At 46.6% G+C, this 124,441-nt stretch overlaps 5 protein-coding genes and 1 long non-coding RNA gene across 10 annotated transcripts; 4 read left to right on the forward strand and 2 right to left on the reverse strand.

Annotated features, from left to right (window-relative positions):
• Positions 1-32,172: 32,172 nt before the first annotated feature.
• On the forward strand, positions 32,173-41,476 carry PRELID3B (PRELI domain containing 3B). Its single transcript, XM_006745969.3, has 6 exons — positions 32,173-32,331; positions 36,093-36,261; positions 37,462-37,551; positions 37,943-38,013; positions 38,133-38,235; positions 39,639-41,476. Exons 1-6 carry the CDS (start codon positions 32,300-32,302, stop codon positions 39,756-39,758), a joined length of 585 nt encoding a protein of 194 aa, XP_006746032.1. The 5' UTR covers positions 32,173-32,299; the 3' UTR covers positions 39,759-41,476.
• Positions 41,477-42,099: 623 nt separating this feature from the next.
• On the forward strand, positions 42,100-45,603 carry ATP5F1E (ATP synthase F1 subunit epsilon). Its single transcript, XM_006742794.3, has 3 exons — positions 42,100-42,258; positions 43,852-43,978; positions 45,452-45,603. Exons 1-2 carry the CDS (start codon positions 42,227-42,229, stop codon positions 43,973-43,975), a joined length of 156 nt encoding a protein of 51 aa, XP_006742857.1. The 5' UTR covers positions 42,100-42,226; the 3' UTR covers positions 43,976-43,978; positions 45,452-45,603.
• Positions 45,604-47,565: 1,962 nt separating this feature from the next.
• On the reverse strand, positions 47,566-55,210 carry TUBB1 (tubulin beta 1 class VI). The gene is made up of 4 exons (XM_006742797.3): positions 54,985-55,210; positions 51,567-51,675; positions 50,758-50,868; positions 47,566-50,634 (listed from the first exon to the last, which is right to left on the reverse strand). Exons 1-4 carry the CDS (start codon positions 55,039-55,041, stop codon positions 49,538-49,540), a joined length of 1,374 nt encoding a protein of 457 aa, XP_006742860.1. The 5' UTR covers positions 55,042-55,210; the 3' UTR covers positions 47,566-49,537.
• Positions 55,211-66,973: 11,763 nt separating this feature from the next.
• On the forward strand, positions 66,974-76,482 carry CTSZ (cathepsin Z). Its single transcript, XM_006742796.3, has 6 exons — positions 66,974-67,137; positions 67,444-67,607; positions 72,103-72,282; positions 74,211-74,361; positions 74,643-74,805; positions 75,864-76,482. The coding sequence occupies exons 1-6, from the start codon at positions 66,995-66,997 to the stop codon at positions 75,972-75,974; spliced, it is 912 nt and encodes a 303-aa protein (XP_006742859.2). The 5' UTR covers positions 66,974-66,994; the 3' UTR covers positions 75,975-76,482.
• Positions 67,618-72,021, forward strand: LOC145723770 (uncharacterized). The gene is made up of 3 exons (XR_014149026.1): positions 67,618-71,773; positions 71,879-71,958; positions 71,994-72,021. It is a non-coding gene; the product is annotated as an uncharacterized LOC145723770 (long non-coding RNA).
• A 52-nt stretch (positions 76,483-76,534) lies between the features above and the next one.
• NELFCD (negative elongation factor complex member C/D) lies at positions 76,535-88,787 on the reverse strand. 5 transcript variants are annotated; one of them, XR_014149025.1, is made up of 15 exons: positions 88,651-88,787; positions 84,803-84,918; positions 84,479-84,588; positions 83,532-83,641; positions 82,423-82,530; positions 81,515-81,667; positions 81,163-81,293; positions 80,110-80,275; positions 79,674-79,808; positions 79,108-79,247; positions 78,232-78,346; positions 77,764-77,859; positions 77,631-77,682; positions 77,063-77,192; positions 76,535-76,965 (listed from the first exon to the last, which is right to left on the reverse strand). XR_014149025.1 is itself a non-coding variant. In XM_081832512.1 (15 exons), exons 1-15 carry the CDS (start codon positions 88,768-88,770, stop codon positions 76,931-76,933), a joined length of 1,806 nt encoding a protein of 601 aa, XP_081688638.1. In that variant the 5' UTR covers positions 88,771-88,787; the 3' UTR covers positions 76,535-76,930. The 5 variants fall into 5 exon arrangements, 4 of the variants coding, with proteins under 4 accessions (XP_081688638.1, XP_081688639.1, XP_081688640.1 ...); XM_081832512.1 differs by having other exon boundaries at positions 77,542-77,682; XM_081832513.1 differs by having other exon boundaries at positions 77,542-77,682; positions 84,803-84,915; positions 88,651-88,769.
• Positions 88,788-124,441: the final 35,654 nt, after the last annotated feature.

Consider the following 124,441-nt stretch of genomic DNA (forward strand, 5'->3'; position numbering starts at 1 on the left):
TTATTTATTTATTTATTTATTTATTTATTTATTTATTTGAGAGAGAGAGAGCACAAGCAAGGGGAGCAGCAGAGGGAGAGGGAGAAGCAGGCTCCCCGCTGAGCAGGGAGCCCACAACCCCTGGATCACAACCTGAGCCGAAGGCAGATGCTCAACCAATTGAGCCACCCAGGCGCCCATATTGAATTGTTACTTAAGCTGTTTCTACTCACACAAACCATTTAGATTTTTTTTAGATAAATGTATTCAGAAAAAGCTCATATGTTTTTGAAGAGTTGGCTCAACTTGTTTTTAAAAAGCATGATTGAAGAAATCAAAATTTCCTCCCTAACCTAGTGGACATTTCTGTCTCCTCCTCCCCCTTCTCCTCTTCCTTCTTCTCCTCCTTCTTCCTCCTTTTTCCCCTTCTTTTCTTCCCTTCTTCTTCTCCTCCCCTTCCTCCTCTTCTTCCTCCTCCTTTTCCTCCTGCTGCTTTTCCTCTCCTTCCTCCTTCCTCCCTCTCTCCCTCCCTCCATTTCTCCACTCTGATAGTACCCTTCTTATCTTGGTGAAATTCTCTGTCATGAGGTCCCTGCCTCCCAGAAGGGAACTGAGGCAAGGATGTAGATGAGCCCCTCCCAGCAGCCGGGATATGGGTGCACGCCCAGTCCCAACCGACTGCTCGTTCCTGTCCATGGTTTTAAATTTCTAGCGAATGACCCGAAGTAACAAGTTATTGGGCGTGACGGCAGCAGAATTAGGAGCCGAAGGGTGGCCATGGCAGGTGCGCAGACAGACGGGTCAGTGGGGGAGGCCCGGCCAGACATGCCTTGTAGTGTTAAGTGTTACGTTAATCAGAACCATTTCTGTAGTTGGTAATCAGAACTCTTGATTGATACAATGTACATTTCCACTTAAACTTGAGATACAAATCTTGGGCTTATCACTGATTGAATCTATTCATAGAGAATACATTTGAAATTCAAATTCAATAAATATTTGTTGAGGAACTGTTTTGTTTAAGGCATTATTCTGAGGAACGAAGAAGCCGCTAAAGATATTGTCAATGTTTTTCTTTGAACCCCAAATCTAGTGAAGACATATATACATCTGTTCACACTACAGGGCAGACCACACAGTCCTACAGGTGAGGCGGAAACCAAAACCTCTGGGCCTGTAGGAAAGAGAACGTCGTTCACACTTGGCTTACCCAAACTCTGTGCAGGAGATGAAGCCTGAGTTGGACCACACCTCTGTAGGCATCAGAAACTACCACCACGTTTTCTTGTCTAGGATGGTGATGCGCTAAGAGCTCATGGGGCATGTGAAAAAGAAATACTTCCTTGAAATGATAGCATAGTAAATCAGAAAACTCTTGAGCTGACACCCAGTCTCACGTGGAAGTCACTAGAAAGAGGCTAATACCTGCCTCGGGGTAGACACCATGGTCCTGCACTTCCCAGATGTGCCCTGGGCTCCCTGTTTTTGCCCCCCCCCCCCCCGCCCGCCCCGAGCTAAGACCGGAGGTGCTGAGACCAGCTGCCCAGTGTCATTGTATGAAGAGTAAAACCTTCTTTTCACTGAAAATAGGTTCTAGGGCTAAAGGTTGAGTGGACCACTCTTGTACCATTAACTCTTTCTTCCCAGTAGCATTGACATTATTTTGAAAGTTCTCAGAATCTCCCAAAATCCAGGTACTCTTTGCCATGCTTTACCAGCTCCAAAAAATAAAATAAAATAAAACAAAGACATAATTGAAAGAATCAGAAAAAGACAACATGAGAAGTTTGAGTTTAGTTATGACCATCCTGTACCCTTGGGCCATATACATCTCCTTCCAGCTGACCATATTGTATTTCAGCAATGTAAAAATGAAGCCATTTCTTTACTTAATGTCCTATAGCAAAGGATAGAAATATTCTGGAATAGGGGCGCCTGGGTGGCTCAGTTGGTTAAGCGACTGCCTTCGGCTCAGGTCATGATCCTGGAGTCCCGGGATCGAGTCCCACATAGGGCTCCCTGCTCAGCGGGGAGTCTGCTTCTCCCTCTGATGCTCCCCCCCTCATGCTCTCTCTCTCTCTCTCATTCTCTCTCTCAAATAAATAAATAAAATCTTTAAAAAAAAATAAAAAATAAATAAATAAAATAAAATAAAATGTGTAAACAATTAAAAAAAAAAGAAATATTCTGGAATAATTTGCAAATCGTTACCATATGTTACACAGACAAAGAGGAGATACTTGATATTCTCTATTCAAAATTTTGATATTCTGTATTTTAAAAGTACTTGCTTGGAAAAACAGATTTCCTTTGTATGAATAAAAACGTCAAATTTAAATGTTTGTTTTAAAGAAGTGCCCCCCACCCCAAACAGCATGGGCATGCAAATCCAGACACAGGGTAGAATGATAGAGATAGAGAGCCGGCACCTGGGAGTCACAAAGACCTGGGTTCTAACCCAGGTGTCACCACTTACTAGCCATGCGAACTCCCCACTTTACAGATGGCAAAGCTGAGGCTCCGAAGGTTAGGGGACCTACGAGCTGGCAGATGGAGAGGCCCAGCAGAAACCACCACGGTCTGACCCCAGATCCTATAGTCTCCACCCTGGTGACAGTCACAACAGTGCTGGAGCTTGCTTCAATCTTGTGTCCCCTTATTGGGTTTTAAAAGATAAAGGGACCAATTGAGACTGCCCATTGCCCCTGAGACATTTTACACAGTGTAACTGGAAAAAAAAAAAATAGCCACATAATGGTTGGGAGGGGGTACTCTTCCTCTTCTCTTCAACTTTGCCCCCAGTTCTCCCAGCTCAGTAATGGCACTTCCAGCAGCACAAGTCAGAACCTGCACCAGCCCAGGGCAGCTGTGCACAGGTGTTCAAGCTGTGCACTGTACCACATCTAAAGGGGTGCCATTCACATTGTGGACTAACAAGAAGGTGGCACAGAGATGCTGGGTCTCCCGGATGAGCTGTGGTACAGCAGAGGAGAGTCCGCTCCTGAGAAAGCACACACCCGCACACACTAAGGGGCGTATGTATGCACGTGCTCTCATTCCTACAGCACTCGGCACCCCACACCCTCGCCTGACTTGAGCCTGACTTGGCGTCCTCCTGAGGAGCAGGGGGAGAAGGGGGAATGAGAGGGAGAATAAGACAAAACACTGTTCCTGTTTCCTCTGACCCCCTACGTCCTCATCCCAGCCCAGCCCCTTCAGACCTCAGGGCATCCAGCCTCCACTCCCTCTCCTGAACATGCTTCCTCCTGCTGGCAGGGGGCCAAATCTGCTCCATCCTTCAGACCTCAGGTTAAGTGGCACCTCCTTAGGTACGCAAGCCGATCCATCTCAGGGAGCATCCATGTCGCCCTCGGCCCCCTGCTTCCCTCCCATGACCTATCACGCTCTGTGATTAATGTAGTGCTTGCTTGTTCTGAAACTCCTTCTCCTCCTAGAGGGTCAACTCTGTAAACTCTGTCAGGTGCCATTTTGTTTTTGCTCTAGTATTTAGTTGGCACATAGTAGGTTCTAGATAATTACTGGCCAAATGCACAGATGATTATATTAGAACACTAGAAAACAAGAAGAATCAGCTCTTAGGAGATGCTTACTACTCCTCAGAACTTTGCAATTCCTCCCTAGAAGTTTCCTTAGGGGAAAAAATTAATGCGTGCTCTCTTCACACGGCCAAGGTGTTTATAATGACAGTGAAGCTGAATGATATGAATACAGGACTTGAATAAAAGCTAACCTGCTAACCTTCCTCACATAAATCCATGAGTCTCTCTCCTCTTTTAGAAATGAAGACAGAATGCAAAGAGTACTCGGTCTGTTTCTGAAGTTCTCCCCTTTGAAGTCCTGCTACTAAAGTAACATCTCCATATTCCATATTGGAAGAGGAAGCTGAAATGGAGGGGCTCTGACTTTTCATAAAGGTGTTATAAATTAGTAAGTAGAACATGGTTGCGAGCTGGTAAGTGTGAATCAGTCTCAATTATTTAGGGCTCTATTTTTCTGTTCTGAGACCCTCTCCTTGAAGACACCAAAGTGAAAAATCCATTGTACGATCTCCTCGGGCTCTGTGGGAGCAGGAAGACATGAAACAAATAATATCGACATTTCTCACACCTTGTTTTTAAGAAATACAGTATTCTTCAATTATCCAAAATGTCTTGAATGTACTTGGAGAATAAATGAGGCCATTTTCAAAATTATAGGCGAATAAGGAGCACTCCTTTTTCATCAGAGCTTGACAATAGAGCCTGCATTTTTAAAAGATTTTTGAATGTATCCCATAGCGTTCTGTTCGAGTTATGAAAGTCGTTCCTGTGGAGCTTCTAGATGGGGCTAGGTCATTGAGTGCATTATCTTGGGACAGTATGGCTTGCTCAGATGATTGATAGCTTGATCATTACTGATCTGTTATGGTCAAGATAACTCTCTGCAATGCATAGGTTGGGTCAATTTTTGTTATTATGGAAACTCTATTTGAAACTCTAGTGTCAGCGTTATTATGAGTCAGCCAGGTTGGATACTTTGTTTCAACAAGTGCTATGAGTCATTTGAAATTATGTATCATTCATAAGCAGAAAACTTTTTAAATTCTGTTGTATCCCACCTACCTGTGACATTTTGATTCTCTATAGAGTGGGAAAAAACAGTATACATTGTAATTTGGTGTCTATTTTTCAGGTAATTGACTTAATAAGTTGAAATGAAATCGTGCGCCTCCCAGTTTACATAAGAGATGTAGAACTAAGCACTAACTTTCTGAGAGTAGCATCAAAGTTCAGTGTGGTAATTCTGAAAGTTGTTTCCCCCCCACCACCCCGGTGTGTAAAAGCTGGGAAGAGATCTGGTAAGTTTTCCTATCTCAGAAGCGCTACAGAGTTGATCAGAATCGAGTACATTTTATAAATGTACACTGCATTTTAAGCATAAAAGTATGTATGTGGAGGACTCACATTTGATAAGATGCATGCTGTGTGGAGTGCTCCTGCATGTGGACCAAGGTACCAGGCATTTTCTGTGGCCCTTCACTTTAATGCATTTCAAGCTTCCCAACACGGGGCACTGACATACTGCTTCACCGAAACCGGCTTGATTTGTATTCTTATTCTTTAAGAATTCATGGGATCAAATCACGATGCCTTCCAGGCATAAGACGAAGTCCACGTTTTCCGTAGAGAATTTCTCAGCTGACATGAGTTGTCCTTTGCTTGTTTCTAGGAGGTAGAAAGATGCATACATCACCTTCATGTAATCGACATTACCAAGTTTGTATTTAGTGTCTGTAGATTTCATCATTGTTATTACGAACTTGTGAGAGCCTTCCCATGCCTCTTGCTCTTCATAACATAGAGCTTCATTCCTGGACCCTCGTCTTTGCTCTTTGCCAACCTGTGCTTGCTCCCTGCCCAGAGAATTGTATTTTCTAAGCTCATCTTTTCCTGCCCTTTCCTCTTCCACCCACCTCCTCTAGAAAGAGATTTATGAACTCCTAATAGCAATTCCACGTACACAACAGATTGCTATGAAATTCCATTTATGCCTTGTTTTTCTTAAAGATAGCAATATCAAGCAATGTAGAAGATCAGGCCCTCTGTGACCAAGTAATAAGAAATTCCTCTGAGCCTGAAATCACCCTGTTTGGAAGAAGCTACTAAGTGAAATCAAAGACAAAAGACATTACTCTACCAGTCTGGGTAACCAGGGGCAAGAAGGCTTGAAGGAGAAACAACAGGATTTATTACCTGGCTAAAAACCTAGGGCAGAGTAAAGGGTAACTTTGAAGTTACACATCTCATCAATTAATGCTCCCCCTGTGCCCCCCCAAACCACGCCCCCCACCACAATCACCAGATCCCTATCCAGAGGTGCTGTGATCTGTGCCACAGACTGTTAACTGCCTTCCAGTTTATTCTGAGCTCCCCCCCAACCAAGTCATTCTTGGTCGTTGGCACCCTTGGCTGCCAGTCCACGAGAGTGGATCTTTTTCTTACACAATAGAAAGGGGGTTGTCTGGAAACTCTGCAGGAGACTTTGCAGAGGCCCCGGAACCAACATTTAAGCAGCAGACAAAGGGAGCAAAAATTGTGAAGAGGCAGAGAAGCCAGCGAGTGCTTCTTGAGTCTGGGTCTCGGGAGTTAAGCCCGAAAGAAGGGTCGGGGGCATGGGGACTGTTCATTTCCTAGGGCTGCGAGTCACAGAATACAGCAAAGGGGGTGGCTGAAAACCACAGAAATGTATTGATGGATTCATGATCTCACAGTTCTGGGGACCTCCACAGCTCTTGGCCTGCCTTGGCTTCGAGATGCATCCCTCCAATGTCTGCCTCCATCCTCACTCGGCCTTCTTCTCCCCACACATCTCCTTCACGTGGAGTCTTCCTCTTCACCTGAATGACCTCAACCATGACTCGATGGCATCTGAAAAAACCCTATTTCCAAAAAGGGTCCCATTCCTAAGTATCGGGGGACTAGACTTCAATATAACTTTGGGGAAGACACAATTCAACCCATAACAAGTACTTTGGGGGAAAAGTGTGGAATGTAGGGTCTGGACACGTGAGAGGTGAGAGTAACCTCCCAGGTGGAGCCAGGACTGGAACCAGGTTGAAGCGAGCCAGGCATTCACCTGAGCACAACAAGAGGCTCCAAAACCACAGTAAACAGAGTAAAGAATAGTTTAAGGCAATGTATTTCAAAATAAAAAATGATGCAAAAAAAAAAAATCCAGGATGAACAAAACACCACGCTTTGAAAAGACAGGATGGGTGTTACCGGTTTTTCTTGGAGCACAGGTCGTGTGGCTCTGCACTGTTACCGACCAGCTGAGGCCCCCGAGCTGGTAGGATGAAGGCCCGGCATTGCCAGGGGCCATTTTTGCCACCACAGGGAGAACACAGATTGAGGAGACTGACAGAGATAAGGGAGAGGCCACAGGTGAGGAGAAACAATGTTGGGTTCCTGAATCCAGCCCTGCCTCCTTCTACTGCCTCCTTTGTAATGATAGATACAGAGCCTCCTTTTACAGGACAAGAGTCAGGAAACTGTGTGGAGGGGGTATTGCAGGAAGGCGACCCCCGTTTATCTTATTTCCTGTAAGAAATTTAAAACCCTTAAAAATCACCTTTGGGGATTTAGCCCATTTCCACTTGGGGGATTTCTCCTACCTTCCAACCACGTCATTTATCTTTCCTTTGTCAGGCTTCTTACTATGGTAAGAATCCTTTCTCCACCGTCTTTGGGGCTACTGCCCCTTCGAGGGGCGGCCGGGTTAACATCCACCACCGCCCCCCGCGTGCTGTCGTAACAGCGGCAAGGACTTGGTGTTTGCTCAGAGCATCGGCTGCACAGATAAATCTCCCCATCCGTTTAGCCCTTAACTGCATAATTTTCTAATCTTTGCAAGTAGACTAAAAATGAATTCCATTAATTCACTGAGGTCAAAGTTTATGTCCCAGTATATTTTTTTCCCCATAGCACCAGAATGAGAACTGGACGTCTACAGGCTTCTCAATAAATCTTCTGTTTGATTAGGAACTGGAGCTTTGATTTTTTTTTTTTTTTTTTGCAAGCTATGTGCTCTAAAACAACATACAACCAAATGTTCATAATCATTTATACAAGAATCCCAAAGCCCTGTTGTGAAAGTGAATAATCAGCCCTTACCTTCTCTTTTATGCACATCTCAGTGTTCACGCTGTGTCGCGTCAGCAGCTTACACTTGTATTGCAGTGACGGCCACAAATGACCGAGACATTTTTAAAACTGTGAATAACTAATCGTAGAACACAGGTCAAGAGAATTTATTGTTTATTCTCCATGGTAGTTTGCCTTCATTAAACATTTTAACTGAAAGCTTTTTTGAAAGCAGGCTGGGTTTCCTAAAATGTTTTTAAAAGGAGCCCAAAACATTGGCTTCCTCGTTTTCTTATCTGGGGCATTAAAATGAAAAGCTGAAAGTTTTCAGGAGTCTGCTGGACACTTCCACTGGTGAATGCTCTTGAAAATATCGGTAGGAAAAAAAAATAAAATCACATGCAACCCTTCTTGTTTTATCTTTTAGAAGAAAGCCTCTTTGGGAAAATTATAATTTTTGAATAGGAGGCTATGAGAAGTTGGTTCAGGTGGGAGTTTGACAGTTTCTGATTCATTTGTTATTTGGGAAAAATAAGCTGTGTGTCACATGTGGGAGCTAGAGAGTGCACAGAGGATAGAAAGCCGTCACTGAGGGGGCCCATTTCCAAGAGAGAGCCCGGGACACTGACACCGCCCTTTTCACAGGCGCCCTGAAGGGAAAGGGCATTTGCTGAAATCAGACGCTCTTAAGAACCCAAGGGTCTGAAAAGACCATGAGCACCTTTCAGAGAATAGTGTTTATGTTATTGCACTTCAGATGGAGAGGGGTGTTTCCATCGCCTAGGACTGCCATCAGAAGGCACACACACTCAGCGAAAATCAAACAACAACAAAAAATGTATCGTCCCACCAACCCAGAGGCTGGAAAGCCACAATGGAGATGTCGGCAGGGCCACCCTCCCTCTGAAGGCCCTAGGGAGGGATCCGTTCCAGGCCTCTCCTCCACCCTCCCGAGGCTTGCTGGCCCTCTTTGGCACTCCTTGTCTTGTAGAGGTATCACCCCTCCTCTGCCTTCATCCTCACACGGCCGCCTCCCTCTGTGTGAGCCTGGGTCTAGATCCAAATTTCCCCCTTGTGGAAAGACAGGTTGGTTTAGGGCTTACCCTAATGACCTCATCTCAACTTGACCATCTACAAAAAAAATCCCATTTCTTTTTTTAAGATTTTATTTATTTATTTGACAGAGAGAGAGAGAGACAGAGAGAGAGGGAACACAACCAGGGGGAGCGGGAGAGGGAGAAGCAGGCTCCCCGCCGAGCAGGGAGCCCGATGTGGGGCTCGATCCCAGGACCCGGGATCATGACCTGAGCCGAAGGCAGACGCCTAACGACTGAGCCACCCAGGCGCCCCATAAACCCCATTTCAAAATCAGGTCACTTGCACGCTGCGGGTTGGGGCGGGGGAGGCATAATTTAATCCATACCAGTGGGCAAACTTTTTTCTGTAAAGGGCCAAATAGTAAATATGTGAGGTGTTGGCGGCCCTAGGGTCTCTGCTACAAGTAGCCCAGCCTGCAGTTACAGAAGGAAAATGGCTATGCACCATAGGCAAGCAAAGGGGAGGAGCTCCGTGCCAGTAATGTTTTATTTATGGACGATGAGATTTGCATTTCATATAATTTTCACATGTCACAAAGTATCGTTCCTCTGCTAATGCTTCCCAACCATTGAAAAATATAGCCACCCTCCTTAGCCCACAGGGCGCACCGAAAGGCAGCTAGCTGGAGTTGGCCCTGGGACCATCGTTTGTCCATCGGTGCTTCGGAGCATCCACATTCCTTCTTCCCACAGGATTTGTTACACGGAGGTGTATTGATGCCAAAATATGCCTGTGGCAAATCAGGAAGCAAGACTCTAATCCCTGTCTGTTGTGTGCCAGCTAAACAATTCTCAGAGACTGTCCTGGGCTGGCAACAGCCTTGACAACCTTTGAAGAAGGGAGAAATCAGTAGAAGCCTCTGAATGCTCAGAAAATTGAAACGCCGGAGACAGCATTGAAAACCAAGGAAATAAACACCCCACTCAGGTTAAAAGAATGGTTCATCATGTTTCCCGTCAGGTAGCTGAAAATGTTTGGGGGAAGACGCATGATATCTTCCATTGAAATGCCGTTCCCAGACAGCAGTGTCTGGAATGAACAGGAAATCGAAACAAGTCATTAAATGGCCATCAGAAATCTTTTATGTGAAAAGAATTTTTGCAAGTTTGATATCCGGTGTTTGAGCCTCTAACGAGAGCAATAAATAAGGAGCTTCGTTGCTTTTTGGGTTCTAGGGGTGAGAGATGAAGACGCCCCCCTGTCTGGGTTTGAAGGCTTTTTTTTTTTTTTTTTTTTTTTTGTCTCCTCTGGGTTCCAGTCTGGGCTGAGAGAGCGTGGAGACTGAGTCAGACTGTCACCGCCTGACACTCCCCCCGGTCCCCCCCTTCCTCACTGCCGCCCCCGGCCGGCCCCTGCCCTCATTTCTATTCACCAAGATTACTAAACTGCTTGCTGACGTATGTAACAGCCCGGACATGCAGGAGAGATTTTAACAAGTCTGTGTTCCTTGATCCACCTGGATAGCTCACTGAATACTTGACTTTTATCATTGTTGGCGTCATGGTGAGACCAGAAATCAACTGCCAAATTTTGAAATGATAACATTTCAATAAAAATATCTTGATCAGAATAATTTTCCGTCAGTCTTGAGGTTTCCAAGCAATTATTTCCCCTTTTATTTACAGCCGATGTCAGTAACCATTTAGGGAGACCATCGGGATCCTAAAGCTTGCCAGTTCTCCGTAACTGTAAAGAGATTAGACTGAGCATTTTCTAGTGTTTTGAGGAAAAGATAAAGGTTAGACTCTTTTGAAACTGTTTAAGACCCAAATAAAAATATCTTCCAAGATAGCTAGCTTTTTTATTGAGATGTAACTTACAGAATGTACAGTGCCCAGACCTTAAGGGTTGGCTACAAAAACCCTTTAGCTCACTCCCATCATTGCTCAGGCAAGGGGCAAGATTGGATAACCACTCGGACCCCTGCTAGTCAACACTATTGGGACCGTAGCCAGTCCTATCAGCTTTTTGTACTTTCTAATTCATTTTTAAATACCTCATCTTCTCATCCATTTACTCCACATTTGGCTCTTTTCTTTAGCATATTAAGCATAGTTATTTTGAAGTACTTTTTGCTCACTCTGATGCCTGGGTCCCTTCTGTCTGCTTGTGTTGTTTCTTTGATCTTCTTGCTTATCATAGGTTACGGTTCCTGTTCTGTCTATCATCGGGTTATTTTTTAGTATATGCCAAATACCATGGGTAAGCCATTGCAGAATCTCTGGATTATGTTATTTTCTTCTAAAACATGGCTCTCAAGGTAATTCTAATTAATATTTTATACTCATGAAAGTAAAAGCATTACTCTGTCATATAGGTAGAATATCTGACTTGTTATCTATTCTGAGCTGGTATCTTTGTTGTTTATCCTTTAGTGATATTAAAGGTTGAAATTTTTCATCTAATAGATGGAATCAATTATTCAAAATAGCTTGGAAAGGATGTAAGCCTGTTTTTTTTTTTTTAATACTTCCTTTTTAATCATTCTAACTCATTGCAGACTCCAACTTGTTTCAATATAATAGCTGTCTATTTATCATAAATCTGTTTTATGCTTCTGAATCCCTTTGAAAGAAAAGGGCGAAGACTCTCCTCTACCATGGGACACAGAATGTGGCTTCCCTCTGAGAAGTCATGAGGCTTCATGTGAAGAAACAATTATCTTTTTCGTCCCCCTAGACCGTTATAAATCAGGTTGGTGGTAATTAGAGAATTAGAGTCACAATGTCCAGTCATATAGTCAGATTCTTTACCTTCCTTGATATCCAGATAATTGTCTTTTAAAAATGTAATGCAACCTAAAGCTTTTTTATGCTTCATACTCATCATTTTGTAATCCCAGCCGAGGTTTGCGATGTATTTATTTGTACCTCCACACAGATGGAGCTGGATTTTCCCTGCAACCATTTGTTAGCAGCCTTTATTGTTATAAATTATTCCAAGCGTACTCAACAGCATAAATTAATACTGGTAGCTGTCCCTCATTTGCAACTCACTGATAGTACTAAGTGCAGTGGGAGAAAAGAAAAGGTAAAATAAAACGTTCTTATTTTCTGTATCCCTTTGCTGGTATATTACTTAATTCTACATTGATGTTTTGTCATATGGATAAAATGTACCTGAAATGAACCCAGAATGGGCCTCATTAAAACCACGTATCTACCTCCATCTTATAATTTATGGCAACATCTTGATAATATGTAAAGACTAACAACAGAAACTGAAATTAACTTGTTTGTTTTTGTTATCAAGTTGCTTCAGGTTTGTTTGGTTTTTTTTTAAATAGGCCCTCTAGTCTTTCCTGTACTATTTGGCATTTTAAAAATTAGAGCTAGCTAATTTTATCAAGAGACTAAAATTTAAAACTATGCTTTAAAGCAATACAGTGTTTAATTATTGGCCTTGCTTGGTTTTTATAAATAGAACATTTTTTATTCAGTAGGTAAATCCTATTTTTGCATTTATTACCACAAGCTTGTGAATCACTAAAAGAAAGCAAAAAACCTAATTCCCACAGGTGATTTTTATTATTCATGTTACAGAATTGATTTTTGAATTTAGAGCTACTGATGTGGTCTGACTAGTTATTTAGGATTTATTAAATGCCAGCAGCGTGTCCAGCTTTGGTACTGTTTAAAGATTATTTTTGTGATTATATGCTTCTATAGGAGCATCCACTCAACTTAGCCACCTCATCATGTAGAATTCACAAAGGCTTTCCTTGGGTGGGAGTGGGGTTATTTGGAATATTAGTTAACTAATGCATTTCTATTTTCCATCAAAAGAAGAAAACCAATTAAATTAATTAAAGCTGGTACTGCTCAAGGCAGGTTGAATATCTGCCATGCAAGCCCTATATGAATAAACCACCTGGGCGTTCAAGTCTGGGCACGTTATGTAATCACAAAACATACTTGGATCCTTTTTTCTTTGGGGTTAACTTGGACAGCTTGAGCAATGAAGGCTCTGTCGTCTATACGCACTGATATACCCTGACCGCACATGATTTCTGAGTAAGGATCCACCAGACCTATGTTTTCTGTCCTAAAGCAGGAACCGGTCATCCCGCCTGCTCAGGTTCCTGAGATGGGGAAGGGGGCCAGGCGTCCTCGCTATTCCCCACCCTCTCAAGACCTCCTTGGGTTGTTATTAAGTTCACTCTGACTGCTTCTGATGAGTTTCTGGATACCTAAGGCACTTGGGTCTATTTCGATCTGTAACTTCTGCCTGGCTTGAGGTCGAGGATAAATTACTTGTAGGAAGCAATATGACCTTCCATCGCCCGCTTGTTTTCTCCCCATCGGATCATTTTGATTCACAGAGCATTTCACTATTTTTAAAGACTGGCTCCGGGCCTGACGTCAGGGTCCCTGACCCGCGCCCCTCCCGCGGCGGTGACTCAGCCGCAGCGCCCGCCCCCGCCTGCTGAGGGGGGTCTGCGGAAGCGCCCGCAGAGGCCAGAAAGACTCGAGGCCCCCGGCCCCCGGCCCCCGCTAATCACCCACCGGAAGGCGGGGGGGCGCCGCAGTGCTTATGGCTGGCAGTTGCGGGGAGCGGCGGGGGGGGGGGGTTGCTGCGGGGCCTCCGAGCCTGGGGGAAACCGAGGCAAGGACGGGCAGAGCCCCCTTGCACCCTTCCCCCGCCGCTTCCCTGCCATTCCCATCTTTTCTCACCCAAACTGGGGGGGGGGTGCGGGGAGGAGATGGGGGGAGCATTCCAGAGTCCTATTTCCAGTCGAATTTTTCTGTGTTGCTTTGTTTATCTTGCTGCACGGAAAAGGGAGGTTATGCCTATTACCTTGGTGGTGTCAGATTTGCAGTTATGCATATTATATGTAATCATTCTAAAGTGATTTTTCTTCCATTTGGGCCTTTTAGTGTAAAAGGGGGGGGGGATTCTGCTCACATTGTTTGCCTTGGGAAATCTGTCAACTTCCCAACTCCATCTAAAAATGGGAGCTAGAGTCTCTGCAGATTTTACACATTGTAACATTGTATCTTCCCCATTCGTAATACAGTGATAGCTTTCTGCAAAATAATACTGTCTGTTAGTTTTCCCTCCACCAATCACAGTAAACACCAAAACTCTTTTTCCTGTTTAAAATTACCCAGTTTTAATATTCTATCAGTTGATCTGGGTAGAGGTTAAGCGATGTATAGGTGTGTAAAGATTCATTGAGAGTACACTCAAGTGCACTTTACTCTTTGTAAGTTATACTTTGGCAAAAAAAAAAAAATTGAATAAAATTACCTATTTTTTTCTCTCTGTACAACCATTTTCTTTCTCATTGTTATTTTCTTGCATACCTAATATTTCAAATCATTAAAGGAATTTTTTAAATTCACCCAGAACCCCTCTACTGTAATAAAAATGTTTGTTTTCAATATCTGCTTTCACTTTGGACATGTAGTTGTAATTGGGAAGCATATGCTGTTTTGTATTCTGCTTTTGTTCCCCATGTAATATTATATCAAATATTTTTCCGTGTTTCGTGATCCTCATAATTTTCCATTTTAATGGCTGCAGACTCTTGCGTTGAGTGATTACAACACTGTTTGCTCAGCCACTTCTCTTGTATTGGGCATTTAGGGGACTTCAGATCATTCATTAAAACAATTGCCCTCCTCCTGTAAACATTTATGCATGCATTTGTCCATCCATCCAATGGTGGAATATTAATTTGAGCCCCTGTTCTACTCAGAGGGCACAGAAAGGGAATGCAAATGTGAAATCTCCTTGGAGGAGAATGGAGAGCAGTCTGCACCACCATCAGAACTGCTAATTTTGGCGTGTTTGTGTTTGTTGAGACCTGCCGCATGATCACCACAGGACAAGCTCGTCCGTGGACACAGGTCCAGTTGGACATGGAATGACTAACTGGGCTTGCCTTTTTCACCCTCTGACTACTCGACTGGACCCTGGTGGTTCAGTGAAAAAATACATGCGTTATCTGGTTTCATTATCCCAAGGAACTTGTGAGATAGGTATTATTGTTTCCATGTTACAGATAAGGAAACTGAGGCTCATGCACAAAGGTACAAAGTGCCATGGAAATGCAGGACTTTTCAGTTTGCATGCACCCCATTGCTTTTTTTTTTTTTTTTTAAGATTTATTTATTTATTTGAGAGAGTGAGAATGAGAGAGAGAGAGTACATGAGAGGGGGGAGGGTTAGAGGGAGAAGCAGGCTCCTCGCCGAGCAGGGAGCCCGATGCGGGACTCGATCCAGGGACTCCAGGATCATGACCTGAGCCGAAGGCAGTCGCTTAACCAACTGAGCCACCCAGGCGCCCGCACCCCATTGCTTTTAACCCTCACTGCAACCCTGTGAGGTAGATATGATAATCTCATCTTTGCAAATGAGGAAACTGGGGGACAGAAAGTAAACAACATTCCCCGGATCACTCAGCTTGAAAATATTAGAATCCAGATTCAGACCTAGAATTTCTGACTTAACATTCCATATCCTCTTCATGAATTGTGGTTTTCCTCAGATGTAAGATTATAAAGAGGCAGACACATTTTTATTACTCTATTTTTCATATTGCCGATATATTCCTTTTATTTCTGTTTGAAAGAATATTATTACATGTAGCATACACAGTTACCAGTGTAACTACAGCTGTACCAACAATAGGCATTATCTTTTTTAAAGATTTTATTTTATTTTTATTTTTTAAGGTTTTATTTTTTAAAGTAATCTCTACACCCAACCTGGGGCTCAAACTCACAACACTGGGATCAAGAGTAGCAGGCTCTACCTACCGACCCAGCCAGGCGCCCCAAAGATTTTATTTTTAAGTAATCTCTACACCCAACCTGGGGCTGGAACTCACGACTTGAAGATCAAGAGTCGCACACTCTACCGACTGAGCCAGCCAGGCACCCCAATCTTCTTAAACATTTTTGCTCATGTGAACTGTTTTAACAGCACCTAAAGCTATCTTACTTAGCATTTCTTTAATTTATATGGAAGCCCAACACTTTTTCCTGTGTTTGTTTACTCTCCACATTTTTGTATATGGTCCACTTATAAACTTTGTCTCTTTGTTTATTGGACTCTTCATTTTACTGGCATATTGAAGTGGCTTCTTTAAATATTAACCCTTTGTCATATTTGACTCCCACATTTTTCCTGAGATAATTGTTTCCTTTTGGATTCTGTTGATTTCCATTTTATGAAAGTGGTATACAGTCTCATAGTCAAATGTTCTGTTTCCTATATTGCTTCAGCCCTTAGAAAGTTGTGTCCCTCTTCTAAATATCTTCTAAATATCTAGAACCAAATACCTTTTGTGTAATGTGCTAATCCATCCGGAGTTCAATATAGTACAGAATATGGATCTAGGGGCACCTGGGTGGCTCAGTCATTTAAGCATCTGCCTTCAGCTCAGGTCTTGATCGCAGGGTCCTGGGATCGAGCCCTGCATCGGGCTCCCTGCTCAGCGGGGAGTCTGCTTGTCCCTCTCTCTCTCTCTGTCCCTCCCCCCTGCTTGTGCTCTCTCTCTCAAATAAATAAATAAAATTTAAAAAAAAATAGAGTATGGATCTAAAGTGTATTTCCCAATTTCCTAATTTAATTAAGCCAGAGCTAGATTAAGTTCACACCTACCTATACAGTGGTACCTGGTGGGAATGGCCAGCAACTGTTCTCATGCCCATATCACACTGTTGCTAACATTTTGGACCTCACCTAGAATGTTACCCAAAGCCATATATTAAATTATTCATTCATTCATCATATTTTTGTGACACTTTCTCATATAGCTAAAATTTACATATCAGTGGGTTTATTTCTAGCTCCCCCCCATTCTATTGATTTGTTTTTCTATACCACTCGGATCATTTTTTTAATTATTGTAGATTTATAACATAATTTTATATCTGGCATGGTAGAACAAAATATTGTAACATCTTATACAATTTAGGGAGCTTATACAATTTGGGGGACAGAAAAATATAGGGGGAATATATTTACTTTTGTAAAATTTACAAAAACTATGAGAACTTAACATTCATTAGCTTCGTGATAAATCCACCTCTGCCATCTGAGCTAGTTTCCATTTATTTAAATCATTTATATTTTTATGATCTTTTTTATCCTAATGAATTTTATAATTATTTTCTTTGATTGTTTTCATTTGTTTGTTCTATTTAACATTACCTAGGGATTTTAATTCAGCTTGTGAAGAACTATCATCCTTGGAAATTTATTCTCTTCTAGAACACAGCATTGCTCTGCATTCCATTGTCTTCTTTTGTGCTTCCCAGTAAATTTTTCATTACTTTTCATAGTTATTTCTTGTTAATTTTATTCCCGAGTGACAAATGTATAATTAATTTTCTTATTGTAATTTCTTTTTCTATAATTAATGAAATGCTAATGCTGGTACATTAGAATGCTATTGATTATAAGACATTTCTTATATCTGACAACATTTTGCAGGTTTATTTACACTTTTTGTCACTTGAAATTGGGTATTTTGTCTCTATGGGCCCAACATGCATTCTTTTTATGCCTTAATTTTGGTTCTTAATTTATTGAACAGACATTCCAAAATAACATTAAATTAAGGCATCATCTAATTTTATTCTGCTTTTAAAGAATTGTCTCTAGAGTTGTCCATTGACTAAAACATTGTCTCTTGATTTAAAAAAAAAATTTCATAATATTTTAAGAAAATACACTTTTAATCCTTTCTTTAAAAAATGTGTACTTGGAATGTGTGCCGATTTTTTTTAACTACTTTTTAGCATTATGGGAATGACTATATGTATGGATTTTTGTTTAATTCACTGAATCTTATAACACTTTGTAATTGAACCATCCTTGCATTTCAAGGATACATTTAACTTTATAATGCAATGCCTATTTGATAAGATTTTATTTAAGATTTTCCCATCTATATTCATGACATTTACTGCTTGTATGGAATGCTTATCCTTATCAGAAGTGTAGTAGGTGTTTCTCTGTCAGGAATACTCTTTATAACATAGTATTATCTATTTCTTAAATTATTTTTAAAAATTCACTGAGATTCAGAGACTTGTCTTGACATTGTAATAGTTTTTTATGACTTTCTGATTTTCCCCTACTGTTATCAATCTATAAAGATTTTCTTTGTCTTGCATCAACTTTAGGAATTTTTATTTTGAATGAAATTACCCATTTCTTTGAGAATTACAAGTACAGTAACATACTTATAGTTCTTTCTTATAGTTATTTCAATACATTTCTATTTCTGTTCTAATTTCTATTTTTTATTTTTTTTTAGTGTTTCTCTATTAGACTTAGCAGAATTTGTCTATATTAATAAAGTTTAAAGAATCAACTCTTGCTTTTGTTGACTTTATTTTTTACTTTCCAATTTATGACTTTATATTTTTATTTCTTTGTGTTTTTTATTCTCTGCAATAAGTTGAATTATTTATTGACTTTCTCTTTTTAATTTTAACAATAAAACATTTAAAGTTTTATTAACATTTCTCTAACCATTGATTTTGATATGTAGTATATTATTATTATTTTCTAAATTGTCTGTTATTTAGTTCTTGATTTTCCCATTGTCCCAGTTGCTCTTTAGGAGATTATTTCAAAATATCAGAATAATATTTTTTTTGATGGTTCTTAGGACCTTTATTTTCAATTTTTACTTGTATTTTGGTTACAATAGCCTACAAAACCTCTGGTGCAGTTTATTCATTCAATTTTATGTAAACTAGGAAGTGATAAGCTTGGTAAGTGTTCTTCAAGTAATTCTAAAGACATTATACCTCATGTATAAACTACAGAACTTTGTTTACTTTACTTGTCATGGTTTTGATTATGAGGAACGTAATGCTCCCCTATAACTGAATTTTTGCTAGTTTCTACAGGAAGTTCTTACATTCTTTGCTTTGTGTGTTTTGTTGCTATGTTATTAGGTGCATATAAATTGACAGTTATTATATCTTAAGTAGGTACAGTGTTTATCTCTGTATAACCACCCATTTATTTCACTTCCTATGTTTTATCTTGAATTACTTGATATCGTTATTGCAGCCTTTGCTTTCCTATTTTTATTATCATTGCCATATCTTTATGGAAACTTTTAGTTTTAGGTTGTCTGTGTGACTTTTTTTTTTTTTTTTTAAAGATTTTATTTATTTGACAGAGAGAGATACAGCGAGAGAGGGAACACAAGCAGCGGGAGCGGGAGAGGGAGAAGCAGGCTTCCCGCGGAGCAGGGAGCCCGATGCAGGGCTCGATCCCAGGACCCTGGGATCACGACCTGAGCCGAAGGCAGATGCCTAACGACTGAGCCACCCAGGCGCCCCGTCTGTGTGACTTTTTATAAGTATGTTATTCATGAGCAGCACCATGTTGAAATATCTTTTAGAATCCCTTTTGAGCATCTTCGCCTTTTAGAGGAATTTCCACATGGTATTTTTCTTCTTGTTTTAGTTTCATTCTTTTTCCTTCTATAAAAGTTTTTAAACTTTTGGTTGAATTTGATTCACCTGAGTGATCGTTTTCATAGCTGATATTTCTTTTAAGACACTTTAAAAGCATTTTAAAAGAATTAAAGGGGAGAAGATCCCTGGTCCTCCCTATATCATCATTCCAAAAGAGCACAGCATTTTCTAATGATATTTAAGCACTTCAAGTTTCCAAACTCCCCCGCCATCACCACCACAATTAGCTCCCTTTTTCTATTTGGGTTGTGTTTTCTTGAGTTCTATAGCTGTTCATTTGTCTTCCACCAGATGATGATTCCTATTTCTTATGTTTTGGTCTCAAGACTTATTATTCTGGTACAATATTTTTAGCTATAATCATCATATTTTAAATTTACCATTCAAGTTCTTTTTTGTCCCCCAAAAAAGCCATATATAAAATCATCTTACTTTCCCCTCAATTCTTCTACACAACTACATAGTTTTCTGTCTTTTTTTTGAAGTTTCAATAAACCATAGCATTTTATTAATTCTGTTTCATTAAGAACTTTGAGAAAAAAATGTTCCCAAAGCCAAATCCTTCTTGTTAATGAATGCTTTATAAAATATCCTTTCTCTAAAGGTCACTATTTTTCTTGCTCCAATTATAGTATTAGTGTTCACATAAATCATCGAATTATTACCTCCATTTTTTTCTAGTACTTTCTCACCTATTCTGATGGAAAGTTTGTCCTGAGTAAATGATAAGCATAATTTAAACCTTTCTCCATTTAACACCAATTTCTTAAAAATGTCACACTTACTTTTAACAACTATAATAAATAGCAATATTAGATTAACTCTCTTTTTATTTTTTATTTTTTTTTTAAAGATTTTATTTATTTATTTGAGAGAGAGAATGAGATAGAGAGCATGAGAGGGGGGAGGGTCAGAGAGAGAGGCAGACTCCCTGCTGGGCAGGGAGCCCGATGCGGGACTAACTCTCTTTTTAAAACAAGTTTTGTAACTGGTAGTTTTGAGGCATTACTTATCCACTAGTAGTGTGTGTAGTAGTGAGAAATAAAAAAATTGTGGGAAATGGATAGCAAGGAGTGGGGCACAGAGGAGAAATAGTAACCAGGATAGTAACCTGTAAATAGTAACCAGTAAACTGTAAGATTAATAAACAAGCATTATTCTTTATTAATACTGGAATTTCCAGCATCGGTGCACCCCCTACTGACTGAAGTCCAAATGAGTCTGTTTTAAAATATCATTTGATGCATGTCATAAATCAATCAAGTTACTCAGGAAGTTTTTATTTTTTTCCTAAGAAACTTTGCTGGATCTTCATTGGCTATAGAGTAACACCACAACTCAATAACGTAACTCAAAGCTACTCAACACCTGAAAGAAATCAGTTTATTTATTAACTAACAGACATTTATTAAGCACCTAATAGAAACTCTGGCAGAGAGGTGCCTGGGTGGCTCAGTCGGCGAAGCGCCTACCTTCGGCTCAGGTCATGATCTCAGGGTCCTGGGATCCAGCCCTGCCTCACACTCCCTCACTCCCTGCTCAGTGGGGGGGTCTGCTCCTCCCTCTCCCTCTACTCCTCCCTCTCGCTCTGCTCCTCCTCCCCTCTCATGCTCTCTCTCTCTCTCTCAAATAAATAAATAAAATCGTCAAAAATAAAAAGAAACTTGGGAAGATATATAAATGACCAACACAGAATCCCACATCTTAAATTCTCACCGGGGAGATAGACAACTATATAGGAGCTTCTGAGCCTCACCTTCTCCTACTCCCCCTACATGCCCCGCATCAGCCGTGACAAAGCACACTGCAGTCTCCAAACTGGCCATGCAGTGAACTTTCACACACCCCTAATAACACCCACAATCTTCTTTCTCCCTAGAATTTCCTCCTACCTCTTCCCTCCCCTTGAAAGACTACTTTTTTCCCTTCATGATCCAACCAATAAATCATTCTTTGAACATTTGAGTTTTTCCAATTTTACATTATTACAAATAATTTTGAGATCTAGGTCTTTGTCCAAATTCCTGGATATTTTGTTGCAGTAGATTCCTTCATTGGGAATCACAAGGACAAAGAAGAATGTTTAAGGTTCTGAATAATATTGCTAAATTGCTCTCCAGAAAGATTGTACCAATTTATACTTTCAACAGAAGTGTATGAGTGCCTATTTCACTTCACACTCACCAACTCTGAATAAGAGCTATATTTTAATTGTTGTTAATTTAATAGGTCAAACATGGTATACTGTTTTAATTTACGTTTGTTGGATCACCAGCACAGTTGAGCATTTTTCACATCTATTAACTATTTGCACTTTTTCTACCAATTGTCTGTTCATGATATTTTTATTTTCCAAAGGGTTTTTAGTGACTTTTTAGTAGTTTGTATGAGTTTTTCAATATATTAAGAAAACTAACTCTTCATCATATTTGTGGTAAATATTTTCCTACACTTTCCTTTTAATTTTATTTCTGATGTTTCCATGTTTGTGAATCAGTCTTATTTATTCAGTTGAATCTGTATGAATAATTAGATTTTTAATATTTATCTCTTTAGTCAGTCTCGAATTGGTTTAGGTATATACCCTGAGATAATACAACTTTCTGGGTCTCTTTTCCAAGTATTTAAAGGACTGTCCCAATGCTATTTATTTGCTAATCTATCCTTTCCCCTTGGATGTGAAATGCCAATTTAAATCAAATGATAAAGTATCATATATCCTAAGATTAACTTTAAAACTATCCATTTCTTTCTACCCATTTTTGTCCAGTACCTATTTTTTTAAACATCTTATTTTATTTTTTTATATTCTATTTGCCCAGTACACTATTTTAGCTACTGTAACTGGATAATATGTTGTAATATTTGGTAGATCAAATTTTCCTCTTTGTCTTTTTTTTTTTTTTTCAGTAGGCTCCACACCCAGTGTGGAGCCCAATGTGGCGCCTGATCCCACGACCCTGAGATCATGACCTGAGCCAAAATCAAGAGTCGGATGCTGAACTGACTGAGGCACCCAGGCACCCCCCTCTTTGCTTTTTCAAAACTTTCTTGGCTATTCTCACTCATTTATTTTTCCAAATGAACATTGGAATCACTCCATCAGGTGTGATTGTGACAAAAAAGCATCCTATTGGGATTTTGATTGGAATTTCATTAAACTAATTTGGGGGAAATGGACAACATCAAAACATTCAATCTTCCTGCCAGGAGCATGGTCTTCCTTTATTCAAGTTTCCTATTACATTTCTCTGAAATTTTTATGATTCTCCTCCTATAGTTCCTATATATCTCTTGTTAAGATTTCTTCTAGGTATCTCATATTTTAGGTTATTTTGAATGAAAATTTTCCATCATTGCTTATAAATTATCTTTGCTGATATGAAAGAAAGCTATTAACTTCTGTATTTTTCAATTAATTTTAAATAAAACTTTAAAAGATCTATATCAGCTTTTCAAATAAATCACAATCACCCAAAGTAAAATTTTAGTAGATATACAACCAATGCTATGTGCTGATAAATCCTGTTAAAAATGTAAATATCTGAATGTATCCATGCTGAGACACCAGTTGGCCGATGTAAATAACTGAAATTATTTGAGGATTTCATCTTATTCAGAGTTATAGTCAATGCCATTTGAAGAAATGAGAAACCTCTGAAATTACTTCTTACAGAAGGCATTTTCAACACTATTACTCTTAGTGACGAGACAACTCAGAAAAGCAGAAAGCCTGGATATGCAGATACAGTTTTACTTCACTGCATTCCACAAATTGTCAACACATGGGTTCTGGTACCTCTGTTTCCCCATCTGCTAGGTGTCTGAAGTGTTTGGAAGAAAGGCTTATGTGATTGTAAGATTTCATTATGATATATCAACCTGCAAGTACTCATAAACATTTTCATTGTTGTTCAAAGTAACATACAGACCATAAAAGGGGATGTTTTCTGTTGGAGCTAATGCTTCACTTTGCAGTCTTAGCCTCCAAGAAAATGTCTTACTTTCCTCTCTTCCACAATGGTTAGAGTACATGCATTTGTCGACTATTTCTCTGATGAAACATGGGAGTGGCAGGAGCAGGGTGGATGGCGGTACATCTCGGCATTAAACAAACTTGCAGTACATGGGTAGAGCGGTATGCAGGGCTGCCTGGTTATTTTCCCATCAATCACTCAGGCACGTCTTCTAATAGGGCCGTGCACGGATTTACTAAGGACATATGGCTCAGCATTTTCTTCCCGGCCTTAGGCCCAGGCAAACAGCTGTTCTTTCAAATGAAGGCAGTTTGGGCTGTGGGCACATCCCTCCCTCCAGGCCTGCTCTGAGCCACCAGCTGGGCTCCTGCCCCTGCTTCTCTTTGCTCTGGCCTCGAAGACCAGCCTCTGAGACTGACCCATAGAGCTGCTGGGGGGGCGGGGGGCGAAGACGCGGGCACTTGCCGCTTCTCCCCCAGGACCCTTGTGCTCTTTCCAGCTTAAGGACCTTCACGGTGTGCCTTGCAAGTTCCCAGTTCTGGGAATCGTCCAGTTTCATAAGCCTGTCGACACTCTTGTTGACCCCCTTGATAAATAAGACATGGCATCACCTGCTGCTGGGGTTTGACTTTCTATCATTCCTTTACTCACTCAACAATTGCGCTACTTGATGTCTGGCCCTGTGCTTGGTCATGGCTAAGCAATTGACATATAGCTGGGAAGGAGACAGACCTTCTCTCCAGACTGTTCCCTCTGTCCAGTGCTCTCCCCAGAACGAAGATCAAACCCCTTCTTGCAGGCCTCTGTACCCTTCCAAACCTAAATGCTGGGGTTTTGTTTGCTTTGTAGTCTAGAATGGTATGCATTCAGTTTATACTTCATGCAAAACTCACTTGGCAAATTTCCAACATGATGTTGGATATGAACAGAACTTCTGTTCTCTCGGTCGGTCAAGAAGCACCCATAAAGATAGAAAGGTCACACTCTTTTGTTTTGTTTGGGAGGAGGTAGGAGAACAACATATGCTGCGAATGGGAGTGGGTATCTCTATAGCATCTCTTCCTAAAGATTTCCCAACATGAGGCTCAGGTGCATCAAGGCCGCGCTTCCACCGTGTTCTGGTTCCCATCTTGGTGCCAATAAGCCAGTCTAGTCTTCCTTTCATTAAGTGCCTGAATCAACCAGTCTGGGTATATCATGGCAACACAAAAGGCAAGACTCCCAGCTGAGTAGAGGAGAGCTACTTGCTGGCCCCCAGGCACTTGCTGTTTGGTGTTGCTGACCCCCAGGGCTTTGGAAAAATACCATCCGAATATTCCTGTTGGACCCATATTCAAGAACCTTCTAATCACATGCTCATAAGCTCCTCAGTGTACCCCACACCGTGATGCTGTCTTTCTGTACTGGGAACTGAGTCTTGACAATGAACGAATGTATTTTTTTTGAAAGGGCCAGATCAGCTCTTACAAGATGGTTCATGGCAAACAACTGACTTTTCTTCCACCTTTCCATCCTTTTGTGCTCAATTTTAATACAATTCTTACAATATACACAGAACATCACACTTGTGCACAATGGACCTCTTAAGAAGACGGTAATAAAGGAAAAGTTGACTCTACCTCAATTCTCTGAATAGAATCCAGCAGGCATTCATCGCACTTCCGGTCAGGTGGAGAACATTCTGGCGCTCCCCCTTCCCCCCTTCTCACAGAGGGAATCAGGGTAGCCTGGCAGGTCAGACTCTGGGCCTGCAAACCTTTGTGCGCTCCCGCGGCTGGCCTGGCCACCTACCACCCGGCACCCAGGAAGTGCATCACGCAAGCAATCTAGTGACCAGAGAGTCGGGCTGAGGAGCGGAAGCACCTGTGGCAGGATAGACGCTGCTGTGTCTCCACCTTCATTTACTAGCGGGAGTAAATGCCCCGACCTCCTTCCTGAGCAGGACGTCACACTGGCCAACGAGCGGATACGTGTGATGTGCTCCAGGCTGCCTTGGAGAAAGACCAGATATTTATTAATCTCACAGTACTGCCCGGCACTCATTATTGACTGGGATGGACCCCGGGGGTTTGATCTTTTGAAACCGTGGACAGCTGAACAGCTTTCAGGAAGTGGATTGTGGCCGTAATTGTTCTCTCCCTCGGTGTTCACGCTGTTGGCCACTGAAATGTTGTATCTGAAAGGTCATCAAGATAAAGTCAAGCAAGAACCGGCCACACAAAAGGGAGCTGTCTGAATCCAACCCAGGCCAATATGCAGCTGCATTTGTAATTCTCTGTTTCCAAGGTCCCCTGTGGATGGGGGTACTTGGGAGGGGAGCCCCCTACAAGGCCTCATCTGTTTCTGAATTGGTCCATTTGCCTCCAGCAAAGATAGAGGACTAATTTGCCTCCAGCAAAATGCAGGAGATTGCCAAGCTCCACAGACAAAGAGCCAGCCTCTGTCTCCTTTCACAAACCTAATTACGCCTCCCAGAAAGGGGGTGAATGTCCGCGTAGATTGTACCCCCTCTCGCTTTTTGAGACAAGAGGCAAGGAGTTAATTTGCTATTTTGGCCCTGGTCACCAAACAACAGGCCGCCGTCTGGGTGACTTCAAATAAGAAATGTACTTTACAAGGGTTTAAAAAAAAGGAAAAAGGAGAAAGCTCCTAAGTGTGTCCACGCAAATGTGGCTCTGAGGCTTCTTTGGTCCTCGGACGCCGGGCGGGCATGAGGCCAGCACACCTTCTCCACCTTCCCATCTCCTGATGGGGTAACAGGGACCAAACTGTGTGCACGAGGCGAACGTGAACGGACTGCAGAAGCTGCTCATCGCAGGGCACATGTGCCAAAGTGACATTTCTATTCTCCTGGGCGGGACCTCTGGCCAGGCTTACGATCTGCGTGCAGAGAGTCCGTGCAAGGCAGTCTCTCCACGGCAGAAGTGCCTGGCAGGGGGCAGTGCCCATTTCAAGACAGACTGCCTGGTTATGGGGCGACCACTAACAAGACAAATCGATCCAACTTGAAGAAATGACCTTTAATTTCTCAGGGTGAGGAGTTACTGGAATAGTCAAAGTCCTCCCAGGAGAAGAGATTCATTTCTTATGATAGGAATTTAGGCATAACTTGGTTAGATACTTAGGTAAACAAGAGGCGGGGGGAAATCATATGGATAGGAAGTTCTGCGCAATTACCCGAAATCTTCAGTCGCTAATGGGAACAAAATCGAATTTGCCTCGAGACACTTGCCTAATTAGGAGTAACGTGAGATCCCTGAATTGGGGGGGTGGGTGCGGGCCTGGGGTCCTGGAGGCCATGGGCTCCTCCTGCTTTCTCCCCTCTCCCCTTCCAGAGCAAGTGGGAACCCCCCGCCCCCCCCCCCGCATGGGAGAGAAGCCACAAGACATGGGAGTCTCAGGCTTGAGGTTCGTAGGCCAGTCCTCTCTGACTCATTCTGTGGCCGAGCAGACTCTGGCTCTCCATTTGGTGAGGGACGCTCAGGTCACCAAGTGGAGAACTGGAAGTGTGTGCAGACCTCTGTCAGCAGGCCGTCCCGAAATGCCTCACATGCCCCTCCCCTCCCTCCACCTCTACCCTTTCTGCTTCTCACTCCGAGGTCTTCCTGCATCTTCCTCCTAACTGTGTCTCCACGTCAGTGCCAGCCCCGAAGAGTTCAGAAAGCCCCCATTTTTAGTGTATAATTGGTGCCCAATAAGCCCACTGAATCCACCTAAAACCAACACCGAAATTTCATAGTAAATAATGAAAAACAAAAAGTGTGGCTGAGGCTTCATCCTGAAAAATGAAATATAAAATGACAAGTAAGTTTTTACACACACCCATGCACATATATACATATATGTAGTGATGCAGACACATATGATTATGTATTTATGTATATGATGAGATACACACACAACTTAGGCTAGGATTGTTAACTCTATGCAAATTCCTATTACACAGAATGAATCAAGGGCTAGTTTTTGTTTTGTTTTGTTTTTTGGTTTTTTTAAATTATGTTCAGTTAGCCACCATACAGTACATCATTAGTTTTTGATGTAGTGTTCAACGATTCATTAGTTGCGTATAACACCCAGTGTTCATCACCACACGTACCTTCCTTAATGCCCATCACCCGGCTACCCCATTCCCCTGGGCTAGTTTTTACCACAATCTTCCCCACCAGCCCGGGAACAGCACCACACAATCCATTTGGACTTCATGGCTCAATCCAGGAATGGAGACCCTTGCAGAAATATTCAATGAGTTGATTTGTTTTCCCATGTGAGTCCCTCAGTCCCTAGCTATTCAAATGACTGCCTTAGGATGTGCTTTGTCTTTGAGATCTATCCCTTGTCCGTTTTCTCTTCTCAGTTGTTAACTGCCTTAATTCACACGAAGTCATCCCCTGACGGTTTCACGTGTGACGGAGCTCTTGTGCATCACCCTCCGCAACCTGAGGAAATCGTGCATCTTCTCCAAGAGTTTCTATTTCACTCTTGTGGTGCATTTTCAGCCATGGACAACCAGTGAGAGACTAACCAGCAAACACAGGGGCCCAACAGGTGAGGGTCTAGGCTAGTGTTTTCAGATGACATCAAGTTTGTAACTGGGTTTGGTCATGAACATTTTCATATTTCGATGATTCCTGCTTCCCTGTACAGCCACATTACAGCAAGGACTCAAAAAATGAGAAGTTAGACAAGAGGCTCCTAGTCCCTCTAACACAGAAGCTGCTATAGTTTGAATGACTGTATCTGCCCGCCCCTCAAATTGATAGGAGGAGGGCCTTGGGAAGGTGCTTAGGTCACTAAAGTGGAGTCCTCGAGAATGGGATTAGTGTTCTTATAAGATAGCCACAGTGGCCCCCTCGGCCCTTCCACCTCAGGAGGACTCAGCGAGAAGTCAGCGACCTGAACATGCTGACGTCCTGGGCCTGGGCCTCCAGCCTCTGGCCTCTGGCCTCTGGCCTCCAGAACTCTGAGAATAAGGAGCCACCCAGCCTGTGGTATTTTGTTACAGCAGCCTGAACAGACAAGTTGTAGACACACACACACACACACACACACACACACACACACACACACCAATGTAAGGTGCATATTGAACGCCAACCGGAGCACCGAGGCAGAAACCAAGCACTGTGCTGGGCTCTGGAAGAGGCATATCAGCGAGGCACTCACGGGACTGGAGTATTTGCACAGTCTCAAGATGTGAGTAAGACTCTTCAGGGCAAGCAAGGGGAAAGTGCATGCTGGCCAGAGAACACCATGTACGAAGTTCAAGGGTGTGGAAATGGGTGGCTAGAGGACAGCAAGTAACTGATGCAGCCAAAGGGTTCAGTTGAGTTGGGGGATGGAAGGACAAAAGACTGAGTCCAGACAGACAGACTGGGCCCAGATTCTAGGAGCCTGGTAGCTATGGCCCAGGGTTTCCACACTGCCACACTATGGACATTTGGGGCCAGCTACTTCTTTGTTGCAAGGGACTGTCTCTGTCCTGGGCCCTGGGGGGTGTTAGCAGCATCCCTGGCCTCTATCTGCTAGATGCCAGGAGCAGCCCCTCCCTATATATGACCACCAAAAAGGTCTCCAGACATCGTCACACGTCTCCCGGGGGAAATCGCCCCCGTTGAGAACCACTGGTGTAGTATAAGCTCTATGTGGATAGGGCTGGCTTCGAACAGGTGATCTGGGGCTATTTGTTGAATGAATAAGGGAGCAAAGGCAAGAAGATTAGAGAGAGAAAGAATACATTTTCTGAGTGCAGAAGAAATACGGAGGATTAATGAGGATACAAAACATTTTAAAGAGAAGTGGAGGCAAGTGGAGTAAGTTCACAGTGAATGCAGAGATCAAGGTCTTTGCCGAGAGGCTCAGAGGATTTGCAATTTGCAGAGGACAGATAAGAGTCAAAAAAGTATAGAGAGGGGTGCCTGGGTGGCTCAGTCGGTTAAGTATCTGCCTTCGGCTCAGATCATGATCCTGGGGTGCTGAGATCGAGCCCCGCATCAGGCTCCCTGCCCAGCAGCAAGCCTGCTTCTCCTTCTCCCACTTCCCCTGCTTGTGTTCCCGCTCTAGCTGTCTCTCTCTCTCTGTCAAATAAATAAATAAAATCTTTAAAAAAAAAATACCAATTTTCTGTTGACAGTAGCTCTATAAGTGTCTTTGCAAAGAAGCCAGTAGAAAAAAATAAGTAATAATGGGACAGGTCAGACTGGGTGAATTGTGAAGATGGCATGTGAATGACTCAATTTTGGAAGGACATGAAAAGAGCTGGGACCCAGTTGAAGTTGAGGTACATGACCTCATCCACCTGTTCTGCCGGGCCTGTCTCTGGGCGCCACCACCAGCAGTTCCCCGTAGCTTCATGCTCTGCCTGCCATCTTCTGCGAAGCCTGCCCCAGGGGCTGCAGTTCCCAGCCGTGGTCTCTTTGCTCCAAACACCCAAACTTCACTTTAAATATCTTCTAGCTGTTTCTTGACTTGTGTTTGGCATCCTCAGCCGGAAGTGCCTTGATGGTTGGAATCACACCTACATTCTTCCCTCCCTCACCCCATCGTCCACTCCTAGGCACAGGGAAGGGTGTGGAGACCCAGGGATTGGGTGTCATCCCTGCGGTGAGCCCTACCAGAGGAATCACCTACTTAATATCAAGTCAAAATAATGACCTGCTAATAACTTCCCTGTTTTTGTGACAGGCACAGTCAATGATACAATTTCTAGGTATTTAAAACCCAATCATTTGTTTCCTCTGCATGTTTCTAAGTGATTATCAGGGAGATAATCTACGTCAGGGTCTTGCTCTCCAAATCCAAGTACAAGGTGGTTTTATTTCGACCTTTGGGAAACACATAGAAAAGATACTTGGGTCCTCAATCTCCATCCTTCCATGCCCCTGTCCCCATCACTCACTCCAGATGCAGCAAGCAAAATCAATAGACAGATACAGTATGAGTGGAAGACAGGTGTCATTTCATTTTCATGGCTTTGAAAAACAGAAATCTTGAACTAGAGGGAAGAATAGCATTCTCTAAAATAAACAGAATAGGAATCCTGGATGGTGAACAGCTTCTCGGAGCTCCAGGAATAGCAGGGACAAGCTGTACTGTGCTGTCGGGTCCTGAACCAGTGTTTTAAACACCCGGCAACATTAACTTCGAGTCTTAATCAAGGCTGAGCCACTCTCAGCTGCCTTTAAAGCATTACCTCCCCAAGAATTCACTCCCAGTACCACAGGGCTTTTTTTAAGTCCTAGGTACCACAAATTGCACTTAGCAGCTACCCAACCATATTATTTCCTCCTGCCTAATGTAATTTTCCTGTTTTTTATATAAAGGACTTCAGCTATTTAAAAAAAAAAAATTATCCTCTCTCCTAAATTAACCTGGCTTTTGTTTTTAGCAATCAAACGAGCTAGGAACAAGAATGAGGCAGTGCCTTGAACTGGCTTCTAAGTAACCAGATGTAAAGATTTTGCTCCACAGCCAATATTTAAAATGGCAAATTGTTCTGTTAGGGACAGGGGCAGGAGGGACAAGAGGGGAGGGAGGGCTTAACCTGAAAGCTAGACTCTGCACTTTGTCCGCTGGACAAGGCTCACCTGCATATGATGTCACATTCCATTCCTGCCTGCCCCTCACTTCTTAGTCATTTGCTCACTTATGCAACCAATAATTATTATGTAGGTATGGGGGAATCATTGAACAAGTCTGGCAAGAGCCTCACCCTTGAGAGCTTGCAGTCTAGTGGAATTTAAACAGATGAACTAGATGATTTCAGTAATTCATTCATTCCACAAATAATTATTATTTTTTCAATAAATAGTCATTGAGCCTTTACTATATACCAGGTACTGAAAATAATTTTTTTTTTTTTTAAATTTTATTTATTTATTTGAGAGAGAGAATGAGATAGAGAGAGCATGAGAGGGGGAGGGTCAGAGGGAGAAGCAGACTCCCTGCTGAGCAGGGAGCCCGATGCGGGACTCGATCCCGGGACTCCAGGATCATGACCTGAGCCGAAGGCAGTCGCCCAACCAACTGAGCCACCCAGGCGCCCTGAAAATAATTTTTTGAGCAAAATGGGTAAGATCCTTGCCTTCAAGCACTTATATTCAAGTGGAAGTTAAACAAATAAACAAGATAACCTCAGAGAGTGATGCATGCTAAGAAAAATGCAATGGAATGTTGTGATGGAAGAACTAGGGTTTGGAGGATCTCTAAGGAAAGGTGATGAGGGGAGCTCTCTCTCTCGGGTGACATCTGAGGTAAGACCCATTTACGAACTCAGGGCCATGTTTTCCCATCTGTTTCAGCTAGCACCCATGCTTCCTAAAACACCCTTCATTTGGGCATCGATTTCAGTGTCTCGTGTTAGTTTCTCTGTGTCTACGTCTTCTACCCACCCAGGGTCATAATTGCTGGGAGGGCAAGAGGAATGAACACAGAGCTGATCAGCTGGTTGGTTGGATGACTCTGGGGCCCCCACAGTCCAGGTAGAGACAGGCGGTGGCTGGTTGGTTGGATGACTTTGGGATGCCCACAATCTCAATAGAGACAGGAGGTGGCCGGTTGGTTGGGTAACTTTGGGGACCCACAGTCCATGTTAAGACAAGAGTTGGTAGGAATGTTCTAATGAGGTGCCACGAACATTTGCTCAACTACACAGCACAGTACTGTCCGCGTCGGAGGGCTTACTGGACCCGTCCACTGAACCCGTCTACAAGCCTGGCAACGCAACGGAACCAGCACGCGAGGAAGGCATGGCCAGTGCGCCCAGGAACCCTCTGGGCCTGGCCCAACTCTGTGCAGAGGTCAGCGCTGCCGGCGCCGCCCGCGAGGGGGCGGGCAGCCGGCCGCGTACCGCGCCTGCGCAGCACAGCGCCTACGCCGGCGGCCCCGGGCGCTGCCCCGGAACTGCGCCGGCGCATTGCGCCCGGCGCTAAGGGGCGGGGTTTCGTTGCGCCGCGCGCTAGGCTGGGGCAAAACCCGGGCCGGGATAGGGCGTGGGGCAGCGCGTCGGGACGTCCCTCGCGTCGGGCCCGACGGCGCGTGCGCGCTGCGCGGCCGGCGGGGTGTCTGGGGGGCGGGGCGGGGGCAAGTGTGGCTTTTTTGCCTCATTGTCCCCTAGCGCCTGCCGGACAGCGCGCAGGCTGCCGGCGTCATGAAGATCTGGACTTCAGAGCACGTCTTTGAGTAAGTTTGGGGCGTGGGACAGGTCGGCGGGGCGTATGGGGCAAGTGCAGAGTGGGCGGGCAGTTCGGGCCCCGAGTCGTGGTGAGGCCGGGGCGCCCCTCAGGAAGCTTCCAGGCGTCGGGCCTAGTGACGGGGGGAGCGAGGCCGCAGTACCACGGGGTCCGGGGGAGGGGAGGGGCGGGGACTCGAGGTCTGCGGCCCCGGCGGTGGAGAGAGCCCGGGACTTGAGGCCTCGCCGCCGCCCCGGCTGGCAGGGGGTCCAGAGACGGGCACTGGCAGCCTGGCCCCCGGGGAGGTCCCGCGGGCTGGTGGGGGCCTCGCCTGGCACGAGGTCCTCGACTGCACTCGGGGTGGGAGAGGCCCCTGCGTGCCACTTCCGGCTGTGCCAAACCGGGTGGGACGGGACCCGCGGATGCCAACAGGAAGCGTGGGCGTTGTCGGGAGTCTGGTCGCCCCGCCACCTTTGGGTGGAGTGTCTTCCCGGGTGAGCTCAGGCGACCAGGAGGAGAAACTTTCCTGGCAGCGCATGACCTGAGGAACGGAGCCTCGTTACAGTTGGAGTCCAAGGTCCCGCTCTGGTTCCAGCATGCTGTGTGACCTTGGGCTGCCCATGTTTATGGGAGACACGGAGGACGGTGGTGCCGTCCGGGCCTGCCACCGGAGCATGACTTTGAGGCCACGCTCAGTGACATCTCTTGGTTAGAAGAATTTCTTAGTAACACGGAAGGCCTTAAACCAATTAATTGGATGTTGGGAATTGAATCTCCTTCTGGGCCCATGATTCCATATACAAACGAACCACGCGTATAAGCAGCCATATCATTTTTTTTTGCGTAAAGAAACAGTTAATCCTAATAGTTAATCGAGGGAAGCACTCTTCATTGACCAGTGCGCCCTCCTGTCACTGATTTGAAATGTCACCTTCGGCCTAAACTCTGTTGTGATCGACACTTGAATCCATTTCTGAGCCCTCTGCTCTGTTCTGCTGATCTTGCTGTTGTTGCCACACTGTTTTAATTTTTATAGCTCTGCAGTATGTTTTAGCTTAACCATTTGATTTTTTTAAACCATGTTCCCGAGGGCAGTTTTAAAAGAAGTAAACTCTGTATACTCAGTGAATCAGACACATCCAAGAGTCCATGGGGTCCTGGGAAGTACAGAACATTAAAATCAGAGGGAAGATTCCTTTCTCCATAATGCTTGCAGTCTTTCTGTAAATTTGTGATCCTTCTGATATTCTCTACCTGGTAACAGTCTTTACTACTCTGTTTCAACCCTTGGGATCATAGGTGGCTTCTTGCTGGCAATCCTCTTCCGGATTTCAGTGCTCCATTTCTTTGAACTTTGATCTCCTTAGAACGTTCTTCTGTCTTCCCTAACACTCTTCTCCCTGCTACCCCTCCATTTCTGCTCTTCTCTTCAGTGTTTCCCTGTCTTCCCCTTCAGTGTGAATGTTCAAGGAGATTCTGTTAGTGGCCTTCTTGTCTTGGATTTCATCAATGATTCTTAATCTTTTTGCCACAGACGTCTCTGAGATTTGATGAAAGCTCTGGGATCCTCCTCCCAGAAGATAGACATATTCAAACAAATGCTGGACGTGTCCTGGAAGAAGCAGCCGTGATCCTGATTCTCCCCAAATAATCTGGGCTTTTCAGTCAGGGTCCCAGCTGATACATACGTACTTAGGACACCCAAACCTGTACCTTGGGCTCCAGCCTCTCTCAAACTTCAAATCCTTATTTTCAGCTCACATGTCCTGTGGACTCCCCATACTCAGTCCTGAAATGGAAGTTACCATCTCCCCTCACAAATCCTACCATTGCCAAGTGTTTCATGTCTTAAGGACGCTACTGTCTACAACATCAAAGTCATCATTCTGTCTTACCCATATATGTTCAGCACTTCCTTCTGAGGCTTCACATATAGTTGGCATCCAGGTGAAGCCATTCATTGATTCCTTCAACAAATAGGAATGCCCACTATGTGCCAGCACTCTTTGAATTGGTTACGTATCAGTAGATTAATCAAGACGTTGCTGCCTGGCTGGAGTTAAGTATACCTAAATGTCCACCCACCTCATTTTCTAGGTGAAGATATCGGGCAGGTGGGTGAGGTTCTGCCTGCCCTTTGGTGCCATTCTGAGTGTCTTCCAGTGTGAGGTCTTTTCACATGATTACATTATTAGGGTTCAGGTTAATTGCTGGAAGACTTAACATTGCATTGTTTGTAATGTTTGAGTTAATTATGTTTCGTAAAGCAGTCTTAGTTCAAGTTAAGTCAACACCAATGTTTTCGAGTTGGCTCAGAGTAAAGAAGGACTATATTACAAATAATACATAACCACCCCGAAGCTGTGTGCAATTATTAATTTTTTAGAGGGGATGAGGGGAAGAGATAAGTGCAAGGAAGCCAGATAACCGTGGTATATGACTAGATGGAGACAGGGACAGGGTTCATCTGATTTTCATTTTAGATAGTTGCCTTGGTAACAGTCTGAGTGTTCGGCCTGTATCACTTCTATTTGTAGGGACTGTTTAGATTTATGAAGTAGCTCCCCTTATGTACCTGCATTGATTGCTGAATAAGGCTTGAGATTAAAAACAGAATGAGGTTCATTTATATAATAGCAAAAATGATGAAAACATTAAAAATGTCACTGGTTGTCCAGGGTACTGGGAAATGAATGGTGTTGAGATTTTCCTTCTATTGGCAAGAAGTAGTTGTCAGGGTTAGTTCTCTGAAAAGTTGAACTGGATTAATGGCCTACCTACTTTGCTTTTGGAAAAATAAAACGTAATGCTGTGTGGTTTATCAGTAAGTATGGTTTGAAACATTATCTCCAGATCTCTTTTTTCCTTTCAACGAAGACAAGAGCGCAGATAGGGTAGCATCAGACTGCAGGTGGGCTCAATCACCTCTAATCCTCGTTGTCGTTAATAAGGGGCTCTTTTGAAAAGTATGGCTTTTGTACCAGCATCTTATTCACACAGGTTGAGAAGTGAACAAATGTACATCACATTTTGAATCATCCAAGCACACGGGCTTTTTCAAGAAGATAATATTAAGAGAGAACATTAGAAAAGAGTATATTAGAAGCGCCTTAAAAACACTTGATGGTATTGAGTGACTTTTCAAAACAAATCAGAATCACTCCTTTGGGGAAAGCAATGGATAAAGATTGACTGGAGGGGCCACTGTTACTTATTACCTTAATATAGAGAAAAATATATTTTTAATTTATAGTATTTAAATCAATAATACTTTGGATCTTTTTGTAATCCCTAAAAGAATTTTACTTTTGTTACTTTTGTTACATCTTTATAGCTTTATGGAACTGGGGCCAGATAAAAGAACAAACAGTATAGTAATAACAATTCTTCCTGCTTGTTTTCATAGAACATATTTTTTAAAATACATTTTTGTGAATCAGTGATTCTTAGAAACAAAATTTACATGTGAAAGTGAACATGGGTAAATAGAAAAGATTGTTTAAGAAACAGTTCTCTAATGTGTTATAGGCTATTTATATCTTTATAGACCTCAGTTGTACCATATAGCCTGTGTGCTGGGAAAATACTGAATTCTATACATATTCAAAATGTAGATTGAGCTCCCCAAGTCATCTTTTAGTCAGTGTTTCAGGAAATAATTTTCCCTAGTTAAATTAATTAAATTTCAACTGTAAAGAGTGATTTGATGGGTTATAAAAACAATTTATATGCATATTTTTCAAATGTTTGGTTTTTGGTTCATGTCGGCAGCCACCCATGGGAAACTGTTACGACAGCTGCAATGCAGAAATACCCAAACCCTATGAACCCAAGCGTGGTTGGAGTTGATGTGTTGGACAGACATATAGATCCCTCTGGAAAGTTGCACAGCCATAGACTTCTCAGCACAGAGTGGGGACTGCCTTCCATTGTGAAATCTGTAAGTGTGTCTTTATTCCTGTGGAAATGTGACTGCTGTAGAGAAGTTTTCTAAACCACATTATAATTTCAAATAGGTTGTGGGAGCCGATTCTGAATGTCATTTTTGCATCAGTTCAAATTGTATTATAATAAACTTGAGTTATGAGTGTATAATGAATTGGAAATATTATTACAGTCTTCATGAAGGCGCCTGATAAAACCTTCTGAAGGAAGCCAGCTAATGCTCTGTAATCTAAAAGGAGTTCTGTTCTGCTTTTCCTGCTTTGCCAGCCACTTCAGACCAGTAGTAAGATCTAGAAGCCATGGGCTGGTGGCAATGGTTAGCTGACAGTGGTGGGCTGACAATGGTCAGTGGTGGGTCATGACACTAGTTGAGGAGCGTGTTCTCAGGCTCTGCTGTGCCACAGTTGTTCCGAGGTTTGAGACTCCTCCCCATGCATTGAAAAACAGAATTCTGTTCAGTTACATGTGATCAGGCTTTAATGAGCCAATTTAACCAGCAAGAAACTGGAGTGCCAGATGATTACAATGTGAGAGAACTGGTATAATAAGCACTCAGTTGGGGAAGGTAGGTCCACTCAGAAAACTAAAGGACACATTTTTCAGCAGGAATGTCCTGATTGCTTCCTTTGCACAAACCACTGCGTTAGATAGTGGGGACACAGAAATGAGCAAGGTCAGGGGGTTGGCTTGGGTTCGTGCACGGGAGTGATGCTGGATAGGATGTATTATCCTCCATCATGCGATGGCCGTTTTTCTGTCTGGAGAACGAGGCCGCAGCACCCTCTCCCTCAGACTGCTCTAAGAAAATACTGACAGATATTCTCGAGCTCTCCTTTCTCCAGATGCCATATTTACCCAAATATTCTGATTTCCATATTTCAGGCTCAGTGCTCCGTTGTCACACCTTGGCAGTTTCCGTGTCTGCTTTATACTGCAGGCGTTCTCCCTGGGCTGGTCGCTAATTGCCTCTGGGAAGGGTTTTTGTATCTGGCAGTCTCATCTCATTCATGGTGTGTGAATTCCCGTTACCCTCCAACGGGCCTCCTTTCTGACCCTTGTCTGATTCCTCCTGTTTTTTACGAAACAGATTTTTTGGTTCAAGATATTAACACATTTTTACCTTCAAATAAAATATTGATACACTTGTTAAGAAATCCCTCTTCCTCTGATTACTAATTGTAAATGTTTTATTTAGCTTATTGGTGCTGCAAGAACTAAAACATACGTGCAGGAACATTCTGTAGTTGATCCTGTAGAGAAGACAATGGAACTTAAATCTACTAATGTAAGTGTGGGCTCCCTTTTGTTTTGATTTTAAACTAATAATTTTTGTCTCTTCTATAGTTGATGTACAGGTGATTATATGCTGTATTGTCCTTTCCTGCTCCTCACTAGAGCAGTAAGGCTACTTCTTGTTTCCAGGGGACAGCACCCAATAGCATGAATTTGGGATCATGTGCATATTACTACTGTAATGCTTTTGTTGTATTTATTATTTTTATAATAAAAAGGAAGCCGTGAATAGTGAAATTTAAGTTCTGTTTTTGCAGTAATACCGAAGTGCTTTATTTGTTATTTGTATATTTACCTAGCAAGATTTTGGTTTGTGAATTAATTTTGCAAATGTTTTTCATCTTTGTTTCCAAAATGATTTGATTTTTTTTTTCATTCTGTAGATTTCATTTACAAATATGGTTTCAGTAGATGAGAGACTTATATACAAACCACATCCTCAGGACCCAGAAAAGTGAGTAAAAAATGTTTTGACAAACTTCTTGTACCGAGTGTTTTAATTTTTTTTTATCAGATATTTCTTTTAAAAAATGAAAGGTCATTCTGCAGCTGTGTGAATGTGTTCTGTTCCAGAACTGTTCTGACTCAAGAAGCCATAATCACTGTGAAAGGAGTCAGTCTCAGCAGTTACCTTGAAGGACTAATGGCCAGTACGATATCTTCAAATGCTAATAAAGTAAGTCAGGCTGCTTCCTAATCATTATTCCTGGGTTTCCGGTCTTGAAAGAGCTTAGTACTGAACGTGTGTTTGTCCTGGCAAACTGACTCTCAACTGCAGTGCAGTGAGAATCCATATAGGCAGTTTCTTGCACAGGCTCTGGGGTCTAGCACCCCGGGATTTAAGTGCAAGCCATGACTCTTACCAGCCTTTCAACCTTGGACAATTAAGTTAACCTTTCTGTGCCTCAGTTTCCCATCTGTGAAGTAGAGATCAGTTAGCCATCTTACCGGTTGGGCATGAAGAGTAAATGAGATAATATATGGAAAGCGTGTGCCCAGGGCCCAGCATGTGGGAAGTGCTTGGTGATAATGTCACTGTGTGCCATTGTTTAAAACACCAATTCTCAACCTTTTTCATTATCCTCTCTGCCCTGTAACCCCCAGGTTTGTTTTAGACATCTTTTTTCTCTAACAGCCACCACCACATGAAAGTATTTAACACCATGGATAGATGGATGAAAGGATAAATGTGCTATATACATAAAAAGAGTGAGATATTTCCACCTCTCCCCACCCCCAACTAATTTTTGCCCCTTGGAGAATGCATGATTTAAAACAATTTAAGTTTAGAGAAAGAGATACTTAATGCACTTTATTATAACACATTTAATATAATCATTCAGCAGTCCAAAGATCTTATAGATGACTTCTCTGTACCAGAGGAAGTGCTAGGCTAGACTAGGAATACAGTAGGGAACAAAACAAGCGTGGTCCCTGCCCTCGTGGAAGTAAGAGAAAGGCAACATTAATCACGTCATTGGGAAAGGAAAAGCACACAGAGATAAAAGTATTTCATGAGTGTTCTGTTGCGTGCTGAATGAGGGGCGCGTTGGTTGTTAGGGGTATGCCAGGAAGCCTCTCCAGCAGAGGGGCTGTATGTGCAAAGGCCCTGAGAGAGGAAGCAGGAAATGCTTCTCATTTCCTCAAGGATCTGCATTAGGCACCAGGAGAGAACGGTTGAAGAGGAAGTTGGGGACCAGATCTTCCAGGGCCTCATACAGGATTTTGGTTTAAAATAACGGACCAAAAAAAAAAAAAAAACTGGGTTTGACCTTTTGATCCCCCAAGAAAGGACCACTCTAATCAGAAATAAGGAAATGATCACGATCACTGAATTGGGATTTTTTGATAACATCATTTGGATGCAAAATAAAAATGAGTTTATAGATCAATTTCCAGTTGGCCAAGGCATTTGATATTTGGTAAGTAGTATTAAAGAAAAATAAGGACAAAAACAATCCATTCTGGTGAGGTTTAGTTATACTTGTAGAAGCCCCTTGTTACTTCCTGATGTGCCATTTATTTGATACGTGCCTTTGCTCTCACTTGGTAACAATAGATGTGTTGGATTTTTTTAAGGGCCGAGAAGCAGTGGAATGGGTAATACATAAATTAAATGCTGAGATTGAAGAATTGGCGGCTTCAGCAAGAGGGAGCATAAGGACACCGATGGCGGCGGCCGCATTTGTAGAGAAATGAGGATGAAAGTCAGTACCCAACATCCACCCCCCCAGGTCTCTGCAAACTGGCAATATATTTATTTGTTATTTAAAAAAATAAAACTATATTTTAGGTAGAGTTTTTTTTTTTTTTTAATAAGCTGAAGAAAAGCTATAGGACTTATGATCAAAACAGAGGGTGCAGGGTTTCTAAATAAAAGGGATCATCTGAGAGTAGTATTGTTTGAAATGACCATCTGATTTTGAGGATTCCAGTATTTATGTGAAAATTTAACAATTTTTGAAAAGTACTTGGAAAATCATATTGGCATATTAAAATCTCCTTTAAGGTAGAATTGTAAAGCTTTTCATGCATTGGAACTCTACCTGGCTTTGGACCAACCCCAGAACAAAGCAGAGCCACCTAAATACATAGAATTACCCTGCTATGGTAAACTGCAAGAACTTGCACGAGGGAATGCTCTTTAAAAGGAGAAATTATAGTTTGAAAAGACATTAATTTGTATAAAATAACTTGTTCTGCTATAAACCACTGTTAAAAACCAGTGTTTTGTTTTGGTACTTAAATGACATTTTTGGAATGAAAATTATCACTAAAATAATAACTCCAACAAACAAAAAAAGGATTTTAACGTATTAAAGAGTACTGTATTAATTTGCCAAAGTTTTGTAACTTAGGAAAGGTATTACCTTCCTTGGATTTGTACTTTATGACTTAGTATGCTATACCGTGGGCTGGTGATGTTCACTGAAAAAATAAAGTCATTACTGGAATTTTGCAGCACTCTAAACTTAAACAGAAGAACAGCTGTTCACATCTTTTAGCATTTCACATTTGCCTAACTTATAAATTGCCATGTGTCAAAATCATGGCTCTGTAATTGCTAAAGCATGATATGTCAGGTTATTTGAATATAATTACTTTTTGAAGTAATTGTGACCACAAAACATCTTTTTTACATGAAGAGCTGTACGTCATTTGAAATTACTCAAACGATGTCTTTCTGAAGCACAAATCCCAGGTACTTAGTGTTTTTAATAATACGGTGCAACTGCGGGGGGTGGGGGCGGTGGGGAAGAAAAAAAAGAATAATAATGAGAAAAGAAGCATTGACCTAAACCAACCACTATGTGAATTGCTTTGCAGCTTTTATTTGTGGGAAATCAATTATTTTGGATGCTAAGGGGCAGCTGCAATCTGAAAAACAATCCAGTAAATGTATTTCATATTTTGTAGCAGGCAGTTAATGACCAGTAAATAATCATCTTTGATACTTGGAGTTGTTGCATACAGAGTATTTTTGTTAAAAGGTGATTAGCTCTTGCCTTTATCTTAACAGTGCTAATGTAATAGACTCATCAGGTTTCCTGTAAAAGAAACCAGTTAGTATATGTACATAAACCACAGAAATAGTATAGCAGACTATTTAAAAATTAGTGTTTTTCTACTTAAAATGTTGTTTAGCTTAAGACTTCTTAGGACATTTGTAAAAGCAACTTAAATCCAGTAAGGTTTTTGACTATTTTTTTGTAACCGGAGATGGTTCTTACAAATGAAATAACATTTCAGTTAAAACGTAGGAAATACTGATCTTTGATAAAAAGTTGCCTTGTATAATTTCTGTAAATTATACCTGTTCTGAAAAAGGTGTAATGCTCTAATGATAAAAAGATTTCTAAACAAATTTTTATCCTTTTTTTTTTTATTCTAACCTAATAAAATTCTAGAAATTTTCATTTTCCAGTGTAGTGAAGTAGCTGGTAGTTTGTGGCTTTTACCTATTGAAATCTCCGTAGACGGCAAGTAGATGTATTTGGGGGGACTGAACTGGGACAGTGTTCACAGGTTCCCCTCGGACTGGGGGGCGGCTTACCCCATCTAGCATTAAAGATGGAAGTTAGGTTTCTAGTTTCTGAAAACTTCTTGTAACGACGTGTTTGCTGCTCTCAGTTTCTGTTCAGTCACTGCTCCGTGTGCGCACACGCTCCTGCGCCCCGGGCCCGCGCCCCCCGCCCCTGCCCGCGCGCTGTCTGGGCCGGGTTCGCTTTTGCCCACTGCCCCCCGGGGGAGGGGGCGAAGTGCTCCACGCCGACGCCGCGGCACCGCTGTGCCCCCGGGCCGCGGGTGGGCTCCCGCCCCGCGCGACCCCCAGCTGCCCTCTCGCCCCCGCCGCCCCGCCGGGGTACTACGGAAGCCCGCGGGGCACACGCTCGGGGCGCCCGAGGAGCCAATCGGTGGGCGCGGCCAGCCGGCCCGCCCGGGGATTGGCACCCGAGGCCCCAGCCGCCCGCCCCCATTGGCTCCCGGCGTCGGGGCAGCAGGGGCTGCTTGGGAGGGTGGGCGGGGCAAGAGGCGGCGAGATTGGCAGGTCCGGAGTCCCGCCTCTTCCGGTTCCCAGGCCTGACCTTCCTGCCGCTGGGCCGTGCGCCGAGCCGACATTGAGGCGTCCTCGCGATTCGATTCGACGCATCCGCTCTCGCGACATCATGGTGGCATATTGGCGACAGGCTGGACTCAGGTAGACCCGCGCCTCGGGGGTGCGGGGAGCCAGCGGCGCGGCGGGGGTCGGGGCTGGGGGAGCGCGGCCCCAAGATGGCGGCGCACGCCCGGGGGGCGGGGGCGCCTCGAGAGCGCGCCGCGTGGGCGGCGGGCCCGGCACCTGCGGCGGGCCCCCCCTGCGGAGTGTGGTCGGGCCCCCGCCGCGCGGTGTGCAAGGTCTTCGTCCCCCTCCCTCCCCAGCGGGGCGCCGGAGGCCCGGGACTGGGCCCTGGATGTGTGACCCCGGCCCGCACCCCGAGCCTTCGTGTCCAGCACATACGTGTTTTCATTGCACACCGACTCCCGTCGCTGTCGGGCTGCCTTCCCGGTAGAAGGGGAGGAGGCCCTCGGTTCACGGCACAGAGGGCGGGTGGGGGGCGGCTCGGGAAGCTCACGAGTGGAACCCGTCTGAAGACACGACCGCCAGTGACGGGGGAGCCGGGGGCGCCGCCCCCCCACCCCTCACACCTGGCGGCTTCGCGCGGGGGGCGTCCCTGTGACTTGACTAGTCTCGCTCCTCCTTGGGCGGGGGGTGGTGCACCTGCCTGGGACAGCTGAGCAGCCCGAGAGTTCCTGCCTTGTGAGGTCAAGCAGTTTTGTCCAGTTGGGAGGTCGACGGTCCCAGTACCAGGAACCATTTCATGAGCACCTGTTCTGTGATAGGTGTGGTGGCCTCTGCTTTGCCACTCCTCCCCACCATCAGTGGGGCAGGCATCGTTATCCTCCTATTTTACTCTCTTGTCTCTACAGGTGGATAAAGTAGCGGAAAAGCTTGAGCAGCCTTGAAGGTCAACCCAATTAGTCAGCACCCGAGGAGGCATTGGAACGCCTGCCTCTGGCCCAAAAAAACAAATCTGAAACATGAGAAAATAGACAGCAGCACTCCCCCCCCCCTTCCTGTTTTCAAAAAGTGTAAAAAGTGAGCTGACATTTTTTGGAAAATAAGATGTTGATGGGAGTCCATCTACCAAACCGGAAGCAGGCTGTTAGATATTTTGTTAGAATTAAGGATGTTCTGTAAGGACTTTTTGGTTTCATTTAGAAACCTTGATTGGGAAGCATCTTCAGTGGCAGACTTGGGAAACAAAATCCAATATTCTCAAGGAAACCTTTAAATAATCAGGAAGAATTGTTGAATTCAAAATAGTTTTTTCTCTTTTAATTGTATATATTTTACCTTGTAAGAATAGTATAAGAAAAAATTTTAAGTAGAGAAATGGGAAACATCACTTACAGCCTCTCATAACATTTCGGTCTATTTCTTGTGCTGTGGGATTTTTAAAAATCACTGAATCTTTTATTTTAAATTAGCATGTATTAAAGAGAGAAGATGGTATAAAGAAGAAAAACCAAAGATTGCCCATCCTAATACCAGTTAAGACTTTGGTATATTTCCTTCTGGTCTTTTTCTCTGTGTAGATTGCTTCTGTCACTAGTCATTTTTAAATCCCGTTCCACTATAATGTACAAATCAAACCAAAATTTAAAATATGGGAAGGGGAAAAAAAAAACAACGACCAGTCTGGCTGGATCATTGATAATTAACTTTATATCATCTTTCATTTCCTCCCAGCTATATCCGATACTCCCAGATCTGTGCAAAAGCAGTGAGAGATGCACTGAAGGCAGAGTTCAAAGCAAATGCTGAGAAGACTTCCGGCAGCACCGTAAAAATTGTGAAAGTGAAAAAGGAGTAATCTGTAAGTTACTGATTTGTTAGAAGGCTTGCATCTGAAGTTCTTAGAACACTTTCAAAACAAAGTAATTTTAGTTTTGAATTCTGTCCATTTTTTTGGTCAGTCAGTACATTCAGATGTTAGTGGGTAATAATTGAAAGCATACAGGTGATAGGAGTCCTGTGGCAGCGTAAAAGAATCTCGTTTCGGGCCCTGACAAGCAGAAGTAATTGGCCCATTGATTTTCAGCTCATTTAGCAGAGCTTAGGTAGAGAGCCATCTTATTTTAATTAAACCTGTTTCATTTGTCTGCACAACATGAAATAATTTGGAGGATAAACTCCCCACTTTTTGTAATTGCTGTCGGAGTTACATAACAGTGCAGGGGCATGACAAATTGCAGTTCTTTGCGTCTTCATTTCCCCCACATCTGCTAATGTTCTCACAAACGACTGCTTCCTGACCATGAGGGCTACCAGCACAGGCAAGGGTCCTGCGATTTTATCAAGCAGGAACATCTGCGAGGACCCTGCAGTGACAACTGTTCCTTTGCTAAATTTATGATTCTTTCGGAGGGCTTGGTTCATTTTACTTCTCCGGAGATGTGAGCCATGTAGAGTTACATCCTGTGCAATAAAAGACAGTTTTGTACAGTTGATAAGTTCTGACTCTTCGCTCCCAACTACTGAAGTGATTTGATCTCTAAGCCTCTTTCTTGACATTGTTATTTCAAAGATAAGCAAGGCAAATACCAGAGAGACGTTTTTCAGATTTAATTTTCTTGTTTTGCTTTAAAAAAAGGCGTCAGACCTGCAGTGGCAAGGAAATGTGATCAATATGAATCCTTTGGCAGCTTGTGGTTATGAGCAGTTTTACTTATTGGAGCTCTCTCCCCTAAGCACTTTTCATTTCCATTTTGAATTAGTAAATATCTTACTGAGTCTGGAGATGCAGTGCTTTGAATGTGGCCCTTTTTCTAGGGGCTCTCCGTCTCATCTCCTAATTCTAAGTAACGAGACCTGCTTTTGTGTTGGGTGGTTTTAACAATGAGCTTGCTGAGAAAATCACTGAGCCTCTGCAGCAGAGCCAAGCCAAACTCCACATCGAACTCCCTTGACCTTGTGATGTCCTTGGGGTCAGGAAGTAGTGCCCAGCTCCGGTAAACAAAACAGACCTGCTCTCTGTATGTCCTGCAGGGGATGCTCCCAGCCCTTGAGCACAGGGGGCTTTTAGTGTCTTTTTAAAGGCAGAGTAGTTTCTTTATAGCCCAGAGAGTACGTGGTTCTACTTAGGAGGGAAGTTCCTGTTCGGCTAAGGCCATGCACGTGAACCAGCAGTTTTTACAGCCAAGAGCCAAGGGTCAGCATCAGCACTGTGAAGTGACACCAAAGTTACCTTACACAGTTCGTGACAAGGAAGTCATTGCCCATGTTCATGTTGGATTTTTAAGAAAACACAGAGGACTAGCAACTGTTGCATTTTCTTCTTTCCTCCTAGACCCTGACTAAAGCTTGAAATGCTACATTTTCCGAGGTGAAGATGTGTGGGTACATGTTATGGCAGATTGAAAACGATCTCCCTGCATGGAAAAAAATCCCTGTCTTGTTCTAGATTGACAGTGCCAATAAATTGAAGTATGGTTCACTCTTGCTGTTGGTTCTTGTTTTCCTTTGGACTTTTTCTTCATAGGAGCTATCCCCACCTGCAGGATTAGGACCTTAGGAACTGCAGTTTCTTAAGGTAAGGGAAAACAGGTTTAATATCTAGTGAGCAGAGGGAAACAGAAAAGAGGTTTTAAATGTCTCAGGATAGAAAGTTCTCTTTTTCATATCAATTGACAAAATTAGCCTCTTGTTGAGGCTCTCACTGTCCCTTATCTTTGAATTGCAGAAGTCACGGCCAAGTGGCGGATGGCTTATTACCCGCTGGCCTGGTTCTCCGGCATAGCCGGGTTTTTGCCTAAATGACAAAAATTACTAAAAGCATAGATAAGAAGAAAAAAAAATACTAGATTGCGGTCTTCATTTTTTATTGTACACTTAAAACCTGTGGAGAAGAGCTAATTTCGGGATTTCAGCAAGAAATGTGCTTGACATTGTTTTGTAAATGAATCTCTGTCCTGGGAGCACTCCCCATGGGAGATGGGTCCAAGCCGTTCAGTACCTTGCTCATGGAGTTGATGGCTGAGCTGCAGCCCAGTCTTTAAAAAGACCTCTTGCCTTCAGGTCTGGGCTGGGGGCGGGGTGTGTGGGCGTGAGGTTGGCAACTGCTCCGCGGTGTTTGCATGGTGTCTCGCTTCTTCATTAAATGCTCAGGCGTGAAGACTTGTTGCAAGTGTTTTGTTTTTATCTTCCTTTCAAACTTAGAAGCACTCGGCTGAGTAAAACACCCACTGCAAAGTTAACTGCTTGATTTGAACTGTTTTGGAGAACGGAGAAATAAATTTGAACAGGAAATTTTGAAACACAGTTCAGTTTCTATGCCAGGACCAGTTCTCCCCATGGTACTTAAGCTAACAATAAGTTCTGGGAGCCACCGAGCAGTGCTGAGGAGGCGCCCAAGAGAATGCCTTTGTTCTGGGCCTTGTGCAGGCGATTTCCTGCCCCCGGGCACTTGACCTGTAGGTTTTATTTAATTCTTGGCCCAGGACAGGCAAGGAGGAGCTCCTGGATGGAGTGAGAGCCTGGCCACTGGGCAGTAACCACTTGAGGGCCCCGGGAGCTCTTTGCCTGGGCCGGTCTGCTGTTCTAAAGTCAGGGCACCTCAGCTGTCAGCACCTCAGTCCCCAAGGTCAAGGTACTGGGAAGCATCTTTCATTACAGGGATAGGAATCAATGAATCTCGAGGCTGTCAGGCCTTTTTCACAGACGAACAAAGCTGATGGGCAAAGGGCTGAATTCTTTGCAGCCGGGTAACTAGAGAGAAGTCATCAGCGTGGGAGATAGGTTAATTAAGGTGAGACTTCGGGGGGCGCCTGGGTGGCTCAGTCGTTAAGCGTCTGCCTTTGGCTCAGGTCACGATCCCAGGGTCCTGGGATCGAGCCCCGCATCGGGCTCCCTGCTCCACAGGAAGCCTGCCTCTCCCTCTCCCACTCCCCCTGCTGTGTTCCCTCTCTCGTTGTGTCCCTCTCTGTCAGATAAATAAATAAAATCTTAAAAAGAAAAAAAAAAAAAAGTGAGACTTCGGGCCAGGGCTGGTGATAGGGAAAAGGGTAAAGCAACTGAATAAAAGACAAGTTTACTGTCCAGCAAAGATTCTTTGAGACTCTTTCTCTGTGATTAAAAATCCTGAACGGATACTGGGATAAGTAAACTTCCAGTACCAGGCCTGCTGGGCCCCTGGCAGGACTACTGTGTCTGGATGACTAGAGGACCCTGATCAGACCTGGCTGTGGGCATTTCACTAACTAGTTGAGTGGTTTTTGAGGGAGTCGTTAATCTCTGCTCCTGCGGGCTTCTTGTGTGAAGGGAAGGAACGGACAAGCTCTGAGATTCTGATCCCATGTCTCTATCTCTCAGACCAGTGTTGCCATGGCAACCATACCGCTAAAGGAATAGGCTCAAAATCTGAGGGGATTTCTTTTGGTTTCTAGTGGGTTTTTTGTTTGTGTGTGTGTGTGCGTGTGTGTGTTTGTGTTTATTTCTACCATACAAAAGAGTAGGATGGTGAGATACATTTTGAAATATTTTTAACTACTCAAATTAATCAGTCTGGGCGGGTAGGCTCCAAGAAAAGGAATTTATTTAGTCTGAAATAAAGCAATTTAGCCATTTAAAATTGAATTTCCTTGTACTTTAATGATTACTATTGAGCAAACAAAAATCTTGACAGTAATATAAATCAGCAGGTTTTTTTTTTTAATTTAGAACTGTAGCCTTCCTTGTATCTATTGGATTGCCTTTTTAGATTTGAGATGGAAAGTGCTAGAAGAAGCGCGTATAAATTCTTATAACATCAAAGGTCATAAGTCTTTTTAGCTTCTGAGAAGTTACGAACTTCAAATGAGAGTATATAGGTACATTTTCTTAATAAATCTGCTTTTGTTTTTAATGGCTTGAGCCACAAGTAGGAAGTGTTTAAAACTTTTCTTAAGTGTTGTAAATAGAAGGCTTGTCACGATGCCGACAGCAGGACCTCGTTTTCTCTGCGCACGTATTTTCGTTACTTCTCACGACGTGCACGTGAAGGAGTGACGTTTCCCAGAATGAGCAGGCAGTGTCGTCCATCCACCTGCTACCTTACTGCAGATGACAAACGCAGATCTGAGAACCTAGTTGCCTGCAAATAAATATTTCCTGCAGGGAGGGTCGGAGCCTCTTCCCATTGCCGGCTACCCATGGATCAAATAGAAGAGCTCAGTGGTAATTCTAGAAGGCCATTAAGACCCTTACGGCCCTGGAAGGGATGGCCGTGCAGTGTGTCAGAAATAGGTAAACTGTAATTAAAAAGTTATGGATGATTTGATTACACTCCTGTGTATTTGGTCCTCTTGTAATGTAAGCAGATTAAACTCAGGTAATGGTCAAAGCTGTGTCATCATGCAAACATTTATGGCAACTTCTGCAAATTAATTTGAACTGTAAAAGTTCCCTAATGAGACGACGTCCTCCGCGAGGAAGAAGGACACTGCGGTGGTGCCGCTGCCGAATTCCTGCATTTGAATGGTTGCCCAGCGCCCCTGCGCACCGGGTGCCCTTTCTGAAAGAGCAGAGGCTACCGAGTGCTTTCAGAAGGTGTTTACTGAATGAAAGTGAAAAGGGCATTTTGAAATAGCCTTTACCAGGAAAACCGAAGATCGTGATTAATGAATTCCCAGAACCAACACCCCTAAGAAACTTAAAGTATCTAAACATCTATGTTAGAAGGTAGCTATTCAGAAATAAGGATCAGAGAATTGGGGTTGGTGACTTTTGCCTGTCGTTTGAGGGGTTTTTTTGGCCAGGTATTTTGGTGAAAAGCACTGCCACTTTGTTTTTTGTCCTCCCTTTTTTCCCTTTCCAGTTAGTACGCGGACGTGCACACAAGGTCTACGCGATTCACTAGTGGCTGCTGACTCACACTTGCCTCGGCTGCAAGCTCCCCACATACCAGTTAGTCACCTGGCTTTTCGGGAGGCCAGCGAGCACCAGGAGGTAGGATGCTGGGCAGCGCACATGACAGAAGCTGGGGTATGACTCTTAGCAAGGGTGCCAAGCAAGGGTTCCAGCGTGCTCATCGGTGCCACGAAAGGGTGGAGAGTGGACGCGCCGCGGTAGCCATGCACGCGGGTGGTCTCGAGGGTAGTCTGGATGCCTGGCACAGCGCTGGGCCTGCAGCAACTGCCCGATCGACATTTCTCAACAAAGGCGGTGGGCTTCACGATAAATTCACTTTGCCATTGAAGACCGGGTAATAGAGTGCGCAGTGAATAGCAAAGTCTTGAAAGCTAGTGAATGCCCTCGGAAGGCCCCAGCGCCCCCACTCCCGCCCGGGCCCCCGTCCCCGCGGCTGTGCGTGCGTGCGGACACCGGGCGGCTGCGGCGCGTCCCGTGGGCAGCCGGCGGGTGGGACGGCAGGGCGGCGGGAGGGGGGCTGCGGCCGACCTCACGCGGCCCCGCGAGGTTCGTGCGGCCCATCTTCCGGTTCCACTTCTGCCTCGCCCACGACCTCTCCGTCCTCCTCCCGAACCGCTTTGGCGTCTTGCAGTTGCTGGTACTCGGCCACCAGATCGTGGATGCTGCTCTCGGCCTCGGCAAACTCGCCGACGTCCATGCCTTCGTTGGTGTACCAATGCACGAACGCCCTCCTCCGGAACATGGCCGAGAAGTGCTCCGCCACGCGGCCGAACAGCCCCTGCACGGCCGTGCTGTTGCCGATGAAGGTGGCGGCCATGCTCAGCCCCGGGGGCGGGATGTCGCAGACGGCCACCTTCACGTTGTTGGGGATCCACTCCACGAAGCAGCTGCTGTGCCGCGTCTGCACGCCGAGCATCTGCTCGTCCACCTCCTTGGTGGACATGCGGCCCCGGAAGATGCAGGCCACGGTCAGGTAGCGGCCGCGGCGCGGGTCGCAGGCGGCCATGGCGTTGCGCGCGTCGAACACCTGCTGCGTGAGCTCGGCCACGGTGAGCGCGCGGTACTGCCGGCCGTCGCGGCTGGTGAGCGGCGCGAAGCCGGGCGTGAAGAAGTGCAGGCGCGGGAAGGGCACCATGTTCACGGCCAGCTTGCGCAGGTCGGCGTTCAGCTGGCCCGGGAAGCGCAGGGACGTGGTGACGCCGCTCACGGTCAGGGACACTAGGTGGTTGAGGTCGCCGTAGCTGGGCGCGGCCAGCTTGAGCGTGCGCAGGCAGATGTCGTAGAGCGCCTCGTTGTCGATGCAGAAGCAGGCGTCGGCGTGCTGCGCCAGCTGCTGCAGGGACAGCACGGCGTTGTAGGGCTCCACCACCGTGTCGGACACCTTGGGCGAGGGCAGGACGCTGAAGGCGTTCAGGATGCGGTCGGGGAAGTCCTCGCGGATGCGGCTCAGCAGCAGCGTGCCCATGCCCGCGCCCGTGCCGCCGCCCAGCGAGTGCACCAGCTGGAAGCCCTGCAGGCAGTCGCAGGCCTCGCTGGCGCTGCGCACGGCGTCCAGCACGCTCTCGGCCAGCTCGGCCCCCTCCGTGTAGTGGCCCTTGGCCCAGTTGTTGCCGGCCCCCGAGTTACCTGCGCGGACGGACGCCGGTTAGCGGGCTGTCCGGGTGGGGGCGGGAGGCAGAGCACCACTAGGAGGCACCCTCACCTCGGCCCCCCGGGGCGTGGGGTGGACATCGCTGCAGGAACACCTACCGTAGATGAAGCTGTCCGGATGAAAGAGAGCTCCCAATTTGCTGGATCGGATGCTGTCCATCGTCCCGGGCTCCAGGTCCACCAGCAGCGCCCGGGGCACATATTTCTTACCTGCGTAGAAAAATAGGAAGAAGTCAGCAAACTGTTGTTTTTCTAAAAGTTAATGTTTCATCAAACTAGAACCTTGTGATACCCGTCAGGAAAAAGGTATTTCTAGAAGAAAGACATTTGAAGTAATATTCTTGACCCCAACAAGTGCATACATCTATAAAATACCTTCAAAATCCTTTTTCCATCATTTTCTGTGTTGTTTTGTTGTCTCGTCAATGACAGAGATCCTGCCCCTACTGGAAGCGATTCTGGTTTTCATTTAAGAACTAAACAGGAGGGCGCCTGGGTGGTTCAGTCGTTAAGCTTCTGCCTTCGGCTCAGGTCATGATCCCAGGGTCCTGGGATCGAGTCCCGCATCGGGCTCCCTGCTCAGCGGGAAGCCTGCTTCTCCCTCTCCCACTCCCCCTGCTTGTGTTCCTGCTCTCTCTCTCTCTCTCAAATAAATAAATAAAGTCTTAAAAAAAAGAAAAGAAAAGAAAGAGTTACACTTAAAAAAAAAAAGAACTAAACAGGAAAGGTGGTGCTTGAGCGGTGGGGGTAAACACACATGCCCCCACTCAGTGCCTTTTTCCCCGGGCCCTTGCCCTAGACGGGACTTGGGGACCCGCCAGTCTCGGGATCCCACTGCGCTGCCTGGACATCACCCTGCCCGTGTTCCCGGGGCAGATGAGCATCGCGACCAGAGTACAGCGTCCTACCGTGGGCCTCGTTGTAGTACACGCTGATCCTCTCCAGCTGCAAGGCACAGTCCCCGCAGTAGCCCCCGGCCGAGTCGATCCCATGCTCCTCGCCAATCACCTCCCAGAACTGAAAGCAGCAGGAGGGGAGGTCAGTGTACAGAGGGACCCCAGAAAAGGGCAGGTGGGTACTCATGAGCCAGCAGATTGGCCAGAGGGACAGGAGGAAGGGAGTGCTGCTGGGCCTGCCTGGAGGGGTCCGTCTGGCCGCCCCTTTCCCAGACGTGCCTTTAGGCCCATCTCGTCAGTGCCAGCTCCACGGTGTAATTTGCTCTTGCCTCCACTAAACATGAATATGAAGACGGTGTTTTGTACCCACCTGAACGACTTAAATAAAATGCCAACACATAAAATATTAAATTGGATTTTGCTCCTATTAAATGGAGGCCACGGTATACATTAAGGCTGTCGTTTTACAATTCACATCAGACCGGGTATTTCTAATTTCACCTTCTAGTGCTTCAAGCTAGTAAAGTATAGATACCATTAAATGAAAATAGACTGAATTCTTATCTGATTTCACAATAATATCTCCTTCACTTGGGTATTTATTTTCATGCAGTTTTCCAAGAAGCCCATAACCAGGACATCCAGGCCCAGCTTTTAGCCGTGTGCATTTTTCATGATCAGGTATGCACACAATTCAAGATTATGCACAACTCTTGTAACTATTTGAAACATATGACACTTCCAATCACACATACAGTATTTATTAATATAGCTGTGTGTCTTAATATGGAAACAGTTACTGAGATGGCCCCTTTCACTGCCCTAGAGAAGGACATATTCAAGTGCAATGAAAATATATTTATTTATGTTAAAATCCCCAAGGGTGTTTTCCCAGCCATATCTTATAAGTGATGGCTCTGCTCTGGCCATGGTCTCATTAACCAGACTCTATTTTATAGTAAATTACCAGCACTGTTCAGGGTCTGAAAGAATTAATAAATTTAAGTTCTATAACACCACAAACTAATCGTCTCTTACAGTTCTTTTGGCCCCAAATAATAAGTAGTCGCCGGGGCTCTAAGCACCAGACAACACGATGCTGGCGGAAGAGCTAAGAACCTATCTGGACCCTGCACTTCCTGTGCCGCACTTCCCTCCAGATTATCTTCCCACTTCGGAGTGCTGGGGCTGGTGCCTCCCACTTCTCTGTGTGTTCGACTTAGGAACATCTCATCACCTTGGACGGAAAGGCGGCAACTTCTTTTCAAGGAGTGATATTCTTTGCCCCAGGTTTTAAACACCTGCATTAAAAGACTAGTTTTTCATAGCTTTGCTCTTCACAATAGCTAAAAGTTGGAAACCACCTATGTGTCCACTGACAGATGAGTGGATAAACAAAGTGTGGGGTGTCCATGCAATGGACTATTTTTCAGCTGTAAAAAGGAAGGAGATTTGGACATAGGCTGCAACGTGGGTGAGCCTTGAGGACATAATGCTCACTGACATAAGCCAGACACAGAAGGGCAGATACTGTGTGATGTCACTTCTGTGAGGTCCCTAGAAGAGTTCAAATTTGGGTGTCCCTGGGTGGCTGAGTTGGTTGAGCATTTGACTCTTGATTTCAGCTCAGGTCCTGATCTTGGGGTCGTGGGATCAAGCCCCGCATTGGGCTCTGTGCTGGGCATGGAGCCTGCTGGAGATTCTCTCTCCCTCTCCACCCCCCCACCTCCCACTCACACTCTAAATAAATAAATAAATACAATTTTTTTTTTTTAAGATTTTATTTATTTATTTGACAGAGAGATAGCGAGAGCAGGAACACAAGCAGGGGGAGTGGGAGAGCGAGAAGCAGGCTTCCTGCCGAGCCGGGAGCCCGATGTGGGACTCGATCCCCGGACCCTGGGATCACGACCTAAGCCGAAGGCAGACGCTTAACGACTGAGCCACCGAGGCGCCCCAATTTTTTTTTTTTTTTAAAGAGTTCAAATTCTTAGATAGTAGAAGGGTGGGTGCCAGGGTCTGGGGGAGGGGAAATGTGGAGTTAGTATTTAATGGGGACAGAGTTTTTAGCTTTGCAAAAGGAAAAGCATCTTGGGAGATTGGATGTACAACACTGTGAATATACTTAACAGTATTGAACTGCACACTTAAAACTGATGGCTGGAGATGGTAAATTTTACACTGTTTTACCACAATTTTTTAAAATTTAACTTTTAATGCAATTAAAAATTTTTAAAGCTTTATTTATTTATTTGTATTTACTTATTTTAGAGAGAGTCGGGGGAGGGGCAGAGGGAGAGAATCTTTCAAGCAGATTCCCTGCTGAGTGCGGAGCCCACACGAGGCTCCATCCCATGACCCATGAGATCATGACCTGAGCCAAAACCAAGAGTCGGATGCTAACCGACTGAGCCACCCAGGCGCCCCAATGCAATTAAATTTTTAATGCCAGAAGAAGGTAGCGGGAGGGGAAGAATGAAGCGGGGGAAATTGGAGGGGTAGACGAACCATGAGAGACGATGGGCTCTGAAAAACAAACAGGGTTCTAGAGGGGAGGGGGATGGGAGGATGGGTTAGCCTGGTGGTGGGTATTGAGGAGGGCACATTCTGCATGGAGCACTGGGTGTTATGCACAAACAATGAATCATGGAACACTTCATCTAAAACTAATGATGTAATGTATGGGGATTAACATAAGAATAAAAAAAATAATAATAAATATGAAACACACACACAAAAAATTTTTAATGCCATTCATACTAGTGAAAGTAATTTCAAAATGGCAAAGGGAACAATCACATGGCTGTTAGTACAAGTGTGTAAAACTAGGGTTGAAATTCAGGTTGGGGACCTGTTGGACTGTGTCATCTCTTAGAGTTGGCCACTGAACCAGGCATTGTGTACAAAAAATTTAGGTGGGGAGGGGACACACTCATGTATACTCCAGAGAGTGTATTTTAATTATTTCTGCTACTACACCCAAAAACGTTTAGGTTTACCTCCTTCATCTCCTATTGCTTACTAGATGGAACAGATGTGGAGGATCTTTTTAAACTTTGCAGCATAAACAAGGGAGGGGATGGAAAGGCATCTCAGTGATATCATGTAAAAAGTTGCCCAACAAACTTTAGGAAACTGTTTTGAGACAAATTACTGTCTTTAGATATGAAAGTTCATTGCTAAAGTCATGAAAGTAAACAAGGTCCCCTGTAAGAGGTGGTGAAATTAACATGAATTCAGTTAACCCTTTCATCCTGTCCTACCTCCTGTGTCTCTTTCACTATGGGCATCGGTTAATGAAGCCAAGTATTCAGCAAGCACATGCGATCTGCTGGACTTGTTGCCTTCCCTGCCGACTGAGGATATTTTCTTAGTTGGCTACACCCAGCGACCGTAGGAAAGCTAGTCCTAGTAATTGAACTTTCCTTACCTTGGCTCCTATCTGGTTCCCACACTGGCCGATCTGAAGATGCACGATTTCACGCATCCTTGCTTTGCGTCCAAGTGTAAGGTCTTCAAGGAATCCTCAGTCTCTGGGAAAGCCGCCCTTCTTCACTGGTGGGGGCCCAACACGACTGGTCACTGCAGCGATGGGACCAGATGACCAAGCTGGTCCCAGGGTGTGTCCACCGCCCAGAGGCCCAGCCTCTACTCTCTTCTGCTCTTCGCCTGTCATCCTGACGAAGGGGGTGTTTCTTCCTCTCCCAAAACAGAATATTGCCCAGTCACTTCCTAGAGTTCGAGACCAAAGCCTGCCTTTGTGCACAGTGCCTGGAGGTCTCGCACCAGGTGTGGGCCTGACCGTGGCGGACTCTGGACACCCGGGTGATGGGGCTCATGATATGACATCCAAACCACAGCTCCCAGCTCATGGGGTGAGGGCACCACCTCCAGAGAGCTCTCCCTGACCAAGCCAGTTGTGTTATTAGGAATCCTTTGTCTAAACCCGTCGCTTGGCAGATGAGGCCACGATATCCCAGCGCGTGAAGTGACTTCACCGTAGTCACACAGCCAGTGAGACGTCCCTACCTTGCTTTAGACCTGGCCATGCGTCCCGTGTCTTCAGCTACGTTTCCTAAGGAGCGCTCCGACAGCCCCTGACAGCGCTGACGTGTCCTTTGGGGGAACAAGCGTGGACAGTTTTTATTTTTACAGTGTCGACTTTAATGTAAATAGGAAAAAAAAATAATTAGCATTTACAGTAGTAAAATGATGATGAAAGTTTCCTTTGAACTTGGCGAAGTTGTAAAGGCAATTTGTGATTCTTCGGCATTTGGGAAAGCGCTATCGAGAGACACGATCTCAACTCCATGGCTCGCCATCAAGGCCCTTCCCAGCGTGGCCCCACACTTCCCCTCCAGCCCCTTCCCCGGACTTTGGTCCTCAGAAAGCCTGTGCTTCGGTCAGCGTGGCTCTCCTCCTGCTCTGCGTGTCAATTCCTGTTCTTCCAGAAACTGCACAGCGGCTGCCCAGGCCAGGACCTCCCCCCGGAGCCCCGAGGAGTGGGCAGCCACCCCCGGTGGGCACCTGCTTCTCCGGGCCTCTCTCCAGTATTTGCCAAGCTCCCGGGGCCCCCGTTGTCGGAACAGCTACAGACGGAGACCTGCCGTGGGCCGGGCACACATTGGCAGCCAGGGATGTGGAAATGAAGGAGACCCACGCAGACGCGGGCCCGCAGGACGTGGACTCAAAGGCAGGACTGAAGGCACACAGACCCAGAGTCCCCGTGCACTCCCTCCCCTGCCTCTGACCGGACAGGTGACTGCGGCTGAGAGGTCTGCCCTGCCTATCGTCACCCTGACGGGCAGGCCGCTCCTAAACCCTCTGCACTTTCCACAGGCCTGGCGAGGCCCGAGACGGGAGGTCAGGGATCCAGACCGGCAAGTCACTAACTGTTCTGTAGCGGCCTTTTTGCTGGAAAATAGCCTCTACTTCTCCCAAAGGAGTTCAGCCCCGAAGTAAAAGGAGCTGGAGTGTTCCCTGCAGGAGAACACTGACGTGGGGAAGCAGGACTTTGTCCCGTGGGTGCCAGCCCAGGGCTGCCCCTGTCTTCCACTGTCCAGTGACCTCACGGGCCACGTGCCGAGCGAGAGCTCCGCGCGACCCTGGGTCAGGGACCCGACCAGGGCAGAAGGTACTGAAAGGGGCACTACTGGGACACCTACAAAATTTGAATACAGACCGTGTGGATTGAACAATCACATTGTATCCACGTTGTATTTCCTGAATTTGATCATGGCCGGGTTACACAAATGGAAATTCTTGTTTTCAGGAGATAGTATGAAATATTCAGGGTCAAGAGTCACCTTGCCCGCAGCTTGCCCCCAAACAGTTGGGCAAGAACAGTAACAATGTGATAAATGTCGAGAGACGGGTTAAGCACATGTGGCAAGATGTTAACAATTGGTGAATCTTTGTAAACGAGTACAAGATTAATACTCTTGCAACATCTCTGAGTTTGGAATGTTTTCCTACTCCAATCTGAATGACCACATGATTACAGCTGCTTCTGGTCCAAAGCCTGCCACCCGCCACGGTAAAGAGAAGAAAGTGTAAATTCCAGAGGAAGAAATGTGCATGTACTTAGCAGTATTTTCTGCACAAGTTAAAAAAAATATATACACAGAATAAACCTTTCAGCTTCCATGACATTCACCCCCCACACACCCTGCGCCTACCTTCACCCGTTTGCTCTTCTCTCTGGCCCCTCACCTGCCCTCCCCAGCCTCCCCCTGCTCATCAGACCGCAGAATTCCAGGGCAGCCCCTCTGCTGCGCCCCCCGAGCCCGGGGTCTCCGCCGCAGCGTCCTGGCTGGGAGCTCCCGGCCGGCGCCAGAACGCGGGCTTACGGCCCTCACCTGTGGCTGTGTTTGCTCCTCACTTATCCTCACGCCGTATCTCCCCACCAGCCTGGGAGCTGCCCATGTCATTTCACCTTTGTATCCCCAAAGTGCCTGATACGGAAGAGGGCCCCAGCAAATGTTTGTGGAGTACGCACCAACAGCTGGGCTGCTCGCTCAGAATGGCAAGTTTTCTTCAAGCCAAGAAGGTATTTATTCACAAGTATGTCCTGATGGGCGAGGTAGGGGCATGGGGCCTGAGGACTTTCTTCTCTGGCCCCTAAGAGGTGGTCTAGGCTGAAAGTAGAGACTGTTCCAGGAAAGCTGGATGTCAGGGATGGGTTGTAGATGCAGCGACCGCACGAGCTATTACGGGAAGCTGTTGGCTGGCGGGGCTGCTGAAAGGGGCCCGTGTTGGCCGCCGCGGGGACCACTGGGCCGGGCCCGAGGGGCATTTTTGATCTTCCTGTGTTCATTCTTTGCTGTATGAGCAGGATCCAGTGTGCTGGGGTCCCCCCCGCCAAACCTCCACCCTGGAGCACATTCCTCTTGGTCATCTCAGTTTGCTCAGGGAGGGAAAAGCCCAGATTTCCAGATGGGCGCTTAAAAGGTTTTTCTGTTAATGGGGCAGTTGGCAAAAAAAAAAAAAAAAAAAAAAAGAAATGGGGGGATCAGGGGGGAGGAGAGGAGAGGAACCCTGTTTGCTTTGATTCCCTGCTCTGCCGGCAGTGTTGACTCAGTCTGGCCCGCTGTGCTGAGCTTTGGCCGCTGTGAGGGGCGGGGCAGATCAGGGCAGGGAGGCTTGGCGGCCCCAGCCGCTCCGGGAGGCCCACCTCCTCCTGAAACTTGAATTTTCCCAGCTATAGAAGGGGATGATGGTCCTGGGTCCCAGGTTTGTGGGGAAGACAAGGCACACTGGGGGTTAACCCCCAACACCCCCTCACAGGCGGTGTTTTTCACGTGGGCTTCGCAGGATGGAAGCAGATGTGTGGACGGCGCCATTCATTTGATACCTAGGAACCGAGTGCCCACTGCGTGTCAGGGCCCAGAGGGCTGTGCTCCGGGATCAGAACTGTGTGGACAGAGCAGAGGGGCAAGTAGTGGGTCCACACCGTCTCTGCTCTGTTGTCCGCATTTACCAAGGGACCTGCTCCCCTGAGGAAGGAGCTTTCCTCTGACCACCAACTTAGCACAAGCCAGGGGAGTGGTGAAGGTACATGCCTTTCCCAGACCACAAGACATGGTCCCTTCCTGGGACGCAGGTAAACTGTCCCTTGAGAGACCGTTCCCCAGGGTCTGTTCTCCAGCCAGGCTGAAGGTGACCCCCAGCCCTGAACTGCAGCAAGGGATTAGAGGTGGCCGTCCGTGATGAGTGATAAACTCCTTTTCTCCCCACAAGGAAGGGCCGTGGTGAAGGCAGGTTGGAAGTGAGGGCTCAGGGCAGAGCTTTAGTGAGCATTGCCCAAAAAGGCAGAGGGCAGGAGTGAGAGCTTCCCTGAGCGGGCGTGATGCTGCACGACAAGGACACCAGGATGAGGAAGAAGGACGACCAGGCCTGCCCTTCGCTGAAACACCCTCTCTCCCCTGGAGGGCCATGGCCGTCCATCCACGAGAAAACTCGGTGGTAGCGAGCCTTTTCCTGCATGACACTTGGCTCTATTATGGGAACAGAACGAAGACGATAAGAAAAACCAAGTGTCACCCAGAAACCCCAAATCGGCTGCTTCCAGACTTCCCCCAGGAGATGCCCCTCAGTGGTCAGATGGAGCTCCCCCCACCTCTGTGGGGCAAATGAAATATAATTAGGAGAAAAACAGAGTACTCAGAGATTTCATTGATTTCATCCGCCCCTGATCCTTCCACTTCTGAGGGCATGGAAGTTCCTTGAATAACTCAGAGAAGATTGTTGAATTATAGTGTTTGCTTGTGATTCAGAAGCAGAAATTTTTCCAAATGTCTTAGCAAGAAACTGACATCTGAGGGGCCATTATGAGTGAGTCAGCGGGTGTGGGCAGATCATCAGATGAACTGAGCTCTACTTTCTTGTACTCTGCCTCGCTGTTCTCTTACTGTACAAGAAAGTTCTGGGAGGATGAATAAGTAAGTACAGGAGAAAAGAACTAGGAAGTTGTTGCTAGCTTTCACGAAGCAGGGCTGCTCGGCCCCACGGAGGAGGTCCGACCTCCGCCCCCACCGCTGCAACTCTCTGTCCCGCCCACACTACGTGGACCCGCTGGGCTGCCCTCCTCTCCTTTCCAGCCGCTGGGCCCAGATAGTGTGAATGCTGTGCACCTCTGCGGGGACACTGAGAGTCCGCATCCCGGGCTGCGGCATCTCTGATCGGCAGAAGGCAGCGCGCGCTCACGCGCACGAGCTCGCTCACGCGCACGAGCTCGCGCACGCGCCGCAGCCCCTGAACGGCTGTGATTCTCGAGGTGTACGGACGCCTTAACCTTCTCAGCCGCATCTCTCCCATCTCCCAAGGTGTGCAGCTCCTGATAAGCAATGTGCCGTGGCAGGAACAGAGATAAGCAGGGTATGGTTCGGTACCTGGAGCTGAAATCAAACAAAAATATATACTTTTTGAAGCCTGGTGTTTGTCCAAGAAACCTCTGTTGTAAAGTCTCAGAAATCCATTCGTTTACCCAACAAATATTGGCTGAGTACTATCTGGGGGCTCGAGAGACCTTGGAGAAGTGGGAGGCTTGGGCCCTGCACCCCAGGGATGCAGAGACAGGACAGCACCACCCCTTCCCGTTGGCCTTTGCCAAGTTCTCCACCACCTCTCACACACCGCCCCCTCGGGCCTGCTCTTGAGCAAGGTGATGGTTCTCTCCTTTGTGCAGCAGAATCTGAGGCTTGGGGAGGGAAACGACAAGCTCAAATCCCGGGATAACATGGCAGAACCAGAGAGAGTCACAGGTCTTTAGACCCTGACATTGAGGGGTACGCTCGGAGGAGTCAAGAAGCAGGCTGGCCAGACGGCCTCCAGCTGGGCATCCGAGGCGTCCGGACCACTCAGCTCACCTTCCTCCTCACCTCTGGTCTGTAAGTGGGCCGGTCCACCAGCCCCACCTCCCAGGTATGTGGCCCCACATGTCCACTCTCACGGCCTCTCCGGGAGCATCCCTGCCCCATCACCACCAGCTCTCTCGTCTGTGAGCCCGGACGCCCCTACTGCACCCCACCCCCGGCCTCCTCCCATTTCACCCTCCCCACGGTAACCAGAAGGATCTTGTGAAACAAAAATCAGACCTCGTCCACTGCCTTCTGGGAAACTAACCGCAGCCAGGGTAAAACCAACCCTCTCGGCCCTCTTACCACAGCAGATGTGTTGTTCAGATCTCTGATGGGAAGACACCTGTCAGGGGCACACAGCGGGGGCGAAGGACAGCCAGGTGCAGGCCTACCCTGGGGAGGGAGGGAAGGAGAGGTGGGCAGGAAGGGGCAGGAAGTGTGGGAAGTATGGCCTGGATTGCAGAGCTCCAAGCTGTGGTCCCTGCAGCTGGGAGGTCTGGGAGGGGCCTTTAGGGTCCTGTTTGCTCTTGGGCGACTTCACCCCTGCCTACCTCCTTGCCAGCCATCTCTGCTGCCATGCTCCCCACCGGCTTCTTCCAGCTGGTCATGTGTGTGCCCCTACCAATGTGTGTGTATTTCAAGGCCTTTGCATACATTCTTCCTTCTGTTTTAAAAGTCCAGGACTTTCCATGGCTATGTCCTCATCATTCAATCGCAACCCCTTGGATAGCTATAAGACACAACCCCGATGCTGGGCGCCTGGGTGGCTCAGTTGGTTAAGCGACTGCCTTCGGCTCAGGTCATGATCCTGGAGTCCCTGGATCGAGTCCCTCATCGGGCTCCCTGCTAGGCAGGGAGTCTGTTTCTCCCTCTGAGCCTCCCCCCTCTCATTCTCTCTCTCTCAAATAAATAAATAAAATCTTAAAAAAAAAAAAAAGACCCAACCCCAATGCACCTGCACCCCAATTTTTATAGCAGCAATATCCACAATAGCCAAACTATGGAAAGAGCCCAGATGTCCATCAACAGATGAATGGATAAAGAAGCTGTGGTATACATATACAATGGAATATTATGCAGCCATCAAAAAATGAAATCTTGCCATTTGCAACGACATGGATGGAACTAGAAGGTATTACGCTAAGCAAAATAAGTCAATCAGAGAAAGACAATTATCACATGATCTCACTGATATGTAGAATTTGAGAAACAAGACAGAGGATCATACGGGAAGGGAGGGAAAAATGAAACAAGATGAAATCAGAGAGGGAGACAAGCCGTAAGAGACTCTTAATCTCAGGAAACAAGCCGAGGGTTGCTGGAGTGGGTGTTGGGGTGGGAGGGAAGGGGTGGCTGGGTGATGGACACTGGGGAGGGTATGTGCTATGGTGAGCGCTGTGAATTGTGTAAGAATGACGAATCACAGACCTCTACCCCTGAAACAAATAATACATTATATGTTAATAATAAAAAAACTACCAAAATTAAAATAAAAATATGTATGAGTGTAAAAAAAGTAACAGGGAAACAGGTGAAATTAATTTTAAATATGTTATATGTTAATTAACCCAGTAAGCCCCAAATATGATCTTAATATGTAATAAATTAACAGTAAATCAATAATGAAATAATTATGTAAACAAACAAGCAAACAAACAAAAAGAACCGTCCCGGACCAAACGCCCCAGAGGGTGCCCTGTCTCTAGTATGCCCCGTGGGACTTATCACTGCTGCATCCCCAGGGCTGGGACAATGGTCTGGCACAAACTAGGGGCTCAATAAATACTTGCCAACCGCCTGACTAGAGAGAGCGAGAGGATTTGATCCCGTGAATGACCAAGACCCCTCTGGTCATGAGCCAGCTCCTAAGTGGCTGTATGTTATATGCCCAACTGTGACCAGTGTGTTCTGAAGGTATTGCTGGGGGGTCAGCCCCACAAATGTGACCCCACATTTCCTCCCAGGCAGACGTGTGCAGCCGGGAGAGGGTGTGGTGATGATGGCATTTGGGGACAGTCGCAGGATAGCCTGTGTGCGCACCTCTCTACTCCCCTGAAAGTCCTTGGCTGCAAAGGTGTGTGGGAAGTGACAGGAGAGTGGATGGAGAGGGGCTGCGGCCGGCAAGGAAGCCACGGTCCCCGCAAAGCCAGACTTGTCAGCATCCACCCAAACAAACGCCCGTATCCAGGATGTGGCCAAACTCAGGAATGTGGAATAATAGGAAATGTCTGCAGCTTGCAGGGTGGGAGCCAGACGACATGGCACAAAAAGAAAAGGGAAGAAAGGATTTGGAGCAACGCCACACCAAATGAGAACTCATCCCGTGTTCTCCTCGGGTCGCGAGAGCGGGCCAGCCCTGGCCTGACCGTCGGGTCCGCGTGCCCTTTATCACAACGAGGGGGGGATCACCCTTATTTTTAGAAATGAATAGGCTTTTGTGTTGGGGCGGTTGGGTCACCTGTTGGCCAGGAGGCTTTCTGGGGTGGAGAAAAAAGAAGGATTGACACCTGCCCCCCACAGGCCTCCTGTCTGTCGGCCACAGGTCTCTCTAGACCTCTCTGGAGCCTGTCTTCCCACCTGTAAAATGGGGTGCGAGCCCCTGCCTCCACCTCAACAGGGTTGTGCCAAGAATCCAATGAGGACAGACATTTCCCAGAGTGGACCGTCTTCTCCAATGTCATCACCTCTGCCTTTAAGTCCCACAGGGAGCAGGTGGGACCCGGTTACATCCAGGAAGATAGGCCTCGGGCACCAAGTCAGTCCCCCGGGGAGAGGGCTTTGTCAGGGTTTCGGGAGAGCCTCAAGCTCGAAGACGTCTGCTCCAGGCTGCAGGCACAGAGGAGCTGAGAGGGCAGTGGCCTCGAGGCGAGTTGCTCTTGGGGTGCTGCCCCGAGTCTCCTCCAGCCCCCCGCCGCCGGAGAAGGTGAGTCATTATCCTCGGAATGCCCTCGGGGGAGCGAGCCCAGTGGTGTCGGGAAGGGACGCGGCTTTCAGGCTTGGGAGTCAGTGATTGTGCTCTGAAGAGAGCAGGGCCTGAGGGTGGACTCCACTGGGGCCCCGGGGCAGGCGCTGGGGGCGGCCGGTTCAAGCAGGATCCCTGGTGCGTCCGTCCTCGGGGTCCCAGGAACCTCCCAAGTTTGCCCCGGGGCCACGCGCGCTTGGCCGATAGCCCTCGGCCGTCCGGAGAGCCCAAACTTGGGTTGGGCTGTGTCCACGGCCGCCCCCTCGACAGAACACATTTGGGAACCTCTGCTGAAAGGAATGCCCCACCCGTAAGCCCGTAAGCCCCGAAGGGACACAGCCAGCCTGCTCGGAGAGCGGTCAGCCCGGCCGATCGGGCACCCACTCACCACAGCCAAGTTCAGAGGGAGAAAGAGTCCGGGGTGCTCGGGTTTGAGCCCTCAAAGGTGCGGAGGAGGCAGAGTGATAACATCAGACCTCACTTCCTTTTTCTTGCCTTGAAAGTTGTGGTTTTAAATGTCCGGACTCCCTCCCCCCCCCCACCCCCCCCACCCCCCCACCCCCCGTCCCCTGCCCTGATTTCCATCATTTTCTGAGTGTGAGTTGCTTCTGTGTCAGGAAAATCCTGGTAAGCAGCAACTGGTCGGCTCCAGAGGTCCTGTTACCGGTCTGAGAAATCCCCGCCCCTCCCGTAACCTGCAAGCCGCAGGGTTGAATGCTTCCTGACCTTCTTACCTGCAATGTTGTGATTTATGAGAAATATATATTTGGTCATTCAGATGGCCACAATATATTTCTCATACATAGTTGGTCTTTGTCCACAATTTCTGGCTCACAAGTCCCTAAACCCTTGGAATTTTGGGAACGCGGTTAAGGGCGATAAAGGCGGGGTGTGGGGTTTTTTGTTTTTTTAGGGTTTTTTTTTGCTTTTTAGTAAGGCTCCACACCCAGCATGGAGCCCAACGTGGGGCTTGAACTCATTTCCCTGAGATCAAGGGTCTGATGCTCAGCCGACTGAGCCACCTGGGGTATCCCAAGGTGTCTTTTGTTATGTTAATAGAGGTTACTTTGGACCCCACCCAAAGGGGCCACTGTAGCCCAGAGGGCCCACCTTGTGATTAGTGGGTTACAATTTCTAGTCCCTTCCCCCCCTACCCCCTCCTCCGAGGGGAGGGGGGCATCGGGAGAGGGCCTCGAAGCTCCACACCCTTTCCCCATTCTTTGCCTTGGCTATCTCTTCATCTGGCTCTTGATTCTTACCCTTTAGTGCACTGGTAAATGTAACTGTTTCCCTGAGTTCTATGAGCTGCTCCGGCAAATTAATCGAATGTAAGGAGGGGGTCTTTGGAACCTCCAATCTGTAATGGATTGGTCAGAAGCACAGGTAACAAACAGCCTGGGGCTCACAACTGGCCTCTGATGTGGGGGACAGTCTTGTAGGACGGAGCCCCTAACCTGTGGAATCTGGTGCCGGACAGTAACAGGACTGCACTGAAATCTCAGCTGCCCAGCTGGCATTTGAGAATTGCTGGGTATTTGGGGGGGGGGGTGGTGGAGAGAAGGGGCCCACGTCTCATGCTAGAACTGGGTCCGGGAACCTTTAAAGACCACCCCTCTGTCTGACCCCAGCCCATAGAGGCCTAGGGAATCAGTCAAGCCCAGCGAAGAATTTGCAGGGCCTGAAGCAAACAGAATGTGGGCCTGGTTCGGGCCAGTGTCCTGCTGAGCCCGGGGCCCTCTGAGCACAGGGGTCCTACGACGCTTGCACCCAGGGCATCCTCAGAGCCGCCAGTTCTTCCAATGGCTGTAGGAGTGGTGTCCTGGAGCAAGAATTCCTGCCCCATTCAAAGGCAGATGTGACCTCGGAATGCAGGGGAAGGGGGCAGGGGTCTGGAACTTGAGACAAAAGGAACGCAGTTGACAGGGCACTAAGAAGAGCAGGTGTCTGGTAACTAGATGTCTGTCCTGCCAACAGATGTGTCGCTCAGATACAATTTATCTCTGCTAATAACCCTCACTCTGGGAAAGACTCCCAATTTAGACTCTTCTATGGAGTTAGGGGAGGGGCAAAAGTCTCTCTTGAGCCCGCAGGGTGTCAGTTGCCTTCAGCTCAGAATACTCTTCGTGCGGAAGTGGCCATCTGGGGGTGACCTGCCCTCGGCCCTGCAGTGGGAAAACTTGTAAGTCAGCACAACTTACCCCAATCTTAGGGATGTGGCCCCGGACCTCACAGCCCAGCCACGGGAGGGGAAGTGCTGAGTGAGCCGTCCCCATCCTGGGGCCTTCTCTTTGCCTCGTGAAACACGCGATGGGCCTTTGCACTGTCTGGACCCGGACAGTCTGGAGATACAGGAGGCCCCCCAACGATATGTGTCACCCACAGTGTTGTCACCACTCTGGCTGTTCTCAAGCAATGATGGGCTTCAGCGGGGACCAGAAGTCCACCTTTCAGTCCACCCCGGGGACATGAGAGGGCCAGCCACCGGCTTTCTTCCCCATGTGGATGACCTGATTCACCTTTGTTGACAGGAGGAGGAAGGGGAGGTCTGTCCCACGTATCTCACACCCAGAGAGGAGCAAAGGGCTCTGAGGCCAGGCCCAGGGCACCTGTTGGGGCAAACCCACCTCTGCGGGCCTGGTTTTAGTGCCCACCCCCCACCCCCCAACCCCCCAGCTCAAACTTGAGTGCTTTCTTGCAGGATCAGGTGGCGGCCCCATCCCACCCCCATCCCGCCTCCCAACAATGAACTGACTGGGACTAGGGGTTACCAGGAGCCAACTTTCCAGGAAGATAAAAGACACATCCGAGGCTAAAGCCCAGGCCTGCCCTCGCGGGCCTCAGCAATGGCCCCTCAGGAGCAGGGACTAAACTTCTGGACTGGTAAAGCGGGGCCGGGTCTCTGCCTCTGTGGCCCGCTCGGCCCTGCCAGGCCCTGCCAGACAGGCTTGCCAGGGTCCCGGGGCTCATGGGACTCGCAGGGAGCCCGTGGGCGTTTTCATTCCGGACTGCCAGCTTGGCGCGGGCCGAGGGAAGGCGGTGAACGCGCATTCACTACGCAGCGGAGCCGCGCGCAGGCTCGGCTGAGGACCCCGCGGCCATGAGGCCCCTGGACCCCAACGCCTGGACCTCGTCTTCCAGCGGGAAGGAGGCCATGGTGTGGTCTGCTCGGGTGACCGCCGAGCACGAGGCACTGTAAAGTCATAAAACCAGGGCCTGGGGGACCCACTTCTGCTTTTGGTTCCCCTTTTGCCCATGACGTATTTTGTTAGCAGGAAAGCTTTTCAAGCATCTTTGGAAGTTGGAGCGTAGAAATAATGATTTGTGAGCCACGTGAAATACTCCTTGAGGGGCATTTTCTGGACGGATCCCTCCTTCCAGCTCTGCGGAGGGTAAGCACCTCCCCAGGAAGGGCCTGGGCCTTGGGGAGATGGGGCCCCGAGAGCCCGGGCGCGCGGGGGCGGCGGGGCGCCGGCAGGTGCACGGCGGGCGGGGGCGGGGTCAGGGCCAGCGGCGCGCCCCGCCCCGGGGGTGGGTCACCGGGCGCGGCCACCTTAAGGCCCCGGGCGGGGCGGGGCGGGGCGGGCGCAGCGCGAGGCCGGCGGGCGAGCGGGCGGGGAGCCATGGCGCCGTCCGGGCCGCTGCTGCTGCTGCTGCTGCCGCTGCTGGTCCCGCTGGCCGGCGCGCGGGCCGGCCCCTACTTCCGCCCGGGCCAGGGCTGCCGCCTGCCCCTGCGGGGGGACCAGCTGTCGGGGCTGGGGCGCAGGTGGGCCGCGGGCGGGCTGGCCCCTCCCGCGGCTCCAGGAACCTGGCGCCCTGCCTCCCTTGACCTTTGAGGGTCAAATCCAGCCCCTGTGTTTTGGGGGGCACTCTTTCTCTTTACATTTGCTTGGACCAGCCTGGCCTGGGGGGCCTTTGGGGCGTTGCTGCGGGAGCCGTGTGGCTCCTGCATTTGGGGGCGCCCTGCCTCCTTCACGTGCTGGGTGGGCTGGGGTCTCCCACGGAGCTGGGCTCACCTTCTCTCTTGGGGGAAAGGAGTGGGCCTGACTGTGTGGTGCTGATCTCTTCCCAGGACCTACCCCAGGCCTCACGAGTACCTGTCCCCGGCGGACCTGCCCAGGAGCTGGGACTGGCGCAACGTGAACGGGGTCAACTACGCCAGCGCCACCAGGAACCAGCACATCCCCCAGTACTGTGGCTCCTGCTGGGCCCACGGCAGCACCAGTGCCATGGCGGGTAGGCGGGGTGACTGTGGGCCACCGCGGCCGGCCACACGGCCTCCTGCGCAGCACCGGCCGCCAGAGCGGCCGTGATTCTGGGCCAGGAGATTCAGCGCCGGGACTCGGCGTGGTCGGGCCGGTGTCGGAGCCTCTCAGGCCTCGGGGCGCTGCCCTGTGCCTTCTGCCGCGCCTCACCGGCCAGGGAGGGCCAGAGTGATTGGCACAAGCTGGACTGTGTTCCCATCGCATGGGGCGGGCCTGCCTGGGGCCTGAAGCCCAGGGATAATGTGGCTCGAGGGTGCCTTTTCTGTCCCCCAAAGCCTGTGACCCCAGGCATTTGGGATCAAATCAGAAATGCAAACTCACTCAACCCCCTGCCAGTGATGGTCACAAGGAAGTGAAACTGCTTTTCAGCAGCAGTTAATATTTGAGCTGCAGGCCCATCCTGGGGCTTGGAATATTGAGCAAGGCTGGCAGGTTTTCTCGTCTGGCCCTGAGCCGTCTGGCCACAGTGAGGGGAGGCCTTGGGAGAGGACGGAGGAGAGGTGTCACCCAGCCTTGGGCCTCCATTCAGCCCCAAGCCAGCCTGCTAGCGTGTGGGAGGGGCTCTGCCATCTCCAGTGGCCGCCCGGGGGTCCGGGAGCCTGCAGTCACACCAGATCTCCATCGCAGAAGGGACTCTCCGCCTGGGAATCTGGCCCCAGGAGGGCAGGGGACCATGGCCTCCTCCCTGGTGGCTAGCTCACTGGGCAGGCCTGGTGTCGTCTGTGGCCTCATGTTAAATGGGTTAAGAACAGGGTGGCTCCGTGGAAGCCTCCGAGCTGTCCTGTGACTATTCCCATTTTGCGGATGGGGGAGCTGAGGTCCCTGGCCAGGAGGTCAGGAGACTCGGCCGTGGTGTGAGTGGCAGCTGGGAGGACAACCCAGGAGGCTGGCCTTTGGGCCAGGACCTCTGCTGGGCTGTCTGTAGGTTGAGGAGTGGAGGGTGGGGCCTGGACTCCAGGAGTGGTCAGCTGGAGGTGGAGCATACTTCTGACCGACCCTTCAGGAAGGAGGAGGAAGGGGGCAGGTAGGCTGAGGCCCCATTTTAAGGCGTGAGAGCCCTTGGGGGAGGCTGGAGAGGCCCCCTGCCTGAGATGGAGATGGACAGGGCCCCTGGAGCATGTGGAGCCAGAGGCTTAAGCACCAGAGGCACCGGGAGACCTCAGGCCAGGCCAGCTGACGGGGTGTGAGCGGGCCTGGAGGCAGAGGGTCTGGGCTCAGGCTGGGCAGACATGGCGCTCACAGTGGGGAACTGAAAGAGGGCCTTTGTGGCATCCCTAAGGGTGGGGGATGGAGGGAAGGGCCGAGAAGGTCAGCGGGGCGGGCCCTTGACATAGTTCCCTTTTCGGATGGTCAGCCCTGCCACGTTTCTGGAATGGACTCTCTCCTGGGCAGACAACTGCTTCTCTCCTCTCCTCGAACCTCCAACTTTCTCCCCCAGCAGCAGGGCTCTGCTTTCTCTTTCACTGAGGAAACAGAAGCCCCCAAGAGGGGACTTCCCCGGGCACGGGCCCAGCTGCCACCTAACACAGCTGCTCCTGGTCCGCCTTTCCTCCTGTCCCTGGGCGGCCAGCGCCCGAGCCCCTGACCCTGCGCCCTGTGCTGGGCCCTGGCCGTCACCCTGAACAAGTGAGCAGGGGGCTTCGAGCCCGTGCCCCCCTCCAGCCACTGCCCCGCTTCTGGGCTCCCGGGAGAGGTGTCTGCAGCCCCTTCGTCCCTCCTCCAGCCCACTCCAGCCTTGCGTCACCTCCCACTCTACAGGCACCATCCTGCCACGCGGGCAGGTGCCGGGGTCCCCCGCCAGGCCTCAGCCTCTGCTTGTGCTCCATCATCTGTCCGTGGGACACTTTCCCTGCCTTTCACCCCACACCGTGGGCTCCTCCTGCCTCCAGGCCATCCCTCCCTGTGCTCTGCCGGCTCCTCATCCTCCCCACGTAGCTTCCCAGCATCGGGGTCCCCTGGACTTCGCCTCCATGGGCACTCCACCTTGACACCAGCTGCCGCTCTCCCTCTGCTCGGACATCTGACACCTCAAACCTCAGCCTTTCCACCCTCACTGGGCTCACCGAGTCAGGACCTCAGCCTTCCTGTTACTCACACAGAAGCCTCGGGTTGCCCCCCATGCGATCCTAGGCCAGATCTTGTCCATTTTACCTTCAAAGTATGTTCTGAACCCCTCTGCTTTTTGCAGCCCCCATCCCTGCACCCCCAGTCTGAACCCCTGGCTTGCACTGCCTGGCCTCTGGGCTTGCCCCGCCACTGTCCCATCTCTGCTAGAGTGCGCCTGCTGATTGCCCCAGGTCGGCTTGTGCTTCTGTTCTGCTCTAAACCCTCTGAGATTTTGGGCAGATAAAACACAAAAATCCTTACTTGACGTACAAGAGCCCCTGTAAGCTGGCCCCCATCCTGTGTTGGGACCCTGTGCGTCGAGGCTGTTTTGTTGGGTGCCGGATGCCCGGCGTGGACAACAGCGTGGTGCACAGTGGATGAGCAAGGCAGGCCAGGACAGATGGGGAGGGGTCTTCCCTTGTGTTTGGGCCACGTAAGAAGTGTATTAGATTCTCGGTGGCTGGGTCAGGTAGGGATTGGATACGTGATTCAGGTGTGGACAGGGAGGCCAGCACTGGGCGGTGGGGAGTGGGCTCCCTGGAGGCATGGGGCATCCGAGTGCAGATGCGCCCCTCTGCGGGGGGGTGGGGGGGCACGGAGGAGCCCAGGTTGGTGAAGCAGGGGTCAGCACCGGCAGCTTCACTGGACGGGAGGGGATGCCAGCGAGGTGGGCCTGGGCCGCAGGAGCATGGGGCTGGGAACGGAGACCCGGATGGCTGTCAGGAGCCTCACTACGCAGCAGACAGCTGCCGCGTCGGTGAGGGTGCGTGCGCGGCCTCGGGGGCTCTTTGCTGATGTTTCAAGAAAGGCAGGTCTGCGCGTGTGTGCAGGTGCTAATGTGGGAGAGACCGGGGTCCACGTGGGCCTTGGGTAGGGGGCAGGGTCATGCCACCTGCTGTCAAAGGAGGTGGGTTGGGGACGCAGAAAGCCCGGACGCTGGGTGGCGGAGAGGTGAGGGGCCTGCATTTGAGTTTTCCAGTGAAGTTTGGGAGTGAGGGGCGGGGCGGGGTGAGAGGGGTCACTGTGGCCCCTGTGAGAGAGCGAGGCGGCAGGGGCCTCCGGTCAGCACATCAGCAAGCATCTCCCAGAAAGGGGGAGACCCGGACCAATGGAGGCGAAGCGTTTTGGAAATGGCAGTGGGGCAAAGGGGCCGGCACCCCGCCTGCAGGCCTTGCCCGGTGTGGGGTGAGGGTGGAGAACCTCCCTCGGGGAAGTGACCTCCCGGGGGCGGGGGTTCAGCAGCCAGGGCCAGGCTAGTTAGCGAAAGAAAACTCGTGCGCTCAGTCGTGCAGCTGACACGTACTGAGCACCTACTGTGCGTCAGTCATGTTGAGACACAGGAGCTGCAGCTGGGGCCAGACGCCGCGGAGACAGACCCCGGGAACTCCTTGGACTAGTTAGCAGGTGACATGGGGTCAGCACAGCTGGGGAGGGGCTGAGAGCTGCAGGGGCGGGTGGAGGCCCACGACCTGCTGTCAGCAAAGGGGTGTCTGCAGGAAGGGCTCTCTGGGCCAAGGAGTGGCCAGCGGACATGGAGGAAGGGGCAACAGGCGGCAGGGGCCTTGCTGGTGATTGTTGGTGAGTGCCAGAAGGCCGGGGCTGGGCGTGGGGGGAGGGCTGGTCAGAGGAGCCAGAGCAGGGCTGCAGGAGCACCATGGTCTGGGTGGTGACACCAGGGATGTGGGTGAGCCGGGGTGGGGAAAGGGGGGACTGGTGTAGGGGGGGTTCATATCCGTGCCTGGAAGGGCCCGGGAGACCCCTGGAGAGCTGAGACTCCTGAGGCTGGGTCGGAGCCCCCGATGGGCGGGTGAGCCGGTGGGTGCGTGCTGGCCAGGTGCGGGTGCTGGCCTGGTGCAGGTGCTGACCAGGTGGTGGGTGCTGACCAGGTGCGGGTGCTGGCCAGGTGGTGGGTGCTGACCTGATGCGGGTGCTGACCAGGTGCGGGTGCTGACCAGGTGCGGGTGCTGGCCAGGTGGTGGGTGCTGGCCAGGTGGTGGGTGCTGACCTGATGCAGGTGCTGACCAGGTGCGGGTGCTGGCCAGGTGGTGGGTGCTGGCCAGGTGGTGGGTGCTGGCCAGGTGGTGGGTGCTGACCTGATGCGGGTGCTGACCAGGTGTGGGTGCTGGCCTGGTGCAGGTGCTGACCAGGTGGTGGGTGCTGACCTGATGCGGGTGCTGACCAGGTGCGGGTGCTGGCCAGGTGCGGGTGCTGGCCAGGTGGTGGGTGCTGACCTGATGCAGGTGCTGACCAGGTGCGGGTGCTGGCCAGGTGGTGGGTGCTGGCCAGGTGGTGGGTGCTGGCCAGGTGGTGGGTGCTGACCTGATGCGGGTGCTGACCAGGTGCGCGTGCTGGCCTTGCAGACAGGATCAACATCAAGAGGAAGGGGGCGTGGCCCTCCACCCTGCTGTCCGTGCAGCACGTCCTCGACTGCGCCAACGCGGGCTCCTGCGAGGGGGGCAACGACCTCCCGGTGTGGCGGTACGCCCACGAGCACGGCATCCCGGACGAGACCTGCAACAACTACCAGGCTAAGGACCAGGGTAGGCCCCTGCCCGCCCCCACCGCCCTCCTCCCAGGGAAAGTGTGGCCGGGGCATGGGGGGGAGGGCTGGGTAGAGGTGGGAGCCACCCGCCACCATGAAACCGGTGGGGCTCAGGGAGCAGGCAGCTGGAGCCTGCAGTCCTTGTTGAGAAGCCCAGCCAAAAAGACTTCGGGAGGGTGTCTCCAGCCTGGGGCCCCCTGTGGCCAGGGCTGGCCGTGGTGTTTGGGTTGTGACATGTTGGCATTTTGGGGGTTTCCCAAAATGAGCCCTTGTCAAGGCCAGAGTACATTTTCCAGGAGTGGATGAGGAGGGCAGGCCAGCAGCTAGGTAGACCGAAGCACGTGGGCCCAGCTGGAACACAGCATCGGCCTGCTGCCCTGGCCGGGGCCATGCATGTGCAGGTGGACTTGGAGCCGAGGGTCCTGCATGGACCAGCAGAGCCAGCTGGCCTGGAGTCTTGGGAGTTGGCACAGTCCTCCTGGGCTGCTCCCCTAGGAAACCAAAGGAAAGAAAGTCCAAACCCCAAACCCATAATTGGCAGTTTTAAGTCACCTATCCCTGTTTTAGTTCCCTCTTGGACAGAGCAGAGAGCCGGGGTGAACCCAGTGGGCCATCTGAGATAGCAGGATTGGAGGAATGGGGAGCTCGGGGTGCTTTTCCACCCCCACTCTCTCCCTCTATAAAAGGGTGAGCTCAAGCAGCCCCCTGTGCCCTCTCGGTGCCCGAGCAGACTCTGGGCGCCATCCCACACCCACGGGGTGCCCCCGCCTTGCATCTGGAGCCATATTGCCCAGCCAGAAAGAATTCTCCCAGACTGGTTGGGTGAGTCTTGTTGAAGTGGTAAACACAACAGGGGTCAGAGAACCAAGGAGAGGCCAGATGAAGGGGAGAAGGCTCTGCAGAATTGGGGATCAGGTGGTCCCCAGGGCCGTGCCTTGCCCTGAACTGGTCTCGTCCGGCCTAGGCTGGGCCCCTGTAACCCACCCGTGTGACAGGGCCAGGTACAACTGAGCAAACCGACTGTTGGCAGTACATAGTCTCACCTCTGTATTAGCAAATGTGGTCACAGATCCATCCCTTTCCAGTTGTATTGGGCATGGGGCATTTGGTGTCCCAGGGACAAATGAAACCAACAACTAGGTCCTCAAGGAGTCTGATGTCCTGGGGGAGGAATCCAGACAGATGGGAAATTGTAACACGTAGGTAACACGAAAGCGGTAAAAAGGCAGGATGGTGGATGTCAAGGGCCTGGGAAGGGGAGGGACAGTGTGGTCTTACAGAACTAAGAGCCTCCCCTTTTTTTTTTTAGCCTAATTCTTGATACCTCCCTAAACGAAAAAAATAAGAAAATGCTTATTTTTTTCCCAAATGTATTGGCCTTCACTAGCCAGCAATACAGTTATCTTTTTTTTTTTTTTTAAGATTTTATTTATTTATTTGAGAGAGACAGAGACAGCGAGAGAGGGAACACAAGCAGGAGTGGAAGAGGGAGAAGCAGGCTTCCTGCTGAGCAGGGAGCCCGATGCGGGGCTCGATCCCAGGATCCTGGGATCATGACCTGAGGCGAAGGCAGACGCCCAACGACTGAGCCACCCAGGCGCCCCGATAGTTACCTTCTTGAAAGCTAATAATTACACTCTTTTCAGCTATGGAGGCTTGTGGAAAGACCCTGTTCTTGGCCTTTCAAGGAAAAGAAAGGAGGCTAACCTTTGAGTGCCTACTACGCGCTCATGACCGTGGCTTTCCTTCCTGCCCACGCGGGGGGACGGCTCTTCCTGAGTCCCCTGCAGCGGGACGCAGAGCCTAATTCCACAGCCCCCGACGGCAGGATGATTTCCGTTAGCAGCTGAACTGGCAAAGCGGAGAGCGGTGGGGATGCGCTCCCCGGCGAGCGGCCTCACGCGCACTTTGCCCGCTGTCCCCCAGAGTGCGACAAGTTCAACGAGTGCGGAACGTGCACGGAATTCAAGGAGTGCCACGCCATCCAGAACTACACCCTCTGGAAAGTGGGCGACTACGGCTCCCTCTCCGGCAGGGAGAAGATGATGGCGGAAATCTACGCCAACGGCCCCATCAGGTGAGGACGCGAGGCGGGGGCCGCTGCCCGCCAGGTCCCCGAGGCCCCTTTCCGGGGCCGGCTTAGCGGCCCCGGCGTGAGCTCGCTCCGCAGGACGCTCACGGGACGGCGGTGAGGGCGAGGCGCGCGCACGCACGCACGCACGCACACACGCACGGCGGGAGGACAGCGTCCGTGGAGGCGGAATGCCCCCGTGCGTGCTGTGAGGCGGCCGCTCGGGGCTGTGGGGAGCGGGTGAGTTCCCCGCACGAGACGCTCACGCGTGGACGCCTTGCGCTCAGCTGCGGAATCATGGCGACGGAGAAGATGGTGAACTACACGGGCGGCATCTACGCCGAGTACCATGACCAGGCCTACATAAACCACGTCGTTTCTGTGGCCGGCTGGGGCGTCCACGGTGGCACGGAATACTGGATTGTCCGGAATTCGTGGGGGGAGCCGTGGGTAAGATGTTCGCAGATCCCCGCTCCCGCCCCAACCCCCCCTGCTTCTGGTGGCTCCCCAGCCGAGATCCGCGGCCCCGTGCCAGCCCAGGAGCCGCGCCAGCGACGTCCGGGGTCGGGCCCTCCGGCGGGGAGGGCGGGCTGCCGCTGTCCTGCGGGTCGTGGCGTGTGTGGCCGCATCCCTGGCCCCTACCCGTCCCCCCGGGGGCCGCCGACTGTCTCCAGTCCCTGCCAAGGGTCTCCTGGAGCCCCCGCCCTGGTTGCGAAGCACTGTTGGGCAACGTTCGGTTCAGCTCGACCGTTCTTTACAACCGTCTCGTCCTTTCTGCTGTCACAGTCCTGGCTCTCCCAAGTCGTAGTGGGAGTGTTTCCAGAAATACTTTTGAGTTGGGTCAGAAATCCAGGGGAGATACATTAACTGCCAGAATTTTCATTTCTAAGACCCAGTATTAACCATTAACAGCCGAAGACACAGAAATTCATTACTCTGAAGTGGGGGAGAGTGATTAATGTTGAAGTGATGAAATGTCAATACTTTTGATGAAAGGACTAGAAACCGGGGATATTAATAGGTAGTTAAGTCATCTGGCCCCAAGAGTCAACATTCTAGTTACAGTCATTTGCTTTTGGCTTACAGGGCCAGGCACCCCGCTTGTTAAATATTAACCAAGGAAAAATACTTCACAGACGGTACTTGGGAGTCGGGGTCCGGCGCAAGGGCAGGAGCACCCAAGCCCGAGGCTGCTGGGGGAAAGGAACGTGGTCAGCAGGGTGCAAGGGCAGCCCGGACTGAGGAAAGGGGCCATCTGCACTAGCGGCCATACAAACAGTCTCCCACCTCCCCGCACCAGAGCCCAGTCCCGGGATGCTGACTGGGCCTCTTCAGCAAGAGCTTCTGGAAGGGCTTTCCCCCTGCTGGGCTCCCGGAACATTCTGGGTCAGCTCTGGAGGATGCTCTAAATTAGGTGGTGAGGGGGGCGGAGGGTCAGCGTGCACGTGGAGAGCAGGAGCCACGGGAGACGGGCGTGGGGAACTAACGTGTGACCCCTCTCCCCACAGGGTGAGCACGGCTGGATGAGGATAGTGACCAGCACCTATAAAGATGGGAAGGGTGCCAGTTACAACCTCGCTGTGGAGGAGTACTGTACGTTTGGGGACCCCATCGTTTAAGGTGCATGTCTCCAGAAGAGCATTGTTACCGTGAACCACAGTCAGGGGGTCCGATCGCTACGGGCACTGGGTTGGTTCCACCACAGTCTGAAGGGACTAGGGGCTGGCATTCGACACGATCTGACGGCTGGTCATGGCACTGAGCGCCTAGAAGGGGCACCTGTTGACCTGCAGACTGCTTTGGCGCTGGCCGCAAGCGCACTCCGGGGGAACGAGTGAAATGTGAAGGCTGGGACCCCCGTGCCAGCAGGCCCCTACCACCGTGACGGCAGCAGACAGTCTGCCTGGCCAAGGTGTGATCCGCAAGGCCGTAATGACGTGACCTCCAGTCTCTTCAATCCATGATTTGGTGTTTTCTGTTTGTCAGCTGTGGTCTATAATATGGTAAAGAAGGGCAGACTTATCACCAGTTCTTATGTCACCCTGGAAGCAGTGGTGGGGGTGGAGGGAGAAGACAGCCATTGGAGATTGCCCAAGTGATGAATAAAATACATGACTCCCCGCAGGAGTAGAGCCTGAGCGTGCCTTATTTACACACGAGAATGATGATAACACCAGGATCTCCACCTGCCAATCCAGCAGAAAGGCTTTTTAATTTATTCTTGGAAAATTAAAACAATGACAATAAAAGATCAACTAACCAGGTTCTTGTAAGAAAAGTCACCTTGGAAGGTGGTTCATCTACATGTCTCAGGTTCTGAGCTCCCCGCCACCATGGGAGGGACCCAGCTCCTGTGCTGGGGGAAAGGAACGTGGTCAGCAGGGTGCAAGGGCAGCCCGGACTCTGAGGAAAGGGGCCATCTGCACTAGCGGCCATACAAACAGTCTCCCACCTCCCCGCACCAGAGCCCAGTCCCGGGATGCTGACTGGGCCTCTTCAGCAAGAGCTTCTGGAAGGGCTTTCCCCCTGCTGGGCTCCCGGAACATTCTGGGTCAGCTCTGGAGGATGCTCTAAATTAGTTCACCAGGATGAAGTTGGACTTGCAGTGAGCTTTCACAAACAGAAGGAAAACAGGCACTGGGTTAGAAACAGGAGGTGAACAATGACCTTTAAAGTTGCAGCAAAGGGACACGCATGTCAACCCTACCTATAAACTCCGTCACAGGGTCATGTTCACCTTCTGTTTTAATGGTGCCGGCGATGCTGTCGTTTTCCAAGATGGGGAGGAAAAGCTGCACAAAGTCAGAGGTGTACGGAGGAGCAATGACATCCAGTACCTAGGAGGAGAGAACACCGGGTCACTCCCCGCACAGCCTCTGAGCAGCGTCCCCACCAACACCTGATGAAATGGCAATCAGTTTGGAGAAAACCACCCTCCCCTCCCCACCCTTTCCACTTCCCGGTGACAACAGTCTCCAAAACTGAGACGCCCAAGTGGTTATGTAGGTAAAACGGAATATGGCTCCTACAGGTGGGAGGGGCTTGGTAAACTGGTATCTAATCATTGCCATCACCCCGATTATCAGCACAGTTCTCAGAATTAGGTACAAAATGAATTAAATTTAAGCCAAAAGGCACTGCTAGTGTTAACAGTATGAAACATGAAACGAACGGTGTATTGCTGACCTCAGTTACAAAATAGCGAATGAGTGAAATGTCAGTGTCCAGCTTCTCCAGACACTTTCGGATGTAACTGACAACAGGAAGTACATAACCTCGACTCAGCAGGTGAACCATCCTGTCCAACAGGGTCTTCTTCAACTCAAGCTACGAGAGCGGGGGCAGACAGATCTGTCAGAACGGGTCCTCGCCCCGAGCCTCCACGACGCCCGGGGGCCACCCGCTCACCTGCTCCATCACGTCCAGCTGGGAGTGCTCAGTCTCAAAAAGCTTAACAAGCAGCTGCAGGACCTGGGGGTGCAGGAGCTGGTGGCAGGTGCTGATCTACAAACACGCCAAAGGGAGCCCTGCTGAGCACTGCAGCCGGGTCTCTGGGCTCAGCATCAGTGCCGAGAACCGTCAGCATGGTCCCAGCCGGCTCACGGCAGGCGCCCATGATGGCAGGCCTCGGCACCCAGCCCGCGGCCCGTCAGCTTCCGTGCCATTCCTCATCCTTTCAAAACACTTGCTGAAAACTGCAAATCTATGGAGCCAATGAAACTAGTTCCTTAAAAGGAAAATCCTCGTTGAGGATAGAAAGTATCCAGCCCCGCACAGAGCAGCTCCCGCATTCAGTGAACAGACATCCCGGCAGGCCGGGCCCGAGCAGGATAAGGTACAGACAGAGTGCCATCCTTGGCCCTGCGGCCCTCCTACCTCATCCAGCAAGGCCAGGTGCACTGGGGTGTGGTCGGTCTGCAGCTGGAAGTACCTGGGCTCAGACACGGTCCAGTCCACCCACTTCAGCACACCCATTGCTACCACTGGAAACCTACGGGTGTAAGTAAGGCACAGTGCTTCCTTTACGTGAAGTTTAAAACAAACCACCACCACCACCAAAACTAAATGGTTGGGAAGGTTTAAAAACCCACCGCCACTCCGTCTATCCCAGCAAGTCACTCCCAATGTGCTCTGCCAGGGAGATGCTTGTCCGTGAGTCAGTCTGAGGTCAGCATCCTCTCACCATGCCGTACTAGACCCCGACCTCCCTTATCGGCTTACTTTAAACCACATCATTGGTTCGGAAGGACAAGATCGTTAATGCAGAACACTCAGGGAGCTCGGACCGGGTTGAAGTTCTATTTAGCAAACCCTTTCCTTGTCCTGAGCACAAATTACCAGGGGAAAGACTCGACTGCCCACGGGATCGCCCTATTTGTAAGCTCTTCTAACTGACTGTGTGTTCATACCATTGCTATGGTTCCCACGTCCTTTCCAGCTAAGCAATACCTTGTCGGCCTAACACGTACTGCAAATAGACCCCTTTCTTTCAAGCAGCTTTCGTAATTCTGGTGGGTCTTCCTTTTTCTGAGGCTAATTTATGAACAGACTTCTGGCAGGTAAGCAGCTGAGCATTACTCGTGCTGCTAAAACAGTTCAAAGTTCTCTATCTACATTTTAAAAAGAGAACATAAAATCATTAAGTATCTCTGAAGCTTCTGTTACATATTTTTTTGAGCTTTTAATAAAATGAAAACTCAGACCACTCCCTCCAGAGGGATCCAGTTTAGAACAAGGTTTGATTTTGCTCACCTGATGCACTGATAAAGCGTGCTCAGCTCTGCCACCAGCTCGGAGGCCCCTTTGTTCTCGTTACAGCACAAATTGTGAACGGTCTCCACGGCTTTCGACGTTGACTTCAGCTCGTCCTTGTTGATGCCCACGCGTTTGTTCTGAGAACACACACGCGGGTCTGTGAATCCCGACGGCGTGCGTGGCCTTGCAGGTGGGGTGATCTGCTACCGGCCGCCTCTCCCTGCAGACCCCTCCCCATCCCTGGGGTCAGGAGTCAACTCAGCTGCCGCACTCCAGTCACCCGGCTTACAAAAACAAGCCAGGGAACCTGGGCCTGGGGCTGAGGGAGACCTGGTCAGTTTCTTTAGCTGCACTTTCAATTCCAGTTTGAAGAAGTATTACAGATGCAATGCACATTTCCTTGAAAGATTTAGCACTTCGACTATTTCATGCATGAACACTAGAAAAGATATTTCTGACACGAGTTGGGTTCATGACTTCTTGCAGCCAAAATTCCCAAATAATACCAAAGAGAGGAGGTTCCTTGTCTCCCGAAAAGCCCAGGAATTCTCAACTGATAGTACCTTTTTCCAGGTCTCAACCACGCTTGCTGCGTAGGCCAAGATATGGATATATTTGTGCTTGTGGTCCTGGTTGATTCTGGCCCCTGGCTTAAAGAGCGACTGCATGAACAGGTCCAGGAAGGCCGGCACCCGGATCTGAGGGGACACACGGTATCAGTGGAAAGGAATGCACGGAAGAGATGTCAGGTAAGTCCCCATACACTTAACGGCAGGCGTGAGGGCATGCCCGCTCACATCCACCCTCCTGTGCTCAACCCGGCAGGTGTCCCAGTGTGTGCGAAGGCTGAGGATGTGATGGGGAAGGATGAGGGAAAGGGCAGAAAAGATCAACGTGATTTGTACTCAGTGACTTAAGAGAAACACGGGCTTTCCAAAATAACCCTTTTAATCGGCATGGAGGGTGTCCCACCTTATTATTAAAATGAAAGCAACTTACGAGTTCCACGGGAGGCGGGTCCATGCTTGTAAACATCTTGAACAGGACTGTGATGTCAGCTGGATTCAGGGCTCCTTTGGACAACATAGCCCCAAGGGCCTGACAGGCCCGGGGGTAGGAGGCAGCTGTACCCAGTGCTAGTGTGATCTGACTGGCATCATGACCTCTTAATGAAAAAAAGTATACATCCCATTGTTAAGAAGGCGGCGCCCTGCCCTGCCCTCTCCTTCCTCCTCTGCCTCTTTCCTTCCTTTTTTCACACCTAACACTTGGGACTGCTTGGGTCCCTTTGTTTTTCATATTTCTGTCATTCACTGGGAACCTGACCAACCCATAAAAACGGCATTTAAAGCTAACTGGGGAAGAATGACTGGGTGCAGCTTGCAGACTTTCCAAAAGGAGCCACACACTTGTAATGTATCACTAAGACTCCATTAGTGGAGAATAAACTCACAAGGGCTCATTTTGTTCTGTAAGATACGGACTACAACATAACAATTAGACTACTGAATAACTATTTCAGGACTACTATTATTTGCTATTGATGAATCCTAATATATGAGATTACAGGTTCACAGATCCAGTGAATTGAACAATAATCAGTTACTTTACAAAATACTCATCAAGGGGCGCCTGGGTGGCTCAGTTGGTTAAGCGACTGCCTTCGGCTCAGGTCATGATCCTGGAGTCCCGGGATCGAGTCCCGCATCGGGCTCCCTGCTCGGCAGGGAGTCTGCTTCTCCCTCTGACCCTCCTCCCTCTCATGCTCTCTGTCTCTCATATAAATAAATAAAACCTTTAAAAAAAAAAAAAATACTCATCAAAGCCAAACTTCAGCTCATCAAAGCCAAACTTCAGAAAGCAAGCTCTCTACATGTATTTAAAATTACCCTGACTTTTCCAGATGTACTAGGTAAAAGGAAGTTTATATATCTGTCAAAATAGGAGGACCCAGAGCCTCTGGTTGTAGAGAAAGGGTAAGGGGGGGTGTGGGGGGGAATTTCGTGGGGAGCACCTAGTTAGGACCAGGGCTAGCAAAAACACAGCCCTCACTTCTCCTGGGCGAAGCGCTGCACCTCCTGAGCAATCCTACGCACGGCCGAGCCTCCCTGCTCTTCCTGGGCCAGCACCGACATCATGGCCTGGGCAAACAGGTACGTGTGCTCCCCGTGGCACACCATTTTCTGAAAAATGGCAGGGGAGAGAGTTTGGGGTTTCACAGTTGCAGCGCTGACAAATGTCGACAAAAAAGCCAGACCCCCAACCTTTCTGCATGCAAGTTATTTATGCTGGAACAGGCCTTCTGACCTGGACACTGTCTATAGGAAGAAGCATTTCATGTTTGAATATGCATGACCCAAAGCAGCCTCCTTCTAATCTGAGATACACAAAAGAAAGAACTTACGGCAAACTCAGGGAGATTTTTTTCAAGGTTTTCCTCTCCTCCATCCAAAATTGTAGCTAGAGAGGTACGGAGTACTCTAGAAAACACTTCCAACTGCTGGCAGGCTGTGGATACGCTGGTTATCTCCCCTTGGTACCCTGCATCAGAAATAAGCTACAATACAAAAATAAGAAGCCAAACAAAGCATCAACAGGCAGTGACCACACACTGCACAGGAAGCTGGCTTGTTGTCAGTGTTTGTGGTGAGGTGGGCCGAGCAAACACTGCTCTCAGGTCTCAGACCTTTATTCTGATCCCAGCCTTGCTACTGACTAGGCCTGTGGCCCAGGCTAACCATCCCATCTTGGTTTCTTCGTGTGTCACATGAAGGAGACAAACCAGGCATTCTCTTTTTTTTTTTTTCTTTTTTTAAGTAATCTCTGAGCCCAACGTGGGGCTTGAACTCACGACCCCGAGATCAAGAGTCGCATGCTCCGACTGAGCCAGGCAGGCGCCCCAAACCAGGCATTCTTAAAGATTCCACTCAGCACACAACAGACTCTATAAATATGTTCCTGCCAAATTTTAAAACAGAGTTCATGTTGATCCAAAAACACAGATATGAGGGCGCCTGGCTGGCTCAGTCGGTGGAGCATGTGACTCTTGATCTTGGGGTTATAAGTTCGAGCCCCACACTGGGTGTGGACATTACTTAAAAACAAAATCTTTAAAAAAAAAAAACAAAAACCCCACAGATACATCTTCTATGCTTTTCTTTCTCACTGTTCAGACTTACTAAAGTGAAGTGATGGAGACCTTTACCAAAAACCAAATACGACTTGCAGAAGAAACAGACCTCCCAACCAACCCAAAATAACTCTCATTCATCAGCACTTTCGCCTTTTCTGTGACTCTAGTACTCTGCCTACCTTAACGGTGAAGTTAAGCATCAAACAGTCTGGATGGGCTTCAGCCAGTTTGTAAAAAAGATCTCTCCACGTGGTATGTGCAATCATTTGTTCAAGCCAAGCTGGAGTCTGCCAACAAACAGACGGCAAGATAAAAGACCTAGCTTGAGCTTAAGTGAAGATGATACTCTATAAACAGTGGCTGGCTCTCCCAGCTGGAAGAGCCCCCGAGAGCATCTAGCTCCAGCCCTTGCAGTCCCAGCAGCGGAAGCAGACCCAGAGTTGGTGATGCCACACGGGAGGCTGAGTGGCAGCACCAGAACCCTGAAGGCCCACTCACAGCTTCGGAAAGGCTCAACTGCACACAAGAGCGTACCGGAAGGCGCTTCTGGGAGACACGCGAGAGTCTAGGGAAGCCCACGGAGAGGGGCTGCGGCAGACGCACCTCAGCTGTGTGCCCTGGGTGCCCAGCACAGTGGTTTTGTCCATCACCATGTGTGACTGACAGACCCAAGGGCTGACTCTGAGTCCACCTCCCATTTGTGCCAAGGCCAGGCTTCCCACTGAACACTCCCAGCCACCAACTGAGCGTGGCAGGGCTCCTCAGGCAGGCCTGTTCCCAGGAGACCTGGGCCTCACTGACACTGCGGAAACTTTCTGAAAATGGCACTGTCGCCTAGGGCTCTTTGTCCCCAACCTTCCTTCCCTCCCTCCGGCCTTTGGGGGCCACACTTGCAACATGGCCCCCCGGCCCCTGCTCATCTTCTCTCACACACGTGTCCCCCGTCATCTCCTGCACACACAACCTCGTCCTGGCGTTTGCCTGCGGGGGCACCCAGGTGACGACAGCACTCCACTCAGAGCCTGTGCTCCAGAGGCAGCAGGACACGGGAGCTCGGAGTCCGCTCTTCCTCCTCCCCAGCTCACCACGTGTGCGCCTCTCCGCTCGCGAGAGCTCACCACACTGCACGGAGCATTCAGAGGGCAGCTCTGACTCCACGCAACTCCTCTCACACCCTGATTTTAGGACCCAACTCTTTACTCACATCACACAGCACACTCCACTGCATGCGTGGAACAAGCAAAAGATCCCAGGAACCCATATTAGAGAAAGAAGACAGACTCCTCACCTCTCCTTCTTCAGTAAAAATAGAATCTGCTTTGCGGGGGTCAAAATGTTTGATTAATAAACTCTTCAGGTGATTTTCCACTGTTTCCTGAACCTGCACTGGTTCAACACCTGTAAGAAAATGAAAACAACCAGATGGAAAATGGCAATCCCTCAATCTGTTGTACTCCTTTAGGAAAAGTAGACCGGTGAAAAGTCTACATGTGAATCAAAGACCACAGAACTGCTTCTGACCACTTGGAATTTGGGACCGCTCATAAAAATTACTATTTGTTAACCATATTCAATGGTAAGACTCAAAAAGGAACACAGGGCGGAACATGCAAGGATGTTGGCCTACATGGAAAGGACAGCAGCATCTTGGAAGCCTCGGGAAGGGCAAGGACAAACTGCCAACACAGACAGGTAGGAGGATGGAAAGACATTCCCACCACAGTGGAAGAGAGCAGACGCCAGCCACGAGAGGCACACTGTCTCCAAGTGCTGTGGCAGCAACGAACTGCTGGCCTTCCGGGCAGCGCCTACCCCCTGATGTCATCCGCACCCAGCTCAGTGGACTTACAGGCTCTATTTTGATCATATTAGCTAAAAGCCATAATCATACCCAGTCCTACATTATCCATCAATTACTGCTTGCTGTAACAGATCTCTTAAAAATGACACACTGAACATATACTGTATAATCCTATAATTCTACAACATGGTAGGGCAAAGAGCTCAATGAGAATCACATTTGCAGGCTATCTGTAAACCTCAATTATTGAATCAAAGATAAGAATCAAGCAGACGAAGATGGGTAAGAAGTTCAGTTCCGACTTACAGAAGTCTTAAAACCCAGGAAAACAAACAAGGCCTTTCCAATTTATCAGCATTAAGATGATCCAAAGGTCTGTAAAAAAGATGGAGGGGGGAAGTGACCAGCCAGGATGGGGGCCACCCACAAAGCACCTGTCTGAATGAGCCACTCAGCCAGCAAGTTCACAGTCTGGGCCACGGCCGTGTAGTTCTCAGATAAGAGCTGGATAACGTTCTCCGGAGACCCTCCTGCCTGAAAATACCTAGAAAAAGTAAAGAAAAGCTACAGCACGGGCATGGGGATCAATGACAAGATAGCTAGGATATTAAGATGTTTAAAGGTGGGGGCGGAACTAGAAGGCTTCCATTCGAAAATCACATTATTCTCACTTCTGCACTTCATCCTCTGGATCTCTGATGAACTGTCTCTAAGTTACCCCCAGCCTCCTCCCAATACAAATGACCTTTCTCACACACCTCTTCAGAGTGTTGAAGATGGAGGGCTCCATTATGTAATCTCGGGTAGAAAATTTATGTAGGCATTCTTGCTGGACCTCTGCGTCATCTTCTCCCTCTCCATAATCATCCTCCTGCTGGTGGTAAAAAGAGCCATGTGATTTTTTCATTAATACAAGTATCCCGTAATCTCACCTTAAATTTCTATCACCCAGTCCCTTTCAAAACTGTCCCTCCCACATACATGATTTAATTGACTTTCTGGACAGTTTCATGAAGCGGGCGGGACAAGTAATGGGCAGCTACGAAAACTGAATCGAGAACCACACAGCAAGCAGGTGCGTGCTGCGCCTCCGCCCTGGCCCACGTGGGCACAGTGGCCACACAGGTCACCTCAGATCTCAGGGTGGCCGTTTCCTCCTCTATTAAAGGTAATAATAGCGACTGCTCCCATCTGTCTGTTGTAAGGACTCCGTAATCTAATTTCTGGAAGAACCAAGCAGAGTACCTGACATTTAGTAAGAACTCAATAGATACTAGTTATTGTTTTCACAACTATTTCATATGTGCCCTTTAATGCTTTCCTCCAACAAAGACTGATGAAGCGATTCCTGAAGGCAAAAGCCATCAATATGCTGTTAGAAAGTGAAGGTCACAGACTTGCCTCGCATCGGCAGGCCTGGCTGGAGACTAGTCCCTGTTCTGGTTGGAAACAACCTTGGGCAAGTCACTGAATCTAAGAACAAAGCAGGATGATGATGTGATGACATCAAGGTCCATCCGGCGTGAACGTTGTCATCCCAACTAACAAGCAGATTCTTTTTAAACGCTTGCTCTGTACTGAGCACTGTACTTGTCACCAGGAAACCTAGGACATACAAGACAAGATACGGCTTTTTCCGCCAAAGGACTTCACAAACTAGGAGAGACCAGCCTCTAGGCGACTAACATAACGGGGTAAGACCTAGACCAGGAATTAGCAAACTATGGCTCAGGGCCAAATCCAGTCCTTCTCTTTTTGTAAATAAAGTTTTATTGGAACCTAGCCACACCCATTAAAAATTATTTTTTAAATTTTACATATTGTTTATGGCTGCTTTCCCCCTGCAATGGGAGAGTTAAGTAGTTGTGACAGGGACCTGCAGAGCCTAAAATATTTACTATCTGGCCCTTTACAGAAAAGTCTGCCCACCCCTGCTCTGGACTAACATTCTGCAAGCCGTGCTTTGGAAACAGATTCCTTCTATGGAGACTGGGGAGTTTTCTCTCAGACCTTACTTGTGTGGGGAGCCTTGAGCAAGCCTGTGAAGGAAGGCTGGCCTTTACCCTGAGACTCATCCTTGTGTGTCTGTATTCTTGGGCTTCTGCCCTAGGCCCTATTCTCTTCTGCCATCTTCTCTTGGGTAATGCACCGCCCTGTTCATAAATCTAGAATTTAGCCTGGATCTCTCTCTCGAGCTCGACTCGAGTGTCAGCAGTCTATTCTCATTCCCATCCAATGCCCACTAGTTCTCCAAACTCATGAGGTCCAAAACTGACCTCTAAACAGATTTTCCTACAACCTACATTTTAGTAAAGGATTCCATCATCTACCTGTTGCCCCAAACCTAGAAAGCTAGGAGTCATCCTCAGTTTCTGCTCCCTCACTCCACCCCCACACCCCATCACAAAGACCCACCAATTCTGTCTCCCACACATCTATCCAGTCTGGCCCTTCTTCCCAGCTTTACCATTCCTTATTTTGTGCTTGCAGTAGCAAAATGCCCCTAATGGCTCAGTCCCATTGCTTCCTTTCAGTCGTCTTCCACACGGACGCCGCAGCGGTCTTCATAAACCACACATGACATCGCTCTCTCTCTTGCTTAAAATTCCCAGTCTCCCTCAGAAAAGAGATCCAACCTCTAGCATGACTTTAACCTTTCACTTGTTTACCTGGCCAGTCTCATCTCTTGCCAGTCCCCATAGGCAAGCTGAAGCCAGACTAAACTTTTGCATTTCAGTAGCTCTTACCTTCTATCATCGGGACTTAATATCACTGTAGTCTCTTTACACATCTTCCTGTCTCTCAAATCCAATAACATGGCATCATGTGAACAGAATTTGTGTCACAAAATTTGACCTATCACTGTCTTCCAAAATCCAGCTCACGTCACCCCTTCAGTCACCTTTCTTGACTTCCTCTTCCTCCTCCAAGCAGTGAGAATGAACATGAAGTGAACATATGGTCCACCCCTCTCATCACTGAGAGCCTATTAGGGTCAGTGGGCTGAATTTCGATCATGATTAAAGTTCTCCATGCATGAGACTCCCCAACCTCCTGCCATTCCTAGCTGCATAAGCTAGGGCATTAAATTGGACCAAAATCAGGGCACTGGTCTAGATGGCCCTTCGATATGCCTCAGTTGTAACACTCTGTGACTTAAAGGCTCAATGCGACAAGTAATATGACATTCTGAACAGGAGGCTCAAAGCACGAAGCTACCACGAAGCTCATTTATATCATGTTGGTGGTCCAGCATTTTGATAAAGTGGCAGTGGAGACAAAAGGACCTGGGTTGGATCCCCATTCTTTCATTTACTAGTTTTGCAACCTTAAGCAGGTCACTTGCTTTTTTCCGCCTCACTTTCCTCATTTACAAAATGAGCAGATCAACCCCCACCTCAAAAGCTCCTGAGCGGAAGGAGACGATGCGGGGAAGCCCCTAGCTAGCAGGCTCTCAGCTAGATCTGCCTCCATCTACCCCACTCTGAGCCTCCAAACACACAAACTGGTGGTATCATTCCGTCCCAAACTCCTGAACAAGTCACACTTGTCAGCAGCCATCAAAGGCCCTTCGGAACGTGTTCCCTCGCAGAACCTCATGCCACTGCGCTCACCACACAGGACTCCTTTCAGCTCCAGGGACACAGCACCTATCTTTGCATCTTTGCACCTCAGCTCCAGGGCCCTCCCTGGGCCACTGCCCCCGTCCGATGGCAGATGCCCCACTCCATCCGCTCTTCCTTCAGAACGCTGAGTTCAGTATTTCCCACACCTGTGTTGGCTCCTGCCAACAGGCAAATCCCCAGGCTCTCCTCCAGGCCGGCTGTACGGGTCCCCAGGGGAGGGACCTGAGAAGCTGCATTTTGAACACGCACTGCGGGGTGGGTTTTCAGGTTAGACCAAGCTTGGGCCGCACTGGCGGAGCGCGAGTCCCCAGGGCTGATTTTCCAACCCGGCTTCGAGAAGGACGGCTTCGACCCATCCTCAGCCTCCATACCCCCCCCCCCGTATGGAAGGAAGAGCCTTCGGGGGTCACCTCACGGGAAGACTGACTGAATCGGCCCACAGCACTGAAACGTATGGTTTACAAACAGTAAAACACAGGGAAGAAAGACCAGAGTTCCACTTTTCCCCTCATGATGCTGACTTGGAATTTTTCAAAGATTTGAGTTGTTCAAACTTGGGGCTCTGAGCCCAGTCCTTCGAGTTTTGTGCCCCACCCGCCTCTGGGGGAAGGAAGCAACGGCACCTGGCACTGAGGCTGGCCCCAAAGGAGTGGTCGGCGGGCCCCTCGGGTCACGGCCAGGTGGTCAGCACCTCTGCGGCCCAGACCCCGAGGAGGAGACACCCCCCGGCCCGGCCCCCGCCCCAACTCGTCTGTAGCGGAAGCCGCGGCGCTCTGGGCCGGCCCCGTTGGCCCGGGGGCGAAGGCGGGCGGCGGGCGCTCCGCGGACGCGGGGGGCGCGCTCCGGGGCGGGGAGGGGGCGGGGCACGCTGTGCTTGAACCATACGGCGACCGCGGGGCCGGGCGCGGCGGGGGCGGGGCCGGCCCGCCGGCGACGGAGACCAACAGTCCTCGTCGGGGATGCCCGGCGCCCCCCCTCACCTGGCCACCGTCCGCCTCGTCGCCCCACTCGGCCGCGCTCCCAAAGTAGTCCTCGTCCATGATGGCGCCCGGCGCGGCCCCCGCCATCCTGTCCCGTGAGCGCGCGCGAGCAAGGCGCATGCGCACGGCGGGGGAGGGAGGCGGGCGAGCGCACGCGCGGTCCCGCGGCCCCGCCCCCCACGGCCGCGCGCCTGGGGCCGGGGTAGGGGCGGGGCACAGAGAGCGGCTCCTTAGTCGTGGCTCGGGTCGCCCAGGGCCGGGCAGGAGCCGGCGGAGGCGTGGCCTGGGCGAGGGGGCGGGGCTTAGAGGGCAGCCGCAGGCTCGTGGCTCTGGGCTCCCTGGGAGGACGGAACGACCTGAAAGGAGCCGGGAACACCGCCTGGGTGGGTCCCAGGGGTTTTAGCTCCGGATAGAAGTTTAAAGCCAGGCTCACTCTTGACCTCGGTTCGGGTCCCCGCTCCACTCCGTGACTTTCGGTCCTGAGAGCATCAGTTTTCTCATCTGACAACTGGGCACAGGAGCAGGGCTGACTTATGGAGCACAGTGTCTAGGGCCCACGAAAATGTTTTCATTTCTTTTAAAATCAGAATATCAGTAAGCAGTATAATGATGAATCCAGCCTGGATTATATTTGTATAATTGGTATAAAGAACTGAGGCAGTGTAATATATAATTTTAAATATTTCTTTATGGAAGAAGAGCGCACAAAGCCAAAAGTGCTCTCAAATGTCATAATGCAGCCCTGGAAGAGAGGGCCTACCTCGTGGGATAGTTGTTAAGGATAACTGAGATGATGCTTTTTAAGCCCGCAGCATGGTTCCCTGCATGTAGTAGGGGATACAAAAGTGATAGACTGCTGATCATCATGGGAACAGTTGAGCAGGGATGTTAACACCATCAGATCTGGATACTTTGAGAGATAAAGCCCATGCCTCCGTACGGAAGAGCATTAGAGACATGAGCTCTAGAACATTGGTAATGGTGACCGTTTCCAGAGTGCTTACCAGGAGCTGTGATTTCATTCATTCTTTCTCTCATTCCTTCAACTCCTGCTTATTGAGTGCCCCCATCATCTGGCCCTGTGCTACTCCTGCAGCTCATTGGTGAACAAATTGGACATGATCTCTGTCCAGGAGGAGCCCACATTCTAGTGAAGAGGAACTGAGGAACGAGGAACAAACAAAAGTAATAACAGAGGGTGACAAGTGCTAGTGTTCTGTGATCCTAGGAGAGAGGCCAACTTTGGACCATCAGACAAGGCTTCTTTGTGAAACTTATATTTGAGCTGAGAGTCATATGACAAAAGGAGTCAAGCGAGCTTGGACCAAGGAGAGAGCATTGTAGGAGCCAAGGCTTGCCATGTGTCCTGGGAACGCAAAGGCCACTGGCACTGGTACCTGGCCAGCAAGGGAGAAGCCTGGGTGAAGTGGACAAGGCTGTCTCCAGGATGTGGCAACCTGACACCTTCGGGGGAGTGGAGGAGCGGGCCCAGGAAGATGTTGCTGAGACCTCTAGCCTGTGGGTATGTGGTGGCACACCATGGAAACAGGGAGCCCAGGATGAGGACCATAATGCATTTCACTTGAGTTCAGATTGGCATGTGCCGAATTGGAGGTGCCGTCAGAACACCCATGCGGAGATGTCTTGCAGGTGGCTGGAGGAAGTCTGCAGCTCAGGATTCCATGAATCAAGCTCTAGCTTCTACTCACAAGATTAAAGTGTATTAAGTTAACGAGTGCCCCTGCTGTTGGCTTGTTTCAGGGTTCATTTTCATTTGCTTTCTGAAAATGTTGCAAAGAATGGATGGCTGTTAACTCCTACTACCTCTCCTCTTGGATTTTTTTTTTTTTGATAATACCTGACTTGAAAGCGGGCAAATTAATATATGTATAACTGATTACTCCTACAGAATCAGGGATTATTTAATTCACCTCTCGTTCAACCCTCAATAGGTTACTCATTATTAAATGGACTAACAAACAACCTTTAATGAAAGCATCACATTCAGTCTATAAGTCGCAATGATTTAGAATAATTGAGTCTGTAGGTCTTGTTGGCCTATTGTTCTTTGAAAAGCCTTATCTAAAATGTCCAATTTAGCTTGCATTACTTAAAGTAAATAGTCATTGAAGATACTTTCCAGTTTAAGAGAAACTCTGGTGGAGAATTTCCATGGAAAGAAGTTGGTTTCGCTTAATCCATTCAAGAAGTATTTATTGAGTTCCTACCCGATGTTCTGTGCTGCTACGGGGTTATAAACCACAGATACAGCCTATCTAGAGCTAATGGCAGAGAAGAAATAAAAGCCATCTCAGGTGATAGTGTAGAAGGGAGGGGGCTCAAGGAGAGGTCAAGGGAGGTCTTTCTAGGGAAATTATGTTTAAGCCAAGACTTCGGACTAGAACAGAGGACAGAGACAATGGGCACACCAGGAAACATGGCTGGAGGTCAGACATGAGAAGGGGGGTTGAAGGGGGAGAGAGGGAGGCAGGAGAGGACTTGGAAACTTGCAAGCAGTTTGGACTTTATCCCCAGGGTAATGGGTGACCGTGGAAATCTTTGAAACACGAGAGTGACGGGATCAGATGGAGGGTTTTCCGGAGGTCATTCTGGCTGCCCTGGAGGAAGGATGTGAAGGAGCAAAGTAGAGGTTTGGAGCCGAGCTAGGATGCTGTTGGTGGGCTGAGAAGTTGAGGCAGGCTTGAGGACAAAGCAAACACGTGGGAGAGCGTTAGCAGGCCAGATGACGGGGCTTATAGGGTCTTACCAGTGAGTGTATAACAAACACCCAAAGGTTTACATTCTTCGTTTTGCTTTCTCGCTTCAGCCCACTCCTCTCTGTCTTCTGTCTCCTTCATGTCGCTGAACCACACTTGCCGATACCAACAGCTTTCCCTCTCCAGAAACACCGCCCGTCTTCATATGGTTGATGGTGCAGGACTAACTGGCACAGATAGCTCCAAACTTCTCGAAATACTATCCCTTCTCTGCATCCGAGGCAACAGCCTTTCCTGGTTATCCTCCTACCTCCTCAGCTCTTCCTTCTCAGACTTCTCTCCCTGAGCTGTCCCTCTACTTGTTCTCTAGATCCTGCAGGTCCTCGGGACATAGACTTGGACCGTCCTCTGCTCCCACCTCTCTTCCTGGGGGAATCTTACCCATCCCACATCTTAAAACCATCTAGATGCTGAGAACTCTCACATTTGTCTCTCCAGCCCTGTGTCTTCTGTGATCTAACTGACCTAACTGTCCCTTGGCCTTACCATTAGGTTTCCCTATGGGCATCTCCACATCTGCATGAGCACCCCAAATGTGGTGCTTCTATAGTCTTCTTCCCGCAGGAAATGGGGCCACCAGCTCCACAGTTGGCTTTAGCAAACACCTGGAAGTCATCCTTAATTCTGTGGTGCCCCACCCCCGTCCAATGCTAAGGCAAATTCTGTATCAGGTCCGCTCTAAAAGCGTACGTCAAATCTATCCACTTCTGTCTCCCTGGCTGTCACCTAGTCCAGGTCTCCACTAGCCCTCACTCAGACCTCTGCAATAGCATTGAACAAACCAACTACATCTGTCCCTGCTCCATTACAGTCCATTCTCCAAACATCCACGAAGCTTTTTCTTTTTTAATTTTGCGAAATCACTTTATCATAAAAAAAAAATCCAAAGATTGCAAAGCTCTTCCTATTTTTTGCTATAATTTGTGTCCTTATGATGCAAATAAAATGGACAAATACTTACTGAACTTCTAGATGCAATGTTCGGCGCCAAGGTTCGGGAACAAGGTGACCAAGAGGAATATGCCATCAAGGAGCCAAGAAACCGTGGAGGAGACATGACAAGGCATATAGATGCTTTAACATGAGGGTGAAGGTGGCCTGCTGGGAGACAAGTGTTGATGAGCTCTCTCAGAATTCAGAAGAGGAAGCTCTTATGATCTCTGGCTGAGATGGGCTGTTTCATGGAAGAAATGGTTTGGGCAGGTACTTGAAGAATTTGAACATGTTGAGATTGGAGGAAAGAGCATTTTTGGGAGAAGGAACAAAAAGAAAAGGCATGGGGAAGAAGAATGTCTCTGTTCGGTTGATCCACGGGAAAAGGAAAGAGGCAGTTGGGAGACAAGGCTGGAATGTAGTATGAGATCCTGGAATGCCTTGAATTCCACGCTACAGATTCTAGCCTTCATCCTATAGAGTACAGGCAGTGGAAAACTATGAAGGCGTTTGAGCAGGAAAATCACATGGACAAACCTTAACATGATGAGAATAATCTGGCAGCTGTGCCTATAATGACTTAGAAAGGACAGTTCCCACCCCTTAATTTCCTTCTGCTTCTCCAAAGTGACTCGTCTGCTATCACAAAATTTTCTAGTACTCCTCTCTTCAAGAGGTGGTGCTTAATTTTCTCTCTCCCTGAGTGTGGGCTGAACTTAGCTATTCCCTTCTAATGAATGCAGTGGACCAGGGGCGCTGTAAGGCTTCTCAGACTAGGTCCATCTTGGCCGCTCTGTCTCTTACATTACTTGCTTTGGAGGAAGACAGATGCCAGGTCATGGGCAACCCTCCGGAGAGATCCAGATGGTGAGGAACAGAGGCCTCCTACAATAGCCAAGGAAGTGAACTTGGAAGTGGATCTTGACCCCCAGTCCAGTCCCAGGTGACAACTTGACTGCAACCTCACGAGAGAACTTGCATCAGAAGCATGAAGCTAAATCGCCTCAAGATTTCTGCTCTACAGAAACCATGAGATAATAGATATGTGTTGTGTTTAAGCCAATAAATTTGAGGCAATTTCTTATGAGCGATACTTAACAAATACAAGTATCCAGAGTGTTTTTTAAAAACATAAATCAGGGGCACCTGGGTGGCTCAGTTGGTTAAGTGCCTTCAGTTCAGGTCATCATCCTGGGGTCCTGGTGCCCTGCTGAGCGGGGAGTCTGCCTCTCCCTCCCCCACTGCCCTCTCTCCCAGCTCATGCTTGCTCTCTCGCTATCTCTATCTCAAATAAATAAATAAAATTTTTTTTAAAAAGCTGGACAAAACTGTCAAAAATGCCATTATAACGCACTGGAAATTGGTCAAACGCATACAACAAACTGAGAAGGTTTATTAATGAAAATTACTAAACTTCAGTTAAGAATAGTGTGAAATCAGTGACATTTTTGCCTGTGGATGCTCTTCTTTTTTAAGATTTTATGTTTAAGTCATCTCTGCACCCAACATGGGGCTCGAACTCACAAGCCCGAGATCAAGAGTCACACACTCCACCAGCTCAGCCAGCCAGGTGCCCCAGGATGCTCTTATTCTGGAAAGCAAAAAGGAAAGACCAAAAGTGACAAAGACAAGAAAGGAGCAGAGAAAATCTCCAGAAACAATAACAAAAGAAGTAATAAAATGGCACTAAATACATATCTATCAATAATTACTCTGAAAACGTAAATGGACAATGTTCCCATCAAAAGACCTAGCGTGTCAGAATGGATTAAAAAAAAAAAAAACAAGACCCATCTATATGCTGCCTACAAGAGACTCATTTTAGACCTAAAGACACCTGCAGATTGAAACCAAGGGGATGGAGAAACATTTACCATACAAATGGACATCAAAAGGAAGCAACAAGGGAAATACAATTAATGACTGACCTCTCATCAGAAATAATGTAGACCAAAAGCAGTGGGATAACATACTCAAAATGCTGAAATAAAACAAACTGTCAAGCAAGAATTCTATAGCTAACAAATATAAAAAATGAAGGTAAAATAAATATACTTGCAGATAAAGAAAGACTGAAAAATTTGTTGCTAACAGACCTGCCTTCCAAGAAATACTAAAGGAAGTTCTTCAAGTCGAAATTAACACTAGACAGTAACTTGAACTCATGAGAAGATATGAAGAATACCACAAATGGTAAATATAAGAGATTCTATAAGTAGATTTCATCTCTTCTCTTGCCTTTTAAAAATATATAAGATCAGGCAAAGCAATAATTCTAACACTGTGTGGTTGGGTTTATAAAGGCACAAAAGATGGGGAGAAAAATGAGACATGATTGGAGAAAGTTCCTGTATGTTACTGAAATTTACTATTCTGAAGCAGGTTGTGCTAAATTAAAATGCATGTTGTAATCCTTAGAGCAACCACTCTATAAACTCAATAAAATAACTCAAAAAATAGTAAAAAAAATAAATTAACTGACAAATCAAAGTGATTCATGAAACATATTTAAAATAAAATAAGACAGCAAAGGAGAACGAAAGAGAGACATATGACAAATAGAAAACAAATAGTAAAATGACAGGCATAAATCTAATCGTATCAGCAATGTCCTTAAATGTAAATAGACTAAATACTTTAAAAAACTGAGATTGTGGGGCGCCTGGGTGGCTCAGTCGTTAAGCGTCTGCCTTCGGCTCAGGTCATGATCCCAGGGTCCTGGGATTGAGCCCCGCGTCGGGCTCCCTGCTCTGTGGAGAGCCTGCTTCTCCCTCTCCCACTCCCCCCTGCTTGTGTTCCCTCTCTCGCTGTGTCTCTGTCAAATAAATAAAATCTTAAAAAAAAATAAAAAAATAAAAAACCGAGATTGTCAGAATGGATGAAAAAGCAAGACCCAACTATATGCTATCTATAAACAAGCACCATAGATTCAAAGACAAATGAATTGAAAGCAGAGGGATAGAAAAAAGATATACCATGCAAACAGTAACCATAAGAAAGCTGGAGTTTCTATATTAATATCGGACAAATAAGATCACCTGGGTGGCTCAATTGGTTAAGCGTCTGCCTTCGGCTCAGGCCATGATCCTGAGTCCATGTGATAGGGTAAATAGCCACGTCCAGCTCCCTGCTCAGCAGGGAGTCTGCTTTTCTCTCTCTCTCTGCCTGCCGCTCCCCCTGCTTGTGCTCTCTCTCTCTCAGTCAAATAAATAAGTAAAACCTTTTAAAAATACCAGACAGACTTTAAGACATATCATGATGATAAATGGTCAATACATGAATTAGATATAATAATTATAAATATATAAAAATATATAAAATATATATAAAATATATATAAATATATAAATATAAATATAACAATTATAAATATATATATAAATATAACAATTATAAATATATGTGGATGTTATCAACCTCTCTTGATTAACCCGAAGAAGTGAGGGAAGGGTTGACTTAACTGAAAGGAAAAATAGACAATCCAAAAAAACAGTTGCAGACTTCAATACCTCACTCTCAATAATTAATAAACAACTGGACAAAAAAGTCAGCGAGAGTAGGATTGTAACACAGCTATGGAAAACAATAGGGCAGTCCCTCCAAAAATTAAAAACAATATTACCATGTGATCCAGCAATTCCATTTCTGAGTGTATATCCAAGAGAACGGAAAGCAGGGTCTCAAGGAGATATTGCATACTCATGCTCATAACAGGCAAGAGTGGAAGTAACCCAAATGTCCACTGATGGGTGACTGAATAAACAAAATGTGGTGTGCACATACAATGGAATAGTCCAGTCTTTAAAGGGTAAGAAACCCTATCACATGCTACTTCATGGATAAACCTGTGGACATTATGGTAAGTGAAATAAGTCAGTCACAAACGGAGAATTCAAACAAAAACACAACATAAGAAAAGGTACAGGATGTAACCGAAGCAGCACTTACAGTGAAATTTGCAGCTGTAAATGCCTATCTTGGAAAAGAGGAAAGGTCTCAAATCCATCACCTAATCTCCCCCTTCAAGAAATTAGAAAAAGAACAAACTAAACCAAATCTGTCAACACATAAAAAGGATCGTAGCCTATGAGTGGGTGGGATTTATTCTAGGAATCAAGGTTGCTTTAGTGTCTAAAGATGAATTAATTCATCTCCCTTGGCAAATGGTACCACCACTTCTGGTCAAATGAGAAACCTAAAGGTCATGCCCGAAACTTGTCCCTTTTACCACATTTTCAACTCATCACCTAATGCCCCTGACCTTGAATCCTTTTACTTTTCTGTGTCCTCAGTGCCGCCAATGGGCCGGTCCTCTCTCACGTGGACTACAGACCACAACCTCCTCCTTGCCTCCTCCATCTTTCCTTTTACTGCCATGGGGCCTTTGTTCTTGTGGTTGCTTTGTTTTGTTTGTTTTAATTCTCTTACTGTCCCTGATCTGCTAAGATATCTCAATGGCTTCACGCTCACACACACACACACACACACACACACACACACACACACACACCCCAAGTGCACATGGTTTTTTCCAGCCTTGTGATCCCCTTCTCAGTTCCTCAGCGTGTCACTCTCTCCAGCCACAAAGGCTTTGCTTTTGCCATGTTTTCTCTGCTTGTGTTGTGACTCCCTCTTTCCCTTGGTCTAGGTAACTTTTCTCCATCCTTCAGCCCTCAACTCATCCATCATTTCCCCCCGGGGTAGCCTTCCTGACTCCCCAGAAGAGGGTGGGTTCCCCTACTGTATTTCATCATAGACCAGTGGTTCTCTACCAGGGGCACCCCCCCCCAGCCAGGGGACATTTGGCAGTGTCTGGAGATACTTTTAGTTGTCACAACTGAGGGGTAGGGTGGGGTTGGATAATGGCATGTAGTGGATCAAATCCGAGTGTGCGTCTAGACATCCCACAAGGCACAGGACAGCCCCCACAACAAAGAATGATCCAGCCCCAAATGTTCATAGTGCTGAGATCAAAACACCCGGTAGCTGACCTATGTTCCTCTCCTCTGGAGTGTGTGTCTCCCTGTCTCCTTGTTACTGTACACTCATGTGTGTTTCTTTGGTGTCTGTCTCAGCGTGACCGTGAACTTCATGAGAGCTACAGTCGTGATGGTTCTTATTCATACAGGGTCCTCCAAGCCTGGCACAGCCCCGCATTCATTCCCTGGTCTCGATACTAGGATACTGGCAGTAGCTTTTCCTCTCTTTTTGGTAAGAGCATCTTGATTTTCCTGTGAGCAACCATTCTCCAGCATTTCGTTTGTTTTTGGTGGGTCCATTTATTGTGGCGCCTCTCACCTCCACCCCGACCTCCAGCCATGAGGCGGGCATGTGACCACAGCGCGCTGATTGGACCCCCTCTCGTTTTTGAAAGGGAAGTTGGAAATTTTCATATATAAATAGGGAATCAATATTGGAAGTGAGCCACGCTCATTCATTTACATCTGTCTGTGGCTGCTTCGATGCATGACAGCAGAGCTGAGCAGTTGCAACAGAGACCGTACGTCCTGCAGAGCTGAAAACATTGACAATCTGGTCATTTACAGAAAATATTTGCCAACCCCTGATCGAAAGCAATAATTCATGACTTCTCACTGCTGAGGCTGCCCTGGACCTTTGTAAGGACAGCTGGTTCACTTTTCCTTCAATTTTGTCACCTTCCCAGTAATTTCCAGTAACCCCCATTGGCCCCCTCCCCCCACCTTCTTGGCTTGGGTTTAGCCAGAGTAGCTTTCAGAAGTCACCTAAAGAGGCTTAACTAATGCAGCAACCCAATAGATGTGTGTTAAGTAGCTTAACATCGGAGCAGGTTGAAGGGTGGTCCCCCAAAAGATATATCCATGTCCTAATCCCCAGAATCTGTGAATGTGATCTTATTTGGAAAAAGGGGTCTTTGCAGTGATAACTAAGTTAAGGATGTCAATGAGATCATCCTGGATTATCTGGGTGAGCCCTAAATCCAATGATCAGTGTCTTTATGAGAGACACAGAGGAGAAGGCCCTGTGAAGATAAAGGCAGATATTAGAGTGATTCTTTGGTAGATGAAGCCAAGGAATATCAGAGCCAGGTGAACATGGAGGAGGCAAACAAACAAACAAACAAACAAACAAGAAACCCAAAAAACCAAACAAACAAAAAACCAAAATACAAAAAGAAAAAAGGATTCCTTTAAAGTCTTCAGGAGAAGGATGGGACCACTGGCACCCTGATTTTGGACTTTTGGCCTCCAGAACCATGAGAGGATACATTTCTCTTGTTTTAAATCCCCAATTTGTGATAATTTGTTACAGAAACCACAGGAAACAATAGCCATCCCATTTCCTAAAGCTCTTGGGCTAAGATCCAGTCTCCTTAATTGTTCACAAGGCTTTTCATGGCCTGGCCACTATCTTTTTCTTTCTTTCTTTTAACCACTTTCTTTTGTTTTTTTAAATAAACTAATTGTTTTAGGTTCCCAGCAAAATTGAATGGGAGCTACAGAGATTTCTCATATATTTCCTGCCTCTACTCATGCACAGAGCCCCCCAGCATCAACATCCCCCAGTAAAGCTGTGCATTTATTAAAATTGATGATCCTACATTGACACATCATTATCACCCAAAGTCCATACTTTACTTAAGGGTTGACTCTTGGTGTTATATATTCTCTAGGTTTGAACAAATTTAAAATTTCATATCCACCTTTACAGTATCTACGGAATGGTTTCACTGCCCTGAAGATCATCTGTGCTCCGTCTCTCTATCAGCCCTAACTCTATCAACCACGCTGATCTTTTTACTGTCTCCATAGTTCTGCCTTTCCCACAATGTCATGTATTTGGAATCATACAATTTGTAGCTTCTTATCCTTAGTAATATGCATGTGGTTTTTCTTTTTTCTTTTTTTTTTTTTAGCCTGTTGATACGATGGATCACATTAACTGATTTTTTAATGGTAAACCGGCTTCGCATACCTGTGATAAATGTCACTTGGTCATGATGTATAATTCTTTTTGTATTATTAGATTTAATAGTTATATATATATTTGCATTTATGTTCATGGGAGATGTAGGTCTGTAGATTTCTTTTCTTATAATGTCTTTGTCTGGTTTTGGTATTAAGGTAAAACTACTGGGGGCGCCTGGGTGGCTCAGTTGGTTAAGCGACTGCCTTCAGCTCAGGTCATGGTCCCAGGGTCCTGGGATCGAGCCCCGCATCCGGCTCCCTGCTCGGCGGGAAGCCTGCTTCTCTCTTTCCCACTCCCCCTGCTTGTGTTCCCTCTCTCGCTGTCTCTCTCTCTCTGTCAAATAAATAAATAAAATCTTTAAAAAAAAAAAAAGGTAAAAATACTGGCCTCATAAGCATGAGTTAGGAAGTAATCCCTCTGTTTCTCTCCTCTGAAAGAGAGGGTAGAGAATTGGTATAATCTCTTTCTTAAAAGTTTAGTAGAATTCATCAGTGAACCAACCTGGGCCTATTGCTTTCTGTTTTGGAAGGTTATTAATTATTGATTCAATTTCTTTAATAGGTTTAGGCCCATTCAGTTGTCTGTTTCTTCTTGCGTAAGTTTTGGCTGATTCTATCTTTCAAGGAAGTGAGCCATTCATTTTTTCTAGGTTATCAAATTTGCAGGCCTGTTGTTGATAATATTCCCTGATTATGATTTTATTTATTTATTTCCTTACTTAAAGATTTTATTTTTAAGTAATCTCTACGCCCAGGGTGGGGCTTGAACCCACGACCCTGTGATCAAGAGTCTCATGGTCTGAGCCAGCCAGGTGCCCCCAGATTATAATTTTAATATCCATGGGATTTGTAGTGATGTCCTTTCTTTCTTTTCTGATATCAGTAGTAATTTGTGTCTTGTCTTTTTTTCTTAGCTAGCCTGGCTAGAGGCTTATTGATTTTACTGATCTTTGCTAAGAATCAACTTTTGGTTTTGTTGATTTTCTCTATTGATTTCTTGTTTTCAATTTCATTGATTTCTGTGCCAATTTTTATTATATTTCTTCTTCTTACTTTGAACTGAATTTGCTCTTCTTTTTCTAGTTCCTAAAGTGGAAGCTTAGATGATTGAGTTTAGGTTTTTCTTCTCTTCAAATACATGTGTCCAGGGCTGTAAATTTTCCTGCGGCTCTGCTTTCATTGCATCCCACAAATTTTGAAAAGTTGTATTTTATTTTTTTTAAAAGATTTTATTTCTTTATCTGAGAGAGAGAGAGAGAGAGAGCACATGAGCAGGGGGGAGGGGCAGAGGGACCCTGAGATCATGACCCAAGCTGAAGGCAGATGCTTAACTGACTGAGCCACCCAGGTGCCCCGAGAAGTTGTATTTTCATTTAGTTCAAAATATTTTAAAATTTCTCTTGTGATTTCTTCTTTGACCCACATGTTATTTAAAAGTGTGTTATTTAATCTCCATATATTTAGAGTTTTCCACCTATCTTTCTGTTAGTGATTTCTGCTTTAATTCCATTGTGGTCTGACAGAATACATTGTATGGTTTTCTCTTTTATATTCTGCTTTATGGCCCGGAATGTGGTCTATTTTGGAAAATGTGTCCGGTGAGCTTGAGAAGAATCTGCTCTCCTTGGATGAAGTATTTTACCGATGTCAGTCACATCCAGTTGACCGATGGTTTGTTAATTTCACCATCTCCTTACTGATTTTCTGCCTGCTGAATCTACCCATTTGTGAGAAAGGGGTTTTGAAGTCTCCAATTCTGACAGTGGGTTCATCTGTTTCTTCTTGCTGTTCTAGCAGTGTTTGTCTCAAGCACTTTGACACTCTGTTGTTAGGTGCATACACATTAAGGATTGTTATGTCTTCTTGGAGAACTGACCCCTTTCTCATTATGTGATAGCCATCTTTATCCCTGATCATTTTCTTTGCTCTAAAGTCTGCTCTGTCTGAAATCAATATAGCTATTCCCGTTTTTTTTTTTTTAATTTAGTGTTAGTATTGTTTATCTTTCTCTATCCATTTACTTTTCATCTATATGTGTCTTTAAGTTTAAAATGGGTTTCTTGTAGACGACTTATGGATGAGTCTTTTTTTTATCCACAGTGACAATTTCTGTCTTAATTGGTGTGCTTAGACCATTTCCATTTAAAGTGATCTTTGATATTACTGGATTAATACCTGTCATATTTGTTCCAGTTTTCTGTTTGTTGCCTTAATTCCTATTTTTCATCTTCCATTCTTTCTGCCCTTTGTCAGAGTTGAGCTTTTTATATGATTCCATCTTCTCTCCTGTCTTAGCATATACATTGTATTTCTTTCTTTTTTACTTTTTTTAGTGGTTGCCCTGGAGTTTGCCATACATTTACCACTAATCCAAGTCCACTTTCAAATAACACTATACTGCTTTGTGGCTATAGTTATGGTTCTTATAATAAGAAGCTATTTCTCATCCCTCCCTCCCTTCCCTCATGTCATTGCTGTCATTCATTCTACTATATACAAGCACACATAAGATATATACATGTATCAATGCATAATCGAATACATTGTTGATATTATTTTGAACAAACTCCTATCTGTTAGATCAATTACGAATAAAGAAAATAAGTTTGGATTTTACCTTCACTTATTTATTCTCCAGTGCTCGTCATTTCTATATACAGATCTGAGTTTCTGACCTACATTATTTTCCTTCTCTCTAAAGAACATTTTTTTAAAGATTTTTTTTTTTAATTTTTGAGTAATCCCTACAGCCAGCATGGGGCTTGAACTCATGACCCTGAGATCAAGAGGCACATGTTCCACCGACTGAGCCAGCCAGGTGCCCCCTCTCCAAAGAACTTCTTTTAGCATTTTTTGTAAGCCAGGTCTACTGGAAACAGATGCCCTCAATGCTTGTTTTTTTGAGAAAGTCTTCATTTCTCTTTCACTTTTAAAGGATGATTGCTCAGGATATGGAATTCTAGGTTGGTGGGGTATTTTTCTTTAACACTTAAAATATTTCATCCCACTCTCTTCTTGCTTGCATGGTTTCTGAGGAGAAGCTGGATAGAAATCTTAACTTTGCTCTTCTGTAGGTAAGGTGGTTCATTCCTCTGGTTTCTTTCAACATTTTTTCTTTATCTTTGATTTTCTTAAGTTTGAATATGATATACCTATGTGCCTATGTGTGTTTTGTTTTGTTTTTGTTTTTTTTTGGCATTTATCTTGTGTGGTGTTCTTTTGAGCTTCCTGGACCTGTGGTTTGGTGTCTCTCTCACTTTAATAGGGAGAAATTCTCCATCATTATTTTTCAGAAATTTCTTCTCCTTTCTCCCTTGTCCTTCTGTTCTTCCCATTATGGGTATGTTACACCTTTTGTGGTTGTCCCACTGTTCGTGAATATTCTGTTCCATTTTCTTCCCAGTGCTTTTTTCTCTTTGCTTTTTGAGTTTGGGAAGTTTCTATTGTCTATCTCCAAGGTCAGAGAATCTTTTTTCAGCTGTGTCCAGTGTGCTAATAAGCCCATCAAAGACATTCTCCTTTTCTGTTATAGTTTTTGATGTCCAGCATTTCTCTTGTATTTTTTCCTAGAATTTTCATCCCTCTGCTTACATTATCCCTGTGTTCTTACATGCTGTCTACTTTCCCTATTAAAACCCTTCGCATATGGGGGCCCCTCGCTGGCTCAGTTCCTAGAGCATGTGTTGCTTGATCTCAGGGTTCTGAGTCCCAGTTGGGTGTGGAGCCTACTTAAAAACAAAACAAAACAAAACAAAACAAAAAAGCCCACTCAGCATATCAGTCTTAATTTTTAAGATCTCCTGGTCTCATCATTCTAGCCTCTCTGCCATCTCTGAGTCTGGTTCTGATGTTTGCTCTGTTTCTTTAAATTGTATTTTCTGCCTTTTATTAGGCCTTTTAATTTTCTGTGGGGAGGTAGGCATGATGTGCGGGGTAAAAGGCACTGCAGTGAACAGGCCTTTGGCAATGCTGTGGACAGGTGTGGGGAAGGGAAGCGCTCTGGAGCCCCTAGGGTGGGCTCAATCGTCTGATGCTGAGCCCACCGGGCTGCGCTTCCCGGTGTTTCTGATTTCTCTTCCCTGGAGTGGCCGCAGGTGGGTATTTCCCTTTCCCCAGGTGCGTTATGCCCCATTACAACCTGCTGCCACCCTTCCCCCGCCGGAAGCAGCACGGAACTTTCTCTGATTCTCACCGCCAAGGCCCTGGTAGGCTCCTGGAGGCAAAATCCCCAAAGTAGGGGTTCTCCTATCTCGCCCCCCCTCCAGTTTTTACCCCTGAGAACTGTCAGAGCCCCCAGCAATTGCTCAGCTGCACTTCGGGTCCCCCTGCCCGGCGCTGTCCCGGTGAGTTGCGGCTCACTCTCGGCCCGTGGGCGCTGCTGATTCGCGGTGCGGGGGGCGGTCTGCCCGCAGCCTGGTTCCCGTCTGAGGTCGTGGGGCGCTCCAAGCGGTGGAAAGCGACAAAAGGAAGGGTCCGTCCGTCTGGCTGGCTCGGGGACAAAGGCCCGGGGAGGTTTCCCCAGAGGCTGTGGCAGGATGGGAGCCCGGAGTGGGGCGCGCAGGTGCAGGGGACACGCCGTGCCTCCTCGTGCATCGCGGGGCTCCCTCGCGTGCTAGGTCTTCACCCCTGGGCGCCGTTTCTAGTGTTGTAAGGCGGGAAAGAGTCGGTGGAGGGTCAGCGCCGGGGCCGCCTGGCGCGCACTGGGTGGGTCTGGTCTTGCCAGTCTTCCTGGTGGAGCCCCCCTTCGCTAAGCCTGTCCCCGCGTCCCTGTAAGACTCCTGCTCAAGGGCATAGGGTGTCCGCTGCCAGGGAACTCTGGGGACCGAGCCCAGCCCTGCTCTGTCTCCATCTCACTTCTCGGAAGGATCTGAGAAGAGCTGTCGATTTCTTAGTTTGTTCAGGTTTCTGTGCAGTCTTGGGCTTTAGTTACTTGTTAGGAGGGAGTGGTGACCTCGAATGTCCTTACAAAGCAGGCCACAAAGCGAGAGTCCCATTTTTTTTCTTTTAAAAATTATTCCGGGGCGCCTGGGTGGCTCAGTCGGTTAGGCGTTTGCCTTCGGCTCAGGTCATGATCCCAGGGTCCTGGGATGGAGCCCCGCATCGGGCTCCCTGCTCGGCGGGGAGCCTGCTTCTCCTTCTCTCTCTGCCTGCCACTCTGCCTACTTGTGTTCTCTCTCTCTGTCAAATAAATAAATAAATAAAATCTTTAAAAAAAAATTATTTCGGCACTTCTACTTCCTTTGCCTTTGCCTATACATTTTACAGTCAGCTTGTCTATTTCTACAAAAATCTTTCTAGGATTTAGATTGGTATGGTACTGAACTTCTAGATCGATTTTTGGAGTAACTTACATCTTAATAATATTAAGTCCTCCAACCCATGAATACAAAATACCTCTGCATGTACCTAGGCCTTATTTGATTTCTTTCATCAGATTTTGATCTTTTTCAGCATGCAGATTTTACACATGTTTTGTTAGATTTTGGCCTACACATTTCCTGATTTTTTTAGTGCCCTTGTATATGGCACTTCAGAATCTTTCATTTTCTAATTGTTCATTGCTACTGTATAGAAATGTAATTGAATTTACATTGCATACTGTGACCTTGCTGAATGGGTTTATTAGTTCTAGACGCTTTTTTTTTTTTTAATTTTTAAGTAGGCTGCAGGCTCAGTGTGGAGCCCAGGGCCGGGCTTGAACTCATCACCCTGAGATCAACACCTGAGCTGAGATCAAGAGTCCCACCCTTAACAAACTGAGCCACCCAGACACCCCCTAGTTCTAGAAGTTTTCAAAAAATAGACTCTTGTGTATTCTACATAGATAATCATGTCATCCGTGAATTGTTTTATTCTTGATCACCAATTGATGTGACTTTTGTTTCTTATTCCCTTATTCCACTGGCTAGGGCCTCCAGTATGAGGCTGAATAGAAGTGGTGAGAGTGGACATTCTTACATCATTCCTGATTTTAGGAGAAAGCCTTCAGTTTTTCACAGTTCAGTACGATGTTAGCTGTAGGTTCTTTTGTAATTGCACTTTATCAGGGTGAGGAAGTTCCTTCTATTCCTGGTGTGTGGAAAGTTTTTATCATGAATTGATGTTGAGGTTTGTCAAATGCTTTTTTAGGTTTTGTTTTGTTTTTTCCTCTCTCGTATTGAGATAGTCATGTGGCTTTTCTCCTTTGGTCTATTGATTCCATTAATTGATTTTTTAATAATTTTTAATTTTATTATTTTTTTAGACTCTTTTTTAAAAAATTTTTTATTACCATTAATTGATTTTTGAATATTGAACCAATTTTGCATTTCCAGCATCACCTCCTCTACTTTGTCATGATATAGTTTTCCTTTTATGTATTGCTGGATTCACCTTGCTGATATTTTGTTGACAATTTTTATATCTATGTTCATGAGGGATAATGACCTGAAGGTTATTTTTTCTTGTAATATTTATTTCTAGTATGGATATTGGATAACAGTCTAAAAAATGAGCTAGAAAGCAATTTCTTTTCTTCCATTTTCTGGAAGATCTTGTGGGAATTTTATTATTTCTTCCTTAAATGTTTGGTGGAATCCACCTCTGAAGCCATACAGGCCTGGAGTTTTCTTTTGAAGATTTTAAACTACAAATACAACTTCCCTATTATCTATAGGAATATCAGGATCATCTAGTTCCTCTTTGGTGAACTTAGGAAGTTTGTCTTTCAAAGAATTTGTCCATTTCATCAAATTTGTCAAATTTATAGGTATAATGTTGTTTAAATATTACCCGATGCTTTTAATGTCTAAGATCTATAGTGTAAAATCTTTCATTCTTTCTTGATATTGGTAATCCATAGCTTCTCTCACTCTCTTTTTTTCCCCCTTAATCAGGCTAGAGGTTTATAAATTTTGATCTTTCTGAGGAATCAGTTTTTGGTTTGACTGATTTCTCTCTATAATTCTTTTGTTTTCATTCATTGATTTCTGCTTTTATCTTTTTTTTTTTTTAAGATTTTATTTATCTGTCAGAGACAGAGAGAACACAAACAGGGGGAGCGGCAGGCACAGGGAGATGTAGGCTCCTTGCTCAGCAGGGAGCCAGATGCGGGACTCAATCCCAGGGTCCTGGGATCATGACCTGAGCCGAAGGCAGATGTTGAACCGACTGAGCCACCCAGGTATTCCTCTGCTTTTATCTTAAATACTTGCTTCTTTCTGCTTTGGGTTTAAGTTACTCTTTCAGTTTCTTAAGGTAGTAGGTCAGATCACTGATTTGATACCTTTTTTTTTTTTTTTAGATTTTATGTATTTATTTGAGAGAGAGAGCATAAACAGGAGGGAGGGGAGGTGGGGAGAGGGAGAAGCAGACTCCCTGCTGAGCAGGGAGCCAACGCAGGCCATCCCTATCCACACCCTGAGCTGAAGGCAGACACCTAACCTACCAGGAGCCCCTGATACCTTCTTTTCTAATATAAGTATTTAATGCTATAATTCTTTTTTCTCTAAGTACTGCTTTAGCTCCATCCTACAGCTTTTGTGTTCATTTCATTTAATTCAAAATATTTTTAATTGCCCTTGTGACTTTTCCTTGACCCATGGGTTATTTAGAAGTGTGTTAATTTCCAAATAGTTGAGAATATTTCAAATGTCTTTTGTTCTTGGTTTCTAGTTTAATTGCTTTGTGGTCAGAAAATATACTTTGTATGATTCTAATTCTTTTAAATTTGTTGAGGTTTGCTTTAGTTCCCAGAATATGGTCTAGCTTGGTCAATGTCCCATGTATTCTTAAAAAAAAAAAAAAAAAAAAAGTGCATTCCTGTGTGTAGTGTTGTATCAATGCACTTGGGTATTCTTCATTCAAAAGCCATTTTAATTGAGTTTTCTGCATCTTGCCACCTGAGATGTTCCCACCAGTAAGGAATTATGATTGGTCTGGGTCGTTTGCCCAATCATGTGACCACAGGAGCAGGGTTCTCTGTTTGGCACCCCCTTCAGTACCATATGTTTGGAGGTAGGGGTCACTGTTCCCCAAAGGCATTGCGGGTACTAGCAAAAGCAATAAATGTTCACTGCCGTCCCCCCACCCCTGTGGCTTTCGAGTGTTCGTGCACAGGCATGTGCTCATAGTGCCAATATGTACAATGTTAAATATCTCCCCATATGCATCTCCTGCATAACTCAAACATCTCCCTGCTTTTCCCAAATGGAGAGAATGCGAAATCGCGTCCAATGAAAACACAGCTCCCAGCCCAGTTCTCTGGTGAGCTCCATATGCCTTTTGATAATGTCTGAATATCACTCCAGCTTCAGGAATCATGTGCTAGATGATGAATGAACACACTTGTAGTCCTCCAAGGATCTCTTGGTGCAGAAAAGCCATAAAAAAGAAGTCCGCAGTGCAGCTGTTACTTCTTGCCTTCCTGGTCTACCAGTAGGACGCTTTCAGCGAGCTGTTGTGTGCGGTGTCTGAAGGGATGGTTTATGCGAGACGACTTTGAGGAAGGACTGGAAGGGAATAAAGGAGCACATCTGATAGGCTTGCTGAGTCAGAAATGCTTAGCAGCTTCCAGGCACCGTGTTGGTTTTCTCCAGTAAGGAGAAATGGGAGTTTCTCTGCCATCGGAGAAACCAACTGATGAGCTCTGTGCTCACTCACTGACATTTTGTGCAGTGGCTGGACTGTGGGCTCCGTGAGGACGTCCTAGGAATCACCAAGCACACCCCTCCCAAGTATTTGGTCGTGGTGACAATCTGTGTTTTCCTCAGAGACACGATACTGCTTTTGATTGTGATTTTGGAGGCAAGGCGAAGTTTCATGGTTTCCCTCTTGGCCTGCCGACCATGGTGGGACCTAGTCCATGCCTGCCTTAGTTAGCCAGTGAGGGGGTTCTGATGCTGAGGAGCCCCCTGCCAATGGCTTACATGGGAATAGAAAAGAGCCTTAGGATGGGCCTGATCACAACCCCATTGATACCTGCAGCACATGACCGTCCCTGAGAATGGCAGATATTGGTGCTGTTCAGAGTTCTTAGGATCCCAATAATGAGCACTAACTTAGAATACATATCCGGTAGACCAAAGTTTTGAGTATGTCTATTCTCCTAGGACACATTTCTCTTTGGGGAATGTGAGGAAGACGACTTACAATTTGCCTTGGTGCTTATGTAGATCTCAAGGCTACCTGACATCTACTTTATTCTGGACTAGAGACTCGGAATTGATGAAGCAACCCGGCGTTCAGAGTTAGGGGAAAGGCCTTGACTTTCTCGTGTCTTGATTGTGTTGATGTTCCGAAGTTAGGCCTGTTGTCCTCAGACCTGGGTTTATTTTAATTTACAAAATTAAAAAAAAAAAGGGGGTCCTCTGTCACTTTAATTCCTGAGAACCTTATAGTTAATTAACCACAGCGAAATATTTCCAGGTGTCACACTATTTTGTAAAATTGCACAACCACGCCTGCCTTGTTGCTTGTTAGGGTAACTAGAACCCATAACTAGAACCTGCTTCTGGGGGATAACAGTGGTCACCTGGACCAAACCACCTTTGGCTCTCCCCATCTCCGCTACAATTGATCGGGAACCAACTGCAGCCCCTCCCACCAGGCTAGGAGAACAGTCAGTAAGAGTCCTGTTTAAAAGGCTGACGTCTTCCTCCCCAATCCATTCCTCAAGGCAGAGGTAAATGTAGTCTTTCCAGGCCTAATGGGAGACAAGACCGTGGGGTGGGGGAGGGGGTCCTGGTGAGTGGGAAGAATTGGCTAGTTCCAATTCAGCATTCCTGTCTCCTGAAGTCTTTGAATTCTTTCCTCTATCTTATGCCAAAGTGTTTCTGGCCTTTCCATTTCATTTTGCACAGAGCAGCGTTCAGAACATTAGTCAAAACAGCACACGGCTAAAGCAGCTGTGTGTGCCTCCTGAAAGCATGCCCTCGAATCAATAACTTCATCCCAATGGAATAGTGAAGCACGCCCCCCCCTTTCCATGCCTATGTACCTGTAAGTCCATTCTCCCAAATACACCCAAGGTGTGTGCCTGTCCATGTTAGCAAATTCTTGCTGTTCTTTCAAGCTGTAATTCTTTTCCTATCCTGGTTCTGCATTTCGCTCCAGAGCACGTTGAGTTTGGATTCTGGTTCCCAGCCAAGCAAGCCTTGGAGGTAGGAGGGCAGGAGAGAACAGGGTTCCTTCCTTTCCCAGAAGGAACAGGGTCTTTTCTTAGGGGGGGAAGGCACCACAGGAACGTTTCAGGATGGTGGGGGCTGGGGACTCTCGGGCTGTCTCTGGGTATCTTTATTCCATATTCCATTTCCAATATCCATATTTCATATCAATTTCCAGTCCGCTCTCCTTTCTCCCTCCCATTCCTGTAACTTTTAGTCAAAAAGTACAATAGGCTCAGCAAGTGGTAGGTGTGGTCTCAGATGGGCTTGGTTTTCAGGGGTCTTGGGCCTCCTGATAACCAGTTACGGAGTCTTTGAACACAGCCGTAGAAAGGCTCTCTGATTTTATTCCCTTCCTTGAGGAAAGCATTTTGAGATTTAACCAGCTGGGAGGATGATTTTAAGTGAGCTGAGACTGACGAAAGCAACCCCACGATTTCAGTGTTTCTGCATTCCTCACCTTTAAATTGGCTCCCAGAGAAAGTTAAGGGAAAAAGGTGAGGTGTATGCATAGTGTGGTACCTTTCATTCTTGAGAGATGCTTCTCACATCATATAATTTACCTTTTTTTTTTAAAGATTTTATTTATTTATTTGACAGAGAGAGACACAGTGAGAGAGGGAACACAAACAGGGAGAGTGGGGGAGGGAGAAGCAGGCTTCCCATGGAACAGGGAGCCCGATGCGGGGCTCGATCCCAGGACCCCGGGATCATGACCCGAGCCGAAGGCAGGCGCTGAACGACTGAGCCACCCAGGCGCCCCTAATTTACCCTTTTAAAGCATACAATTGAGTGGTTTTTCGTATATTCACAAGATTGTAGCATCATCGCCACAATTTAGTTTCAGAGCATTTTCATCACCCCAAAAAGGAACCAACCCTGTTCCCATTAGCAGTCCCTCCCCATTCCCTTCCACCGGCTCCTGACAACCACTAGTTTACTTTCTGTCTCTATGGATTTACCTATTCTGGGCACTTCATCTAAATGCAATCACACAATATGTTGCCTTTTGTGACTGATTTTTTTCCCTTAAGCCTTCACTGTGAAAATGTGTTTGAGGTTCAGCCTTGTTGCGGCATAGATCAGTACTTCGTTCCTTTTTATGGTTAAATAATATTCCGCTATATGGATAGAACGCACTTGTGGATGGACGTTTGAGTGGTTTCCACTGTTTGGCTATGATGAATAGTGCTGCTGTGAGAAGTTGAGCACAAATCTTTGTATGAACATGTTTTTATTTCTCTCGGGTATATGCTAGGAGTACAATTATTGGGTCATGCAGTAACTCTCTGTTTAACTTTTTGAGGAACTGTTTTCTTAAGTTGGCTGCACCATTTTACTTTCCCATTAGCAATGTGGGAAGGTCCTGGGCTCTCCACATCCTTGCCCATCCTTGTTATTGCCCATTTTTTTATTATAGCCATATTAGTGGGTATGAAGTGGGGCATGTTACTTTTCATGTAAACGCGAAGAGGAAAGAAGAGTCTGTATGTAATTGCTTATTATTTTTACAGACTAGCTCTGGGACATTATACGTGAAACTAGCAGCGCTGGGTGCCTCCAGGGAGTTCTGGGAATTGGGAGCTGGTGGCTGAGGAGGGAGGGGGATTTCATACTATCCACCCTTCTCAGAGTCATTCCATTTTAGATATGTGGAAGTGTTATCTATACAACTAACTACATTCATTTGAACTTCATTTTAACTTTTTAGAAGATTTTATTTATTAGAGAGAGAACACGAGCAGGGGAAGGGGCAGAGGGAGAGGGAGGAAGGAGCCCGAAGTGGGACTTGATCCCGGGACCCCGAGATCACGACCTGAGCCAAAGACAGATGCTTAGCCAACTGAGCCACCCCGGCATCCCCTAATTTGAACTTTAAAGGTATTAAAACATTTCTTGACTTGTGGCAGGGCATGACAGCTCTGACCCATGGACCGAATCTGACTGACCACCTATTTTTATGTGCCCATGAGTTCATTTGTTTTTACATTTTGAAAATGGTTGAAAACAATGAAAGGAGACTCTTTTGTAGCACACGAAAATTATTTGAAATTCAAATGTCAACGTCCCTAAATAAGCTCTTATTGGAACACAGCCGTGCTCGTTTGTGTACATATTTTCTGTGGGTGTTTTCCTGCTTCCCTGGGTGGGGGGGACCACGTGTGGCGCTGTCACCGCCCTCCCCTGCTGCTCAGAACGTGCACCCCGCAGGGACACAGCCATAACCCAGCGGCTCTCGGAGTCTGCATCCTGGGACTTCTTTATGTTTTCTTGCTTTATTTTTGTTAAGTAAGCTCTCCGCCCAACATGGGGCTCAAACTCACAACCCCAAGATCAAGAGTTGCACGTTCCACCAGCCAAGCCAGCCCTGTGCCCCTACTGTGATTTCTTTCCAAAAAAAAATACCAGTGCATATCTTTTATGTCAAAACGAGAAAAGAGGACAAAAGTGAACTGTGAGTGTCGTGCTTGTAAGGCTTCATGGAGTGTGGGCTGTGCTGCTCTCCAATTACCGAACAAGACCTCGTGCGGGGGGCAGGATGGGTCCACAGCTGCGCCACAGAGTCCCACACACATCACCGTCGCCAGGCCAAGCGTTCCTCAAAGTCTCCCCGATGCCCAGGAAAGGGACGGGCAGAAAAGCTGGAAAATGTGAAACCCTGTCTTGTCATGGCAGAATTCCTTCACGCACATCAAAAATAAAAAGGGATCTGCTACCAAAATGAGTTGTAAAGCGGCTCATTTGTTAGCCAAGAAACAGCTGTTTATCGCTGATAGCTTCATTAAATGGTGTTTGATTGCAACAGCTGAAAAGTGCGGCCAGGAAAAAAAGAACAAACAAGCTTGTTTAAGAATTAGGACACTGGGAGCGACGGCGGTTTAAAAACAGGGCAGAGGTTCCTACCCGGTTGTCGTTGATTCGAGGAGTCACTGCAAAGTTAGGAAGTGACCCAAGAATGAGCTTCTGTGAATAGTGTCTCCAGAACAACTCCAGGTGAGAATACCTTTAAGGATGATAAAGAGAGGGGCACCTGGGTGGCTCAGTCAGTTAAGCATCCGACTCTTGATCTCAGCTCAAGTCTTGATTGCAGGGTTGTGAGTTCAAGCCCCACATCAGGCTCCACACCCAGCATGGAGCCTACTTTAAAAAAAAAAAAAAAAGGATGATTAAAGAGACTTGCTAAAACACGAATTCAGCACAACTAAGATGTGTTATGACTGGCGGTGACGTGTGGAGCAGTACTTGGCTAAGCTGGACAGACATGGGCAGCTCACAGACACGGAAGGTGTTGAGACCTGTGGTCATGCCCAGGTGTATTTATTAGCAGGTATGTGGAGGAAAATCTTGGGATCTGTCATGTTTTATTGAACTAGTAGGGTCAATCGTGAACGTCATTTGCTCTTGCGGACTCCATCATCAGGCCAATGAAATTCCGTCAGAAATATAGGAGGCAGATCCTGACTTGTCCTCACACAGAAATTTGAAGGCCTATCAACAGGGACATTTTATCCAGAGGTTTCGAGCTCAGGGCCAAGACTGAAGTTTTTCCGACCTGAAAGATCCTCCTTCAACTACTACTGTAACACAACGAATGACTTTGGAAATTGCATTTTGCTGTGGACTTGAAAATGTTATTTAGTAAGTTCAGATGAACCTTAACAGGTGGTACAGTGCTTCTTGCAAAACTTCTATTGTGGGAAAGTCATTTCAACTTTGCTAATCCTGTTGGAGTCTCAGGTAATGTCAGGCAGCTTTATATGCTTGCCTGCTGTCAAAGGTTGAAATAAGAAGGAAGAGCCCTTTCCCATACAAACATGAAGTGCCTTTATTGTTTGAGCTCACACTACATTTCAAGCAGTGTTTTTTAGAACTTGATGCAAGCTCAGAGGAAATCTATATATTTCAAAATCCATTTAACTGTGCAACAGAGAAGCTTCCACATAGCTGTCAACTGGAAGAGATTAATCTGTAATGGAATGACATGCTAAAAGACAAATATCAAGAGAAGAACCTGATAGAATTCTGTAATTGCCTCATATGTGATGAATTTGTTTAATTAAAATCACAGGCTTGTGGACCGATACGAGGCTTGGCAGTATCTCTCTGTGTAAAGAGGCATTTTCAAAGATGAAACATATAAAATCTCATTAGAGATCAGCATTAAGAGATGAATTTTTGTGACTAGTTTTGATTAGAGGGGACACTCACTTCGGCCACCAATTAAACAAATGTTAGTCCAGTCCATTGCTAACCAATGTTAGTGAAGAGTATTCTGTTCTTCTCATGAGTAGGCCTATATAACAAAAAAATTATATTTATTATTATATTTTTAACTTAATCAATTAAAAATCTGCATAGTTTGTGTCCTCTCGTTATAACAATTGTCTACATTATTGAGTTTCCCCCTTAACAGAGCCTACAATATTTACTATCAGATGTTTTCTTAAAAAGCTTCCATGTTAGGGGGGCCTGGGTGGCTCATTCTGTTAAGCGTCCGACTCTTGATTTTGGCTCAGGTTGTGATCTCAAGGTCGTGAGATTGAGCCCCACGTCGACTCCGCGCTGGATATGGAGTCTGCTTAGGAGTCTCTCTCTCCCTTTACCCCCCCCCACCAAAAAAGCTTACATGTTAGACCGATGGACTTAAGAGATATATAAAGACACTACCCAACAAGAACGGCACACCCATTCTTCTCAAGTGCACATGGGACATTTTCCACGATAGACCATATATTAAGCCACAAGTAAAGTCTCAAAAGATTTAAAAAGATAGATATCATACAAAATATCTTCTCCACCACAATGGGATGAAGTTAGAAATCAGTAACAGAAGGAAAACTGGAGAATGCACAAATTTGTGCAAATTAAACAACACTCTTCACCAGTGGATGAAAGAAGAAATCATATAGGAAATTAAAAATATTTAGAGTTAAATGAAAACGAAAACACAACAGACCCAAACTTATGGGGTGCAGTTGAAAGCAGTACTAATGAGGAAATTTATAGCTATAAACACAGTAAAAAACAAGAAAGATCTCAAATCAGCAACCTAAATTTACAACTTGAGGAACTAAAAAGGAGCGAACACTAAACCCAAGGCTGGCAGAAAGAAGGAAATAAAGATTAGAGCAGGGGTGCCTGGGTGGCTCAGGTCCTGGGATCAAACCCTTTGTTGGGCTCTCTGTTCTGCGGGGAGCCTGCTTCTCCCTCTGCCCCTTCTCACTGCTTGTTCTCTCTCTCTCAAATAAATAAAATCTTTTAAACAAATAAATAAAAATTTAAAAAAGCTTAGAGCAGAGATAAAATAGAGAAGAGAAAAACGGTAGAGAAAATTAACGAAACCAGAAGTTGATTCTTTGAAAAGATCACCAAAACTGAAAAACCTTTAGCTACATGGGCTAAGAAGAGAGAAGACTCAAATTACTAAAATCAGAAATGAAAGTGGGGCCATTACTACCAACTCTACAGATATAAAAGGATTATAAGAGATTACTGTGAAAAACTGTATGCCGACAAATTGGATAACCTAGATGAAATGGACAAATTCCTGGAAAGATCAAATCTAATGAGACTAAATCATGAAGTAGAAAATCTGAATAGACTTATAGCTAGTAAAGAGACTGAATCAGTAATCACGAATCTCCCAAGAAAGAAAAGCCCTGGACCCAATGGCTTCATTGCTAAATTCTACCAAATATTAAAAGGAGAACCAATACCAATCCTTTTCAGATGTTTCCAAAAGATTGAAGAGGAGTAAACACTTCTTAACTCATGTTCTTTATTTTTTCCAGGCAAAAAGGTATTTTTTATTTTTATTTTTTAAAGATATATTTATTTGAGAGAGAGAGAACACAAGTGGGGGGAGAAGGAGAGAAGCAGACTCCTCGCTGAGTACAGAGCCCAATGCGGGGCCTGAAACCATGACCCTGAGATCATGACCTGAGCCAAAATCAAGAGTTGGATGTTCAACCGACTGAGCCACCCAGGCGTCACAAAAAGGTGTTTTTTATTGAAGTACAGGGACAAGACCCGTGGGCAAAAAGAGCTGCACTGTGATTGGGAGGAGTGATTGATTTTTATGAGGCTACCATTACTCTGATACCAAAGCCAGATAAAGATGCTACAATAAAATAAAACTACACACTGATGTAATACATCACAGTAACAGAACGAAGGGAGGGAAAACCCCACATGATTATTGCAATTGATGCAGAAAAAGCATTTGATAAAATTCAACACCCTTTTATGATAAAAACACTCAACAAACTAGGAACAGAAGGAAACTACCTCCCATAAAAGCAATCTATGAAAACCTCAGTGAACATCATAGTCAGCAGGGAAAAATTAAAAATTTCCTCTCGGCGCATGGGTGGCTCATTCGGTGAACCTTCAGCTCCAGTCATGATCCCAGGGTCTGAGATCAAGCCACATGTCAGGCTCCTTGCTCAGCGGGGAGTCTGCTTCTCCCTCTGCCTGCCACTCCCCCTGCTTGTGCTCTCTCTCTCTCTGACAAATAAATAAAATCTAAAAAAAAGAAAAGAAAGAAAATTTCCTCTAAGATCAGGAAGAAGGGAAGGATGCCCACTCTCACCACTTCTGTTCAACACTTTTTTAAAAAATGGACAAAAGACCTTAATAGACACTTCTCCAAAAAAGATATACAAATGGCCAATAAGCATATGAAGGATGTACCGTAAATTCTAGCCAGAGCAATCAGGCAAGAAAAAGAAAAGGCATCCAAATTGGAAAGGAAAAAGTATAATTGTCTCTGCTCTCGGATGATGTGATCTCCTGTATAGAAAACCCTGAAGATCACACACACACACACAAACTGTTAGAACTATTGAATGAATTTGGCAAAGTAGCAGGACACAAAGTCAACATACAAAACTGAGATGCATTTATATACACAGGCAATGGGAAACTTGAAAAGGAAATTACAAAACAATTTCATTTTTAATGGCATCAAGAAGAATAAAAAACTTAGAAGTTAATCAAGAAGGTGAAAGATGTACAATGAAAACCACAGAGCATTGCTGAAAGGAATTAAAGGAGACATCGGTAAATAGAAACATATCCCACTGTCACAGACTAGAAGATGTAATATTGCTAAGATGTCCGCACTACCCAAAGCCATTGACAGATATCAGAATCACATTTAAGAATTCCGCGTTTCACAGAGTAGAAAAGCCCCATCCTAAAATTCATATGGAATCCCAAGGAACCCTGAATGACCAAAACAACTTTGAAAAAGAACAAAAGAAGAACTGGAAGGCTTACATGTCTTAATTTCAAGACATACTACAAAGCTACAGTAATCAAAATATTGTTGAACCAACGTAAGGACAGACAGACAGACTGATGGAACAGAATAGAAAGGCCTGAAATAAACTCTTGCATGTGTGGTCCAGTGATTTTTGACAAGATGGACTAAGGCCATTCAATTGGGAAAAGGTAGTCTTCTCAATAAACGATGCTAGGAAAACTGTGTAGCCACATGCAAAAGAATGATCTTTTTGTAGACACTGTCTACAAAAATTAACCCAAAATGAGTGAAAACCCAAAAAAACCTTAGAAGAAAACAGGGCAAAAACTTCACAACGTTGAATTTGGCAGTGATTTTTTGGATATGACCCCAAAGACACAGGCAACAGAAGAAAAAGAAAACAACAACAGAAAAATTAGATTCCCTGAAAATTTAACAATTTTGTTAATCAAGACAGTATCAACAGAATAACAAGGTAACTCCCAGAATGGGAGAAAAAATATTTGAAAACCAGTAAAGGATGACTATCTAGAATATTTAGAGAACTCCCAAAAATGACAAAAATCAAACAACCTGATTTTAAAAATGGACAAAAGACCTTAACAGACATTTCTTCAAAAAAGATATACAAATGGCCAATAAGCATATGAAGGATGCTCAGCATCATTAATCATTAGGGAAATGCAAATCAAAACTACAATGAGATACCACCTCACACCCATTAGGATGGCAACTATGAAAAAAAGAATAAGAACTAGTGTTGGCGAGGATGTGGAGAACTTGGAACCCTCGTGCACTGTTGGTGGGAACGCACACTGGGGCAGCCATGGTGGAAAACAGTATGGTGGTTCCTTAAACAATTAAAAATAAAACTATTATATGATCCATAATTCCATTTCTGGGTATATACCCAAAGAATTGAAAGCAGGATCTTGAAGAGATATCTGTACACCCCATTTGTAGCAACATTATTCATAGCAGCTAAAACATGGAGCAACCCAAGTGTCCCTCAATGGAAGTGGGTAAAATGTAGTATATACATACAATGGAATATTATTCAGCTTTAAAAAGGAAATTCTGACACATGCTACAACATGGGTAAGTCTGGAGGGTATTATGCTAAGCGAAATAAACCAGTTGCAAAAAGACAAATACTATGATTCCACTTAAATGAGTTAGTGTAGACAAAATCATAGAGTTGGACACTAGAATCGTGGGTACCAGGGACTAGGGAGAAAGGCAAATGGAGAATTATCATTTAAAGGGCATAGAGTTTTTTTTAAAAAAAGATTATATTTATTTGAGAGAGAAGAGAGAGAGCATGAGTGGGGGGAGGGACAGAGGGGAGGAACAAGCAGACTCCCTGCTGAGCAGGGACCCTGACATGGGGCTCCATCCCAGGACCCTGAGACCATGACCTGAGCTGAAGGCAGATGCTTAACTGACTGAGCCACCCAGGCACCCCTTGTTTTGTTTTTTAAGTAAGCTCCATGCCCAGTGGGGCTTGAACTCATCATGACCCTGAGATCAGGACCTGAGCTGAGATCAAGAGTTGGTTGCTTAACTGACTCAGCCACCCAGGCACCCTTAGAGTTTTGGTTTTAAAAGATAAAAAGAGTTATGGGGATGGATGGTGGTGATGGTTGCACAACATTATGAGCATATTTAATACTCCCGAACAGCACACTTAAAACTAGCTGAGATAGGGGGGTGGGGGGATGGGTTAGCCTGGTGATGGGTATTAAAAAGGGCACGTATTGAACGGAGCACTGGGTGTTATAAGCAAACAATGAATCATGGAACACTACATCAAAAACTAATGATGTATGGTGATTAACATAGCATAATAAAATAAAATAAAAAACTAGCTGAGATAGTAGAAGAAGAAGAGGAGGAGGAGGAGGAGAAATATCTTGTTTGGTGGACCGGAAAGCTATGTGCGGGGCCTTCCATGCACACGTGCAGGTCTCTGCTCTCAAGACACTACAGAGTTTGCTCTTCTTTCTCTGAGTTTGTGCATCTGACACTTAGAAATACAGTCGACCCTAGAAAAACAAGGCTTTGAACTGTGTGGATCCACTTATATGTGGATATTTTTTTCAATAAATGCAATAAATGTCTTTTCTCATTCTTACTATTTTCTTAATAACATTTTCTTTTCTCTAGCTGACTTTGTTGTGAGGATATGGTATATAATACATTTCACATACAAAATATGTGTGGACTATTTGTTATCAGTAAGGCCCCCAGGCAACAGGCTCTTTTTTGCAGTTAAGCTTTGCAGGGGAGTAAAAGTTATAGGCAGCATTTTGACTGTGTTGTTCGAGGGTCAACTGTATTCAACCTGAGTCTTTTTTCAGAATAAAGTCTTTAATTCCTTTGAAAAAGAGGTTAAAATGATACTAAATAGATTAGAATTAATGCTGATAATAATAACAGTAACAGATGGAAGAGGTTGGAGGATGAACAAATTATTTTGAACACTTACTAGTCTTTATTTACCTGCCTATCCTATACACACGGTATATTTGGGTAACCAAATAGTAGATGAGAGGAAGTTTCTTTTTACTTTTTAAAAAGATTTTCTTTATTTGAGAGAGAGAGAGAGAGAGAGAGAGCACAAGCAGGGTGAGGGGCAGAGGGAGAAGCAGGCTCCCGGACGAGCAAGGAGCCAATGTGGGGCTCGATCCCAGGGCCCCAGGATCATGACCTGAGCCGAAGGCAGATACTTAACTGAGCCACCCAGGCGCCTGGAAGTTTCTTTTTAAAGCAATATTCCAGCTAATACATGGGAGAGGAATGCTACTATTAGTTTTTGACCATATTACAGCCGCTGATGAATTGGAATTGGACAAATGTATAATGACATGTATCCATAATTATGGTGTCAGAGTAGTTTCACTGTCCTAAAAATCCTGTGTTCCACTTATTAATCCCTCCCATAATGATGCCTGGCAACCACTGATTTTTTTTTTTTTAACTGATCTTTTACTGTCTCCATAGTTTTGCCTTTTCCAGAATGCCATATAGTTGGAATCATACAATATGTAGTCTTTTGACTTAGTAATATGCATTTATGTTTCCTCCATGTCTTTTCATGGCTTGATAGCTCATTTCTTTTAAGCTCTGAATAATATTCCATTGTCTGGATGGACCACAGTTTATTTACATATTCACCTACTGAAGAACATCTTGGTTGCTTCCAACATTTGTCAATTATGTGTAAAGTTGCTATAAATATTTGTGTACAGATTTTTGTGTGGATAGACGTTTTCAACTCCTTCGGGTAAATACCAAGGAATGTGACTGGTGGATTGTATAGTAAGAGTATGTTTCATTTTGGAGGAAACAGCCAAACTGTCTTGCAGAGTAGCTGCGCCATTTTGCATTCCCACCTAGGAATGTAGTGTATTCCGTTGTTGTTTCAGTTTGCATTTTCCTGATGACATATGATGTGGAACATCTTTTCGTGTGCTTATTTGCCTTCTGTAAAACTTCTTTGCTGAGTTGTCTGTTAAGGTCTTAGGCCCATTTTTTAGTTGGGTTTTTTTTTTCTTATTGTTGAGTTTTAAGTGTTCTTTGTATATTCCGGATAACAGTCTGTTATGAGATGTGTCTTTTGGTGGTGTTTTTTTTTTTTAAGATTTTATTTATTTATTCATGAGAGACAGAGAGAGAGAAGCAGAGGCAGAGGGAGAAGCAGGCTCCCCGCAGAGCAGGGAGCCTGATGTGGGACTCGATCCCACAACCCCGAGATCACAACCCAAAGGCAGATGCATAACCGACTGAGCCATCCAGGTGCCCCCAGATGTGTCTTTTGAAGATATTTTCTCCTGCTTTGGGTCTTGTCTTCTCATTCTATTGCCACTGTCTTTTGCAGAGCAGAAATTTTTAATTTTAATCAAGTCCAGCTTATCAGTTATTTCTTTCATGGATCGTGTCTTTGGTGTTTTATCTAAAAATGCATCCCCATCCTCAAGGTCATCTTGGTTTTCTCCTCTGTCATCTCCTAGGAGTTTTACAGTTTTGTGTTTTACATTGAGATCTGTGATCCATTTTGAGTTCGTCTTTGTGACCGTATAAGGTCTGTGTCTAGATTCATTTTTCTGCATGTGGACGTTCAGTCGTTCTAGCACCATTTATTGAATAAACTGTCTTTACTCCTTTGTATTGTCTTTGCTCTTTTGTCAAAGATTAGTTGACTATATTTATGTGGGTCTATGTTTGAGCTTTCTATTTGTCTGTATTTTTACCACTACTACTCCATCTTGATTACTGTAGCTTCACAGCGAGTCTTAAAGTCATGCAGCGCCAGCCCTCCAACTTCGTTCTTCTCCTTTAATACTGGGTTGGCTCTTCTGGGTCTTTGACTCCTCCACATAAATTTTGGAATTCATTTGTTGATACCCACAAAATAATTGCTGAGGCTTTGATTAGGACTGCAATGAATCCATAGACCAAGTGGGAAGAAACTGACGATCTGACTATGTTGAGTCTTTCTATTCATGAACATGGAGATCTCTCCATTTATGTAGTTCTTCTTTGACTCTGATCATCAGAGTTTTGTAGTTTTCCTCATATAGACCTTGTACATATGTTGTTAGATTTATACCTAAGTATTTTATTTTGTTGTGTTTTTTTTAAAGATTTTATTTATTTATTTGACAGAGAGAGAGAGAGCACAAGTAGGCAGAGTGGCAGGCAGAGGGAGAGGGAGAAGCAGGCTCTCCACTGAGCAGGGAGCCAGACATGGGGCTTGATCCTAGGACCCCAGGATCATGACCTGAGCAGAAGGCAGCCGCTTAACCGACTGAGCCACCCAGGCGCCCCTAAGTATTTTATTTTGGAGTGCTAATGTAAATGGTATTGCGTGTGTGCGTATGCGTGTGTGTGTGTTTGTCGTATTCCGCTTATTCATTGCTGGTATATGGGAAAAGCAATTTACTTTTATATTTTAAAATTGTATCCTGCAGGGGCGCCTGGGTGGCTCAGTCAGTTAAGCATCTGCCTTCAGCTCAGGTCATGATCCCAGGGTCCCGGGGTCGAGCCCCACATTGGGCTCCCTGCTCAGCGGGGAATCTGCTTCTTCCTCTCCCTCTGCTGCTCCACCTGCTTGTGCTCTCTCTTTCTGTCAAATAAATAAAATCTTAAAATAAAATTGTATCCTACAAACTTGCTATGATTGTTATTACCTCTCAGAGGTTTTTTCTCCCCCATTCTTTTGGATTTCCTACATGAATGATCATGTCATCTGCAAACAAAGACAATTTTATGTCTTCCTTCCCAATCTATATACCTTTTATTTCCTTTTCTCCTCTTACTGCATCAACTAGAAATTCCAGGACAGTGTTGAAAAGCAGTGGTGAGAGAGGACATCCCTCCCTTGTACCTGATTTTAGTGGAAAAGCTTTGAGTTTCTCACCATTCAATATAAGGTCAGCTGTGGGAGGAGAGGGTTGCAGATATTCTTTATAAAATTGAGGAAGTTCTCACTAAGAGTGTTTATCATGAATAGGTATTGGATTTTGACAAATGCCTCTTCTGCATCTGTTAATATAATCATGTGATTTTTCTTTTTTAGCCTATTGATGTAATGCAACACATTAATTGATTTTCAGATGATGAGCCAACCTTTCTTTCACCCCTGAGATAAATCCCCCGGGGTCACAGTGTATAATTTTTTTTATACATCATTGGATTTATATGCTATTTTTAATAGTTGACCTAGAGTTTGCAACATGCAATTACAACTAATCCAAATCTACTTTCAAATAACACTATACCACTATACCATGTCACAGGCGGCGCAAGAACCTTGTAATAAGAAAAGATTCCTTATTCTTTCCTCCCATACTTGTATTGCTGATGCCATTCATCTCACTTATACATCATCCTACATAAGTACATGCATGTACATTAGCATACAGAATTGAATACATTATTGCTGTTACTATTTTGAACAAAGTATTACCGGTGAGATGTAGTAAGAGTATAAAGTTAAGAAAGATAAAAGTTTTTATTTCATCTTCACTATTCCTACTCTGATGCTCTACCTTACTTTAGGTAGATTTGGGTTTTTGACTACATTATATTTCCTCTCTCTAAAGAACTTTTAACATTTCTTGCAAGGCAGGGCTACTGGCAACAAAATTCCTCAATATTTGTCTGAGAAGATCTTTATTTCTCTTTCACAAGGTACAGAATTATAGATTGGTGGGGATTTTTTCCTCTCAACACTTTGTAAATTTTCATTTTAGTGTCTTCTTGCTTGCATGGTTTCTGAGAAGTCAAATATAATTCTTACCTTTATCCTCTCTGGGTAAGGTGGATTTTCCCCCCTCTAGATCTTTTAAGGAATTTTTCTATCCATCTTTGATTTTCTGTAGTTTGAAAATGATATGCCTAAGTGTAGTTTTGTTTTGCTTTGTTTGCTCGGCATTCATCCTCCTTGGTGTTCTCGGAGCTTCCTGAATGTGTGGTTTTCCACGTCTGACATTAATTTGGCAAACTTCTCAGTTATTATTGTTTCAAGTATTGTTTCTGATTCCTTCTCTCTTCTCTGTCTGGAATTCCCATCACACATATGTTACCCTTTTAGTTCCCTTTGCTTTTCCGTTTTTGAGGATGCTTATTGAGATGTCCTGCAGCACAGAGACTCTTGTCTTCAGTCACGCCCAGTCAACTAGTAAGCCCCTCAGAGGCATTCTTCGTTTCTGTTACATGTTTGAGCTCTAGCATTTCTTATGGCTCTTCCTTAGGATTTCCATCTCTCTGTTCTGCCTGTTCTTGCGCGCTGTCTGCTTGATCCGGTAACACCCAAGCACAGGTACGTGTCGGAGGCATTGTGGGCTGGGGTCCAGGCCACCACAATAAAGCAAGTACTGCAGTAACGCGAGTGAAATGGGTTTTTTGGTTTCCCAGCACATATCAAAGTTATATTTATACTATATTGTATTCTATTAAGTGTGCAATAGCGTTATGTCCAAGGAAAAACAATGCACGTACCTTAATTTAAACTGCTTCATGCTAAAAAATGCTAACCATAAGTTGAGCTTTCAGTGAGTCGTGACCACTGATCATAGATTACCATAACAAATATAATAATAATGAAAAAGCCCAGAATATTGAAGAGTGACCAACATGTGACACAGAGACATAAAGAGAGCAAATGCTGTTGGAAAAATGGCACTGACAGACTTGCTCAATGAAGGATTGCCTTAAACCTTCAGTTTGTAAAAAAAAAAATTTAAAACATGCAGTATCTGCAAAGTGCAAGAAAAGGAGGTATGCCTGCATATTTTCATAGGTGTTTTAAATTTCCAGTCTGATAATGGTAACATCCCTGCCATGTCGGGTTCCCATGCTCTGTCTAGTCCGAAGGTTTTGGTTTTGTTGCCTTTTTTCGTTTTTCTTTTTCTTTTTTTGTTTTTAAAGATTTTATTTGTTTAGGGGCGCCTGGGTGGCTCAGTCGGTTAAGCGACTGCCTTCGGCTCAGGTCATGATCCTGGAGTCCCGGGATCGAGTCCCGCATCGGGCTCCCTGCTCGGCAGGGAGCCTGCTTCTCCCTCTGACCCTCCCCCCCCCCATGTGCTTGCTCTCTCTCATTTTCTCTCTCTCTAATAAATAAATAAAATCTTTAAAAAAAAAAAGATTTTATTTGTTTGACAGAGGGAGACACCGCGAGAGAAGGAACACAAGCAGGGGGAGTGGGAGAGGGAGAAGCAG

The sequence above is a fragment of the Leptonychotes weddellii genome, chromosome 10 (assembly GCF_054177405.1).
Source record: "Leptonychotes weddellii isolate Sample4059 chromosome 10, ASM5417740v2, whole genome shotgun sequence".
Lineage (NCBI taxonomy): Eukaryota > Metazoa > Chordata > Mammalia > Carnivora > Phocidae > Leptonychotes > Leptonychotes weddellii.

What these genes read in the sequence shown, in the direction of transcription:
- PRELID3B (XM_006745969.3), top strand. Translation starts at nt 32,300, where the DNA reads ATGAAGATCTGGACTTCAGAGCACGTCTTTGA. An exon ending in ACTTCAGAGCACGTCTTTGA is followed by an intron (nt 32,332 to 36,092) that starts GTAAGTTTGGGG and finishes TCATGTCGGCAG; the next exon opens with CCACCCATGGGAAACTGTTA. An exon ending in TGGAACTTAAATCTACTAAT is followed by an intron (nt 37,552 to 37,942) that starts GTAAGTGTGGGC and finishes TTCATTCTGTAG; the next exon opens with ATTTCATTTACAAATATGGT.
- ATP5F1E (XM_006742794.3), top strand. Translation starts at nt 42,227, where the DNA reads ATGGTGGCATATTGGCGACAGGCTGGACTCAG. An exon ending in TGGCGACAGGCTGGACTCAG is followed by an intron (nt 42,259 to 43,851) that starts GTAGACCCGCGC and finishes ATTTCCTCCCAG; the next exon opens with CTATATCCGATACTCCCAGA.
- TUBB1 (XM_006742797.3), bottom strand. Translation starts at nt 55,041, where the DNA reads ATGCGTGAAATCGTGCATCTTCAGATCGGCCAGTGTGGGAACCAGATA. An exon ending in GGAACCAGATAGGAGCCAAG is followed by an intron (nt 51,676 to 54,984) that starts GTAAGGAAAGTT and finishes TGCTGCTTTCAG; the next exon opens with TTCTGGGAGGTGATTGGCGA. An exon ending in TCCGGACAGCTTCATCTACG is followed by an intron (nt 50,635 to 50,757) that starts GTAGGTGTTCCT and finishes CCGTCCGCGCAG; the next exon opens with GTAACTCGGGGGCCGGCAAC.
- CTSZ (XM_006742796.3), top strand. Translation starts at nt 66,995, where the DNA reads ATGGCGCCGTCCGGGCCGCTGCTGCTGCTGCTGCTGCCGCTGCTGGTC. An exon ending in CTGTCGGGGCTGGGGCGCAG is followed by an intron (nt 67,138 to 67,443) that starts GTGGGCCGCGGG and finishes ATCTCTTCCCAG; the next exon opens with GACCTACCCCAGGCCTCACG. An exon ending in CAGCACCAGTGCCATGGCGG is followed by an intron (nt 67,608 to 72,102) that starts GTAGGCGGGGTG and finishes CTGGCCTTGCAG; the next exon opens with ACAGGATCAACATCAAGAGG.
- NELFCD (XM_081832512.1), bottom strand. Translation starts at nt 88,770, where the DNA reads ATGCGCCTTGCTCGCGCGCGCTCACGGGACAGGATGGCGGGGGCCGCG. An exon ending in TGAGTGGCTCATTCAGACAG is followed by an intron (nt 83,642 to 84,478) that starts GTGCTTTGTGGG and finishes ATTTTCTTACAG; the next exon opens with GTGTTGAACCAGTGCAGGTT. An exon ending in ACCCGCCTCCCGTGGAACTC is followed by an intron (nt 79,809 to 80,109) that starts GTAAGTTGCTTT and finishes GTGTCCCCTCAG; the next exon opens with ATCCGGGTGCCGGCCTTCCT.